Source organism: Geotrypetes seraphini, chromosome 16, assembly GCF_902459505.1.
Source record: "Geotrypetes seraphini chromosome 16, aGeoSer1.1, whole genome shotgun sequence".
NCBI lineage: Eukaryota > Metazoa > Chordata > Amphibia > Gymnophiona > Dermophiidae > Geotrypetes > Geotrypetes seraphini.
Window position 1 is genome coordinate 20,667,818 of NC_047099.1, and position 132,753 is coordinate 20,800,570.

General features: G+C 44.3%; 3 protein-coding genes across 5 annotated transcripts; 2 read left to right on the forward strand and 1 right to left on the reverse strand.

The window, feature by feature from the left end:
• Window positions 1-6,038: 6,038 nt before the first annotated feature.
• Window positions 6,039-35,929, reverse strand: LOC117350884 (paired immunoglobulin-like type 2 receptor alpha). Of its 2 annotated transcripts, none has more exons than XM_033925581.1 (7): window positions 35,797-35,929; window positions 16,169-16,549; window positions 13,567-13,767; window positions 12,633-12,666; window positions 6,604-6,656; window positions 6,469-6,512; window positions 6,039-6,374 (listed from the first exon to the last, which is right to left on the reverse strand). In XM_033925581.1, the coding sequence occupies exons 1-7, from the start codon at window positions 35,837-35,839 to the stop codon at window positions 6,240-6,242; spliced, it is 891 nt and encodes a 296-aa protein (XP_033781472.1). In that variant the 5' UTR covers window positions 35,840-35,929; the 3' UTR covers window positions 6,039-6,239. The 2 variants fall into 2 exon arrangements, with proteins under 2 accessions (XP_033781472.1, XP_033781471.1); XM_033925580.1 differs by having other exon boundaries at window positions 16,157-16,549.
• A 1,994-nt stretch (window positions 35,930-37,923) lies between these two features.
• LOC117350883 (protein turtle homolog B-like) lies at window positions 37,924-57,681 on the forward strand. Of its 2 annotated transcripts, XM_033925578.1 has the most exons (6): window positions 37,924-38,266; window positions 45,449-45,826; window positions 47,136-47,510; window positions 49,073-49,450; window positions 50,810-51,187; window positions 56,678-57,681. In XM_033925578.1, exons 1-6 carry the CDS (start codon window positions 38,206-38,208, stop codon window positions 56,839-56,841), a joined length of 1,734 nt encoding a protein of 577 aa, XP_033781469.1. In that variant the 5' UTR covers window positions 37,924-38,205; the 3' UTR covers window positions 56,842-57,681. The 2 variants fall into 2 exon arrangements, with proteins under 2 accessions (XP_033781469.1, XP_033781470.1); XM_033925579.1 differs by lacking the exon at window positions 47,136-47,510.
• A 17,704-nt stretch (window positions 57,682-75,385) lies between these two features.
• Window positions 75,386-88,461, forward strand: LOC117350885. The gene is made up of 4 exons (XM_033925583.1): window positions 75,386-75,432; window positions 83,653-83,671; window positions 83,755-84,030; window positions 87,429-88,461. Exons 3-4 carry the CDS (start codon window positions 83,781-83,783, stop codon window positions 87,944-87,946), a joined length of 768 nt encoding a protein of 255 aa, XP_033781474.1. The 5' UTR covers window positions 75,386-75,432; window positions 83,653-83,671; window positions 83,755-83,780; the 3' UTR covers window positions 87,947-88,461.
• Window positions 88,462-132,753: the final 44,292 nt, after the last annotated feature.

Consider the following 132,753-nt stretch of genomic DNA (forward strand, 5'->3'; position numbering starts at 1 on the left):
ACGAGGAGTCTGCCTTTCTCAACAGGGTGCTGATATCTTCAGAGATGCGGCATGTCAGACCATGCCTCTCCAAAGGTGGGGGTTTGAAACTCCTCAGTCTAAAAAGCTGTTTGCTCTTCAGAAAACCTAGGCAGAGTGCTTTTCCAGCTAGCATGAGGGGACTCTGTACTATTCATGATTTCTATAGCACTGAAAGGCATATGCAGCGCTGTACAGTTTAATATACAATAGGCAGTACAGCAGCAGAAGCCCACTCAAGAGGCATTATCACTCCTCTTTCTCTGCCTCCAGGCACAGTGGGAAACGCAGCCAGGTGCACTGGCACAGATGAAGAGATGCATCCTGCCCCTTCTCTGCAGGCTCTCCCCCCCTCTCAAGAAGGACAGAGAAGGGCGGTGGGGTACATGGAGCCACCCAACCAGTCAAGTGGAGCAGCACATGAACCTGCGAACCACCAGGGCTGGGACCAGCAGCCACAGTTAATCCTCCTGCTGACCCACTCCTCTCTCAGTGGGCTACACTCCCCACTATGTCCCCCTTTAGAGGGAGCCACGCACAACAACATGGCGCGGTTCAGCGGCATGCCATGCACCCAAGCAACGGAGGAACAAGCTACACACCAGTCTCCAGCCACGCCCCGAGTCACCACCCACAAAAATAAATAAATATTTACTAAAAAAAACACAAAAAAACCCACAAACGAGGACTCACCCCAAGTCCCTCCAGAAACTCACAGCCTTTCTCAAGAGACACGTGGGTGGACAACAAGTACCCAAGACAGAGTACTACAAGGCCTGAACTACCAGTACCAGTACTTCACGCAGGCAGTGGCGGTTCCAGTCCACAAGAACCTCCTGGACTGCAGAGACGAGATTTGGCTGACTCCCTCCTCAGGGCAACCAACATCAAGGAGACTGGGATTGAAGTACCAGATCTTTCCAGCCCAGGGATTCGACAACCCGCAGCAGCCATACATGGACATTGCGGTAGCTTAAGAGAAACAGGGCAGCACGACCCCCCCCCCTCCAACCCCCGTCAGGGAAGGACCTGAAAAACCCTGGTTTCCACGGGGAAAAAGACCTTTGAGGGCGCAATGCTGAGCGCACGAATTGCTGCGCTCCAGTTCCAGATGCGGCTTTATCAGGAGGCCAGTGAGAGGAAATAAATAAATAAAATAAAATAGAGACTCCAGCTTACAACTGAGCCAGTCCACACTGGCAGCAGTCTGTGCCCCAGCGCTCGCAACAGTAACATAACTGCTACGCAAACAAGCACCGCCCGAGGGGCAGGGGCATCCAAGGGCAGCCCTCTCCCCAAGACAAAAAAAAAAAAACAGAACCTCGACCACCCTCCGGCCCAGCAGGATCAGATTGTCTGCGAAGGCTTGGCCCAGGATCACCATCGACCAGTGGGTCCTCAGCATCATCAAGCAGGGATTCCGAATTCGTCTCCACTCCCGCCCCCCCCCCCCGAGTGGGCGGGGCATCCTCCATCTGACGACCCAACTTTCCTGCAGCAAGGAGAGGACCTGCTTCGGCAGAATCAATAGAGGCGGTGACGAACAGAGGAGATCACCAAGGGGTTTCTTCTCCAGGAACCCCCGCGTCACCATGGACAAGGACAACGCTCGTTCCTGGATCTCTGTAAGCTCAACAGATGCATACACAAGGTCCAGATGCACTCTCTGGGTACAGTCTTGGCCCTGTTACAGCCCGAGTATTGGCTAGTATCCCATGCACCCAGCCCACAGGAGGCATCGTCGCTTCTAAAGCCAAGACAGACGCCTCCAGTACAAGGTCCTGCCCCTTGGACTCTCAACGGTTCCAAGAGCGTTCACAAAGTGCGTGGCAGTGGCACATCCTCGCCTTCAAGGGGTGCGCGTCCTATCTTATCTCGACAGCTGGCAGCCCCGTCAACCACCATAACCCTCCTCCAAGAACTGGGGTTCCTCATCAACTACATGAAATCCCACCTGATACCCACCCAGGGGATATCGTTCATCTGGGCAGTCATCGACACCACGCAGACCAAGGCCGTCCTACGGGACTATCAGATCAACGCCATGACATCCCTGGCCCAGTGCATCCCTGCCAGCAGCTCATCGTCAGCACGCTCCGGTCTTTGTTGTGCAGCACACCAGACTACTCATGTGATCCCTGAAAGGGCACCTCAGACGTCACTGGGACCAGTGTACCCAACCTCTGACCACCCACCTACTGGAGCTCAGGGCCTTAGGGAATGCCTTCAAAACCTTCAAACAGGCAGGGCAGTCTTCACCCAAACAGAAAACCAGGTGGCCTCGCACTATATCAACAAACAGGGAGGGACAGGGTCAACCTCGCTATGCAAGGAAGCTTGCCACATGTGGGAGTTCTCCAACTCCATTCAATGCCCCATCCAGGCAACTTACCTCCTGTGGGAGCAGAACGACCTGGCAGAAAGACTCAGCCACCAGCTGGATCACGATGAGTGGTGTCTCAACCCAGCGGCGAGGAAGAAGATCTTCAGCACCTGGGGCACACCGAGCATCGACCTGTTTGCAACCGAACCGAACTCAAAATACTCGACCTTCTGCGCAAAGAGATCAACCCATCGCCGTCTCAGCCCCGACGGTCTGTCTGTGAGTTGGAACACCCTAAGTCCTGCAGAAGATTCTTCAGGACAGAGCAACGGTGATCATGATTGCTCTGTTCGGGCTCCTGCAACCATGGTTCCCGTTCCGGCAAGGGATAGCGGTTCACCCACCTCTCCCCGCTCCCGATCAGTGCAGTTCTCATTACCCCCTCCACCACGACCTGCGTTCCTTAGTCCTGACCGCATGGATGATGAGAGGATGAACCTACCACAAGACGTGGAGCACACTCTTATGGCAGCCAGAAGACCTTCAACCAGAAAACGCTATGGGTTGAAATGGAGAAGGTTCCGCTACCAGTGCACAGATACGCAGCGAGACCCCTACAACTGCCCCATACCGGACATCCTGCAGTACATACTGAGCTTATCTCAGGGGGACCTAAAACCCACTTCCATCAAGGTCCACCTAAGTGCAATCACGGCATACCACGCTGGCCTAGACAGCAAACCAGTGTCGAGGCATCCAGTAATCACAAAATTTCATGAAGGGACTGTCCAATCGGCACCCACCGGTCAGACCACCACCGCCCGGATGGGACCTCAACTTGGTGCCGCAACATCTCACCTCGACCCCTTCAAACCTTTGGGGGAGGCAGATCCCGTATTCCTGGCTGGGAAAACCCTGACCATCGTGTCTACCGACACACTCCCTCATGAGAACAGGGTGGTACCCAGAACCCACCCCCGATTCTTGCCGAAGGCGGCTTCAGCGTGCCTCCCGGCACTCTACATCTCCCCACAGGGAGGCACACTGCCACCTCAGCAACACCTCCTGGACTGTGTGCGGGCCCTGACTATGCAGCAGATTAGACAAGCCTCAATTGTTCGTCTCCTACGACCAAAACAGACCAGGACTTCCGGCCACCAAACGCAGGCGCTCGCGCTGGATATAAGAGTGCATCCCCTTCACCTATAGAAAAGCGCAGCATCAACCGCAGGTGGGAGCCAACGCCCACCAGCGCAGAACCATAGCCAACACAACGGCACATCTGCACCACACACCAATAGGGGACATCTGCGATGCAGCCACTTGGTCCTCCATGCACACCTTCATCAAGCACTACTGCCTCGACATAGCATTTCACGCTCCAAATGCATTCGGCCGAGCAGTCTTGGAAGTGGCTCTTCCCTCCCGGGAGGGACAGCAACCACTAGCACAGCCTTGACAAACACTGATCAAGTAGGGTGTTATAAATATCGACAAACACTGTTCAAGTAGGGTGTTATAGATATTGATTAAGTAGGTCTTCCAGCACTCCTTCCTAGACTGAAGGTGGAATAGGCAAGTATGAATTCTCACATGCAAATACGATTTGTCACTGTTGACCAGTTGGTTTCTCACTGTTCATTGATTGTCAATGACCAATTTCACTGTTCTGTGAGTTAAGTAGGTCTTCCAGTAATCCTGTCTAGTCTGAATGTGGAATAGGCAAGTATGAATTCTCATATGCAAGTACGAATTGTCACTATTGACCAGTTATGAATTGTCACCGTTGACCAGTTGGTTTTCTCACTGTTCATTGATTGTCATTGACCAGTTTTCACTGTTCTGTGAGTTAAGTAGGTCTTCCAGCACTCCTGTCTAGACTGAATGTGGAATAGGCAAGTATGAATTCTCACATGCAAGTACGAATGGTCACTGTTGACCAGTTGGTTTCTCACTGTTCATTGATTGTCAATGACCAGTTCATTGTTCTGTGAGTATTATTGCTCAGTTAACACAGCACTTTATCCAAAACCTTGTTTCCACAACTTTACCTGCTTTGCCTGATTACCCTGCCCGGCTCGGCCTCCACAGCCAGGCGAGGGATGCACAAAGCGCTAAGGCGCAGGTCCAGTCGGTACATCCCTCGGCTAGGGAGTCACCCATATGTGGCTGACTCATCCTGCTTGTCCTAGGAGAAAGTGTAGTTACTTACCTGTAACGTAGGTTCTCCATGGCCAGCAGGATAGTCAGCCACACAACCCACCCGCCTCCCCAAACGGCCGACCCGGCCACAGCTAGGAACATCCTGGGGATTAGGGGGAAGCAGGGGGAAATGGGTAGGGCTCGGGCATGCCCAGTGGGGCCCGGGCACTGCACGGAAAAAAAATCTCTCTGAGCTATTGGAGAGCTTAACCACAAATTGGGAGGTGTTGGGACAACACCCATATGTGGCTGACTATCCTGCTGTCCACGGAGAACCTACGTTACAGGTAAGTAACTACACTTTGCAGTATTTGCCTTGCCTGGTTTTTGTAAGCTGGTCTGTAGCTGTTTAGGTTCTGGGGGTTAGAGTTGGTTTGGTAGGACAGGTTGCTACATTTGTGTTGCATGTACTTTTCACAGGGTTTTCTGTTACTTCCCAGAGACTTTGTAGTGAAGGTCGTTTTCCCTACTGCTATTGAGCTGAGACTAACTTATGCATATTCCCTTTTGTATTGTGAGTAGCAGGGGGAAGTGTCCAACACTGGGTATGTTTCTGTGTACAGGCAGACCCCGAGTTACAGATGCCAAACTTAAGTACGACTTGTACTTAAGAACATGGTTGCGGCTTCATTTGATTTCACTGAGCAGCATTTCTACACTTCTCCTGCAGCAGATTCAGGAACGATGCATGGCCATATTAAGAACAGTGTGTGGTTGTGCATGCTGGACCTTCGAGGAAACATTGGTAGGCCCTTTTGTCAGCTGGGAGCAGAGGTGAGCAGCAAGAACCTTAAAATCTACAAGTTCTGAGTTACGTACAAATCCGACTTAAGAACAGCTTTAAAAATGTAATTTGTTCTTAACCCGGGGACTGCCTGTACACAAAGTGTCTGTTTGCAGGACTGGAGGTGCAGAATTCCCATCGGGGTTCTGTCCCATTCTGCACAGTCTGGGGTTCAATGACGGTCCTCACTCCCATATAACAGCATTGGATTTGTAGTTGTCCTTGGGAGTTGTATTTCTCCAAGTGTATATAGAACTCATGGATCTTTTTGGAAAACTGACAGACGCACTTAATCTCAGGTCAAGGCATGCATTCTAAACTGTGTTTGACTTCTTGTTCATTTACGGAGAATCTGAGCATGCTGGAAGTTTTTTTTTGGTCTTTCCTGTAAAGCCAATTATTGTCTTTTCCAGGCTTACTTGTCAGGCCCAGGATTTGTAATAGGTCTATAGTAGCTTTTGATTCTCTTGTAGACCTTTGGGGATAAAATGAGCAGTATTTGATTTCTGAGTCATTAGTTTTAGTCCTGGGAATGAAGATCTCTCTGGTACTATGGTGAGATCAATAATGTAGCTTAAGTCCTACACCTATTCAAAATCTACATTTCTCTCAATATCTCATTCATGGTAAGTGTTTTAGCCAGCACCCCTCCTCACCCCCCCCCCCAATTTAATTATATCTTAGGTTTCCCCCAAATTCCTGTTTGCATAGTTTAAGTTCAGTCTAGAGTTCCATGAAGCATTAAAGACTTTCAAAAAGTCAATAAGACTTGTCAATATTCTGTCTGTTGATCATTGCCTGTGGTTCAATGCTGTGGAAAGAAGAAGTGGATAGAGACCCCCTTCCTCAGAGCTCTGAATTAACATTCTTTCTCTGAGGGGGGGGGGGGTCTATGGTGATGCCACACCGTCATTAAGATGGAGCACCGTGCCTCACAGCTGCATATAGTGTCTCCTCAGGAAGGGGTGCTCTGAGTTCCTTCTTTCTGGCTGTGCTGGAACTCTTGAGATTCAGACTGGCATAGACAAGTGCACTCTCTAACTGCACCTGCAACGGAGACAAAATATATCTGTGTCATGCCAGGTGCTTCGACTCCTCCCCACACCCTATCACCTTCCCCTCCCCCAGTCCCATTACTGACCTCCTCTAGGGATTTTGGTGAGAACTGTGCAGGCTGCCTGGACTCTGGGGGATGAAGGTTAGAAAAGGTTAGAAAAGAGAGAGAGGTATGATTTTCTCAGCTCAAAGTGCACAAGACCTAAAGGTTGTAACTAACCTGTTTTCCTGACGCTGACATACATCTCAGGCTGGGAAGCTTCCTTTTGACTTCTACAGAACAAAAATTTTAAATGTAATGTAATGTAATTTATTTCTTATATACCACTACATCCGTTAGGTTCTAAGCGGTTTACAGAAAATATACATTAAGATTAGAAATAAGAAAGGTACTTGAAAAATTCCCTTACTGTCCCGAAGGCTCACAATCTAACTAAAGTACCTGGAGGGTAATAGAGAAGTGAAAAGTAGAGTTAGAGGAAAAATAAAAATAAAATAAACATTTTAACAAGACAGCATTGATCTAAATACTTTGGAAGGTAGAAGAGAGGAGAGAAAGGAATAGAAGCAGAAGGGGGAGCCATTGAACAGTAGAATTCTGGAGAAATTTAAATGATAGAAATAGAACAAAACAAAGACAAAAGGCAAAACAATAGATAAGATTAAAGATAAATCATAAGCTGGAAAGAAAAATAAAATAAAACTTTGTCTTCAATCCACGGTTTCAGCATCAGTGATGAAGTGGAGCAAGTAAGTTTAGGAGGAGCGATTGACGTTTCCAGAAAGGGCTTCTTCAGGGAAGAGACTTGGCAGACAGTCCCAGGATGCCTATGTCTCCTCCCCTGCGATGTTCTCCCGTCCATGCATTCCCTCCCAGACACACTGCCTGTGCCCCAGCCGCTCCAAGGAGGCTGCCCCAGATGAGGCCCACAGTGTTACTTGCATATAGGGCACAGCGAGAAGAGCCAGTGTTTAAGAACACAAGAATTGCTTCTGCTGGGTCAGACCAGTGGTCCATCGCGCCCAGCAGTCCGCTCACGCGGCGGCCCCCCAGGTCAAAGACCAGTGCCCTAACTGAGACCAGCCCTACCTGCGTTCGTTCTGGTTCAGCAGGAACTTGTCCAACCTTGTCTTGAATCCCTGGAGGGTGTTTTCCCTTATAACAGACTCCAGAAGAGCGTTCCAAATTTCTACCACTCTCTGGGTGAAGAAGAACTTCCTTACGTTTGTACAGAATCTATCCCCTTTCAACTTTAGAGAGTGCCCTCTCATTCTCTCTACCTTGGGGAGGGTGAACAACCTGTCTTTATCTACTAAGTTTATTCCCTTCATTATCTTGAATGTTTCGATCATGTCCCCTCTCAGTCTTCTCTTTTCAAGGGAGAATAGGTCCAGTTTCTCTAATCTCTCACTGTATAGCAACTCTTCCAACCCCTTAACCAGTTTAGTTGCTCTTGTCTGAACCCTTTTGAGTAGTACCGTGTCCTTCTTCATGTACGGCGACCAGTGCTAGATGCAGTATTCCAGGTGAGGACGTACCATGGCCCGGTACAGCAGCATGATAACCTTCTCCGATTTGTTCGTGATCCCCTTCTTAATCATTCCCAGCATTCTGTTTGCCCTTTTCGCCGCCGCCACGCATTGCGCAGACAGCTTCAATGACTTGTTGACCAGTACTCCCAAGTCTCTTTCCTGGGGGGATCTCTCCAAGTACCGCCCTGGACATCTTGTATTCGTGTATGGGATTTTTGATTCCGACATGCATTACCTTACACTTATCCACGTTGAACCTCATTTGCCATGTCGCTGCCTATTTCTCAAGCATGGTTATGTCACGTTGCAGATCTTCACAATCCCCCTGCATCTTCACTACTCTGAATAACTTCATATCGTCTACAAATTTAATCACCTCACTCATCGTACCCATTTCCAGATCATTTATGAATATGTTGAAGAGCATGGATACAAGCACCGAGCCCTGCGGCACCCCACTGGTGACGTTCTTCCAGTCCGAGTATTGTCCTTTCCTATCTGCTAGCCCAGTGGTTCCCAACCCTGTCCTGGAGAACCACCAGGCCAGTCTGGTTTTCAGGATAGCCCTAATGAATATGCATGAGAGAGATCTGCATATAACGGAGGTGCCAGGCATGCAAATCTGCTCCATGCATATTTGCTGGCTGGCCCGGAACTTCTTCTCTGACGTTAGAATTGACGTCGGGAGGCGAGAGTTGGTTGGCCCCACGGGGAAGGGAAGCAGGGAGAGCTCAGAACTCGGCGGCGGCCTATTCTTCGATGGCGGCAGTGGCTGCCTATTCCCCTGCGGCGGTGGCAGCATGTTCTCCAATGGCAGTGGCTTGGGGAAGGGCAGGGAGAAAGAAAGAAAGAAAGGGGAGGACAGGGAGACAAAAAGAAAGAAGGGAGACGGGAGACAGACAGAAAGGGGGCATGGAGAAAGAAAGAAATGGAGCACGGAGAGAGAGAGAGAAAGATAGACATACAGAAAGAAATGGGGCATGGAGAGAGAAAGAAAGAATGGGGCAGGGTGAAAGAAAGAAAAAGTTTGGGGAGGGAATGCATACAGGGGCTGAAAGAAGGGAAAAAATATTGGATGCACAGTCAGAAGAATAAAGTGCAACCAAAGACTGATGAAATTACCATAAGAACATAAGAACATAAGCATTGCCTCTGCCGAGTCAGACCATAGGTCCATCATGGCCAGCAGTCCGCTCCCGCGGCGGCCCCCCAGGTCAATGACCTGTAAGTGATCTATTACTTTAAAGCATTTTGTACTGTATAGTAACCCTCTAATTATACCCTTCAATCCCCTTTTCCTCCAGGAAGTCATCCAATCCCTTTTTGAAACCCAAAATTGTACTCTGCTCTACCACCTCTTCTGGGAGCGCATTCCAGGTGTCCACCACCCTCTGAGTGAAGAATAACTACCTAGCATTTGTTCTGAATCTGTCTCCCTTCAATTTTTTTGAGTGCCCTCTAGTTTTTGTTGCCCCCGCCAGTCTGAAGAATCTGTCCCTCTCTACCTTCTCTATACCCTTCATGATCTTATAAGTTTCTATCATATCCCCTCTAAGTCTCCGCTTTTCCAGGGAAAAGAGCCCCAGCTTCTCCAGCCTCTCAGCATATGAAAGGTTTTCCATGCCCTTTATCATTTTTGTTGCTCTTCTCTGGACCCTCTCGAGTATCGCCATATCCTTCTTAAGGTACGGCAACCAGTATTGAACCAGACAACAAAGGTAGGAAAAATGATTTTATTTTCAATTTAGTGATCAAAATGTGTCCATTTTGAGAATATATATCTGTTGTCTATATTTTGCACTATGGCCCCCTTTTACTAAACCGCTTCCTTTGCAGGTCATTTCCCCTTAATATATCAAAAGAATGGCTTGAAGTTTTTCACCTCCTTGGCTATTTTTTCCTCGTAGTCTCTTTTGGCCCCTTTTACCGCTTTATGGCACCTGCGTTGATGCTGTTTGTGATTTTTCCAGTTTTTGTCCGTTTTTGACCTTTTCCATTCCTTAAACAAAGTCTTCTTGTTTCTGATCGCTTCCTTCACCGTTACAGTGAGCCACGCTGGTTCTTAGTTCTTTTTCCTCTTGGATTCCTTGTTGATACGTGGTATATATAGATTTTGTGCCTCGGTGACTGTGTCCTTAAAAAGGGACCATGCCTGCTCTAGCATTTTTACAGTGCCCCTCCTTCGCCTAAAAGATCTTATTTTGGGCATTTGAGACTTGAACAATTTTTTGGTTGGGAATGTGTTGTAAGGATAGTAGTGGCGGTCTGGGCCATTAAACTGCTGAATGTAGTGGTAGGCCATTGTCAAAAAAAACCTCATTTTGGACTTTTTTTGAGAATGGACATTTCCCTGCTGCCTACTTTCTTCGCCTACTTAAGCCAAAAGGGGATAGACGTTTCTTTTGATTATGCCCCTCCACGGCTCTTAACGCTTGCATTGTGAGATCATAGAGCTTTATGGTTATAGAAACATGATGGCAGATAAAGGCCAAATGGTCCATCCAGTCTGCCCATCCGCAGCATCCACTGTCTCCTCCCCCTGTTAGCTAAGGCTCTTTATACCTGCATTGTGAGGTCATAAGAGCATTAGGATTATAGGCTAAGGCTCTTAACACTTGCATTGTGAGGTCATAGAGCTTTATGGTTAGAGAAACATGATGGCAGATAAAGGCCAAATGGTCCATCCAGTCTGCCCATCCGCAGCATCCACTGTCTCCTCCCCCTGTTAGCTAAGGCTCTTTATACCTGCATTGTGAGGTCATAGAGCTTTATGGTTATAGAAACATGTTGGCAGATAAAGGCAAATGGCCTGTCCAGTCTGCCCATTTGCAGCATTCATTATTTCCTCCTTTCCCTAAGAGATCCCACGTGTCTGTCAAATGCTTTCTTGAACTCAGACACAGTCTTTGTCTCCGGGAGATTATTCCATGCATCTACCACCCTTTCTGTAAAAAAGTATTTCCTTAGATTCCTCCTGAGCCTCTTATCTCTTAACTTCATCCTATGCCATCTCATTTCGGAGCTTCCATTCAAATGAAAGAGACTTGCCTCATGCACATGTATGCCATGTAAGTATTTAAATGTCTCTATCATATCTCCCCTCTCCCGCCTTTCCTCCAAAGTACACAGATTGAGATCCTTGAGTCTGTCGCCTGTACATCTCATGACGTAGCCTTCCTCTGGACCGACTCCATTCTGTTTCTCCAGAATTGTACACAATATTCTAAATGAAGTCTCACCAGATCTTTTCCTACTGGCCATACCTCTCCCTGTTTCAAGTTTCAAGTTTATTATAAAATTTGATTAATCGCCTATTCAAAAATTCTAAGCGATGAACATATCAGTAAAATTGAGGGGGACAACAAAACTAACAAGAAAGCTAAACCTTACAAACATAATAAAACATGGGGAAAGAATTACAATTTGGTTGATAGAAAAAAAAAAAGACACTTATGGTTGAAAACAATAGGAAGGGAAAGAACAATGAATCTCAAAGAAGTTATGAGAATAAAATGAAACTCCTAGTCAGTCTTTTTAGTCATTAAATGCGTCTTTAAAAAAGGAAGCTTTTTAGTTTGCTCTTAAATTTATCCAAATTGTTTTCTTCCCTTAAGTAAAGAGGGAGGGAATTCCATGTTTGAGGAGCTGCAACAGAAAAGATGAAGTGCCGCCGTATATTAATAATTTTAAGTGAGGGGATAACTAATAAATGTTGACAGGGCCGGATTTAGATGAAAAGAGGCCCTAGGCTATTCCACTTATGAGGCCCTTTCACCTCCCATTTTTAAGTTTGTAAATTACATGAGAGATAATAAAATACATCATTACTGTGATATATATCAATATGTTAAATGAAAAATGTTGTTATTGGTACTAACCTTTATAAAAAAATGTGACACGGATCTTGAGGCCCTAGGCTGAAGCCTAGTTAGCCTATAGGAAAATCCTGCCCTGAATGTTGACCATTGGACCTCAGTAGTCCGGATGAGGTATAAGGAATCAATGATTTGTAAATGAAAGCCGGAGTTTTGTATATCAGAGATTTGAAGGTAAGCAAACTTCATTTGTGCATTATACGATGTGTGACTGGAAACCAGTGCGTTTTTTTAAGAAGAGGAGTCACGTGATCGGATTTCTTAGCATCCTAACATCCTTCGAGCTTTCACCGTTATATTTTCAACCTGTTTGGCCATTCCTTTTGGTTACTCAATAAACACATTTCTAACCAGATCCATTGAGTTGGGGTTAGTTGGTCAGTTTATTTATTTATTTTCCAAATTTATGTCCCACTCATTCTAAAATCTTGGCAGGTTACAATAAAACACGCATAATTAAGAGACTGAAGCCCAACAAGGTGAGAGACCGTCCCCTACAAAAAGGTCTTGAAAAGGAATTCCCTCCCATGCCCCCGGACCCATACAATTAATTATCTGTAGACCTCCGAGCTGCTGCAAACCACAGACCAGCAAGGGGCCAGCTAAATTAATATAAAATGATACAGTGTAATTCATATATCAGATCATATGGTGTAACTCACAGATGGGGGGATGACAGTGAGGGGAACAGCCATGTTATCGTGAATGTAGAATTGTTCTGAATGACATAAGCCAAGGACTTATTATTCTAGAATAAGAATATGGTACCTTTCCTCCTTTTATACGGTAGATGTATAGAGAGGACACTACGTGGAAATGATCAGTTAAAAATATAACTTACGCCTCTTTAATGCCTTTGTCTGCTTGTCTTCGTCCTATCAATGGAAGAGATATAAAAAGGGTTTATACCACAAGTGAAAGGAGGAAAAGAGACAGGGTGAGAGAGAGAAAGGATGGGATGGGAGAAGGGGAGAGAGAAAAAAAAAGACAGGGTGGAATGAGAGATGAGGAGAGAGAGAGAGATAGAGAGAGAATTGGTGGATGCGAGACAGGGGGAAAGAGAGAGAAAGAGACAGGGTGGGATACAAGACAGAGAGAGAGGAGAAGGAGGAAGAGAAGAGGCAAGATACATGGAATACAGAAGAGAGGGAGACAGGGTGGGATGGAAGACAAAGAGAGAGAGAGAGAGGGGTAGTGGATGGGAGACAGGGGGAAAGAGACAGGGTGGGATAGGAGACAGAGAGAGAGGAGAAGGAGGAGAAGAGGCAAGATACATGGAATACAGAAGAGAGGGAGACAGGGTGGGATGGAAGACACAGAGAAAGAGAGGGAGACAGGGTGGGATGGAAGACACAGAGAAAGAGAGAGAGAGGGGTGGTGGATGGGAGACAGGGGGAAAGAGAGAGAAAGAGACAGGGTGGGATAGAAGACACAGAGAAAGAGAGAGAGAGGAGTGGTGGATGGGAGACAGGGGGAAAGAGAGAGAAAGAGACAGAGTGGGATGGAAGACACAGAGAAATAGAGAGAGAGAGGGGTGGTGGATGGGAGACAGGGGAAAGAGAGAGAAAGAGACAGGGTGGGATAGGAGACAGAGAGAGAGGAGAAGGAGGAAAAGAGGCAAGATATATGGAATACAGAAGAGAGGGAGACAGGGTGTATTATGGGGAGGGGTATACGGGGGACTCTGGTGGTAAAGGATGGGGTGGGGGTGAAAAAAACTTATTTCACAAAAATAGAGGGGAGTGAAGTCAGCAATGGCCCTTAAATCCTATTACCTCTGCTCCTCCGCAGGAGGAAACAGGTGAGTCCAATGACACAGATCAACAGGAGTATGCCGACCACCACACCACTGATCACAGGGATTAATTCCTGAGGGCCTTTGGTATCACCAACCGCTGTCTGGGCTGTGCTGGTGGGGCCCCTAGTTGTACAGATTCTTGTAGAAGTATCACTTTGGATTGTGGTAGAAGTTTGCACTGCGAGAAACAGAGCAGAAAGGAGAGGTGGGGGTTGAGAAAAGAACCATTTATCTGTTTAGAATGTGCAAAAGCAATCCAAGCCCTGCCACTTAAATAGGACCTGTGTGTCTGTCAAAATTAGATTGTAAGCTCTTTGGAGCAGGGTCCGTCTCTTGCGTGTTTAATTTATAACATTTTATTGACTGAATCAAATAAATATACAATAATATAATACAAAAAGCTATTCATTACAATTAGATTCACAATAATATTTCCATACATATTTCTATCATTCCTTCAAAAAAATATATTTCCATATGACCTATTTCATTTCTCTATACACCCCCTATTCCCTTTCCCCCTTCCCCCCATTCTTTTTATTTCCAATTATAACATTGTAATGAAGTATTTAAGCAAATATACAATTCAAGTATTTCCATACAAATTTCTATCATCCCCCTATTCCCTCCCCTCCCCCGGAATGGAAGGTGACACAAATTACCAGGTGTTGGAATGCAATGAATGTTTCCAAAGCTTCAATGTAAAACATTAAGAATCATACTTCGTGCTCTAGAGGAAAGATTTTGAATATAGGGGTCCCAAATTTTCAAAAAGAGACGAGTTCGTCTAGGAAATGTACCAACCTCCCAAATCTCAAATAAAATTAAACGATGGAGTTGGTTCCTCCAGTGCCAAAAACTAGGAGGATCTTTCTGTAACCAATATTGCAAAATGTATTTATGACCAATCAGACACATCTTTTGAAATAAAATGCTTCTTCCTTGTCCGAATGCCCCACAAGCAGCAGCTTTACCAAATAACACCCCCCTTGGGGATTCCATTGATTGACTATTCCATAAAGAACCTAAAAATAATAGGATGGCAGACCAGAATGACTTGATAAGAGAACATTGCCACAAAGCATGAGAGAGTGTATTAAGAGATTTATTACTTTTAATACAATTGGGAGAATTAACTAATCCCGCATGAAATGCTTGCACTTATGAGAAGTATACCCTATGTAGTATTCTATATGTACATTCCTTCCAAACATAACCCTTAATAATTTTAAGCAATCGATGGATAGCTTGACTAAAATCGTCCAATGATATTTGAATCCCTAACTCATCACACCATTTTTGTGAAATACTATCATAAGTTCTATTGGGAACTAAACTCCACTACCATTTATGTAACAAAGATACAGAGATTGGGACATCCTTGCATTTGTTAAAAAAAAATCTAGAAGCCTTTCATGAACCCAATCTTCGTATATGAATAACATAATGTTCTAATTGCATATATCCTTATAATGATCCTGGTCCACTTTCTACATTTAAGGAAAGTTCTGGAAACCTTTTTATCTTCCCCGTCTCATCCATAATCTGTGCAATAAAACGAACCCCCTTATTTCCCCAAAATCTAAAAATCACATTAGTCATTCCCAGATTAAAATTACCATTTCCATGAATAGGTAAAAAATCTGTTACACTCGGATGATACTCCCAAAATTTCCACAATCTACTCCAAACTGATCTCAATGGAGTCAAAATAGAATTACAGTACTCCCCCGATATTCGCGGGTGTTCCATTCCAGGAACCCCCGCAAATCTTGAAAAACTGCAAATATGGTTTTTCCTTGGGGGAGACTGGAGAGGGCAGCTGGAGAGACAGTTGAGAGCAGCCGGAGTGCCAGCGGGTGAAGGAAATCACTCGCTGTATACTCCAAACGCCTCTTCCTGCACCAAAGTCGGGCCTTACCAATCAGGAGCTGCGTGTCAAATCAGCTCCTGATTGGTAAGGCCCGACTTTAGTGCAGGAAGAGGCGGTCGGAGCATACAGCGAGTGATTTCCTTCACTCGCCGGCACTCCGGCTGCTCTCTCCTGCCTCTCCAGCTGTCCTCGCCTGGTCGGCGGTTCGCGGTCGGAAAATACCGTGAATGACCGGGACGCGAATCGCCAACCATGAATGACCAGATGAAAATGGATGTAATGGATGAAAAATGTAATGAAAATGGATGTAATGGATGAAAAAATGCCTTGTCATAAGATAAAGGAGTAAACGAATCATCCTCAAGAACCCTATGGCTTAACAGACAAGCCCAATTGTATATACGAAGATCTGGGAGTCCTAGTCCACCTCTCATCCCTGATCCCAATAAAAATTCAAGAGATAACTTTGGTTTTTTACCTGCCCAACAAAATTTTGTAATTATTGTGCATAACATCCGCCAATCTCCATTATTTAACTCCAAAGGAATCATCTGAAAAACATATAATCAGCCCCCCAAAGATAACGGTAAATTCTGCCATTTTTGTAATTTGTGTTTAGTATGAGGCAGGCGTGGAGAGAAAGCAAGAAGCAGTTTTTGAGTAGGGATGTTAATGGTCATCGGGAGCATTTTACCTGGCATATTACCTGACACACTGAGGTGTGTCCCTGGGATGCTTTGCCATTGTTCAGTGTTTCCGTTGTTTTGCTTGACCTGCACTCGGCAGAAATAAAAGGTACTGTCCTTCTCTCTCAGGTCTGTTATTCTGATAGAGGCTGTTTTCTCCCTCTGTGGGTCGCCAACCAGAGAGATCCGACCCTTGTAATCCTGACGGGTGAAATTGATTGTTTTGGTCCTATTGTAGATAAAAGCTCCATGGAAGTTGCCAATTCTCCAGTACACGCTCATTTCAAGGGGTCCAGTGTATGGGGGATAGGAAAACTTGCAGGAGAGTATGACAGGCCTCCCCACCACAGCTGAGACTGACGTCGGCTGAGAAACTGTGAACTTGGGATCCTGGGCATAGGCTGGAGATAGAGACAGAGAGACACGTTAACAAATGGTTATCAACGGATTGGACCCACCATGGAAGATGATCATCCGGAGGCGTTTCAGCCAGGATACTACAGTGACACAACACATATCACAGATTAGGAACATGTGGCCCATCCACTTTGCCCAGCTGTCCCCTGCCAGCACTTCAGGTCTGGATCAGAGAATGACACGGGGACAAATTTGTCCCCATCCCCGCAGGAACTCAGTTTCCCCATCCCGTCCCTACGAGTTTTGTTACTGTCCCTGTCCTTGCCCCATTCCTGTAAGCTCTGCCTTAACCGCACAGGCCTCAAACACTTAGGATTCTAAAGGGTTTGAGGCCTGTGTAGATGAGGACGGAGCTTAGGCATTGGTGGAATGAGGCATTATGACATCACAATCTGAGCTCTAGAATGTTGCTACTTAGGATTTTAAAGCTTTTGAGGCTTGTGCAGATGAGGGCAGAGCTTTGCAGGAATGGGGCAAGGACAGGAAAAGAACTCATTGAGACGGAACAGGGAAATGAGTTTTGGCGGGGATGGGGAAAAATGTGTTCCTGTGTCATTCTCTGGTCTGGACATACTACTATTACTATTTATTATTTTTGTAGTACTACCAGACTTATGCAATGATGTATATTAAACATGTAAGAGATGGTTCCTGCTCGAAAGAGCTTACAGTCTAATTATGACAGACACACTGAACAGAAATGGTTAATCAATATAAGCTGCTCAAGTTGGAAAACACAAAGGGAGGAGGAGGAAGAGAGAACATAAGAACATATGAATAACCTTACTGGGTCAGACCAATGGTCCATCAAGCCCAGTAGCCCGTTCTCACGGTGGCCAATCCAGGTCACTAGTACCTGTCTAAAACCCAAGGTATAGCAATATTCCATGCTACCGATACAGGGCAAGCAGTGGCTTTCCCCATGTCTTTCTCAATAACAGACTATGAACTTTTCCTCCAGGAACTTGTCCAAACCTTTCTTAAAACCAGCTACAGTATCCGCTCTTACCACATCCTCTGGCAACGCGTTCCAGAGCTTAACTATTCTCTGAGTGAAAAAAAATTTCCTCCAATTGGTTTTAAAAGTATTTCCCTGTAACTTCATCGAGTGTCCCCTAGTCTTTGTCAATTAACAACAGACGGTATTTTTGTAGTGTACTGTAATGAAATAAAGTTGAAAAAAAACTTATCTTTAGTCATAGTTCTTTGGCCTCGACGTGCCACGTTTCAAATCTTCATCAGGAAGCCAAACGGAAAAGATTAATAAGACAAAAGTCTCACATATAGTGCGTCAGTCTCTCAAGAGCTTTACAGCAGTGATTCCCAACCCTGTCCTGGAGGAACACCAGGCCAATCGGGTTTTCAGGCTAGCCCTAATGAATATGCATGAGAGAGATTTGCATATGATGGAAGTGATAGGCATGCAAATTTGCTTCATGCATATTCATTAGGGCTAGCCTGAAAACCCAATTGGCCTGGTGTTCCTCCAGGACAGGGTTGGGAACCACTGCTTTACAGAACAGGGTTTAAAGAAAAAATGCTCTTCACTTCACTGTTTGCAGCCAACATTACACTACACTAAAAAAATACCATCTGCTGTTAATTGGAAAGTACTGTAATGATTGGGTGGTGAGGTTTTTGGGGGACTTCGTTCCCCCTTTTCCTCCATGTCTCTGAGCACTACCTTCCTTTGTAAAAATTAAGTATACTAGATAAAAATATTTTCATTCTTTGATGTTAGCGTGTTGTTTTTTATTATTTTTATTTGATTATTTCATGCTTCCTCACCAGAAGGAGTACATATATTTTTCCTCCATTTGTGTTTTTGGATTTGACATACCGAGTCAGGCGGGTTGTTCCAAGCATATGCAGGAAAGGCTGGAACTTGTGAACTCCGGTCCTCGAGGGCCATAATCCAGTCGGGTTTTCAGGATTTCCGCAATGAATATGCATGAGATCTATTTGCGTGCACTGCTTTCAATGCATATTTGTTGGGGAAATCCTGAAAACCCGACTGGATTACGGTCCTTGAGGACCGGAGTTCCCTACCCCTGGTATAGAAAGTTTCCAGGGCTGCCCAAGTCCGGTCCTCTAGATCTACTGGCAGGCCGGGTTTTCAGGATATCCACAGTGAATATGCATGAGAGAGATTTGCCTGCACTGCTTTCTTGGTATGCAAATATCTCTCTCTCTCATGCGTATTTATTGTGGATATCCTGAAAACCTGGCCTGCCAGTAGATCTCGAGGACCGGACTTGGGCAGCCCTGGTTTAGACCAGTGGTTCCCAACCCTGTCCTGGAGGACCACCAGGCCAATTGGATTTTCAGGCTAGCCCTAATGAATATGGCTGGTGGTTTTTGCTATATGGCGAGGCAAGAAAGAAGGAACAATGTCGGAAGTTGGCAGTAACAAAGAACACTTCTCCCTCTGGCTGCAGTTTCAGCAATAGCGATTTTGATTATCCCCCTTCCCCCCAAATGACATCAGCTTCAAGCTGAAGGGACACGTATCAGAACTTTAGTAAGTGTCCTTAGGCATATGTTGTTTAAAGATGCAAAGGTAGGCCCTGTTTATCTTTCCCTTCCTTGAAGAGAATACAAGGACAGATAATGTTTAAACAGAGATAATGTGAAGTGAATTCAATTGTTTTGTTAAGCCGTATTTACAGACAGCTTTAGTTAAGAAGCTCTGCTGGTCAAGGCTTTTTCTTACCTTTTGGACTTCAATCTCTAGATAGGAAAAATGCTGATGTGTTTAAAGTTTCATGTGACCTGTATCCATATATGGTTTGCATTTACGTCACATGCTGACACATGCTGGCAAACCTGATTCGTATAAAAGATGTGAAACTCATAATAAAAGACGGACATATTTGAAAGATGGTTTCTGGTCTTTAAGATGTGTCCCCAGGTACCTGACTTACATATGACAGAGACAGAGAAAGTATGGGGCAGGAATTGGGACCTGAATCCTTTTCAGTTGGGGGCACGTCCGCGATGGGCAGATGATATCACCAGTATTTTGTGAGTATTTCTGAATTTTTTCTGTTCTTTAATACTCACTGGGTAGTGGTGACCTGTACCCAACCCTTTATTTTAAGTTCAAGCTTTGGGTTCTATTATGGAGTTTTTTTGGGAAAAATCTCGGGGTACTTTCGGTAAGCACCCCTCATAAATATAAGCAGCTGCCATTCTTTCGGAAAGAATGAAATTATTTATAGAACCCCCCTGCCCACTCTGTCATTTGTAAGGTTTTTTATAGAGTATAAGATTTTATTGTCTCTTATTACTGTACCTCGCTTATAAGGTAAGATAAGCGAATAGTTTGCATTGTTATATTGGGTTTTGTAATGAGTCATAAAGGCACTTACTCCTAGACAAATGAGACTTGTACGGCTGTGTGTGTGTATGACATTTTTTCCTTTTGCTCCCATCTTTCTGTGTCACCAATGTTTAATACTGAGGTAGGACGTGCTGTTATGTGGAATGAATTGAAAGCGCTGTTTGAATCAGTCTAAGATCTTTCCCTTGTAGTTTGTACAATTTTGTGCGTTTCTTCTACCGGCTGCTTTCTTTGTGTTCTGTGCTGGATCATAAAAAAAAAAGAAACAAGAAAAAGAAAAAATTCCGTTTTAAAGGTTTTCTTTCTTGTGCAGAGCAAAGCTAATCTGTTCTTTGCTTTCATTATCAGGGTCTGTGCATGAATGTTTTTGTCCCTTCCCCCAGACTTCTCTGTTTGGGCTTCCACTGACCCCCTATAGTGCTTCTTTGAAGTTACTCATTCTTGGTTTTATAAAGCAGTAAGGTGAGATTCCACTGCTCGTCTCTTGACTTTTCTCCGGCATTATCAAAACCACCATCTCTTCTTATAATACGCCCATCCTAGATTTCGGGCTGTTAGAGTTTTGGTAATTCTCATTGCACTTATGTTTCTTCCACCATTCCACCGGCAGCCAATGATTTTTTTCTGTCATTTTCCTAATGAATGTTTTATTTTTAGTCCCTGTTGGTGAAGCTTTTCAGCCCTTTTTTTGCCTTCACCTTTAAACAACAGTATACCCAGTGTGGAATGTCCTTCGGGCTATTCTACAAAGTCATGCACTGCCCCTCATGGTCCTATTCTTATTTTGTACAACTTTTTGTGTTCCATAATTCAGGAGACCTGTCAGGCTGATAGTTTGTATCTTTTATAATGGTTGTCTGTGTGTGGTCACAAGGTGTCATGAAATAAACTGCACTGGTGTACATCTGAAGTGAAATACCTGGGTTTTGTCCTGTCTCATGGTCAGAGGAAAATCTGCACTTTCTGCACTGCTGCTATTCTGTGTCTGCCCCGCCCAGCTACCAAGAAAGACATGCTTACTTTTCTTGCTATGATTGGTCACTGCCGCCAATGGATCTCTGCTTGTTCCTTCTATGACCAGATTTTGAGACAGACCCTGGTTTCTGAAATGACTGCTCTTATCAGATGGACTTATGAAATGTTGGACATTTAAGATGTGCTTTGGTTTCTAGCTCAAGTTTGGGTTTCCCTGCTTATGCCCACATGTTTTATCTCTTTGTTTGGGACTATTGTAACACCATGAAGGGAGAACATGGCGGTAAATTACGCTCTGTTGCCTTTTTTTATAGTCACTCCTGTTCAAGAAAGCCCTGGCTGCTTGTGCTATTGTGGTAGAGATGGTTACTTCTCTGATCCTAGGTCACCCCATTACCCTTCATACTTTTCACGATGTCCAAGCCCTTCTTTTAAATAGGCTTCTGGGTCTCAAGGGTGAACAGGATTCTCTTCCTCTCTTTTTTCACAGCTTCAGTCCTTTGTTACCACCCCCTCCTCTGAATTTGATGCCTGGTATTTGGCAGGTGCCCAAAGCCGCCCTTCTGGACGGACTTTGGTGCAAAGAGGGGAAACCCTGGATACCAGCTGCTAGCTCTCCCTTATTCATTGCTCAATATCATGGTATTGGTTATCGTAGTGCTCGCTCGACATTTTAACTTCTTGCTAGTGATATTTTCATTCTTGACCTTTTGCTCCTTGATACAGAGATATATAGCTCAATAATTACAGCTGGCATGGTTGTGAATTGAAAATAAATTGGAAAATACAATTCCTTTCTATTGTTTTAGCTGAAATTAGGATGTTGCTAATTTAAAATGTTTTTTCCGGATTTATACATAGCCATCCCAGATCCATTTTGGCACAGATATTTCTAATGTTTTCCACGGGTCCTCTTTATCACTGCAGAGATAGAGACGCTCCAAAGAGACATTAGCTTTATGCCTTTTTTCAAATATGAGATGGTTATGATATACATTATTTGTTGTTTTGGTTTTTTTATATCAATGTGTTTATTTGCAGAATTAAATTCAGCCCTGCACACTTGACAGATGGAGAAATAGCTCCACGTTTAAAAACTTTATGTTTTGTCTGTGTCATGTCTACTTGTCTTAGTTTAGTGGGTACCCTAGGATACATAATATTGGCCATTTTTAGAGCTCTTTTTCCACTTCTTACTAGCCTAACTGCGCAATGTTCTTTTACTTTTAGCTTTTATATTCTGAATATAGTTTAGTTAGGGGTTATAAGAAAAAGTTTTACTTTATACAGCGTTTATTTCGTGGTGTTCCCTACATATGATCCATTCAATATACATTTCTGAATACATTCAGTACATCAGTATGGTTTCTCTGAGGTGCATAATAGTTATATGCAGCACGATAAAAACATATCCTTTTGGATTGTTCAATTAAGAACCTTAAGTAACTGAGTATTGTCTCTCTTTTGCCATAGCTATGTCAAGTACATGAATTGGTATTGTTACATGTTGCCACATTCAGTACAGGTAACATGGTTTCTCTTGTTTTCTATCTCTTATTTGGATCACATTGGAGTACAGCTGCTGAATGATATTTGGAATGCTTTCCAAGCATTTCTTTTCAAGTATCTCTTTCTGTATGCACAGACATCTGGCTGTTCTCCCTTTGAGGTTCTCACGGATGACCTTTCCCCGCCCCATGGGTAGATTTTCCCTTGATACAGGAGGAATACGTCCAAAAGCTAATTGAAATATTAGGGCTTGTTCAAAGAAACGTGTCTTGCACTTCTCCTTTCTCTCCACAGATTCCTACCCATTTTTTCCAGCCTGGTGATTATCCAGCAGCTTTCCAAGGATCGGAAGCAGACAGATTTCCCCTTTGGCCTTCCCACTACTGTGATCGCTGTGACCAGGCCCGCTGCACTCACTGAGGAGTTTCCTGTTTGGATCCACGCAAGTCGCTTGAAGAGGGTTAACCTAAAACCCCAGAAGCAAGTCTTCCCTGCGCAGATTTCACCTCCTCCAGTGGAACAACATGATGATCTCATTGCAGCATTTTACCAACTTTATCATTCTCATACTGGCACCGCTGCTGCTAGTTTTTCTCCCTGTATGGATCATTTCTAACTGGGTCTACAGGGATGATGTGTTCTGGGTTCATGACACTTTCTGCCCATACCCATCTGTAAATGACACTCCTGCTGTAAACAGCACCCCCGACACCTCTTTGCGAACACGATGTCAAGTTGGACTACTCCCTCGCAAAGGCTGTCCTTCAATTGGAATCCAGAAAAGACCGATAGTATGCTACCCTTTGGTATAATTCCAGCAGTGTGCAAGTTGCCACTTTCTCCTTTGAGTATTGTGACATTGTGGACTGTTCATCAATTGATATCCCAAGGCTGTGCCATTGGTCCTCAGAGATTCCTAAAACTAAGGACATATATGTATATGTTACTGACTTACGTTGGGGGGATAAGTGTGCATTCTGGGGAGTGGTAGGGTGGAATATTAATACTGACTGGGTTTATAAACTAGAAAATACTCTGAAAAACAGTGGACCAAAATGGTAAATCACTGCTTACTTGTATGACCCTTCATAAGGTTGGACACTGTTATAGGAAAAGTGTTCCTGCACAAATTATTAAGCTTTCTCTTACTATTGACAACCCTAGACCTACTGATGAAGGTATGTACATTATGGACATGTGGTTTAAGGGTGGGTCTAGCTATCATCAGTTTTCTTATGGGATCTATCTACCTCCACTCATCCTCTCCCGCCATTTTGTGGGGGCCCCAAAAAATACTAACCCACTGGCCCCTACATTCAATAAACTTACTGACATGATGGCTATTGCCAATCCCACTTTTGAAGATATTGTGGCTGTTGAGGTAGGGTTTTCAGAACGTAACCTTTGGTTAGAATGGATGAAATTCACTGCTGATCAACATAATAAGAGTAATTGTTACATATGTGCTCAAGCTAGACCCCATCTAGGAACCGTATCTCTGGACCTCCCTCCTGGTATCCAACCATGCTTTTTTGGGTTATTTACCTATCCCCTTTGTGCACTGTAGTGTTCTAAATACCCTTTGTTGCCAGGACAGCAAAAGCTTGATATTGCCGTTATCATCTATAAGGGCAATTACACATGTCATGTTTCTAATCTGACACAGAGTAGTTTTGTAGGTAATTTACCCCCAGGTTATTGTTCTGTCTTGGCTCATAGGTATGCCCTATTGTTGCTGCATCAGATTTGATATTTACTGGCTTTATGGAGACTTTTGGCTCCCTGTTAAGCTACCCAGCCAGTGGATAGGCCAGTGCACTTTAGTTAAGGTTACTATGCTCCTGCATATTCTTTCTGAAAGGCATCCTTCCTATTCACATGGTTTTTCCTTTTATTTGTCTTGATATAAATCTGATCACATGTATACATAGATGCTATAGGGGTCCCAAGAGGGGTCCCAGATGAATTTAAGGCCCGAGCTCAGGTTAAGGCTGGGTTTGAGTTCCTTATTCCCTTATTACTATTAATAAGAATGTTGATCGGATTAGTTAAAATTATTATAATCAGCAACGCTTTGTGAACTATTCTAGGGACGCCTTGCAAAGTATTACTGATCAATTAGGCTCCACTTCTTAGATGGTTCTCAAAATCATATGGCCCTAGATATGATTCTAGCTGAGAATTCTGAAAAATTCTCCTCAGTACTTTAAGCTGTTGTACTTTTCTTTCTGACAATATAGGTCCTACTATGGACATTCAGAAATTAGCAGACCTCTTTGCTGAGTTCAAATGTAACTCTGATTTATCTAATTTTTGGGATCAGCACTTTAGTTGAATGCATAATCTCTTATTATTTGCACTCTTGTCTTGACTGCTCATGTACTGTGTTATTCGTATTACAGCTCCTAAAAAGACCCCTCCTTGAGAGACATACCTAGAGTATCACTCCCTTCCAGCTCATGCTGTGTATTTGTGACGTCATTTACATGTCGTAAGAGGGGATTTGAAGGGACACGTATCAGAACTTTAGTAAGTGTCCTTAGGCATATGTTGTTTAAAGATGCAAAGGTAGGCCCTGTTTATCTTTCCCTTCCTTGAAGAGAATACAAGGACAGATAATGTTTAAACAGAGATAATGTGAAGTGAATTCAATTGTTTTGTTAAGCCGTATTTACAGACAGCTTTAGTTAAGAAGCTCTGCTGGTCAAGGCTTTTTCTTACCTTTTGGACTTCAATCTCTAGATAGGAAAAATGCTGATGTGTTTAAAGTTTCATGTGACCTGTATCCATATATGGTTTGCATTTACGTCACATGCTGACACATGCTGGCAAACCTGATTCGTATAAAAGATGTGAAACTCATAATAAAAGACGGACATATTTGAAAGATGGTTTCTGGTCTTTAAGATGTGTCCCCAGGTACCTGACTTACATATGACAGAGACAGAGAAAGTATGGGGCAGGAATTGGGACCTGAATCCTTTTCACAAGCGTTTACAGAAAAAATCGCCAATTCCCAGTACTTTCTTCACCGTGTTTTGCCTCTCCTTCAGGAACAGGCCAGGTCTCCCGCCGTGTTATTCGCGGTTTCACCATATTCACGATGGTTTTTTAAAAATAGAAAACAGCGAATAACATCTGTTGAAGGCAGGGCATCTGAAAAAGTTATTTGCGGTTTTTCTGTATTCGCGGGCCTGTTAATCCCCTATCACTGCGAATACAGAGGGAGAAGTGTACAATCAAGAGAGACTTTCTTGACGAACGAAGTTCCCTGGGGCTGAGTATAAGGAGAGATAAGAGAGGAGAGATTCTGAGGAGCTGCAGAGTGAATACACTTGTAGGTCAGTAGGAAGAGTCTGAATTGTATGCAGAAGTGGGACAGGGAGCCAATGAAGCGACTTGGGGAGAGGGGTAATGTGAGTATCACAACCTTTGCGGAATATGAGACATCTTCCTTCCCTGATCTGCGTCTATGATGTGTGCTAAAGGGATCCGGGGATAATAAGAAGAATTACTTTATTTGTTAACCGCAATACCTCGCAGTTCAATGCAGTTCACAAGAAGAAGCTGCGTAAGCACAACGATGATACATCCAATTATATATATATATATATATATATATATATATCAGTGAGTCACATATTCGCTAAAATTAACAAATCATTGTACAAATTTATCAAACCGATTGGTTTTCAATAATTTTCTAAAATCCCGATAAGAAAAGGAAGACATAATCAGACCACTTAGATTCTTATTCCATTTTACCTGCTGGGAAGGGGAGGTGTGTGGAGGATAATAATAATAATAATACCTTTATTTTTCTATACCGCCATAGTCAAACTGACTTCTAGGCGGTTCACATAGAAAGTAGACTGGACAATCAGTGAATTACAAAATGCAAGAAGAAGGAAGTTACATCATAAATTGGAGAAGCATGGAGAAAGAATACATGAGAGAAGAAAGATGTTACATAATACATTGGGGTTATAAGGGGAAAGGAATACCTGAGAGAGGTCATCTGATTAAGCAAGGAATTTGTCAAATAGAACGGTTTTAATTGATTTTCGGAATGTGTTGTAGGTCTGTCTGGCTTTATTTATGTGGTTTCCCAGCCAGGATTGCTGTCTGTTTGCTTGGAACATGAAGGTTCTATCAAGGAACGATTTGTATTTGTGATCTTTGGGTGTGCAAAGATGTTTTTGTTTCTGGTTGTACGTGTGGGGTTGTGTAGAGTGAAGTGTGTTTGCAGGTAGGAAGGTGCTAGGCCCCAGACTTGTTTGAAGCAGATACAAGCAAATTTGAACAGTATTCGCGCCTCCACAGGTAGCCAGTGTAATTTTTTGTAATAGGGGCTAATGTGGTCTTTATTTCTCAGTCCGAAGATATGTGGGTGACCTGGGGTGTCCATCTACCCTTTTTTCCAAAAATAAGACCTACTCTGAAAATAAGTCCTAGCATGATTTTCGGGTAGGTCCTAATATAAGCCCTATCCCAAAAGTAAGCCCTAGTTAGATAGAACCCTCCCCCCTAGCCCCTCCCGAATGTCCCTGACACTCCCAAACTCCATCCTTCCTGGCAATAGTGCTGCCCGATTTGCCGGCAGCAGCGCTTTCTCCCCCCATCCCATGTGCAGCAGCTTTCCATCCCTCCCTCCCATCCCCCCCGTGCAGCAGAACCCCACCGACCCTCCCACCACTAGACCGACATACCGTACCTCTGCTCCCTTCAGCATTGGTGACAGCACTCTGAACAGGCTGCTTTGCTGCCTTCCCCGCCGGGGCCTTCCCTCTGCCGCATCGCTAATAATGTCATCAGTGACGCGGCGGCACAGGGAAGGGAGAAATGCGGAAGGGGGACAGATTATTAAGGTAAACTATCCTCTGCAATGTGACAGAAGAACTGGGGTGGAGGAGAGGGAGAGATGATCTTTGCACATAAAAAAAAAATAAGACATCCCCCAAAATAAGCCCTAGTGCCTTTTTGGGACCAAATATTAATATAAGACACTGTCTTATTTTTGAGGAAACACGGTATGAATGTGTATTTTGAAGGATGGTTGGCGGGCACTCCCTGTTTCCATTTTCTCTCCATCCCTTTTTCTCCTCCTCCTGCCAATCTCCCTTTTACTCTTCCTTTCTAGTGCATCCCCTGCCAGACTTCTTAACACCTGTTCACACCTGCAGGGCCTTCAGTTTTCAGGAAGGAGGGCCTGTCCTTCTCACCACACTACGACAGTACTCCTGCCACTTCCAGCCATTGCTCCTCCACTCTTTATGTGCCGAAGCCTGTCCTCCCCATCTGCCTGCTGGTCCTTCCATTCTGCCACCATGAGTCCCCTCTTTCACTCATCCAATTGTGTTTCCTGACCTCCCCGCCATTCCGCATGTCTGTCTGGCACTGCCAGTTATCGCGCCCATCGCATTACCAGTTACCAGTATCTTATAGAGCGTTTTTAATTGTTGGTACTGGTTTTTCACAACATTGCTCCTGCGTACTCTGTGAAAGTGCTACAACATAATCACTTCCCTAATTGTGCTTTAAGATCGGCTATGACATGAGAACTAATTGTACTTCTGAGGAGTCTATTAAGTTCTGTTTTTACAACCAAAACAACATTGTCATACTCCGGTCCTAGTAAATCAAATAAACTGCCAGTAAGACTGTGTCTACTTCAAGATTTAGGCGGTTTTAACAAGAAATTTGTTAAGGCATATTGTGGGTTATGATTATCTGCTATAATATTTTTATGCATTTAACATAGAAACATGATGGCAGATAAAGGCCAATGGCCCATCTAGTCTGCCCATCCACATGAACCATTATCTCTTCCTCTCCCTATTGGCTAAAGCTCTTAACATTTGCATCTCCTCTCCCTATTGGCTAAGGCTCTTTACAGCTGCATTGTGATGTCATAGAACTTTTTGGTTATTGAAACACTGTAACATGATGGCAGATAAAGCCCAAATGGCCCATCCAGTCTGCCCATCCGCAGTAACCGTTATCTCTTTCTCTCTCCGAGAGATCCCATGTGCCTATCCCACACTTTCTTGAATTCAAACACAGTCTCTATCTCCAGAAGACTGTTCCACACACCCTTTCTGTAAAAAGAGTATTTCCTTTGATTACTCGAGAGCCTATCACCTCTTAACTTCATCCTATGCCCTCCCATTGCAGAGTTTCCTTTCAAATGAAAGAGACTCGACTCCTGCGTATTTACATTACGTATGTATTTAAAGATCTCTATCATATCTCCCCTCTCCTGCCTTTCCTCCAAAGTATACAGACTGAGATTTTAAGTCTGTCCCCATACGCCTTATCATGAAGACCACATACCATTTTAGTAGCCTTCCTCTGGACCCACTCCATCCTTTTTATATCTTTTTGAAGGTGCAGCCTCCAGAATTGTACACAATATTCTAAATGAGGTCTCACCAAAGTCTTATACAGGGGCATCAATACCTCCTTTTTCCTACAGGCCATACCTCTCCCTATGCAACATAGCATCCTTCTAGCTTTCGCCGTCACCTTTTCAACCTGTTTGGCCACCTTAAGATCATCACATACAATCCCGCCCAAGTCCCGCTCTTCCGTCATGCACATAAGCTCTTCACCCCTAAACCGTACCGTTCCTGTGGGTGTTTGTAGCCCAAATGCATGACATTGCATTTCTTAGCATTAAATTTTAGCTGCCAGATTTCGGACAGTTCTTCAAGCTTCGCCAGGTCTTTCTTCATGTCATTTACGCCATCCGGGGTGTCTACTCTATTGCAGATTTGGGTATCATCCGCAAAGAGGCAAATCTTGCCTGACAGTTTTTATGTATATAGTTTATGCATATGGTTTTTATTTAAGGTAAATGCTTTGTAACCTGCCTAGTTTAATAGGTAGGTTATAAATTTTAGAAATAAATAAATAATATTACCTGGACTATGGAAGGAGGCAGACACATAGGGCCTGTTTTACAAAGCCACGCTAGTGGCTGCCCTGCGGCAACGGCCCCGAAGCCCTTTACATCTCTATGGGCTTCGGGGCCGTTCCTGCGCAGCTTTGTAAAACAGGCCCATAGACAAGAACCTGTGATGAAATGTACCTTTAAAAAGTTACCTATTTGTCTTCTCCCTGTATACTTTTTTCAGCAGGGGGCTCAGCTGTGGCAGCAGGAAGTACTACTGTAGAAGCTCATTATGAACAAATCTGGCTAATAATGAATACTTTACAAGGCTCTGTGGTGGCCCCATCCAGTGGCGTACCCCTGGTCCTGCTGGCCTCCAAACTCCCTTAAGAAAACCATTCAGTTATTCCAGATATTTATGACCCAGTTTTCTTTCTTTTTCTCCAAACTTTCCTCCCTTCAAATTGAGATCAGGTCCTCTCATCCTTGAGATTCCTTTTCACCGCAGAATGGGAGTTATTATGGAAGCCTTCTGTGCAATTTCCACGTGAAAATTCCAGCGTTTACACAAGGAAACAACATTCACATGTAAACGGCAATTTTGTAAAAGGGCTCAGCTTGTGCGTGAATTTCTGCCCTGCCTATTCCCTGACCCAAGTCACAAGTAGATATGGGACCTTTAAATACAGATCTATGCTCGTGCACTGCTACATCCCACTCTCTTTCTCTATTGGTGAGAGACAGCTGAACTCAGCAATAAGCCTGTGTATAAAGGGCCTATGGATTGTAAGAGATAACATAAGAACATAAGAAGCGCCATCTCCGGAACAGACCTTAGGTCCATCAAGTCCGGCGATCCGCACACGCAGAGGCCCCGCCAGGCGTACCCTGGCATAGTTTTGGTCCCCATATCGCTCCAAGCTTCTCGTAAAGAGAAGTGCATCTAGCCTACCCCTACCCATGTCACTTCATGCCACTCATAAGGAGATGTACATCTAACTTACCCTTAAATCCTAGAATGGTGGATTCCGCAATTACCTCTTCTGGGAGAGCATTCCATGTGTCCACCACTCGTTGCGTAAAGCAGAACTTCCTGATATTTGTCTTGAACTTGTCCCCCCTTAGCTTCAGCCCATGTCCTCTTGTCCGTACCACATTGGACATTGTAAATAACGTTTTTTCCTGCTCTATTTTGTCGATTCCTTTCAGTATTTTGAATGTCTCAATCATATCCCCTCGTAGTCTCCTTTTCTCAAGGGAGAACAACCCCAGTCTCTTAAGTCTTTCCTCGTAATCCAGGTTCTCCATACCTTTCACCAGCTTTGTTGCTAAATGAGGAGAAGTTAAGGAGTAGAAAAGTGTACGCTGGCATCTGGGGGGAGGCGAGATGCTAAATGGGGAGGAGAGGGTAGGGAATCAAAAAGGATATGCAGCCATCTGGGGGGAGGGAAGGAAAGGGAAGGGGAGATGCTAAACTAAGGGTTTGAACTTGAGGCCATGTATCTCTTTGTTACCTCTTCTCAGAAACACTTTCCTTCTAGTCTAAATAATGCCCCTGTATCGCTCCATGGTGCGACCTCATCTGGAGTATTGCGTTCAATTCTGGTCTCCTTATCTCAAGAAAGATATAGCAACGCTAGAAAAGGTTGAAAGAGCGGCCAGGATGATAAAGGGAATGGAACTCCTCTCGTATAAGGAAAGACTAAAACGGTTAGGGCTCTTCAGCTCAGAAAAGAGACGGCTGAGGGGAGATAGGACTGAAGTCTATAAAATACTGAGTGGAGTAGAACAGGTGCAAGTGGATCGATTTTTCACTCCGTCAAAAATGACAAAGACCGGAGGGACACTCGATGAAGTTACAGGGAAATACTTTTAAAGCCAATAGGAGGATTTTTTTTTTTTTCTCACACAGAGAATAGTTAAGCTCTGGAACGCGTTGTCAGAAGATATGGTAAGAGTGAATAGCTTAGCTGGTTTTAAGAAAAATTTGGACAAGTTCCTGGAGGAAAAGTTCATAGTCTGTTATTGAGAAAGACATGGGGGAAGCCACTGCTTGCCCTGGTATTGGTAGCATGGAATATTCCTATACCTTGGGTTTTGGCCGGGTACTAGTGATCTGGATTGGCCACCGTGTGAACGGGCTATTGGGCTTGATGGACCATTGGCCTGACCCAGTAAGGCTATTCGTATGCTCTTTTTACAAAGGTCTGGCCTACAGAAATCAGCACGGTACTCTAGAGGTGACCTAAAGCTATGCTATGCTACTGCCTCCCCTCTTGCAACGATGTAGCCTCCCTCTGTAATACTCTGAGACTTCTCCATATTGTAGTTCTTCCTCCCCTACTTCTATTTGAAGTAACTTTTTCCTGTGTTGTTGCATAGGCCTCTTCCTCAATGTATTGTCACTACTTCCCTTCTCGCAACAATGTAACCCTCTTGCACAATGTTTGGGGGTTTTTTTTTTGGGGGGGGGGGGTTGTGTAACTTTCTCCTTTTATGACAGTTCTACCTTCTCTTTCTATTTGATCTAACTTTCGTCTATGTTGTTGCATGGGCCTCTTCTCCTGTAAATTGCCTTGAACCTATTCTGGAGAAGTGTGATTTTATTTATTTTAAATTATTTTTATTAGGTAGGAATAACCACAAGCATGCACAGCATACGAGTACAAATACAAAATTAAACAATTCATAAATCAATGGGATAAACTTTGTTTCAAAATAGAATTATAACAAAAGAAAGATTATTCAACTATTACCCTCTCCCAAACTCCCCCCCCCCTTACCCATTCCCCTTCTCAAGACTGCATATAAAAAAAAGAAATAAATTTATGATTTACTCATTAAAACACAACTTCGTGCAGTAGGTGTTAATGTATTTAAAAAAAGGTTGCCAAATCACAAGAACCTAAAAGTTTAGAATTTAGTGAAGATACATAAAATCGTAATTGAAGATATGAAAAAGTATCCAAATGTAAAAAAAAATCAAAGAATCCCCCTCCCTCCCTCCCATTTTTACAGAAATTTCCTGGGGGGAGGATTTTGGTGGAATCTACAGTTGATATTTGGATGGGAGGAAGGGTGGGGTAAAAATGATTGCTTATGGTTTATTGAAAGTTGAAAGTGTTTTTTTCTGGATTTATTATATGTATGTAAAATTGTAAATGCACTGTTAATAGTTTGGAAAAGCAATAAAGATACAGTGTTCCCCCGGTTGTTCGCGGTCGGCGGTTCGCGGTCCCGGTCATTTGCAGTATTTTCAGACCTTGAACTGCCGACAAGGAGAGGGCAGCGGGAGAGGCAGGAAAGAGCAGCTGGAGTGCCGCGAGTGCAGGAAATCACTCGCGGTACGCTCCGACCGCCTCTTCCTGCACTAAGTCGGGCCCTATCCAATCAGGAGCTGCTTTGAACTGGGTGCAGTTCTGCCTCTTTCCCACCCTGTTCCGCCCCCTAGGCCCACCCAGTTCTGCCTCTTTCCCACCCTGTTCCACCCCCCTAGGCCCACCCAGTTCTGCCTCTTTCCCACCCTGTTCCACCCCCCCTAGGCCCACCCTGTTCTGCCTCTTTCCCACCCTGTTCTACCCCTAGGCCCACCCAGTTCTGCCTCTTTCCCACCCTGTTCTACCCCCAGGCCCACCCAGTTCTGCCTCTTTCCCACCCTGTTCCGCCCCCAGGCCCACCCAGTTCTGCCTCTGTCCCAACCTGTTCCGCCCCCTAGGCACACACAGTTCTGCCTCTTTCCCAACCTGTTCTGCCCCCCCAGGCCCACCCAGTTCTGCCTCTTTCCCACCCTGTTCCACCCCGAGGCCCACCCAGTTCTGCCTCTTTCCCACCCTGTTCCTCCCCCTAGGCCCACCCAGTTCTGCCTCTTTCCCACCCTGTTCCGCCCCCAGGCCCACCCAGTTCTGCCTCTTTCCCACCCTGTTCCACACCCAGGCCCACCCAGTTCTGCTTCTTTCCCAACCTGTTCCGCCCCCCCAGGCCCACCCAGTTCTGCCTCTTTCCCACCCTGTTCCGCCCCCAGGCCCACCCAGTTCTGCCTCTTTCCCACCCTGTTCCACCCCCCTAGGCCCACCCAGTTCTGCCTCTTTCCCACCCTGTTCTACCCCCAGGCCCACCCAGTTCTGCCTCTTTCCCACCCTGTTCCGCCCCCAGGCCCACCCAGTTCTGCCTCTGTCCCAACCTGTTCCGCCCCCTAGGCACACACAGTTCTGCCTCTTTCCCAACCTGTTCTGCCCCCCCAGGCCCACCCAGTTCTGCCTCTTTCCCACCCTGTTCCACCCCGAGGCCCACCCAGTTCTGCCTCTTTCCCACCCTGTTCCTCCCCCTAGGCCCACCCAGTTCTGCCTCTTTCCCACCCTGTTCCGCCCCCAGGCCCACCCAGTTCTACCTCTTTCCCACCCTGTTCCACACCCAGGCCCACCCAGTTCTGCTTCTTTCCCAACCTGTTCTGCCCCCCCAGGCCCACCCAGTTCTGCCTCTTCCCCCCCCTGTTCCGCCCCCAGGCCCACCCAGTTCTGCCTCTTTCCCACCCTGTTCCACCCCCCTAGGCCCACCCAGTTCTGCCTCTTTCCCACCCTGTTCTACCCCCAGGCCCACCCAGTTCTGCCTCTTTCCCAACCTGTTCCGACCCCAGGCCCACCCAGTTCTGCCTCTTTCCCACCCTGTTCCACCCCCCTAGGCCCACCCAGTTCTGCCTCTTTCCCACCCTGTTCTACCCCCAGGCCCACCCAGTTCTGCCTCTTTCCCACCCTGTTCCGCCCCCCAGGCCCACCCAGTTCTGCCTCTGTCCCACCCTGTTCCGCCCCCTAGGCCCACCCAGTTCTGCCTCTTTCCCACCCTGTTCTGCCCCCAGGCCCACCCAGTTCTGCCTCTTTCCCACCCTGTTCCACCCCCAGGCCCACCCAGTTCTGCCTCTTTCCCACCCTGTTCCGCCCCCTAGGCCCACCCAGTTCTGCCTCTTTCCCACCCTGTTCTGCCCCCAGCCCCGCCTGTCTTAGGGGCCCCCCAGCCAGTCAGGTTTTCAAGATATCCCTAATGAACATGCATGAGGCAGATTTGCATGCCTGTCACCTCAGTCTGCCTCATGTTTCTTTCTGTGTGATCGGGAGGTGAGATGTCTGAGCCTGCGTTGCAATTGCCTTATGATAAGTATAGAGAATTACAGATATATGAAGTATGAAAACCTGAAGTGGTTTCAGCTCCTGAGGATGCCTATATGGTGAAATGCAAGATTGTTTGGGCTGGTTGAATATCATTTTGCCATCGATGATGAACTTAAAGCAGGGGTCTCAAAGTCCCTCCTTGAGGGCCGCAATCCAGTCGGGTTTTCAGGATTTCCTCAATGAATATGCATGAGATCTATGTGCATGCACTGCTTTCAATGCATATTCATTGAGGAAATCCTGAAAACCTGACTGGATTGCGGTCCTCAAGGAGGGACTTTGAGATCCCTGACTTAAAGTGACTTGATTTTATCAACACAGGAGTTAAGTCCAAGCAGCGCGAGATTTTCAATGACATTTTGAAAGAATGGACTTTGAAGGGTTGAATACTGAGGGACTGATAGTCCAGGTTTTCTAAGTAGCAATATAGTGTTGTACGATGACATGTTGGATGTTTTATGGATTGTAAGAATGGGGAAACAAGCATATTTATAAAATATAGAAAAGTATTTATGGTAGTAGGGGGAAATATTTAATAAATAGACTTTATATATTAAATTCATATATGAATTAGCTTCTTCTGATTTTTGTAAGAAGTAGAGCTTTGGTATAGTGCAGGGGTAGGCAATTCCAGTCCTCGAGAGCCAGAGCCAGGTCAGGTTTTCAGGATATCCACAATGAATATGTACGCCTCCTTGAGATACAAATCTCATGCATATTTATTGTGGATATCCTGAAACCTGGCCTGGCTCCGGCTCTCAAGGACCGGAATTGCCTACCCCTGGTATAGTGGAAACTTTATATGTTGTGTGTCCTATATGCATATTCATTAGGGATATCTTGAAAACATGACTAGCCGAGGGTGGTTTAAGAACTATTGTTCTAGGTTATTTGTAAATAAGTTTTAATAGTACATGGACTAATACCATCCCTTGGGGCACTCTCCTGTGTACCCCTCCAGTTTGACTCACCATCATCTTTCCTTTAGCCAGTTGCTGTGCTTTGTCCCCATCCCATAGCCTGTTAGTTTCCCAAATAATCTCGCCTGCATTTCTTTATCAAATGGCTTTTTAATGTTCAAACATATGCTCCTTTTCTGTAGTTACAACCTCAAAGAATTCTAATGTCTGAACAGCCTTAGGAATGACACGTACCACTTCCACACAGTATCCCCGTCACACCCATCTATTCGGCATCACACTATTTCTATCATGCTCATCTCATTTATACACCAGCCCTATCAAACCTCAGCCCTGTCACACTCTGTTCGTATCAAATCCACTCTTCCCGTATCTCATTGCATGTTCTGTTGGCATATGACTGAGAAGAAAAAAGTCCTTTGTCACTTACCACAGCACAGAAGCATTACCGTCAGTACCAGGAGTGCAGCCATACTGTTGGGAAGCACTAATCGACAGATAGGCCTCTTGTCACTTTCTACCTCTTCCCAGTGCAACCTGGAGATATCCTCTGACCATCCCTTTCCTACCCCTCTGTCAGAGTACTCGTTGTGTCATTACCCTCTCTGATCTCACACCCAATGCAAATCTGATCACTTACTTGGCTTTTCCTGCTTTACTCCTTTTAGCCCATTCTCTGTTGCTCAGCTATTTTTTTTTTCTTTACTTCTTCTACACCCCATGATGCTGACATCACACCCTGCTGTAATTTCCTTCCCTAATATTTTACAAATAAAATACCGAGAAATACCAAGAGACCTCACATGCAGTGCTGTACATCAAAACATAGAAGAGACAGTACCTGCTCAAAAGAGCTTACAGTCTAGTCAAGACAGACAAACTGGACAAGAAGGTGCAGCTATACACAGTTCTCAGGTGGGGGAACAATATATAGCTGCATTATGATGTTATCAAGAATTCAGGGTATGACTCGGATGCATTGTGATGTCACTGAGCGTTCAGACAGCTTCTACTACTTCTAATAGCGCTACTAGACATATGCAGCGCTGTACATCAAAACACAGAAGAGACATTCCCTGCTCAAAAGCTTACAATCTAGCCAAGACAGACAAACTGGACAAGAAGGTGCAGCTATACACTCCTCCCTCAATATTTGCAGGGGTTAGGGGCAGAGCCAGCCCGCGAATATTGAAAATTTGCGAATAACTTTTGGGCCGACTCTGACCCCCACCCCACCCCCCCCCCCCCCCGCCTCCCTCCCGGCATCCTGGACCTTACCTGGTGGTCTAGTGGTCTTTTGGGGCAGGAGCAATCTTCCTACAATCTTGCCCCATGCAGATCACTCATCCTAGTACCACTGCACCTTGAGTATTTGTGCAATTCTGGATTGTCCAACTCAAAAATGATAAAGCAACAAAAATGGTTAAGTGGGATGAAATAGCTCCTAACATGAGGAAAAACATGAGGAAAAAAAAAAAAGGCAAAAACAGGATAGAGCTTTCTCCTAGGACAAGCAGGATGAGTCAGCCACATATGGGGCCACATACGGTGTTGTCCCAACAGCTCCCAATTTGCGGATAAGCTCTCCAATAGTTCAGAGAGTTGTTGTTTGTTTTTTTTTCTCTGAGCACGTGCAGTGCCCGGGCCCCACTTGCCGCGCACACTAGACCTTAATGCCAGCATTGAGCTGGCGTTAGTTCTAGCCACGTATTACGCGGTAATATCCTGCGTGTGCTAAAAATGCACCTTAGTAAAAGGAGCCCTCAGAGTACCTGAATGTAAACCACTTCAAACTGAACTATCATATAACAGGCATTTATAGATAGGCTTTTGATTCCACATAGCTCATCGAGAGTTCTTAGATCATCTTCACAGTTTACCCTTAACGTTCCTTCCTTGAAAATTATCGGAACACGCCGTGCTTCTATTTTTTCTGTAACTGCTCCAATGACTTGGAATTCTCTTCCTTTATATCTAAGACTCAAACAAGATTTGCAGAAATTTAAGAGTAGCTTAAAGTGCCTTCTTTTTAAAGAAGCCTTTAACTGAAAATACAATGTCCATTCAAGAGGTAACACCTTACGATTTCAGCCATCTCCAAATCAAGATTTCTAATAGCTCTCTTATTCGACCCCCACTTCTGCCAGCAATCCTCTTCTTCCTACCCTCCTTATGTACTTCCCTTTTTATGTACTTTTTCTTTAAAAATTGTATTTCCTCCCCTCTTAACTATTGTTTCCCGTGGTTTTAAAAAGCAATTACCCATGAAGGTCTGATTAATGTATTATGTATAAGTGATTTCTCTAAAATCATATTTTTATCTTTTGTACAACACTTTGTAATTTAGAAAAGCGTTCAATCAGATAATATGAATAAACTTGAAACTTGATAAATAAATAAAATTATTAGGCAGGTAGACTTAGAAAAGCCACTGCGTATCACTGGAAATGAACTGCTTTTTAGAATCTGCCCTCTTGTGATCTGGTGGACCTTGGACATGGCTTTTCTTAGATTCTTGTTAGTTTTCAGTTTACTGTCTTTTCCTCCAATGATTTAGAGCCAGGAAAGTGAAATTGTAGCATCACCCATCCTGAGGAAGAGAGCGGTTGCAGAAGGAAATGATTGCACCCTATGGCCAAAACTTTCTCTGCTGCTTCTCTCTGTCGCTGAATCATTTCTACCCCCAGGAGGGCTCTGGAAACAGGAGTCCCACATCCCTCACATTTCTGGCTCGTGTGAGTTCAGTTTAGAGGGAAGGAACAGTTGAACGACGCTCCAGGAAGGACCAGCAGGAGAACATCCAGGGAGGACAGAGACGCGGCTCAGAACGGAGAAGAAAATGTACTGGAAAGTCCCAGAGAGTGCTATGCCCCTGCTGGCATTAATCTTGGTCGCAATAGGTAAGCAGAGTTGCCCACCCACCTTCTTTCACCTGGGGAAATGACGCCCGCCCGCTTCCTTCCACCTGGGGATATGAGGTCGTGTCTGGTTTTGCAAGTGGCTACCCTCATTCCATCCCTCTCTGTTAAAATCTCCAAAAACTGTCGCTGCTCTTAGTCCAGGCAATTACTCTGATGCTGTATGGAAGGGACATTCTTTTGGTCTTATTCCCCATTCCTTTTTCTTTTCTGTCTTGATTTATTTTATATTTAACTTCTTTTTATGGTATGTTAGTTTTTGCCATCTTTTTTGGACTTCCAGAATATAAGAACATAAGAATAGCCTTACCAATGGGCCATTAAGCCCAGTAGCCCATTCTCATGGTGGCCAATCCAGGTCCCTAGTACCTTTTTGGATAGGACTCTTATGTACCAAGCAAGTAAACAGCAATTTTGGTTAGGCAACTACATAACAGAGCTAGACCGGTGGTCTCAAACTCGCGGCCCGGGGGACCACATGCGGCCCGCCAGGTACTATTTTGAGGCCCTCGGTATGTTACCATTGTTCTGAAATGTTGCACACCTCACTGCTGAAAACTCATGCAAGCTCTTTCCTGCATCTGTACGCGATTCTGAGGTGGAGTGGAGAGGACAATCGCGTACAGACGCAGGAAAGCGCTTGCGTCAGGTTACAGCAGTGAGGCGGGCAATGTTCCAGAACGTAGGGTAGCCATTGGAGGCACCGCTCCTGGCAGTGACTGCTTGATGTAAGATGGCGGTTGTGTCCGGTGCTGGAGGAGGTGAGAGCTGAAGGTGGACCACCTGACACTTAAGACACAAGTTTTCCAGGCACAAGTCGGATATTGATTCTCCCCTCTACAAAAAAAGCCTAGAGCAGTGGTTCCCAACCCTGTCCTAGAGGACCACCAGCCTGTCAGTTTTTCAGGATAGCTCTAATGAATATGCATGGAGCAGATTTGCATGCCTGTCACCTCCATTATATGCAAATCTCTCCATGCATATTCATTAGGGTTATCCCAAAAACCCGAATGGATGGTGGTCCTCCAGGACAGGGTTGGGAAACACTGGCCTAGACTAGAGGACTACACCAAAATCTTGTCTCTTGCAGTCAATACTTTAGAAACTAAATCACAATTTTGCATGAGGTAAAACTCGTAAAGTTTATAAATCTTTCCTTAATTGCTTCTGATAATTTCAGCTATACACAGCTGAAAGCAGTGCAACATGCAGAAAGTGAAAAACTATGTAACCTTCACTTTCTGCATGTTGCACTGCTTTCAGTTGTGTATAGCTGAAATTATCAGAAGCAATTAAGGAAAGATTTATAAACTATAACAAGTTTTACCTCATGCAAAGTTGTCATTTCTTTAATAAGACATTAATGATTTTTTCTGCGGCCCTCCAAGTACCTACAAATCCAAAATGTGGCCCTGCAAAGGGTTTGAGTTTGAGACTGACCTAAGAACATAAGAAGTGCCTCTGCTGGGTCAGATCAGAGGTCCATCGTGCCCAGCAGTCCGCTCGCGCGGCGGCCCAACAAGTCCAGGACCTGTGTAGTAGTCCTCTATCTGTACCCCTTTATCCCCTTTTCCTTCAGAAAATTGTCCAATTCCTTCTTGAACCCTAATACTGCACTCTGTCCTATCACGCCCTCTGGAAGCGCATTCCAGGTGTCCACCACCCATTGGGTGAAGAAAAACTTCCTAGCATTTGTTTTGAATCTGTCCCCTTTCAACTTTTCCGAATGCCCTCTCGTTCTTCTAGTTTTCGAAAGTTTGAAGAACCTGTCCCTCCCTACTTTCTCAATGCCCTTCATGATCTTGTAAGTCTCTATCATATCCCCTCTAATTCTCTTCTTCTCCAGGAAAAAGAGCCCCAGTTTCTCCAGTCTCTCAGTGTATGAAAGGTTTTCCATACCCTTTATCAAACGTGTCGCTCTCTTCTGAACCCTCTCGAGTATCATCATATCCTTCTTAAGGTACGGCAACCAATACTGGATGCAGTACTCCAGATGCGGACGCACCATTGCCCGATACAATGGAAGGATAACTTCTTTTGTTCTGGTTGTAATGCCCTTCTTGATTATACCTAGCATTCTATTTGCTCTCTTAGCGGCCGCTGCGCACTGTACCGACAGCTTCATTGCTTTATCCACTATTACCCCCAAGTCCCTTTCCTGGGTACTCTCACTCAATAACATCCCTCCCATCGTATAACTGTACCTCGGGTTTTTGCTTCCTACATGCAATACTTTACATTTCTCTACATTGAACTTCATCTGCCATCTCATCGCCCACTCCCCTAGCTTGTTCAGGTCCCTTTGTAATTCTTCGCAGTCCTCTTTAGTCCGAGCACCTCCAAAAGTTTGGTGTCGTCTGCAAATTTTATTATTTCGCACTTTGTCCCTGTTTCTATGTCATTTATAAATATATTGAATATCAGCGGTCCGAGCACCGACCCCTGCGGGACACCACTCATTACCTTCCTCCAGTTTGAGTAGTGGCCCTTCACTCCTACCCTCTGCTTCCTACCCGCCAACCAATTCCCGATCCATCTATGTACGTCTCCTTCCACCCCATAGTTCTTCAGTTTCCGAAGTAGGCGTTCATGGGGTACCTTGTCAAAGGCTTTTTGGAAATCTAAATAGACGATATCTATGGGGTCCCCTTTGTCCATCCGTTTGTTAATTCCTTCGAAGAAGTGCAGTAAGTTCGTCAGGCACGATCTCCCCTTGCAGAAGCCACGTTGGCTTGTGATTAGAAGTTTATTTCTTTCAAAATGCTCATCGATGCTGTCTTTTATCAGCGCTTCCGCCATTTTCCCCAGAACCGAGGTCCGACTCACCAGTCTGTAATTTCCCAGGTCACCTCTTGATCCCTTTTTAAAGATGGGCGTAACATTGACTATCTTCCAATCCTCCAGGATCACTCCTGTTTTCAGGGATAGATTGCAAACTTGCTGTAGTAGTTCCGCTATTTCCTCCTTTAGTTCTTTCAGTACCCTAGGGTGGATTCCGTCCGGGCCCGGCGATTTGTCGGTTTTTAATTTTTCTAACTGCCTGCGTACGTCTTCAAGGCTTACTTCCATGGATGTTAATTTATTTGTTTGGTCTTCTTTGAAGATTTGCTCAGGTTCCGGTATGTTGGATGTGTCCTCTTTTGTAAATACAGACGTCTTTAGGAAAGAAATAAAAACTGCATTGTTTAATAGATTAATCTCCTAAACAGAAGTTTCACTAAATCTAATACTGCTATTATGTCCACTCTTGTGTAAAATGTTGTATTTTAATAATTTGCTGATTGTCCAGCTCTCTTTGGTGTGAACCGCCTAAAAGTCATCTGATAATGGCAGTGTAGAAGAATAAAGTTGTTATTATTATGGCCAAAACCCAAAGAGTAGTAACATTCCATGGCATTCCAGGGCAAGCAGTGGCTTCCCCCATGTCTTTCTTAATAACAGACTATGGACTTTTCCTCTAGGAACTTGTCCAAAGCTTTCTTAAAACCAGCTACGTTATCCGCTCTCTGGCAACGTGTTCCAGAGCTTAACTATTCTCTGAGTGAAAAATAGTTTCCTCCTATTGGTTTGAAAAGTATTTCCCTGTAACTTCATCGAGTGTCCCCCTAGTCTTCGTCATTTTCGATCTAACCCACTCAGGGTTTTGTAGACTTCAATCATATCTCCCCTCAGCCGTCTCTTTTCCAAGCTGCAGAGCCCTAACTTTTTTAGTCTTTCCTCATACGAGAGGAGTTCCTTCCTCTTTATCAGAACCAGCTTCTGCTGGGCTCAGGTGCTCCGAGTCTTCATTCACAACTCCCTTGGGAATACCCTCCCCCCCAATGCATGCATGAGCAAAGCACACACACATAGATATCTCTTTTATATATTCTCAGTCCAGCTTTTGCTGCATTGGACTTCTTCTTTAGGCTATATTGCATCTCTCTGAAAAATTATCTAGGTCTGACCACTAGATATCACTATTGAACTTCATTCCCCATGCTTTCAGAGGGTTCCAGCTCTGCCTTTGCAATATTCCAATCTCAGCTGGACCACAGAACAGAATTCTGCCGTGGGAACTGATTTTTAGACCAACCCCTTATCTGTACAGTCTTCCTCACAGTCTCCTCTGGGTATCTGATTATGTTTTTCAATTTCTGTATTTATATAATTTCAACAGCAAAGAAATATGTAAGCAACCATAAGGACTGTGTTTCATAGCTCCATCTGCTGTGCTTTCTTAATATCCTGAATGATTGCAAGATTCCTGAGGTTTCCAGTCCTCTGCCAAAAAACTATTTCCACACCTAACTTCTTCATTCTAGAAGCATGAGATCTTTTTTCATTTTGATAGAAACCAAGGGGCAAAAAATGAAAAGGACATTATATTCCAGTCAATCATTTAACGGACTGTGAAACGAACAATAGGAAGGGGGTCACATTTGAGGCCAAAACCAAATGTTTTTAGTCTGACTCCAAAGGGAGGGACTGGGTTTCCTCTGCCTGTTCTGAAGTATGTGCCTCAAAACCTTAAGTCTGGTCAGAATCCAAGAATACGAAAAACCTTTAAATATACTTCTCTGTTTATCTAGATACTGATAAGCAAAGATGGTACTTGAATTAAGCATTTCCAGAGGCAGTTGAAGGAAGCACCACCTCCTATCTTGCATGGATTATAGGTCATTGGGAAAAATTATTATCAAGCTCCGCAAAACCTTCTCTATTTTTTAAAAAAAAATATTGTCATGCCCTTGGCCCCACCTACCCAAGGGTATAGGCTAAGTGTCTTTCATCGCCCACCCGAGGCTGTAGGCCGATTGTCCATTTACCGCCTACCAAAGGTGTAGGCCAAGTGTCCTAGCTAGTCGGAGCTCAGATGCTCAGGAACGGTTGCGGGCTTACAGAGCTTTAGGCACTAGGCCAGCATTCCTCCCTCGAGAGTCGCCCTGAAGCTCTTGTTTCCAAGAACTCAAATTATGCTCCGTTCTGCTGGGAGTCCATTAATCACCCCCTCCCCACACACACACACACACACACTCAGTTCAGGGTGAGGTCCCTTTTGACCCATAAGGGTTGAGGGGTCCAAGATAAAGCTCCTCTCCCTATCAGGAATCCAGTTTAAGGCTTTATAAATCGCCCCTTTTCCCTGCAATTCAATTCTTATGCAAATTAGTTATTCAAGTCCAATGGCAAGGTCCTCCAGCCTTTACTATTGGGCAACACACCCGGAGAAATAGGGGTAGCTGATTCCTAACACCACCCACCTAGTCTTCCACTATGACAAGAAGCACCCCATTAGGAACTAGGTTGACCTAACTATTCCCTGTTTAACCCTGGTTACCTTCTGCCCATCCTTAAGAGAACTCTGTGGAGGGGTAGACTCTGGTGTAGCCCTCCCTCGAGAAAGTACTCTCTCACGTGATGGGACATACACCCCATCACATCTATGCAGTGCACATAATTGGCAGTTATCACTGATAGTGTAGAAGGTCATAGTATATCTAAGGTGACCATATGTCCCGTTTTGAACGGGACTTTCCTGTTATTAGCTCGCCTGTCCCGTCGTCCCTACGCATAGCTTTGGGATGCTGAAATGTCCCGTTTTCAGAAGGACAGGTGAGCTAAAAATGGGCCACTGCCACCTATTTCTCTAAGCCACTGCCGCACAAACATCATTTTCATGCAGCGATTGCACAAGCCTTCCCCCCCAGCCCTCACCCACGTCAATTTTGACATCGGAGAGGAAGTTCTGGGCCAGCCAATCACTGCCTGGCTGGCCCGGAACTTCCTCTCCGATGTCAGAATTGACGTGGGGGGGGGGAAGGCTTATGCAGTCGCTGTACTAAAATGATGTTAGTGCAGTGGTGGCTTGGAGAAATAGGTGGTGGCGGTGGCTTGGGGGGGGTGGGCTGGGCCAGGTGAGAGAATGAAAGACAGAAAGGGGGGGCCGGCCCCAGGAGAGAGAAAGACAGAAGGGGGGGGCGGCCCCGGGAGAGAAAAAGACAGAAAGAAGGGGGGGGGCAGGGAGAGAAAGAAAGAAAAGATGCACAGTCAGACGGAAGTGCAACCAGAGACTCATGAAATCACCAGACAACAAAGGTAGGAAAAATTATTTTATTTTCAATTTAGTGATCAAAATGTCAGTTATGAGAATTTATATCTGCTGTCTATATTTTGCACTATATTTAACAGATTTTGGGAAGGGGGGAGGAGGGGTCTGGGATTCTGTCCCGTTTTGAGGGAAAAAAATAAATGGTCACATTAAGTATAGCCCATGAATAGGAAACAAAGATCACTAAGGACCATCTAAGTCTGGGACAATCAAACAAGACTTTATTATTGGACCCGACATGGGCCTTGTTTTGGAAGAAACTGTCTATGTCAGAGGTCATATGAGGAACTTGGATGGTTGTTCTGGGTTTCCTGTTCCTGACAGTTATCATTGTTCATTTTTATTTTGTGAACTTAGAAGATATTATTTGTAAGCTACTAAATTGCAAAGATAACTGGGGCAATTTACCCAGTTACATGTAGCCCAAATTGTCTGCCATTGCTAGCCAGCTTGGTTTAATTCCCCTAAATCTAACCAAAATTTCTTCAGCTAGATTTAGAGAAGCTACTTTTGTGTCCAGAGTAGAGCATCAAAATTTAGCTATTCCAACTGAAGCTCCACACTAACTCACTAAATTGAAAATCTGCCCCAGAAATAGTTCCAAACTCATCCCTTTTCTCATCAGCTAATTTTGTACACCCTGTAAATTTAGCTGGACATCTCTCTGGTCAACAGGAGAAATTTTACAAGCTCGGAAAGTTTAACTAGTAAACTTTGCAAGTTAGCTAAGTAAAATGTTATAAGCTGGCTCCTCCATTGTCCAGAGAGCTATAATTAGAAGGGGAAAACTGAGGTTCCCTCTTGCATCTCTCCCAAGATTTGGCCTTGGATTTCAGGTACCAGGTGCATCAGCCAGAGTTTCCCATTTCAGAAGGGTGGAGACAGTTACTCTTCCTATCTCACTGTCCTACAAGGAGGGTGGCGTGTTCAACAATACAAATTTCTCTTCAGACTAAAGGCACTATCGTAAATTCTAAATACAAAATATAGATAAAAATATTGAGATTCTGTGAGAGACTTAGGTCTTGTGGTTTATGACGGATGTCGTGCTCTCTCTTTGCCTTTCACCTCAGTCTCTGCCCAGGATCCCAGGTATGAGGTGTTTCAACCCGAACTGGTTTCAGCCGTGGTGGGGGAGTCCATTATCCTCCCCTGCTCCTTCTCCTATCCCCAGGAGATTGAACCCATCTGGAAAGTGAGAGTGTACTGGAGGATTAACAACTTCCATGGAAGTTATATCTTCAAAGACACGAATGACTTCGTCCATCCAGACTACGCAGAACGGCTCTCCTTACATGGGTTGCCTACAAGGGAGAAAACAGCTTCTCTCAGAATAGAAGATCTAAGGGAGAGTGACAGTAACAGGTACTTTTGCCGTGTGGTGTTGACAATGAATGATGAAGTGACTGAAGAGATACAGTGCATCCATGGGACAGAGCTCAGAGTGTCAGGTACGTATTGTAGGTCAGCCAACCCTTTACTGGAGGCACTTTCACTTTAAACAGGGATTGAAATAGAGAGCAATGAAACAGAGCAACCAAAGAAAGTAAAAGGGGCCTTGAGGGTAGAGGAAACTGTTCAGGGCCTGAACTGGAGAAAATGAAAAGATACAAAACAGCAAAAATAGGCCGCAAATAGTGGAGCCCAACAATCAACGGTGCTTTTCCAAGTAGATGGGGCAGGTAAGTGCCACTGACCAGGGCTCTACCTGGATTTTCAGCTGTATTATCCAAATAATGTCTCTGAAAATTAGGTAGAACCAGAAACTATTTGGAGATCAGCAATATTCTATACTAATATCTGGATAACTATCCAGATAACTCAGGACAGCAGAAATAAAATTTTTAAAAAATAATATCACAGGCCAAGGCGGTAAAAGCTCTGACCTCATAGAATTCCTACGAGTATTGGAGCTTTTACCGCCACGGCCTGTGGTTAAAAAAAACCCCTTTTGCGGCTTGATAAAAGGAGGGGGTTCATTTTTTTAACTGTTGTTTATGAAATGTTAAAAAAAAAAGTTCTAAAAGAAAAAAAAAATCCATTTAAAAAAATTAATTAGTCACTAAGCGTGTTCACCGAGGTGCCTACTGGCAAGTAGTCATGGTTAGGGCTGGATTTGGGTCGATTCAGTGTGTATTTTGGGTGTGATTTCAGTTCCAGGGGTAGGGAACTCCGGTCCTCGAGAGCCATAATCCAGTCGTGTTTTCAGGATTTCCCCAAAAAATATGCATGAGATCTATGTGCATGCACTGCTTTCAAGGCATAGTCATTGTGGAAATCCTGAAAACCCGACTGGAATACGGCTCTCAAGGACTGGAGTTCCCTACCCCTGAGTTAGACGCTGGTAGGTGCCTAGCTAAGGCACACTCATTTGGACTAAGATAACCCTGGCCTAAATGACAGTGTGCAGAAACTTTTAACACTTACTAGCATCTAAGAATGCTTAGACACTGCTAGGTGTGATTCTTTAAACAGCACCCAGGTGGTAATTGACATCCGCGATCAATGACCCCTTGGAGCTAGGCGCTGTTTATAGAATCAGGGTCTTTTTCACTAACTTTCAAAGGCCAGAAACTTCTTCCTCAGGTCAGGACAATATAAATAAAAAGATGACCTATCAGAAAACATAAGCAAAACATAAAAGCATTTCAATGGAAGTGTCAAGGGGAAAGGGGTGGGAGTGGAGGGGGAGAGATGAATAGGTGATGAGAAGGTGAAAAAATAAGCAGTGGTTTGTAACATACGTTTCTCTGGTTCCAGTCTCTGCTCCGAATTCCAGTTATGAGCTCTTTCAGCCCAAGTCAGTTTCAGCCGTGGCAGGGGAGTCTGTCCTCCTTTCCTGCTTCTTCTCCAACCACCGAATGCTCGACCCCATCTGGGAATTGAAGGTGTTCTGGAGAATTAACAGCTCTGATGGAGATTATATCTACCGAGACAAAGAGGGCTTCACCCATCCGGATTATACGGGACGAATCTCCCTGCATGGAGCCCTATGGACGATGAAAAGAGCCTCCATCACAATCAAACAGCTGAGGGAGAATGACACTAACAGATACTTCTGTGGAGTGGAGTCGACAAATGAAGGAAAAAGTGAACAGTGGCAAAGCATCGGAGGGACGGAGCTCAGAGTGTCAGGTAAAGTTTTATATACAGGAGTGTCAATTTTCTCATTATTCCTAAATAGCTGATGCCCCGGCGTTGCACGGGTATTTAATTATAGCAATAACACTGTAAATGGATTCAAATAAAGATACTTTATAGTGGTGAATGAAAATATTTTTTTACAGCTTTATAAAAAAGTACAATAATCAAATTATAATGTGAAATATTTGACAAAATGAATACAATACAACTAACACAAAACTTGATTATAAACAACATTTTTAGTTTCACCTCCAGGAGCAAGAACATATACATTCTTGGGTGAACCCACCCTTCCCACGTGTGCAGGTGGGCCGCGAGACCCCCAGAACATATCACCCCAGGTAGTGAGGGATCTGCATACCAAGTTTCGTTCAAATCGGTCCCACAGCTTCTTACATTTTTTCCATTGACTTGAATGGGTGAAATCTGATTTTCTGTTTGTAGCTCCGCCCACGTGTGCAGGTGGGCCGCGAGACCCCCAGAACATATCACCCCAGGAAGTGAGGGATCTGCATACCAAGTTTCGTTCAAATCGGTCCCACAGCTTTTTACATTTTTTCCATTGACTTGAATGGTGAAATATGATTTTCTGTTTGTAGCTCCGCACACGTGTGCAGGTGGGCCGCGAGACCCCCAGAACATATCACCCCAGGTAGTTGGAATTACTGTGAGAATGGCAGCTTTATACATTTTTTCCATTGACATGAATGGGTGAAATCTGATTTTCTGTTTGTAGCTCCGCCCACGTGTGCAGGTGGGCCGCGAGACCCCCAGAACATATCACCCCAGGTAGTGAGGGATCTGCATACCAAGTTTCGTTCAAATCGGTCAAGCCGTTTTTGAATTACTGTGAGAATGGCAGCTTTTTACATTTTTTCCATTGACATGAATGGGTGAAATCTGATTTTCTGTTTGTAGCTCCGCCCACGTGTGCAGGTGGGCCGCGAGACCCCCAGAACATATCATCCCAGGTAGTGAGGGATCTGCATACCAAGTTTCGTTCAAATCGGTCAAGCCGTTTTTGCGTGATCGCGGCACATACACACATACATACACACATACCTCCGATTTTATAAATATAGATATTAATTTTCATTAGTGAGACGTCATGCCCAAGTAGAGTGAGGCCATAAGGTTACCATATAGCTCCAGAAAAAGGAGGATGGATTGAGACTTGCCCCTCCATGCATCTTCTGTTTCTTTGGAGATCTCATTCCTTCACTGTCCCCCAACAGAAAGCTCTCATGTTCTTTTTTTGTAACAAATGATAGTTTTGTGATAAGAACATAAAATTTGCCATACTGAGACAGACCGAAGGCCCATCAAGCCCAGTATCCTGTTCCCAACAGTGGACAATCCTGGTTACAAGTACCTGGCAAGATCCCAAAAGAGTAATACAGGTTTTATGCTACATATCCTAGAAATATGCTGTGGATTTTCTCAAATCAATCTTAATAATGACTTATTGACTCTTCTTTTAGGAAATTGCACCTTTTTTAAACCCTGCTAAGCTAACTGATTTAGAATATTTGCCTTTCTGTCTCTTTCTCTAGATTCTGCTCGGAAACCTGGGTACCAAGTGTTTCAGCCTGAGTTGCTCTCAGCTGTGGCGGGGGAGTCAGTCATCCTTCCCTGTTACTTCACCTACCCCCAGGAGATTAGGTCCATCCGGAACCTGAATGTGTCCTGGAGAATTAACCACTTCAATGGAGATTTTATCTACAATTACAGTGAAAAATTCACCCATCAGAATTACAAGGGGCGGATCTCCCTGGCTGGGTATCCCTGGGGGGATAAAACAGCCTCCATCAGAATAAGGGACCTGAGAAAGAATGACGGCAACAGATATTACTGTCGATTACAGCTGATGAAAAATGATGGTGCGATTGAAGAGGTGCAAAGCGTCAATGGGACAGAGCTCAGAGTGACAGGTAAAGTATTTGAGAGAACGTCATCCCTATTCTTATCCTTAATATTAACCCCCACCCCCGGGAGACAATTCCCAAGTGCTGAGAACAGGGTGATGGGGAAAGAAAGAAATGGGGTGAAGGCTTATCTGATGCAGTGCTCTAACTTCCCTGCCCAATGTTCCCTGCAAGGTGGATGGGAGTCCACTGCTCGTGTTCCTACCATCTGAGTTGGAAAAGGGGGCAGATAAGTCACAGTTTCAGTCCGAGAGGCAGGCAGATGCCCTAGGGTTCTAGCAGAACTTGGCTGTCTTTTCAATTAAAATTGCAACCGTGCTGCGTTATGCCCAATGGTAGGCACACAGGCAAGGGACTTCCGTCCATCTTATGTCCCAAGACTTTTGTCCACCACTGTCCCTGCCCCCAGGCCCCCTAAACCTCTTCTTTCAGCAGCTGCCTACTCCAGTGAGTTCTGATCTTCTTCATCATCCCTTTCTCTCACGCTGAAAGAGGTATGGCTACCACTAAGCAAGCCCGGCAAAAAGCCCAGGGTTGACCAATTGTATAAGCTATCTACTGTACCACCCTCTAGGAGAAAGGAGTGGCCTAGTGGTTATCGCTACAATCTCAGTACCTTGAGGTTGTGAGTTCAAGCCCCACAATGCTCCTTGTGACCTTGAGCAGGTTACTCAATCCTCCACCGCCCCAGGTACATTAGATAGATTGTGAGTAGACTAGGCCAAATGACTGACTGCCTGAATGCAAACTGCTTAGACAATTAATAGGCAGTATATAAATAACAAAATTGAATTTATTCCCAGCTCCTGTGATCCCCTGCTCTCTCCCATTTCCCTGTCCATCCCGTGAGTCTGGCATCTTTCCTCTCTTAACTACCTTCAACTTTGTAACCTTATGGTGGCGGAGGGAAGACTGAGGGGTCGGCCTTTTTTCTTTATACCACTGTAACTGAATATCACCAATCAAATATAAGTTTGCAGGGCTGTTGGGGGGAGGGATAGGAGATGAAAAATTTCCAGACCAATAGGAGGGACTGGGAAGGGGGAAAGAGACTCAGACTCAGAGGGTAGGAGATAGAGGCCAGACCTGGCATGACGTTTCAAATGCTTTATAAATCTTACTACTAGCATCTCTGTTCTTGAGGTTCATACCTGCCTCTCTCCCCATCTTTGCTGGATCTGAGGTGCTGTGTGCATTAGCCAATTCTGGAGCGGGAGAGGGGGCATTCCATGCATCTTTTTTTTTGTTCCTTTGGAGAGGTCATTCCCTCACCATCCCACAGACAGAAATATCTCATGTTTAGTCTCTGTAACCAACAAACGTTTTCTGCTTTTTAACATTTGTCTTTCTCTTCTCATTCTCCAGACTCGGCTCAGAAACCTGGGTACCAAGTGTTTCAGCCTGAGTTGGTGTCAGCTGCGGTGGGGGAGTCGGTCATCCTTCCCTGTTCCTTCACCTACCCCCAGGAGATTGAGCCCGTCTGGGACGTGAGAGTGTCCTGGAGAATTAACGCCTTCCTGGGAGATTATATCTACAAGTTCATCCCAAGTTTCACCCATCAAAATTACAGGAGACGGATCTCCCTGTCCGGATTCCCCTGGGGGAATAAAACAGCCTCTATCAGAATAAATGACCTGAGAAAGAGTGACAGCAACAGGTACTACTGCAGAATAAAGCTGATGAAAAATGATGGAGCGACTGAAGAGGTGCAAAGCGTCAATGGGACAGAGCTCAGAGTGACAGGTAAAGTATTCGAGAGAATGTCACCCCCATTTTATCCTAAATATTAACGTCCACTCCTAGGAGACAATTCCCGTGGGGAGAGTAGGTTGATGGAGAAAGGAAGAAATGGGGAGACGTCTGACCTAATCCAGTGCTCGAATGTTCCTTGTAAAGTGGATGAGAGTCCATTGCCCGTGTTTCTACCATGGAGGTAGAAAGGCAGCAAAGTCACAGTTACTGAGAGGTAGGTAGGTCCCCTGGGGGGGGTCTTGCAGAACTTACCTGTGCTTTGCAATTGAAATAGTTGATCTTCTTGCTGCATTCCCAATGATAGATTATGGACAGCAGGCTTCCTTGGTTCATAGTCATTCGCATGCGGGATTTCGGCGTGCCGACATTACAGCGCAGAAAAATCGGCGCAAGACCCCAGCAGGCTGCCTAAAAAGTTACTTTTAAAGAGCTCCGACATGGGGTGTAAGTGGGGAACCCCCCATGTTTACTTTATACTCTTCGCGCTGCCATTGGGGGGGGGGGGTTGGAACCCTCCATTATAGAGTAAACGTAACTTTTCCCGATTTTTTAGGAAAAAGTTAAGTTTTCTCTATAATGTGGGGGGTTGCACACGATGGCCAATCCAGGTCCCTAGTACCTGGCCAAACCCCAAGGAGAAGGAATATTCCATGCAGTGGCTTCCCCCGTGTCTTTCTCAATAACAGACTAGGGGCTTTTCCTCCAGGAACTTGTCCAAACCTTTCTTAAAACCAGCTCTTACCACATCCTCTGGCAACGTGATCCAGAGCTTAACTATTCTCTGAGTGAAAAAAAATTTCCTCCTATTGGTTTTAAAAGTATTTCCCTGTAACTTCATCGAGTGTCCCCTAGTCTTTGTCATTTTTGACAGAGCAAAAAAATCGATCCACTTGTACCCGTTCTACTCCACTCAGGATTTTGTAGGCTTCAATCCTATCTCCCCTCAGCCGTCTCTTTCTGCTTTAAAATGCTGTATGGGACACAACGACACAATATATTCTCAGTGACGGCGCCACAGCTCTGGAATGCTATGCCACAACATCTACCGTGTTTCCCCGATGGTAAGACACTGTCTTATTTTTTTTGGAAGGCCAAAATATGCTCTAGGGCTTATTTTCGGGGGGATGCCTTATTTACCCTTTCATGTCCCCTCTGTATCTCTATCCTTATTCAGTAGGTCCTGCTTACCCTTTCTCTTCTTTGTGTCACTATCTCCATTTTCAGCTTTCTCCCCCTTTTCCTTTGTTACTGCACCCTGTAGCTAGAATCTTTCCACCCTCCCTCCACTCCGGCCCAGCCCAGTATGAAATATTTCCTTTTGTTTCCCTCCCCTCTCTCTCTCTTCTCCTCCCTCACCCACGAGTCCTGCATCTGGCCCTCTCCCTTCTACCTGCACCTGGCAACACCCCCCTGCTCCGCGGCTCTCTTCAGCAACTCGTCAGCAGCAGTGATCAAGACAAGCTGCCGACATCGAGGCCTTCCCTCTACGAGTCCCGCCTTTGTGGAAAAAGGAAGTTGAAACAAGCGGGACTCGCAGAGGGTAGGCCCCGACGTCAGAAGCTTGTGTCGATCGCTGCTGCTGAGTTGCTGAAGAGAGCCGCGGAGCAGGGGATGTGGCCGGAAGCAGGTAGAAGGGAGAGGGAGATAGGAAGGCTGTAGATCTCCGGAGCATGACACCGACCCCGGCCAGGATGATTTCTTTTTCAGGCGTGCACCTTACAAGTCCAGCGTCGCGGTGGGAAATAGCCATGCTGAGCAGTGAGCTCAGCACGTACACAGATGAAAGCCTTGCTTGCTGATTGGTCCGGCGGCACGGCCGCCGGACCAATCAGCAAGCAAGGCTTTCATCTGTGTACGTGCTGAGCTCACTGCTCAGCATGGCTATTTCCCGCCGCGACGCCAGACTTGTAAGTTGCATGCCTGCGTGACACACTACCGGAGCCACGGCAAAGGTGGAAAAGAGCCGCATGTGGCTCTGGAGCCGCGGGTTGCCGACCCCCGCGGTAGACGGAGGGACCACACAGAGTCACCCACCGTACCACCCGATTCGGGTAAGCGCAGGTATCGATGGGTGGCTTATTTGCGGGGGGGGTGCCTTATTTTACAATTTTTTCTAAAAAGGGGGGGCTGTCTTATTTGATGGCCCTGCCTTATCATCGGGGAAACACGGTAAGAGAGGAAATCAGTTTGACCCGTTTTAAAAGCAATTTAAAAATGCTTCCTTTTTAAAGATGTTTTTAACCCTTAAAATACGTTTGGTTCTTATACAAAAGTCCTTTTCTAATTGCCCCTTTTTTTTCCTCTTCATTCTCTTTTTAGATTCCCTGTCCTTTCCATACATGTCTCTTCTCTGAACTTTAAAAATACTAAGGCCCTCTTTAACTAACGTACGCTAACCGATGACAGTGTGATAAGGCAGTGGATGCTGCCAGAAGGATGCTGGGCTGTATAAAGAGAGGCGTAGCCAGTAGAACGAAGAAGGTGTTGATATCCCTGTACAGGTCATTGGTAAGGCCCCATTTGGAGTATTGTGTTCAGTTTTGGAGGCCGTATCTGGTGAAGGACGTAAGAAGACTTAAAGTGGTCCAGAGGAGGGTGACAAAAATGATAGGAGGCTTGCACCAGAAGACGTATGAGGAGAGACTGGAAGCCCTGAATATGTATACCCTAGAGGAAAGGAGAGACAGGGGAGATATGATTCAGACGTTCAAATACTTGAAGGGTATTAACGTAGAACAAAATCTTTTCCAGAGAAAGGAAAATGGTAAAACCAGAGGACATAATTTGAGGTTGAGGGGTGGTAGATTCAAAGGCAATGTTAGGAAATTCTACTTTACGGAGAGGGTGGTGGATGCCTGGAATGCGCTCCCGAGATAGGTGGTGGAGAGGAAAACGGTGACTGAGTTCAAAGAAGCGTGGGATGAACACAGAGGATCTAGAATCAGAAAAGAATATTAAAGATTGAACTAAGGCCAGTACTGGGCAGACTTGCACGGTCTGTGTCTGTATATGGCCATTTGGTTGAGGATGGGCTGGGGAGGGCTTCAATGGCTGGGAGGGTGTAGATGGGCTGGAGTAGGTTTTGACAGAGATTTCGGCAGTTGGAACCCAAGCACAGCACCGGGTAGAGCTTCGGATTCTTGCCCAGAAATAGCTAAGGAGAAAAAATTTTAAAAAATTTTAATCGAATCAGGTTGGGCAGACTGGATGGACCATTCGGGTCTTTATCTGTCGTCATCTACTATGTTACTATGTAATTTAGCACGCGCTAAACGCTAACGCGTGCATGTTAGTCTATGGACGCGTTAGCGTTTAGCACGCACTAATTCGATTAGCACCTTAGTAAAAGAGGGGGTACATTGTACTTCTCTCCCCTCTCCCCTCTCCCCTCTTTGTATTAGCTGGTCTGTATGTCCAATTGTCTACCCCATTATTTTAAATTTTTAATTGTGTGTAAAAAAATATGCTTATGTTTTATTAATTTTTGATTTTTCTATCTCGCTTAGTAAAACTAAATAAGCGATTCATCAAAGTCCAATAAAAACTTGAAAAAAACTTATCTCGTTAATCACTTCAGGCTCACAGAAAGAAAATTATCACTACGCAAGCTCAGTATATTTACATTAACTTCAGTAAAAGGTTGCACATATAAGCAATTTCTTCAGAGAATTCTGGCTTATCAGGTAGCATCCTGAGATAGGAGTGTTGGTAAATTTATACAGGATTCTGGCTCTTATCAGGGTTTTAGGAAGATGTTGAAGGGGATCAGGGGGGTGGGCGATCGCTATCACAGCAGGAGAGATGAGCCATCTCTCCTGCCGCAATCGTTGCTTGGGGGGGGGGGGGTGTAGGCAGGTTGCCGGGGCCGCTGAGCTGATCGTGGCGGCTGCGATCAGCTCAGCGGCCCCTTTTTCGGCACTTATACCTGTTTTGACTTGGTCTAAGTCACAACGTATAAGTGCCGACTAGGCAACCTGTCAAAAGGTTTGGTTATACCTGCTGTACGACTAAGTATAGGTCGGCCTACCTCTCGTCCTTTCCCCTCCTCTAAAAACGCCTCTTTTCGCTCTATGCGTCTAGAGGCAGGGGAAAGGCCTAAGCTGGTTTTAGATAAGTCTAAAACCAGCTTTGGTTATGGGTACTTGGACGATCAGGCTTTTTGATCGTCCAAGTACCCATTTAGGCCACTTTGTGGATGGTTTGTTGTGTTTTTTTTTATTATGAGCCCCATGGTTTAGTTTCAAATCTTCACAATTTCAACTTAACAGCACTTAATTTATATCTTCAATGTAGCAAATTGAACCCACAGCCAACACAGCCAGAAGGGATTGTGTGGGGCAGTGGTTAAAGCTACAGCCTCCGCACCCTAGCGTTGCGGGTTCAAACCCATGCTGCTCCTTCTGATCCTGGGCAAGTCACTTAATTCCCCCTATTACCCCAGGTACATTAGATAGAATATGAACCCCCAGGACACCCAGGGAAAATTATTGAGTGCCTAAATAAATTCATTCTGAGCTCCCTGGGGAGAATGGTATAGAAAATTGAACCAATAAATAAATATTTTGTGCTCTTCTTCGGGGAAATGGTCTGTTTTATTGCTGCATCTCATACTTCTAGTCACCCTACTGAGTATCAACCTTGTTAGCTTTTGGGTCAATACAAGGAGGTGCACATGCCCTGGCATTGAGTATCCAGGGTTGGTTCAGCCCACAGCTATGAGTGGCTTACAAGCTGGTTACCACCAAGGGCTAAATATTAACCTCCCCCCTCAAATTTTAATATAGTTTCTTTTGGATAATTGGAAATTCCTTCTAGAGGTTCAGAAGTATCCAGCTGGTTTGAGGGAAGGAGAGGGCAACCAGTGGTCTAGAGGTTCAGAAGTATCCAGCTGGTTTGAGGGAAGGAGAGGGCAACCAGTGGTCTAGAGGTTCAGAAGTATCCAGCTGGTTTGAGGGAAGGAGAGGGCAACCAGTGGTCTAGAGGTTCAGAAGTATCCAGCTGGTTTGAGGGAAGGAGAGGGCAACCAGTGGTCTAGAGGTTCAGAAGTATCCAGCTGGTTTGAGGGAAGGAGAGGGCAACCAGTGGTCTAGAGGTTCAGAAGTATCCAGCTGGTTTGAGGGAAGGAGAGGGCAACCAGTGGTCTAGAGGTTCAGAAGTATCCAGCTGGTTTGAGGGAAGGAGAGGGCAACCAGTGGTCTAGAGGTTCAGAAGTATCCAGCTGGTTTGAGGGAAGGAGAGGGCAACCAGTGGTCTAGAGGTTCAGAAGTATCCAGCTGGTTTGAGGGAAGGAGAGGGCAACCAGTGGTCTAGAGGTTCAGAAGTATCCAGCTGGTTTGAGGGAAGGAGAGGGCAACCAGTGGGTGTCAGCAGCCTCCTGAAACGAGTCCCGCCTTCTTCCATCAGCATCTGCCACCACCTCCCCTCCGCCTGAACAAAATCTAATGTGTTTCCTTTTTTTTTTTTTTTTTTTAATCTCTACAGACAAGCAAATAAATAATCCTGTCACATTTTCACCAAGGACAGCAGTGGCTCCCACTGTGGACAAAGAAAACAGAAAAAGGAACCCAAATCCTGACGTTGAGGAGGAAGGCAAAACCGAGACAGTGAATCCCGGGGGAGACTATGGAAATATCGCCAACTACTAAACATTCCAAGAGCACTATGGGTGTAATTCTATATGTTGCCCGCTAGTTTTAGGCAGCCAAAATGTATACATATGTAGACACGCATACAGAATAAGTAACACCCTAGATTTTCTTGCTGTTTTCTCAGCAACCGCTTCAAACTTCAATGAGAAATTTTACATACTTGGACCCCCTTTTTTCAAGCTGCATTAGGGTTTTTATCACAGATCGCTGTGTTAAAAGCTCCGACGCTCATGGAATTTCTATCAGCATTGGAGCTTTTACCGCAGCAAACCACTATGAAAAACCCTAATGCAGTGTGTTTTACATGGGGACTTTATTTAGTTCTCATACTTACGTATTATTATTAAATAACAGCCCAGGTCACAAGCACCTGACAGAACCCCAAAGAGTAGCAACATTCCAAAGCTGAGATTGTGATGTTCCACTAATGCCTAACAGTCAAACTAATCAGTGATGTCACAATGGTTTGAATATTCTATACTTGGCCTAACCCTTTTTTTAAACCCTGCTAAGCTAACTCCTTTTACCACATTCTCTGGGTATGAATTCCAGAGTTTAATTACACATTGAGTGAATAAATATTTTCTCCTGTTTGTAACAGCTTCATTATATGCCTCCTAGTCCTAGTAGAGATTTACCTCCATGGAAAAATGTAGGCTGCTTGTCCGTTACTTACTTATACCTCTAAGCTATTTCAGTATTACTAACATATTCCCTCTTCCCTAGGGTATAAAAACTTTCTTTTCTTTTTCAGTTTTATTGTAGTGTATGCTGCCTTGACATGCTTGCTAAGAAAGATGTATATCAAATTCCAAATAAATCATAAACCATAACAGAGACAGGAGAGGTTGGCTCCTTTTCTTGCTGGAAGGTGGAGTGAGAGAGTGACTGGCAGGAATGGAGAGAAGGGAGAGAGAGTGACTGGCAGTGATGTAAGAGCGGAGGGAGAATGACTGGTAAGGACAAAGGGAGTGTGGAAGGAGATTGACTGGAAGGGACAAAGAGGGAGGAGAAAGGCTCAAAAGGTTAATTACTTAAAGAGAAATTCTGTAGCGAGTTGCTTATTTATGTTCCATCTCTGTGCCCTACAGGTACAGATACTTGCATGTAAGTGAAAATATCATTTGGGCATCTAAGTGATATTCTACAAATAGGCACTCAAATGGCATTGCTCATATTTCTAAGGAGGTATTCACATGCATGGCCATAGGTGGGGCAGACATTTAGGCTGACAGATTATAGAATACTGTAAGTTGCCCACATGCCTGCTATATTTAGCTTAAGAACAAAATAGCCTTACTGGGTCAGACCGATGGTCCATCAAGCCTAGTAGCCCGTTCTCACGGTGGCCAATCCAGGTCACTAGTACCTGGCCAAAACCCAAGGTGTAGCAATATTCCATGCTACCGATACAGGGCAAGCAGTGGCTTCCCCCGTGTCTTTCTCAATAACAGACTATGGACTTTTCCTCCAAGAACTTGTCCAAACCTTTCTTAAAACCAGCTACGCTATTCGCTCTTCCCACATCCTCTGGCAACACGTTCCAGAGCTTAATTATTCTGTGAGTTAAAAAAAAAAATTCCTCCTATTGGTTTTAAGAGTATTTCCCTGTAACTTCATCGAGTGTCCCCTAGTCCCCCACTTATGCTCAGTCTATAGGTTATACGTAAATGTTTATCTAATGTGCACCTGTATTCAATAAGGACACTTGGGTAAGGTTACCAGACGTCAGGACTTTCCCGGACATGTAATGTAATGTACATGTCCTCTTTTTAGAGGACGTGTCTGGGCACCTGGACAGCTTTTCAAAACCCAGCACTTTGTCTGGATCTTGAAAAGCTTCCACCTCGGGAGGGCATCAGGAGGGCATCTATGCCTGCACGGATGCAACACGGTGATATCATTTTTTTTATCATGTGCAGATGCCCTTCTGATGTGGTCCCGAGGATGAGAACAGGTTGAGGGGGCGGGGTTTGGGCATGACATATGCAGAATGGGGCGGGACAACACTGGGCAGGCCTGGAGGCGGGGCTATGGGTCTGGATTTTACGGGAGTAAAATCGTGTAACCCTACACTTGGGCCTGTATTATTGGGTGCCTAATGGAGGCGGCCCTGGCGTAAAAATGCCTCCTCTCCTTAGTGCACAGACTGACCAGGTCCCCTACTTAGGGGAATCCACTAGATCTGTTACTAGCTGATAAAACCAAGGTTACAGAGGCAGGCTGTGGATGTGGTTCCAACACATGTCTGTGTACTCACAGCAGAGAAAGATTTACATGTTCCATAAGAAAATAAGAATAGCCTTACATGGGCTTTTTCAGTGCAAATGAAATTAAATGAAAATAAAACCAGAAGGATTGCGAAGACCTGCAACACGAGAAATGGGCCACGACATGGCAATGAGGTTTTAACATGGATAAGTGTAAGGTGGTGCATGTCGGTAACAGAATCTTATACATGAATACAGATTGTACGGTACAGTACTCAGAGAGATCCCCCAGGAAAGAGATTTGGGAGTACTGGTTGACAAGTTGATGAAGCCGTCCGCACATTGAGCAACGACGGCGAAAAGGGCAAACAGAATGCTAGGAATGATTAAGAAGGTTATCATACCGCTGTACCGGGCCATGGCATGCCCCTACCTGGAATACTGCGTCCAGCACTGGTCACCGTACATGAAGAAGGACACGGTACTACTCGAAAGGGTCCAGAGAAGAGCAACTAAGATGGTTAAGGGGCTGGAGGAGTTGCCCTACAGTGAGAGATTAGAGAAACTGGGCCTGTTCTCCCTTGAAAAGAGGAGACTGAGAGGGGACATGATCGAAACATTCAAGATAATGAAGGGAATAGACTTAGTAGATAAAGACAGGTTGTTCACCCTCTCCAAGGTAGAGAGAACGAAAGGGCACTCTCTGAAGTTATAAGGGGATAGATTCCATACAAACGTAAGGAAGTTCTTCTTCACCCAGAGAGTGGTGGAAATCTGGAATGCTCTTCCGGAGTCTGTCATAGGGGAAAACACCCTCCAGGGATTCAAGACAAAGTTAGACAAGTTCCTGCTGAACCGGAACGAACGCAGGTAAGGCTAGTCTTAGTTAAGGCGCTGGTCTTTGACCTAAGAGCCGCCACGTGAGCGGACCGCTGGGCACGATGGACCACTGGTCTGACCCAGCAGCGGCAAATTCTTATGTTCTTATGTTCTTTGGCTTGTCCTGGGCTAGATGGCCTTCCATCTTCTAATCTATTTCATTGCCTTCAATTGAGTTCTCTTCCAGAGTTTTAGGTGTTATTTTAGACTCTTCACTCTCATTCAACGAGCACATCAACTCTCTAGTAAAAAAAAATAAATAAATAAATAAAAAGCTTTTTCAATCACCACATGGTTAAGAAAGCCAGGTGACAGATTGCTTCCAAAAGAAGCACTTTTCTGCTCTTGTTTAGTCCATCATTCTTTCACAGCTGGATTATTGTAACTTTATGTAATGTAATTGTAATGTAATTTATTTCTTATATACCGCTACATCCGTTAGGTTCTAAGCGGTTTACAGAAAATATACATTAAGATTAGAAATAAGAAAGGTACTTGAAAAATTCCCTTACTGTCCCGAAGGCTCACAATCTAACTAAAGTACCTGGAGGGTAATAGAGAAGTGAAAAGTAGAGTTAGAGGAAAAATAAAAATAAAATAAACATTTTAACAAGACAGCATTGCTCTAAATACTTTGGAAGGTAGAAGAGAGGAGAGAAAGGAATAGAAGCAGAAGGGGGAGCCGTTGAACAGTAGAATTCTGGAGAAATTTAAATGATAGAAATAGAACAAAACAAAGACAAAAGGCAAAACAATAGATAAGATTAAAGATAAATCATAAGCTGGAAAGAAAAATAAAATAAAACTTTGTCTTCAATCCACGGTTTCAGCGTCAGTGATGAAGTGGAGCAAGTAAGTTTAGGAGGAGCGATTGACGTTTCCAGAAAGGGCTTCTTCAGGGAAGAGACTTGGCCGACAGTCCTGGGATGCCTATGTCTCCTCCCCTGCGATGTTCTCCCATCCATGCATTCCCTCCCAGACACACTGCCTGTGCCCCAGCCGCTCCATATCTATCATATCATATCTATCTATCATAGTCTAACCAAAACCAGTTTACATAGGCTGCAACTAATTCAGAACACTGTGGCCAAGCTAATCTTCGGCAAAGGCAAATTTGAGCATGCATCCCTGCTAGCTGCTAAACTACATTGGCTTCCAGTATTCACCAGAATACAGTTTAAATGTGTTTGTTTTACTTTTAAAATCCTACTTGGCATCTGCCCTCCACTAATTCCTTTTTCTTGGTTTACCAACAAACAAGGACTGGTTAGATCTATGCACAAACTTAAATTAACATTCCCCTCTATGAAAGGCATTTTTTCTTCTGGCAAACTGGGTGAGTCCTTCTCATTCAAATTAACTGAATTATGGAATACCAATATTCCTTTGTGGCTGAGAGATTCGGATACTCTTCAAATCTTCCGTAAACACTTAAAAACCTGGTTATTCACCAAATTGTAAATCTGTTTTTCTCTTTATCTTTTATATTTTTGTAAACCGAGTCGAACTTTACTCTCATAAAGATGACACGGTCTATAAATTTAAGGTTTAGTTTCGTTTAGTCAGACCAATGGTCCATCAGGCCCAGTAGCCTGTTCTCACGGTGGCCAATCCAGGTCACTAGTACCTGGCCAAAACCCAAGGAGTAGCAACATTCCATGCTACCAATACAGGGCAAGCAGTGGCTTCCCCCATGTCTTTCTCAATAACAGACTATGGACTTTTCCTCCAGGAACTTGTCCAAACCTTTCTTAAAATCAGCTACGCTATTTGCTCTTACCACATCCTCTGGCAACGCGTTCCAGAGCTTAACTATTCTCTGAGTGAAAAAATATTTCCTCCTATTGCTTTTAAAAGTATTTCCCTGTAACTTCATCGAGTGTTCCCTAATCTTTGTCATTTTTGACGGAGCGAAAAATCGATCCACTTGTACCCGTTCTACGCCACTCAGGATTTTGTAGACTTCCATCATATCTCCCCTCAACCCTCTCTTTTCCAAGCTGAAGAGCTCTCTAGTCTTTCCTCATATGAGAGGAGTTCCATCCCCTTTATCATCTTGGTCACTCTTCTTTGAACCTTTTCTAATGCCTCTATATCTTTTTTGGGATAAGGAGACCAGAATTGAACGCAATGCTCCAGGTGAGGCTGCACCATGGAGCGATAAAGAGGCATTATAGCACAAGAAGTATCAGAGCAAATGTACTTCCATTAATGCTTTGCCATAGTAAGAACTAGGGTTACCTTATGGCTCCAGAAAAAGGAGGACGGATTGAAACATCTGGGCTTTACTTCCATTGCGAATGCGAAACACGGCTCGTGTTAAATCCAGGGTCAACCCTGTTATATAACTTTTGTAGGATAAGTGTTTGAGATTTTTTTTTCACTTCTTATATAAAGCGCACTTGTGAAAAGTTCATTTGCGATGATTTGAATATGTTATGCACCACTGGTGACAATTTTTGTTTATTGTGTGGCGCTCTGTGAACTATTTATGAGCATATGTGGTTTTTTATTTAAAGTATTTTACAATTTATGGAATACTGTGAGAAGAGATTTATTTGCACACGGGTTTTGGGGGGTTTTGTTTGTTTTTTTGCTGTGAAGCTACGGGATTAATGGCAGAAGGAAATGATCTTTCATGAAGGCCTTTCCTGTTGCCATGGCACCCAGGAACAACTCAGCGGAATATTCTGGCCTGTTGGCGAGAGGGTGGGAGAAGACCCACAAAAGCTGAAAGCGGGAGACTTGGCAAGTCTGAAAATCTCATAATAGATACAACAACAACAAAAAAAAAGAGAGCGAAAATGAAAGTACATACCTAGAAAATGACACGGGGACAAATTTGTTACTGTCCTTGCAGGAACTCAATTTTCCCGTCCCCATGAGTTTTGTCACTGGCCCTGTCCCTGCCCCATTCCTGTAAGCTCTGCCTTAACTGCACAAGCCTTGAACACTTATGATTTTAAAGGGTTTGAGGCTTGCGCAGATGAGGACGGAGCTTAGGGATTGGTGGAATGAGGCATTATGACATCACAATCTGAACTCTAGAACGTTGCTACTTATGATTTTAAAGGGTTTGAGGCTTGCGCAGATGAGGACGGAGCTTAGACATTGGTGGAATGAGGCATTATGACATCACAATCTGAGCTCTAGAATGTTGCTACTTATGATTTTAAAGCGTTTGAGGCTTGCGCAGATGAGGACGGAGCTTAGGCATTGGTGGAATGAGGCATTATGACATCACAGTCTGAGCTCTAGAATGTTGCTACTTATGATTTTAAAAGGTTTGAGGTTTGTGCAGATGAGGACGGAGCATGCAGGAATAGGGCAGGGACAGGAAAAGAACTCTCCGGGAAGGAAAAATAAGTTCCTGTGGAGACAGGGAAAAATTTGTCCCCGTGTAATTCTCTATACATCCCCAAGTGGTATCTAGAAATAGCATCATCAACAAGGTTATAGCTGAGAAACTGTAAAAGGGTAAAAATGAAAATAGATGTAGATAAATGAGTTTGAGAAAAAGAGCAATTCCCATTACCAGTGTAGTCCAAAAGGTGGCAGTGTCAAACAAAATCAACTTCTCTCAGCAGCTTAACTGCACACTATATGCTAGCTCAGAGGTATCAAAGTTCAAGAGATCCAAAAGTATTAAAAACTAAAAATTAACACTCACATGTTCATTATTAACCACTATAACATGATAAAAACTGCTTTTAAACGCTAGAGGGACATTTAAAAAGCCAAAAAAGGGGCTACAAATGACCTGTGTGACGTAACTCCAGACGTCTGGGAAAACCCAGACATGTCCTCTTTTTAGAGGAGTGTCCAGAACTTTGCCCTGTTGAGCTTTAGCCGCATCTGGAGGGCCTCTGAACTTGTGCGGATGACATCACAAATCCGTGGGGCCCTCCAGACATGGCCAGGAGGTCGGGGAAGAAGAGACGAGGCTTTCTGGGGGTGGGGCTGGGGCAGAATGGGGTGGGGTTGAGGCGGAACTAGGCAGGGATGAAGGCGGAGCTGGGCGGGGCTGGGACAGAACAGGGCGGGGCTTTGTGTCCGAGTTTTTCCTTCTCTAAATATGGTAACCCTAATGGGGAAGGGGTAAAACGCAGACCTCATGGACCTTACGGACCTCGCGGATCTAAAACCGCATGTCCTTAAAAATCTGAGGTCTGTGCATTGACAAGCCCACCTTTTAGCTTGTTTTACCCAGACCCTTATTCCACCGCTTTCCCTGCAGCTCAGGCCCCCGGCTCTGCCTTCCCTAATGCCTAAAGAGGGAGGAGGAGCACCATGGCTTTTACTAATTAGCCCAATCGTCCCTTCCTCCAGATCTCTCCCTCTGCACTGATTCTGAGAGCCCCCGCGATATGACAGTGGATGGCAAATAGCTGGGTTGGGGGTGGTTAAAAAATGTGTGCAAAGGTCTGCAGTGCATCTGACCTCGCGGACCTCCCGGGTCTGAACTGCACAATGCACATCCTTAAAAATCTGAGGTCCACGCCACTTTTAGTCTCTGGCTCTGACAGACCTCTGTGACGGATCCTAAAGCATTATGATCCATCAGAGCAAAAATGTCATCGAGGTCTGTCAGAGCCAGAAACTAAAAGTGGCACGGACCTCAGATTTTTAAGGACTTGCGGATTTAGATCCGTCAGGTCCGCGTTTTACCCTTTTCCCTGGGGTCTGTCAGAGCCAGAGACTAAAAGTGGCGCGGACCTCAGATTTTAGGAAACCGGTTTAAAGGATTCGTTTTAGAGCCGCTCCTGCACTAGTCTCTGGCTCTGACAGACCTCGATGACATTTTAGCGCTGACGGATCCGTCTCAGCATAGGGAGGGAAAAGTATTAGGATCCGTCAGCGCTAAAATGTCATCGAGGTCTGTCAAAGCCAGAAGCTACAAGTGGCACGGACCTCAGAATTTTAAGGACGTGCGGTTTTAGATCTGCCAGGTCCATAAGGTCCACGTTTTACCCCTTCCCACCCTAATGTGGTAGTTAGAAATTTCTTCAAATACCCAACTGGACCCTTTTGTTAAGTACAGTACCAGAAACCATAATGTCAGCAGCTGAAAGTCAACCTTAGGAGTATTAGAGTCTCTTAGGAGGGAGTCCCTGTTACTAGGAGTTGCCATGTGGCTCCAGAAAAAGGAAGACGGATTAAGCAGGGTTACCAGACGCTCTGGAAAACCTGGACATGTCCCCTTTTAAGAAAGTTTGTGAGAGACCAGACTTAGGGCTCCTTTTCCGAAGCCACGCTAGCGGGTTTAACGCGCCCGACTTTTCACCACGCGCTCACCCCCGCGCTGGCTAAAAACTACCGCCTGCTCAAGATGAGGTGATTGCGGCTAGTACGTCCGGCGGTTTAGCGTGCGCCTTTGTATTATTAATCTTTTTATTAATTTATGATATATCGCAAGTGATACACTTGCTACAGAAATACAGAACGTAAAATGTAGAAAGAAGGAACCCATCATTAATGGTATACTGCTCATTGTCTTTCTTAGACCACAAATTAGGAAGAAGATCCATTAAATTCATGGAGAAAATAAAGGAAAACTAATTCATTTAACAGAAAACTGACTATGCTTAACAACCCCATGATTCTAAGTCCAACCGATAACATCTTATCTCCAGAGTGCTTTTTAAGGTCCAAGAAGGCTCAAGGTAATGAACCAAACATTTACAGGGTATGCCAGTTCTTTTGTTTCCTTACGCATAGAAATAAATTCTTTTCTGCGATCCTGTGTTATCTTGGATACATCCGGATAAATCCAGATTCCTTGTTCAGAAAAATCTTTGATGAAAATTGCGAAAGTAGAGTTTTATTCTATGATTTAAATCATGTTCAAATACAAAGGAGACTAGCGTGCGCCTTTGTAAAAGGAGCCCTTAGAGCAGAGCTCCAGCAGTAAGGGGGGGGGGAAATCCTTCTCCTTTTTCAATCACAGCACATAACATGGCTTTGCATCTGATAAGTTTTCAACATCTTGCTAGTTAAATCTTTTTTTTTTTTTTAATTTCTTTATTCATTTTAAAAGCCATAAGTAAGTGCAAAATAAAATACAATCATATAATTCTATAAAAGCACTTAAATACAATTACAATTATAATCTATGACAAAAAGATTATCACCCCCCCCCCCATAATTATATCTAAGAACTACACTCTAATTGAGAATTTAAAAATACATTCTAACCCGCCCTTCCACCCACCCACCCTGGACGTGTATGACCAAAGGGCATAATCAGCAATCACTCTTTGCTAAATTTTGTCCAGCACAGATGTGGTTTTTTGTTGTTTTTTTTTAAATAACTAATGCAAGATTTGCTAGTTAAATCTTGCATTAGTTATTTTTTTTTTTTTTAAACATCTGTGCTGGAGCAGAGCAAAGGCTTAGGCAGGTCTTGACGTCAGGAAGAAGGCTTATGGGCGCGATTAGGCAGGAAGGTAAGCAGAGGAACAGCGGCGGTAGACCGGGGGGGGGGAGTTTAAATCGGTCCGGAAGGGACGTTTTTGTTTTGGTTTTTTTTGGTGCGGCAGAGAGGGACAGGAAGCGATCGCCTGTCCCGTTGTCCCCACGCACAGCGTCAGGACGCTGTCCCTGAAAACGGGACATTTTGGCGTCCCGAAGCTGTGTGTGGGGACAACGGGACAGGGGATCCGAAAACGGGACTGTCCCATTCAAAACAGGACACCTTATGCATAGGGCATGTGCATTTCAATTTGTTCCCATATGCTTTTGTGAGCAGAAAAGTCATTTTGCTGCATCAGGAGGGGAAGATCACAAAAGTAATAATACTACCCTTAGGCCAATCCTTCTTCCTCTGCATCTCCCCTTCCCCCCCACCATTGGATCATTTCTACCACACAAGATATTTGGAAATAATCTTGGGTTTTACTTCTTCCTTTTACTAGCAATGCTCTTGGCTAGCGTTGGCTTCGTGTAAAACATTGTAAGGCGGTACTTCTGCAAGTGAACAGCCAAGGCTCCAAATGGAGAAGAAATTTCTGTCAACACTCCACGGGATCTCTCTGTTGGTGCTAACCTGGGGCTTAGCAAGTAAGTACAGGCTCCCACCCCTTCTGGGGATCTCTCCCAACTGCTTTCAGTGTCTGATCCTGTAAGTCATAGTCTTCCTTCCTTCTCTCTCAGGAATCTCAGCTGCTTCTCAGTCCTTTTTTAATTTTGCACCACACTGTCAAGTTTGCTTGCTCCCTGTGGCTTACTAAACCAACAGAATACTTCTCTAAACCACATTTTACAGAATTCTTCTCTCATTCACACAGCCACAGGAGGAGAGCACCTCTTTCACCTGCTGCATGTATCTTATTCTGCCGGCTTCAGTCTGGTATCTGAACATAGGAGGCCGGTGGAGGTTGCAGGTCCCCCCCTCCCCATAAATCCAGAGGTCAGACTGGAACCAGCAGAAGAGATGCACACAGATAAGAAGTGCCATGCTCCTCCAGCCAGTGGGGAGGAGGGAGGATAAGGTTACTGGATCTAGAGCAGTGGTCTCCAACTCAAACCCTTTGCAGGGCCACATTTTGGATTTGAGGGCCTCAGAAAAAAAATAGTTAATGGCTTATTAAAGAAATGACAATTTTGCATGAGGTAAAACTCTTTATAGCTTATAAATCTTTCCTTTTCGCTAAGTCTTAATAATAATATTGTCATTTATAGCTAAAGAGACATATGATCAAGAAACTGTTTTGTTTTACTTTTGTGATTATGATAAACATATCGAGGACCTCCAAATAGTAACTGGCGGGCTGCGAGTTTGAGACCACTGATCTAGAGCAAAGGTTCTCAACCCTGTCCTGGAGGACCACCAGGCCAGTCGGATTTTCAGGATATCTCTAATGAATATGCATGGAGCAGATTTGCATCCGTGGAGCCTCCATTATATGCAGAAGTCTCTCATGCATATTCATTATGGCTATCCTGAAAACCCGACTGGCCTGGTGGTCCTTCAGGACAGGGTTGGGAACCACTAGAGGGATCTAGAGGGTAAATCTGGGATGCTCTTTCTCAATTCTTCTTGTTCTGTTGCTTGATCCTTTTAATCTTTGATCTCCACGTCACTATCTCACTTCCCTTATCCATCTCCTGCCCTCTGGTTCCTTTGATCTCCACGTCACTGGCTCACTTCTCCTATCCATCACCTGCCCTCTGGTTCCTTTGAACTCCACGTCACTGGCTCACTTCTCCTATCCATCTCCTGCCCTCTGGTTCCTTTGATCTCCACGTCACTGGCTCACTACCCCTATCCATCTCCTGCCCTCTGGTTCCTTTGATCTCCACGTCACTGGCTCACTTCCCCTATCCATCTCCTGCCCTCTGGTTCCTTTGATCTCCACGTCACTGGCTCACTTCTCCTATCCATCTCCTGCCCTCTGGTTCCCTTATCCTCCAGTAACTACCCTTACTCCCAGCGGTCAGGCTGATTCAAGGGTTGAAGAAGTTTGATCATGTAACTCCTTCCTACCGACTCCTGGATTGGCTGCCGATGGAGGCACGTGTGAAGTTTAAGTTTGGATGTTTTTACTTCAAGGTACTATTCGGTTTAGCCCCCAAATATATAACTGACCTTTTCTCTTTTTCAACCAATAGACATAAGAGAAGCTCAAACTTGAATTTTGTTTCTCCACCGGTTAGACAATGCAAATTTAAAAGACATCATCAACATCTCTTCTCATATCAGGCAGCATTATGGGGTACAGATCTGAAACTATTACTCATGCTTGCGAATACTTATGGGGAATTTACGAGACACCTAAAAACATATCTGTTCCTGAAGTACTTAGGTAGCTGATTTGCACAATCTTTCCCAAAATAACAGATCTCTAGACTTTAACTCTGTTGGTTCTACTCAATCTGTAACATTTTTAATCAATGTAAACCGCACATTTTAATCAATGTAATAACGGTCCTGCAGTATAAAAACTGTTATTATGATTATTATCATCCTTCATTGACTCTCTCCCACAACAATCTCCTCCTCTCACCTACTTTATTTCACTCTTCCCCCCCCCCCCGTCTGCACTGACTCTTTCATCCCCCCCCAACTCCCAATCACCCTCTCTCTGATCCATTTTCACCTCAGTCATCCACTTGCATAATTTATTAAAGACTAGGGGAGGTCTTTTACTAAGGCGCGTTAGCCGATTTAGCGCTCGCTAAATATTTTTTTTAAGTTCAATATTTTTATTATTTTATATTCAAGAACATTGCAAAATACGTAGCAGAATTGTACACAGCATTAACAAGTATACAAAGGATAACAATAAAAAAAAACAACCAGATGACAGTAAAATCAGAAGCAGTAATGTCTTTTGTAGATCAAAGATCAGAAAGGTAAAATCCACAGATCTGTACCTGTAATAAGTCACTTAGATGATTAGGCACAATTCAACGTCGCATTGCAATAGGTGGTTAAAGGTTGCCGTACATCATCATGTGCTTTAATACCTCCATGTTTTTCTGCAAAACATCTTTCATAACGCATAATCAGACATTGTGCCACCACAAGGCGTGAGAGAGATTATCAGCATTTTTCCAGTTAGTCAAGATAAGCTTTAATGCTATTAGTATAAAGCAGGATTTCCCCAATGACTATACATGAGGTCTATTTGCATGCACTGCTTTCATTGTATGCTAATAGATCTCATGCATATTCATTGGGGAAATCCTGAAAACCCGACTGGATTGCGGCCCTCGAGGACTGACATTGAACACCCCTGGTATCAAGCATTTTAGTAGTTTGGCATTAGAGGCATCAACATGAGTTTTCGAACCAAATCTGCCATAAATAACAACAGCAAGGATTAGTTTCTTCTTTATGCCAAGTACCTCAGAGATTGTTTTCCAGATTTGTAACCAAAACGTTTACGGGGAAAGCGTCACGGAAGTCTCGGTGGGAGAAACGCTGGCAACCAGTGACCATAACATGGTATGGTTCAACCTTAGAAAGGGCTTCCCTAGATCACAAACAAAAACGAAGGTACTCAATTTCCGGGGCACTGACTTCGCAAGCATGGGCGATTTCGTCCATCAGACGCTACAGGCTCAAGAAACAACTTACGAAGTGGAAGCTATGTGGTCAACACTGAAAAGGACACTACACGAAGCAACTATCCGCTACATAAAATCGGTAAATAAACAACAAAGAAGGAAGAAACCCCGTTGGTTCACTGATGAGGTCTCACACCTAGTCAAGGACAAGAAAAGAGCATTTCTTTCATACAAACGCACCGGGGAGAAAGAAGCTAACATTGAATACAAAACAAGGTCTGCAGCGGTCAAAACAGCAGTCAGGGAGGCCAAACTTCAAGTGGAAGAAACTCTAGCAAAGAACATTAAGAAAGGGGACAAATCCTTCTTCAGGTATATTAGTGACAGGCAGAAGAACACAAACGGGATAGTACGTCTTAGAACAGCAGATGGGATCTATGTGGAAACAGATTCCGAAAAAGCCAAACTACTGAACGATTACTTCTGCTCAGTCTTTACCTGCGAGGCACCTGGACACGGGCCACAGCTGGAAGCAAAGCCAAGCAAGGAAGACCCATTTCAGAATTTTGGGTTCTCACCAGCTGATGTTTACAGCGAACTGTCAAGACTCAAGGTGAGCAAAGCCATGGGACCAGACAAATTGCACCCACGAGTACTCAGGGAGCTGTGCGGAACCATTAACCATGCTCTTCAATCTCTCCCTAAGTACAGGGAGAGTCCCCCTGGACTGGAAAACAGCTAACGTCGTTCCTCTGCACAAAAAGGGTTGCAGAGCGGAGGCTGCAAATTACAGACCAGTGAGTCTCACATCAATAGTGTGTAAACTCATGGAAACATTACTTAAATGTAAATTAGACACGATTTTGGATGAGGGGAATCTAAGGGATCCTAGTCAACATGGATTCACTAGGGGTAGGTCATGCCAATCCAATCTTATCAGCTTCTTTGATTGGGTAACAGGAAAGCTGGACTCGGGAGAGTCTCTGGACATAGTGTACTTAGATTTCAGTAAAGCTTTCGACAGCGTCCCACACCGTAGACTATTAAACAAGATGAAATCTATGGGGTTAGGTGAGACACTAATTGCATGGGTCAAAGATTGGCTGAGTGGAAGACGTCAGAGGGTGGTGGTCAACGGCACCCTCTCTGAGACATCGGAGGTGACCAGCGGAGTGCCACAAGGCTCGGTCTTGGGTCCACTCCTTTTTAACATATTCATAAGAGACTTGACCCAAGGGCTTCAGGGTAAAGTAACTCTATTCGCTGATGACGCCAAGCTATGTAATATAGTAAGTGAAAGCAATCTGCAGGATAGTATGACGCAGGATCTGCTTACGTTGGAAAACTGGTCCTCGACATGGCAGCTGGGCTTCAACGCTAAGAAATGTAAGGTTATGCATCTCGGTAGCAGAAATCCATGCAAACCTTACACCTTAAATGGAGAAACACTAGCTAGGACTTCAGAAGAAAGAGACTTGGGAGTAATCATCAGTGCAGACATGAAGGCCGCCAAACAAGTAGAGAAGGCCTCATCCAAAGCAAGGCAACTGATGGGATGTATCAATAGAAGCTTCGTTAGCCGCAAATCTGAAGTCATAATGCCACTGTACAGAACCATGGTGAGACCTCATCTGGAGTACTGTGTGCAATTCTGGAGGCCACATTACCGTAAAGACGTGCTTAGAGTTGAGTCGGTTCAGCGGATGGCCACTAGGATGATCTCGGGGCTCAAGGGTCTCTCGTACGAAGAAAGACTAAACAAATTGCAGCTCTACACTCTAGAGGAACGCAGGGAGAGGGGGGACATGATTAAGACATTTAAATACATCACGGGACGTGTCGAGGTGGAAGAAGACATCTTCTTTCTCAGGGGACCCTCGGTCACAAGGGGGCATCCATTCAAACTCAGAGGAGGGAAATTCGATAGTGACATAAGGAAGTATTTCTTCACAGAAAGGGTTGTAGATCACTGGAACAAGCTTCCAGAGCAGGTGATCAAGGCCACCAGTGTTATTGACTTTAAGAATAAATGGGATGCCCTAGTAGGATCCTTACGAGGGTCGAGTTAAGGAACTAAGTCATTAGTACTCAGACTTAATGGGGTGGGTCAGTAGAGTGGGCAGACTTGATGGGCTATAGCCCTTTTCTGCCGTCATCTTTCTATGTTTCTATGTTTCTATGTTTAGATAGGAGAACAAGTGAATATCATGTGATCCAAAGTACCTATATCAGCCTTACAAGCCCAGCAATAATTAGAATCTGAATTAGGCAATTTGGACAGTTTATAAGGAGTCCAATATGCTCGGTGTAGGAGGAAAAATGCGGTCTGTGTAATTGTGGAAAAATGTAGAGTGGAAAAGGATTCTTTCCATACTTTAGTTTAGACCATTGTTTGGATTCTATTTGGAGGCCTGTATGACACAGGGCCCAAACATCACAAATTCCTAAGTGTGAGACAAATTTAAGAGATATAAGTAACTTGTACCATGTGGAAGCTTGACCTTTGCTTTTGAGCATCATAAGGTTGCAAATTCTCAAAATTGAGGGTTTGGTATGTTTAAGTGATTTAACGTCATAGCCCGCTCTAATTGCATGACAGAGCTGCAACCACCGATATCTGTGTGTAGGCAGTAAGTTGTAATTTAGGCACAATGTATCAAATGGAATCCAAGAGCCGTCACAATACAGTTGGTTTATAAACCAGACACCCATGGACTTCCAAGTTGACCAGTTTATAGATTTGCCCTGAATGGTTATTTTTGGATTATTCCATATATAGACATAGGAGGTATCATTCCATCTTATTGTCCATGTCTACAAGTGCTTGTTTAGTTGAGGTAATTGGAGTACTCTGAGTTGCAGAAGAAGGATCTGAAAAGGTAAAACTGAATAGATCATCCGTTCCAACTCCATGGGTTTCTAGCGTAATCCAAGAAGGGGTGATTACATCGGAAGATCGGGGAAGCCAATGTGTACCCTGGCGCAATAGAAAAGCAGTGTGGTATTCGAAAAAACTTGGAAATCGAACTCCCCCATCAAGTTTATCCTTTTTTAATTTTTGTATGCTAATACGAGGAGTAGAATTATTCCATAAGAATTTAGTTAACATGGATTTGATGGTTTTGTAAGTAGATCTCTTCAAAAAGACAGGAATCATGCTCAAAAAGTAGTTGATAATTGGGGTTATCACCTTTTTTATGTCTCCAATCTGCCCCACCACGATAATCTGAGGGGAGACCATCTGGTAGTAAGATTGTTAACAGTGGTAAGAAGATGTTCAGTATTAGAAGTTATAGTTTCTTCAATCATTGGGGAGAAGTAGACTCCCAAATATTTAATTTTTCTACCTGTCCATTGTAAACCGATCTTTTGTACTGTGTCATATGCTCCAGGAGCATTCAAGGACATAACTTCCGTTTTAGATAAATTCAGTTTGTATCCTGAAACACTGGAATATAATTCAATGGTATGAAGAACAGGAATGATGGAGTCCTCTGAAATGCACAACAGAACATCGTCTGCATATGCAGAGACTTTAACTTCTTTGCAGCACAGCTAACACCTTTAATGTGGGGATTGGATTTGAGAGCTAAGAGTAATGGTTCTAATGCTAAATTAAATAAAAGGGGTGAGAGGGGGCACCCTTGGCGTGTACCTCTTGAAGGGGTAAATTGGTTGGAGAATAGACCATTGATGTATAACTTAGTGCTGGGTGAAGTATATAACACTTTGATCATCCGTATAAAATCATGGTGAAATCCATACCAGTGAAGAACACGAAATAGAAAAGGCCATTCTATTCTGTCAAAGGCCTTTTCTGCATCGAGGCTCATGATGACAAAAGGAGCATCTAAGGTATCAGCTCTGCCTATAATATCTGTAAGTGTACGAGTATTATCACTAGATAACCTACTTGGCATAAAGCCATTTTGCTCTCCGCTAACAATTTTAGGAAGTACTAGTTGGAGTCTGGAAGCTATCAATTTTGCAAATATTTTAGCGCTTGTGTTTATCATCGACAAAGGTCTATAATTCGGGATTTGTAGTGGATCTTTATTTGGCTTTGGTAACACAATGATGGTCGCATCAGTAAAGGATCCCATGACTTCACCAGTTGTTATTAGATAATTAAAGTAGTCAAGCAAGTGTGGTATTAAGAGACTTTGAAAACATGAATAAAACTCAACTGTTAAGCCATCAGGTCCAGGGGTTTTAGATCTAGCCATGCAATTAATAGCATCTGTTAATTCAGAGGCACTTAAATTTTGAGTTAATTTGTGATTGTCATCGTCAGACAGCATTTCATGAGGTAGATGCGATAAAAATCCAGATATGTCACAATTGGAATCCAATTCAGAAGAATATAATTGTTTGTAGTAAGTCTGAAAACATTGTAAAATGTTTTGAGGTTCAGTTACCAAGGTGTTGGATTCTGAATGAATTGACGTTATATTTGTCTTGTCTACTCTACCTTTAAGATAGTTAGCTAGCTAGGCGATGACCACTCTTATTAGAGTCAATATAGTAGGTAGAATGTTGAGTGAAGATCTGTTTAGCAGCTATCTTACTCAATGTGACATTATATGAATAGCGCAGGGCTTGTAGTTTACATAATTTCTTTATGTCTGACAGATTAGAATTATGGTCCCTTTCCAATAATTTGATTTCAGATTCCAATTGAGAGAGTTCGCTCAGTGTGGTTTTCTTTTTGGATGCTGCGAACGAAATGATAATCCCTCTCATAAATGCTTTGAAAGCATCCCACATGAAGGGCCATTTGGTATCTGAAGGTGAATTATATGCATAGTATTCCGTAATAGCGTTACTGGCATAAGTTTTTAAGTCATCCTCCTGTAGTAGAGAATTGTTAAATCTCCATTTGCAAGGTGTTATAGGTTTGCCAAGAGCGTTTAAGTGAAGTTGCACTAAGGCATGGTCTGATACACTGATTTCTTTTATGTTTGAAGAGTGAATGAATTGAACTAAAGATTGTGTAATTAAGAAGTAGTCAATTCTCGAATATGAATTGTGGGGCGCTGAGTAGAAAGAAAAGTCTTTATCATCTAAATGAGTAATCCTCCATGCGTCTACTAGTTTGAACTGAGAGATAATATCTTGTAGAGACGACCAATTCTTGGATTTCTTATACAGTATGTGAGACTTCCTGTCTTTCGTCGGGTCTTGTATGACATTAAAATCACCACCAATAATACAGTGACAGTCTCTATTATTATGGAGGAGATCAGCTATATATATCCAGGTAGAAATTAGCATCATCATTGTTAGGGCCTTATATGTTTATCATCATTAATTTTTGACCAGCTATGTCTAACATCACCTGAATCCAGCGACCATGTGAGTCATTAAGATGGGATATTATAGTGATGTCAGGTCTTTTTCTTATGAATAGCATAACTCCATTTTTCTTGTCTGTCGCAGGAGAGTAGAGTACAGGAAAAGACCATTTCTTGGCTTCTGTTTCATTAAGGTGGGTTTCCTACAGCAAAATGATGTCAGCATTGAATTTGGATATGTAATTAGATATCTTTTTCTTTTTAATTGGATTATTTAGCCCTTTTACGTTAAGTGTTAAACATTGTAAAGGCATGCATAGGCAATTGTTGATTTGTGAACATATACAGGATACAGTTGAAACACAGCGATCTGCAGAAAAATGTATAGGTAATATCATACAATACTAGTGTATAACTTGTCATCTGGTAAAAAGGAACAAACATAAACATTAACTCATTAAGCATAGTAAGATGTTAATCAAGGGATAGAAGATACGTGGAGAGTGCAAGCACATGGCTACATAGCGCAGCTGAACACAAATCACCAATACAACATATTCATTGAGAACAGTATATTAGAGAGTAACAGCAACTTAAAGGAAGAACAGAATTTCAATTACTGCAGTAAACAGGAAAAGTTATGCAGCGAGACCATATGAGATACTTATCAAGTGTTATCAATGGTGCTTGGTGATAATTTCTCCAGATAATCAGCCAGCTCCTCAGATTTAGTAAAATCTTTGGTGCAGTTGTTCTAGGCCAGTGGTCTCAAACTCACGGCCCGGGGGCCACATGCGGCCCCCAGGTACTATTTTGAGGCCCTCGGTATGTTTATCGTAATCACAAAAGTAAAATAAAACAGTTTCTTGATCACATGTCTCTTTAGCTATAAATGACAATATTATTATTAAGACTTAGCCAAAAGGAAAGATTTATAAACTATAAAGAGTTTTACCTCATGCAAAATTGTTATTTCTTTAACTATTTTTTCTGCGGCCCTCCATGTACCTACAAATTCAAAATGTGGCCCTGCAAAGGTTTGACTTTGAGACCACTGTTGTAGGTGATCCGGAGCTTGGTTGGATATATCATCCCAAATTTTGCACCAAGCTGTTTTAACTTGGGACGATACTCCAGGAGTTTTTTCCATCCAAAAGTGGGTGGAAATCTCGGTGCTTCCTATGAAGTGAAGATACAACATTTGTACACTCCCCCTTAGCATTCTAAACACCCTCCCACTGCTGCCTCACATTTTCAAAACACCCCCCTCTCCGCACCGCACCGCACCGCACCTTTTCAAAACACTCCCCCCTCCACCTCAGCACTGCCACTGTCGTCGTCGTTGGTACCCTTTTTAAACATCCTGGTGGTCCAGCGGTATCCCTCCCTCGCTAGACGGGACTCACGAGAACTGACGCCAGCCATTCAGAATGTAAAGGCGGGCACATGCGGGAGCGTGTAACGCTTGCTCCTGACATCCATGCTCCTGACCTGAGTACAAGAACCGTCTAGCGAGGGAGGGAAGGATTAAAAAAGGTATGGGGTGGGATGGGTGTACGATTTAAAAGGTGCTGGGTTTATATTTTAAAAAATGGTACAGGGGGGTATGATTTAAAAGGTACGGGGATGTTTAAAAGGGTACAGGGGTATGGGGATGATTTAAGGTACTGGGTAGCTATGTGGGGGGGCATGGGGATGATTTAAGGTACTGGGGGGTACGTGGGGGGGAATGGTGGGGGTACATAGAGGTATGAGACCTGCCTGCCTGTCACTAGGCTACTAGGCCTGCCTGCCCTGTGCCCTGTCCCAGCCTACCACTAGACCACCAGAGGGGGGACAGGGTATAGAGCCTGGCATAGAGGGGGGACAGGGTGCAAATCCTGGCAAGGAGTGTGGGTTAGGTGCAGAGCCTGGCAGGGAGAATTTGGTTTAGAATGTTTTTTTTCTTGTTTTCCTCCGTCTTATGGTCAGGTGCGTCTTATGGAGCAAAAAATACAGAATATGTGTATCCCCTTCTCTCTCTCTCTCTTTCCCCTTCTTCCAATAACCACCTCTGTCTCTTTCTCTCACCCGTTCTATTTGTCGTCATCACATCTGGTTCTCAGTTGTTCCCTCATCATCAACTCCAACTCCCATTCCATGAGATTTTGATAATTAAACTCAATAAATATGATCACTCAAACATCATCACTCTTAGATTAATCTTTTAAGAACACATAATTGATCATCATAAGTTTTAACTCATGCATATTTAGTGAATATGCAAATGTATCTCATGCATAGTCGTTATAGATACGAGGGGATGCTGAAAAGTTCTCAGTCCAACCAACTTCCTAAATTCTGAGCATTATTTTGCCACTGTAGCTGAAAAGAGTGTTAGTTTATTTTGCAACGTGCCAATTTGCAGAATCATAATGCTATGTTTTAACATAGTTTCAGATCATTGATTGAACCATGTCAACAAAAGTGCAGAATTTCCAAGTGTGGAACTCTAAGCTGTCATGAAGAAAACTCCAAAGGAAATCCATCAATGTATGATGCAAACATCGAGTGACAAATGTCTATCAAACTTCAAAGTGAAGAATGAAGTGCACACTTTCAGTGTGGAAATTTTGAGACCGAAGATGCAGCAAGGTCTGGGAGGCCTCAAATGGTGTCAACTCCTGAAATTGTTGACCATGTCCATGACCTGATTTTGGCAGATCAGTGAATATTGGCTAAAACAATTGTTGAGACACTACAGATATCCAGGGAACATGTTGATTGTATAATCCTTGAGCAGCTGGGTATGCAGAAGCTGTTAGCCAAGTGGATGCCAAAAGGTTTGAATTCTGATGAGAAATGATGTTGAGTAGATACTTCCAAGTTGATTTTGCAGCATTTTCAATGAGCTAATGCCAACTTTGGTTAAGGGACTGGAGGAGTTGCCGTACAATGAGAGGCTAGAGCAGTGGTTCCCAACTCTGCCTTGGAGGACCACCAGGCCAATTGGGTTTTCAGGCTAGCCCTAATGAATATGCATGGAGCAGATTTGCATGCCTGTCACTTCCATTATATGCAAATCTCTCTCATGCATATTCATTAGGGCTAGCCTGAAAACCCAATTGGCCTGGTGGTCCTCCAGGACAGGGTTGGGAACCACTGGGCTAGAGAAACTGGACCTCTTCTCCCTTGAAAAGAGGAGACTGGGAGGAGGGGGCATGATCGAAACATTCAAGATATTAAAGGGAATTGACAGTAGAGAAAGAGAGATTGTTCACCCTCTCAGAGGTGAAGAGAATGAGAGGGCACTCGCTAAAGTTAAAAGGGAATAGATTCCATACAAACGTAAGGAAGTTCTTCTTCACCCAGAGAGTGGTAGAAAACTGGAATGCTCTTCCAGAGGCTGTTATAGGGGAAAACACCCTCCAGGGCTTCAAGACAAAGTTAGAAAAGTTCCTGCTGGATCAAAACATATGCAGATAAGGCAAGACTCAAATAGGGCACTGGTGTTTGACCTGGCGGCCACCAAGTGAGCGGATTGCTGGGCACGATGGACCGCTGGTCTGACCCAGCAGTGACAATTCTTATGTTCTTATGCTCGTATGTTTTGGAATAACTAGTTACTGTTGATGAAATGTGGTTACACCACTATGATCCTGAGACAAAAGAACAGTCCATGCAATGGTGGCACTCAGGTTCTCCAAGGCCAAGGAAATTCAAGAGCCAAAAGTCAGCAGGAAAGGTCATGACCACAGTGTTTTGGGCATTGAAGAAAAAAGGAGTGGGAAACTGCGGAAAGGAGTTCTCTTTTTGCAAGACAATGGACCACAAGGCTGGCAAAACAATGGATGTTTTGACGCAGTTGGGGTTTCAGTGCATAGACCATCCACCCTCCTCACCAGATCTTGTTCCATCTGACTATTTTCTGTTTCCAAACCTTAAAAAAGAGTTTGAAAGGGTGACAGTTTTCAAGTGATTTGGAGGTGATTGCCGCCGCAGAGCAGTATTTCGGTGATCAGACATGAGAGTATTTTTTGGGAAGTGTTACAGAAACGTCAGACATGATGTGCCAAGTGTGTTGAACTTAGGGGTGAATGTATGGAATAACTTGTAAGTTTCATGGCTCTATGTCATTTCCTTCTTGGTTGGACTGAGAACTTTTCAGCACCCTCCCCCCCCCCCCCCCCCCCCCCCCACCCCTTATATCCTGATAAACTGGCTGACTGGAGATTCTTCAGGAGAGGTATGAAAACCATTATTTTAAAGAAAAAAAGGGTAGGGGGGTCACTCATTCATCTCTCCTCAGGTACCAGGTACATAGGAAATGAGAAGCCACTGTCCATTCTCACTCTCCTACATTCTCGTACTTCGTTGAGGATCTGTCTCACAGCAGAATCTCTCCTGCATGTCATTTCTACGACCAAATCAGATATTTCGCTTTTTAATGTACATCTTTCTGCTTCTATCTCTGTCGCCGGTTTCAGCCCATGGTTCCGGGTACCAGGTGTTTCAGCCGGCATCAATCTCAGCTGTGGTGGGAGAGTCTGTCATCCTTCCCTGCTTTTTCTCCAATCCCTTCCCTGCTTTTCATACCTGAGAGTGTGGTGGAGACTTAGCAGCCCAAATGGAGATTATATCAACGGAACCAATATGAACTCCAGGCTTCCAGCTTATAGGGAACGAGTCTCCATGCCTGGGGAACCTTGGAGAAGAAAAACAGCTTCTGTCACAATAACAAACCTAAGACAAAATGACAGCAACAGGTACTTCTGCGGAGTGCAGGTGATGAAAAATGACCCACTCCTGCCACGCGCACGGGCCCCTTCCCCCATACCTCTTTAACCTCTGACATCACTTCCTGGGCGCAGACCAAGGAAGTGATGTCAGAAGAAGAGCTGACGCTGGCACAAGCAGTAGGTTGAGGGTTGCTACTCATGCCACCAATGTTTAAAAAGGTATGAAGAAGGGAAGCAGAGAGGAGGCCGGGAGCTGGCGCCTCCCACCAAGAGGACGCCTGGGGCAGACCGCTCCCCCCACCCACCCCCTTATTACACTACTGTTCTAACATGAAAATGATAGGATCTACATTCGTGGTGCAGTGGTTAAAGCTACAGCTTCAGCACCCGGAGGTTGTGGGTTCAAACCCACGCTGCTCCTTGTGACCCTGGGCAAGTCACTTAATCCCCCATTGCCCAAGGTATGTTAGATAGATTGTGAGCCTGCCGGGACAGAGTGGGAAAATTGCTTGAGTACCTGAATAAATGCATGTAAACCCGTCTGAGCTCCCTTGGGAGAACGATATAGAAAATTGAATAAAAAAATTAATAAACATACTACAGTCACTACCCCCACTTTGAGCTTTCATGCTTCAGACATTTAGGCTGATACACATGTGAATTGCATAAATTGATGACTGTTTAGGCATTGGCACAGAGACATGGAGGTACCTGTGTTTTTGCTACAGGCAGTCCCCAGGTTAAGAACATGTTGCGTTTTTACAGCTGTTCTTAAGTCAGATTTGTACGTAACTCAGAACTTGTAGATTTTAAGGTTCTTACCGCTTACCTCTGCTCCCAGCTGACAAAAGGGCCGACTGTCCCTACCAGTGTTCCCTCTAAGGTACAGCACGCACAACCACACGCTGTTCTAATGTGGCCACGCATCATTCCTGAATCTGCTGCAGGAGAAGCGTAGAAATGCTGCTCAGTGAAATCAGATGAAGCCACAGCCACGTTCTTAAGTACGAGTCGTACTTATGTCGGGCGCCTGTAACTCAGGGACTGCCTGTATTTCCTTTTTCAAACTGGTTTGTGTGTTTTTGTAAAAGGCTGTGCCTGCTGCATATCAGGACCTACGTGTATATTTTAGAATAGAAGCTATGGCAGCCATCTTGGAAAAAAAGTGGTGTGGCTGCCACAATAGTCTATTTTAAAGAAAATAAGGTGGTGTCTTCTTTATTGGACTACAAGTAGACCCTTCTATGGCAAGTAAGAATCTCACAATCAAAAAATCCAAAGGAAATCAGCTAGTTACTCCGGAAGCACCTGGGAACAAAATAGCTCAATCACATTAAATTTGTGTATATTGTGAATGTGTCTCCTCAGTGTGTAGTCATAAGCACTGAGCATGCCCACCCTGTAAAGGCATTGCTTTCGTTGCTTAGACTTTCCGAGGGCTTAATAAACCACTTGACCCACACCATCATGGGAAATACATATTGCGGCACCCGGTTTAAACACCCGTAATAGCGGCACGCACCAAAGACGCATTCTAAAAAAAGGAAGTTTGGGTTCCTGATGAAGGGAAAGAGTTAACCTCGAAACTGAGCTCCGTCAAACCCTGGTCTGGAGCGCTGTTTTTTTTCACGGCATGACGTATTATTCAACTCGAGACGCCGTGGCTTTTGGAAAGCACAGCAGCCGCCGCCGATAGATCACAGAAGATAAGTGAGTGACCTGTCAAAAATGCGCAGACAAATGCGCGCGTGATTTGAGGGTGTACCAGGTAAGTGTTGCCTATACTGTGTTTGCTGATCTGCCTAGCTAGACTCTGGAAGCACAAGAATATCGATGTACTGTAGCACACTTAAAATTTCACTTTTATTTTGATTGCATTTTCACATATCACACATAATATGTATTTCCCATGATGGTGTGTTTCAAGTGGTTTATTAAGCCCTTGGAAAATCTAAGCAACGAAAGCAATGCCTTTACAGGGTGGGCATGCTCAGTGCTTAAGACTACACACAGAAGATACATTCACAATATATACCGGTACATTTAATGTGATTGAGTTATTTTGTTCAGAGGTACTTCCTGCTGGAAAAAGGGATAGAGGGGTATAGATAGAGGATTACTGCACAGGTCCTGGACCTGTTGGGCCGCCGCGTGAGCGGACTGCTGGGCACGATGGACCTCGGGTCTGACCCAGCGGAGGCATTGCTTATGTTCTTATGGGAGAGGAGGAGATAGAGGATGCTGCGGATGGACCATTTGGCCTTTATCAGCCATCATGTTTCTGTGTTTTTATAACCATAAAGCTCTATGACATCACAATGCAGGTGCAAAGAGCCTTAGCCTATAGGAAGAGGAGATGCAAATGTTAAGAGCCTTAGCCAATGCGCTTCCAGAGAGCGTAATAGGGCAGAGTACGGTACTGGGGTTCAAGAAAGGATTGGACAATTTCCTGCTGGAAAAGGGGATAGAGGGGTAGAGATAGAGGATTACTGCACAGGTCCTGGACCTGTTGGGCCGCCGCGTGAGCGGACTGCTGGGCGCGATGGACCCTGGGTCTGACCCAGTGGAGGCATTGCATATGTTCTTATGTTCTTAACTAGCTGATTTCCTTTGGATTTTTCGATTGTGAGATTCTTTATTAGACTAGCAATACATTTTTTGATAAGCTTTAGAAAGCAGAGCCTTCTTCAGATTGGCTAACCAGTCCTTAAGCCATTCCCCTCCAGGAGTGTCTAAAAGTCCTCCAGTCTTAATCAGGCTGGGGAACTGAGCCCAGGTCCTCCAGAGGACAGTGTGCATCCTTTCAAACACTTCATAAATATTCATACTGTCTTCTCAGCCATACCCCTACCCCCACCAGGGGGATACTTCTAAAGGAAAGCAAAGAGTGAGGTTCAAGCCCACATGTTTTTCCAGAGTTTGCCCTGATTTTCAGGTACCAGGTTCATCAGTCAGTAGATGTAAACTGTTCTAAGCTCCCCTGGGAGAACGGTATAGAAAATTGAATAAATAAATAAATAAATGAATCTTTCACTTCTTAGGGAGACTGTGTCGCTCTTCCTTTCTCACTCTCCTGCCAGAAAGACCAGGCGTTAAGAACATAAGAATAGCTTTACTGGGTCAGACCAATGGTCCATCAAGCCTAGTAGCCTGTTCTCATGGTGGCCAATCCAGGTCCCTAGTACCTGGGCAAAACCCAAAGAGTAGCAACATTCTAGAATCTCAAAGAGGTAGCAAGGTTCCGGAACCCAAAGAACAGCAACGTTCTATACTACTGATCCAAGGAAAACAATCACTTACCTAATGTCTTTCTCAATAATATACCATGGACTATTCCTTTAAGAAATTGTCCAAACTTTCAAATCAACTACGCTATCCACTCTTACCACAACCTCTGGCAACACGTTCCAGAGCTTAACTATTCTCTGAGGGAAAAAATATTTCCTCCTATTGGTTTTAAAAGTATTTCCCTGTAACTTCATCAAGTGTCCCCCTAATCTTTGCAATTTTTGATGGAATGAAAAATCGATCCACTTGTACCCGTTCTACTCCACTCAGGATTTTGTAGACATCTTCTGTTCCTTTAGAGATCTCATTGCCTCACCGTTCCAATGCAGAAATCTCTTGTGTTTAGTTTTTGTAACAGATGAAAGTTATGTGGTGTAAAACATTTTGTCTCTCTATCTCTATCTTTAGCGTCTCCTCAGGAAAACAGGTACAAGGTGTTTCAGCCTGAGCTGGTTTCAGCTGTGGTGGGGGAGTCTGTTATTCTTCCTTGCTCTTTCTCCTATCCCAAAGGGATCGATCCCATCTGGGATGTGAGAATGTACTGGAGAATTAACAACTTCAATGGAGATTATATCTACAAACAAAAGGAAGACTTCACCCATCAGGATTACAAGGGACGTATCTCCATGCATGGGGAGCCTTGGAGTGACAAAACAGCCTCTATCAAAATAAACAATCTGAGGACGAGGGACAGTAACAGGTACTTCTGCCAACTGGAGGTGACGACAAACCTTGGCACATCTAAGATGTGGAAGAGCCCCCATTGGACAGAACTCAGAGTGTCAGGTAAAGAATTAGGGACAATGTCATGCTACCTTTATTATCTATCTATATATATATAATTGAATGGATGGATGTTCCAGCATAACTCCAAAACGCATGAACATATTTCAACTAAACTTGTATACATATCACTTACTATCTGGGGGAAAATACTGTGAGGGTGGGATGGGGGTCACACACACAGATACATCAGAATTTAAATATATAGATAGACCAATGGTGTGAAGCTTGAGGAATGATGTCACACAGACAGAATTATGTCACAGTCAACAGTATATAAGGAAGTGCAGCTGTGGTGTGGTGAATCCTAAACAGAAAGTGAAAACTGAAAATGTGTGTGATATTAATCCTCAAGTGAATGTTCCTGAAGGGAATTTATATCCGGGCAACGCCAGGTAATTAGCTAGTTATAAATATTTGCTCCCGGGCCAAAATTCTTATTTAACTGTTTATTTTTTCTTTATTTGAAAACACGCATTTACCAAATATCATATGAACTGTTGTTTGCATTGTCAAAAAAAGATCAACTTCTTGTCCTGTCTCTCTGTCTTGCTCACTAAACCTCTGACCCCCCAGAACCCACCTGCCTCTGCCCCTAACTTGGAAGCAGTGAACACAGATTAATGTGTGAGAGAAGAAATGGAGGAGGGGGGAATATTATCTGATCCAGAGACCATGCTGAAAACTAACCAGTGCCCAGTGGCATAGCAAGGGTGAGAGGCGCCCAGGGAGGTGGTGCCCCTCCCTCGCCCTCTTCGCCATCTCCCACCTCCTCACGCTACTTCCCTGCATGCTGCTTTCCTTCCCCATACCTCTGTAACATTCCTGGCGTGAGCAAAAAAAACCAAGCTGCTGCCATGCCAGCTTCGGCTCTTCCTCTGATGTCACTTCCTAGGTGTGTGTCCAGGAAGTGACATCAGAGGAAGAGCTAATGCTGGTGCGACAGCAGGTTGGGGGTTGCTGCTTGCACCAGAGGTATGGGAGAAGGGAAGTGGCTTGCACGCATGGCAGTGGGGGGAGGAAGGAATGGGGGTGTGGAGTGGAGTTCAGGTGTCTGCACCCTCACTAAGAGGGTGCCCAGGATGATCTGCTCCCCCATCCCCACTTACTATGCCACTGCTAGTACCAATGAGCACTTAGCGCTTGATTTGCGTTTGTGTTACTGTGTACAGAATGCTCAAAGTACTGGAGCGCAGATGTTAACATGTGCATTAAACATTGACACAATGGTATTGAAATGCTTTTACTGCTAGTACCACTTATCATTTCTATAGTGTTGCAAAATGTACATAGCGCTGTATATTAAAACATTCAAAAGACAGTCCCTGATCAGTAGAGCTTACATTCTAATCCAGTGTCTCGCAAACTTCCAAAAACTGCAGCACACTGAACCCTGTGCCGTGGCAGAAATGCGTGGATGTCAATGCGATGACATCACGCGCATGCATGACATCGTCACATCGACGTCCACCCATGTGCAAGGCCCTCCAGATGGGGCCCTGAGCTGCCAGTGTGGGAGGGCTTCCAACAGGAGAGGCGCTGGCAAGGAGGTGAGGTGCCGGTGCTGCTTGACTGCCTACAGAACGTGCCTCTCGCCACAAGAGGTACGTTCTGTAGGCAGTCAGCCAGCACCGGCCCCTCTCCTCCTCACTGGCATCTCATGGCACACCCAAAATCTCACCACAGTACACAGTTTGCGATACACAGATCTAATCAAACAGGTCAAGTAGGGGGATTGAGGAGTTTCTCAGGCATGGGTTCATTAGGGTTAGGAGATAAATGCAAATGAGATCAGTTAGTATTCCTTCCAAATGCCCAAAGCAAATGATGGTCTGTAACCCTGAAAACGTACCGCCAGTTCAGGGGCAGCATAGAGGGCTTTGAGGAGAGGATGTTTTGTAAATTTCTCACATTAAACGGCTGGTTATGTCTTCTTTTGGAAGTGAAAGAAAGCCTATGCAGGTTCTAAGCCCCGATAGTGAGAAACAAACATGCGTAAAGCATGTGGCTACCGGGCCGCGAGTTTCAGACCACTGACGTAGTGTATCTAGATTTTCAGAAAACTTTTGATAAAGTTCCTCATGAGAGGCTCCTGAGAAAATTAAGAGTCATGGGATAGGTGGCAAAGTTCAGTTGTGGATTAGGAATTGATTATCGGACATAAAACAGAGGGTAGGGTTAAATGGTCATTTTTCTCAATGGAAGAGAGTAAACAGTGGAATACCACTGGGACCGGTGCTATTTTACTTATTGTTGTAGGGGAAAACACCCTCTAGGGATTCAAGACCATTAGACAAGTTCCTGCTGAACCGGAAAGTACGCAGGTAGGGCTAGACTCAGTTAGGGTACTGGTCTTTGACCGAAGGGCCGCCGTGGGAGCGGACTGCTGGGCGCGATGGCCACTGGTCTGACCCAGCAACGGCAAGTCTTATGTTCTTAGGCTTGTCCTAGGCTAGATGGCCTTCCATCTTCTATTTCATTCTTATGTTATGTTCTTAAAAGTGACAGTACAATATGAGCCTTTCAAAAATTTAAGTGCAAACAAGATTTTCGAAACGCTCATATTTAAAGGCGCGGGAGACTAGTGCTGAGGTGATCTTGCGCTTCCAGTTTCCTCTGGGCATGCCCACATGAGCTGTGCTTGCCGTGAAACTTTTGTGCACATTCTGCTCCCTGCTTTCAATTGTATAGTGAGGAATTTTTTGTGCGTAAAATTTAAATCTCATTTGTTTTGAGCATTGAGTGGGTCGTTTCCCGCGCTGTTGTGCTGTGGTGTTTGTGTTATGGGTTTTAGGGCTTTGAGCATCACCCCCACCCACAAAGGTTTGATCTGTCACAGCCCCTACCCTCTTCCTCTTTCTTCTCCCATTCCCTATCTGTCCCAGTTCTCAGGGCTGCCAGTGGGTCAAGTTTTCAGGATATCCCTAATCAATTTAGTTCAAGTCCATTAAAAACTTATTAGACCGACTTACATTCTTTTGTCAAGGAAAAAGAATGCAGTTTACAATCATTCATACTAATCTAATTGAATACACAATTTATTAATCACACTGTACCAAAAAAGTTCCAAGGCGATTTACATCCAAAAAAGCCGTAAAATCTATGGGAGAATACAAAAGCAACCAATAATTAAAATATCATTATACCATGATTATTATAACAAATCATATAAAAAAGTTTTAAAATTTTTACGAAACCTTAAGTAATTCATATCAGTCCTAATATGAACAAGAAAACTAAAAGGGTTTCTTTCCATCATTAACAAGAATAAAAGAGATTTGCATGCAAATCACTCTCATGAATATTCATTAAGGATATCCAGAAAACCTGACATGTTGGTGGCCTTCAAGAACTGGGCGTGAAGAACATTGACCTAATGTGGGTTTTTTTGTTACACACAGACACACAATCAAACTGGGACACCACTTTCGTACCGTGGGTAGTAAATATACCATCAACTCATGGAGTGGACATCGCAGACAGAACGAAGACAAGAATTCCCAGAGTGGGACAAGGGATTAGAACCAGGTTAACAAGTTCCAGAGTGGGAAAAGGAGGGAGAACCAGGAGAACTCTCAGAGTGGAAAATGGAGGTAGAACCAGGACAATTTCAAGAGCGGGACGAGGGAGAAGAACCAGGACAACAACTCCCAGAGTGGGAAATGGAGGTAGAACCAGGACAGCAACTTCTGGAGTGAATGAGGAAGGTACAACTAGGACAACAGTTTCTAGAGTGGACATGGAAGGTAGACCCAAAGGTTCATGGCAATTCCACAGGACAGATCTGATCTTACTAGCCACGGTGACCTCAATCTTCAAACTTGGGATCTGCCTGCTGGTGGCGCTCTGCTTCCACTGGAGCAGACCCTGCAACTCCAGATCAGTGAAGGTGGATTATCCCACGATGATTAAGGGATGATCACAAGAATGAGTCTTTTTTTTTTCAAATGCTAATATTTCATGGCTGGAGAAACCCTGACCACAGATTCATCTCACACCACAAAATTAAGAACAAGTATCAGAGGTCAGTCTGCCACTGAGACTCTTGAGCATCTCAAAGAAGGTGTATGCCCAGTACAAACAATTGTAGGTCTAGCCATAACTTAGAAGGTAATAAAGAGAAACATTGTCTACTAAAATGGCCACAACTGGTATTTTAACTCTGCACAGAACTGGTTTTATAAAGATATCATATTAGGGAAACAGACCAAGTCAAGAATCAGCTCACACAGTTGTCACAATAAAACACCACAAAGCTAACCAAGATGACAGCTCTGTGGGAGAACACTTTGCAAGACCAGAGCACTGCATCAATGACTTTATCCGCAGAATTTGAAAAGGAAATTTTAAAAGTAGCCAGGAACATATGATATTTGAAGTTAACACCTCCCAGAGAACTCCGTTCCTCAGATAAGTCGCTCTTAGCTGTACCCTTCTCCTCCACTGCCAATTCCAGACTTCGTTCCTTTCATCTAGCTGCCCCCTATGCCTGGAATAAATTACCAGAGTTTGTCCATCAAGCCCCTTCCCTTGTTTAAAATCAGACTGAAAACCCACCTTTTGCTATAGCTTTTAACCCTTAACCCTACTCCTTTGCCCTTCAAATCCCCTTCTCTACCCATTGCGGCTTTTTGCAAATCTTGGGTCAAACATTTAGGATAAAATGGCTCTTTCTTTCAAAAAGGTTGCTGGCCTCTGCCCTAGGCTGTCTATTAAGCAAGCTATGATATACTTTGTATTGTTATTCAAATATTTTTTTTCATTGCTGTAACTGTCTATTCCTTATGTTTGAATTATTCCTGCCGAACACCGCCTTGAGTGAATTCCTTCAAAAAAGTGATAAATAAATCCTAATCTAATCTAAACTAAACCTTAAGTTTATATACCGCATCATCTCCATAAATAAATAAATAAATATTTTCCATTTTGGTCTTTCTGAAGTGTGTTTTCATGACTGAGATGCAAGAAAAATTTATAAGAGGAAACGATAGTGTCCGGGGGCCAAACCTTCCTCTTCCGTCACCGGTCCTGCTTCTCCTTTTTTTCTGGTACTGTTCCTGGTTTGTGTCGATTTAATTTCACAAGAAGAAATTACAAAACATCATTCGAGGAGAGATCAGGAGGATGCTCAGAATGGAGAAGAGAATGAGCTGGAAACTCGGTGGGCTCTCCCTGGTAGGCTGGTGTTAATCTCAAGTTTAGAAGGTAAACATAGGTTTCTCCATCCTTTCTGTACTTGGGGGGGAGGGGAGGGAGGATGGTGTCTCTGCTGTCTGCATTCTTCTCTCTCTCTCTCCTCCTTCCCTAGACAGAGAATGACAGAGGGACTAATTTTCCCCATCCCTACGGGATATCTCTATCAAGTTTCAAGTTTTATTATTTTTAATATACCGACTATTGACAAGTATCATAGAAACATAGAAGATGACGGCAGAAAAGGGCTACAGCCCATCAAGTCTGCCCACTCTGTTTACCCACCCCCTGTCTATGCCCTAATGACCCAATTTCCTTATCTTGACCCTCGTAGGGATCCCACATGGGTATCCCATTTATTCTTAAAGTCTGGCACGCTGTCTGCCTCGATCACCTGCACTGGAAGCTTGTTCCAATGATCAACCACTCTCTCTGTGAAGAAATACTTTCTGGTGTCGCCATGAAATTTTCCGCCCCTGAGTTTGAGCGGGTGCCCTCTGGTGGCCGAGGGTCCCTTGAGAAAGAAAATATCATCTTCCACTTCGACATGTCCCGTGAGGTACTTAAATGTTTCGATCATATCTCCCCTCTCCCTACGTTCCTCGAGAGTGTAGAGCTGCAATTTGTTCAGTCTCTCTTCATAGCCAGTTTACAATGCTAAAATAAAAATAAAAGATTAAAATAATACTTATAGGAGGGGGGAGGGTGAACATTTTACAAAGACAAATGCCAGGGAGTTCTTCTTCACACAGAGAGTGGTGGACACCTGGAATGCGCTTTCAGAGGAGGTGGTAGAGCAGAGTACGACTTTGGGGTTCAAAAACGGATTGGACGAGTTCCTGAAGAAAAAGGGGATCCAGGGGTACAATTAGAGGGTTACTACACAGTACAAAAAGGCTGTAGAGTAAAAGAGTAGTAGAGTAATGGATCACTGCAGGTCATTGACCTGGGGGGCCACCACGGGAGCGGACTGCTGGGCGTGATGGACCTGTGGTCTGACTCGGCAGAGGCCATGCTGATGTGCTTATGAAAGGGGGGGTAAAAGGGAAAGGGGGCTCTGTCCTTGTCCCTGTCTCTGTCCCATTTCTGCAAGCTCTGCAGATACTTGTCAATAGTCGGTATTCTGAGCATCCTCCTGATCTCTCCTCGAATGATGTTTTGTAATTTCTTCTTGCGAAATTAAATCGACACAAACCAGGAACAGTACCAGAAAAAAAGGAGAAGCAGGATCGGTGATGGAAGAGGAAGGTTTGGCCCCCGGACACTATCGTTTCCTCTTATAAATTTTTCTCGCATCTCAGTCATGAAAACACACTTCAGAAAGACCAAAATGGAAAATATTTATTTATTTATTTATGGAGATGATGCGGTATATAAACTTAAGGTTTAGTTTAGATTAGATTAGGATTTATTTATCACTTTTTTGAAGGAATTCACTCAAGGCGGTGTTCGGCAGGAATAATTCAAACATAAGGAATAGACAGTTACAGCAAGCCTCTAACCCAGTGTATCTCAAACTGTGTGCCTCCTGAGATTCCAAGTGTGCCATGGCACACTGAGGAGGAAGAGAGGTGCCCGTCAGCTGACTGCCCTACGCGGTACAGCGCCAGCACTGCCCGATTCGCTGAAGGCCTGCATGATTACCCCTTCTCTCTAGTGTCCTCCAGATTCCCTCCTGCTCTCACCTTTAAAGCTAATTACAGCAGCCTGCAGAGGATCACCAGTAGGTAAAATGATTTTATTTTCAATATAGTGATTGAACTGTGTCAGGGGAAATGTGTGGCGCAGTAGTTAAAGCTACAGCCTCAGCCACCCTGGGGTTGCGGGTTCAAACCCACGCTGCGCCTTGTGACCCTGGGCAAGTCACTTAATCCCCCCCTTGCCCCAGGTACGTTAGATAGATGGTGAGCCCACTGGGACAGAAAGGGAAAATTGCATGAGTGCCTGAATAAGTTTGTGTAAAACCGTTCTAAGCCGATTCCATCCAGCTACAAAAAAAATCTCGTAGCAGAAGATGTTTTTCGAGATAAGTAATGCTTGTTTAAATAATAAAAGTGTAAATGAAATAAGGATCTCCATGTTCTTAAATAAGCTTTGCAACACACTGTTGATTCCCTGAAGAAATAATTGGGTTGGTGTGAAAATCTAGCGATGTAGAAAATGAATTAATTCAGACATTTGAAATTAGAAAGATCTATACTTATACAAAGAAGAGGCATCTTTGTTATTTTTTAATTAATTGATTGAAGAACTAAAATTGAGATAGCATTTTTATTTTAAAGTTAGGAAGGAAGGTGGAAGTCCATGATGTGAACAGGAGTGAAAATGAAAGTCTCTCTATACCACCCTATAAGGAAAATATACCTATATTTATATATATATATTTGGGAGCCGCAAAATAAAATCATACCAATTAATTGTTAAGCTGTTGGATTTTTGGAGATTTGAGTTGATGATACTTTGAAACCAAAGATATTTTTTCTATTGAAGAACCATAATAATAAGTCATGGACATGTGCGCCACTGCAGCAGCCTGTAAGAAAGGGGTCACTGCTCATGCCTCACCAAAGTTAGACCACCACTTAACGATACCCCAAAATACCTTCCACTGCAGGCATGGGGGCTATCACAGGCTGTATCTTTCTGTACAGCAAAATGGCAAGTCCATATTTGCTTGCAGTGACGGTCCCTTCATTAACTGTGCTTCCTTTCTAAATCTTTTGTCTACAATAGGAGACGCTTATGATGCTTCACTTTCTATGATATCATATCCTCTCCACATTCTCTGTACAAAATGGAGATGACGTCACTTCCTCTCAGTACTCTTTGTAAAAGGCAGGAATGATGTCACTTCATTCCACCCTCCCTCTGTCACTGCAGGGTTGACGCCTGTATGCAGGCTATGGAACAGGGTTAGTATCTGAGTGCTGAAACGTTGTCAGGCAGCGATGCGGAGAATAGATAACTCTCCATCTTGTTGGAAAGAGGACACCATTCCTTCCATACGACAGCTCTTATTAACTGTAACAGTACCTACAGTATGCTTTTCCTGGGTGACGGGACAATCACACGCCAGACACCAGCGCGCTGACAATTCGGCGCAAGACACAAGTGCACCACGGGAAAACTTAGTTATAAAGAGCTCCGACAGGGGGCGGGGGGAACCCCCCCACTTTACTGCATATTATTCGCACTGCCATTGGTGGGGGTGGGGGGTGCAACCCCCAGATTATAGAGAAAATGGAACTTTCCCGAAAAAATCTGAAAAAGTTCCATTTTCTCTATAATGGAGGGTTTCAACCCCCCAAACCCCACCCCCAACAGCGGCGCAAACACTATGCAGTAAAATGGGGGGGGGGTTCCCCACTCACACCCCACTTTGGAACTCTTTAAAACTAAGTTTTCCTGCGGCGCGCTGGTGTCTTGTACTGAATTGTCTGCCCTCCATTGTCGGTGGCGCGACTGACTATGAACCCTTGTCCCGAGTTATTAGCATTCAGCACTGGTGCCCAGGATCTGACAGATTGAAGGTCACCAGGAGCAGCAAAGCTGGGTCCAGATGTCCATCCTTCTGCTTTTATGATCTGCTTTTCGGAAAGATTTCACAAGGCAGCTGCAGCCAGGAGGGACTTGAGAAATCCTAGAAATTGCACAGTGTTTGCTGTACATCCAGCGCCATACTGCTCTACTCAATATAGGGTGGTCTGAGGCCTATCCTCCCATCCTGTATCCATAGTAACAAGCAATGATGATGCCATGCCCTCTTGCCATGCCATAACAGTCCTCTTTTGGAGACTGAAGCCTCTGGTCCCTAAGTTTTCTTCTTCTTTTTTTTTTTTTTTTTAATTCTTTATTAATTTTTATTACTAACAAAAAGTGCAACACAATGTTCACATTAGTAATAATAAATAAGCACTAAAATACAATCAGTATTAGTACTCTCCCCCTCCTCACAATTACCTTAAAGATCACGCTAAAGATACATCCCCCTTCCCCCCCCGGATGTGTCTGAATTACACCAATAAAAGAAGGCTAAAAGAAATATAACAATTGTACAAAAGATGTTAATGGACCCCGAACTAAGGGCTCCTTTCACAAAGGCACACTAGTGCCTTAATGCGCTGAATAGCGCATGCTAAATTGCCGCACGGCTAGCCGCTACTGCCTCCTGTTGAGCAGGCGGTAGATATTTTGGTCAGCGCGCGCTAATCCGGTGCGTGCGATAAAAAACCGCTAGCGCGGCTTTGTGAAAGGACTCCCTAAGTTAGATATCTTAGAATGCCCTAGAATGTCGGCGTTCATCTTCTCATACCTGGAGCTTAAGCATAAGCTCGCCCACCAAAAGGAAAAAATTAAGACGATCACAGTGTTTGTTCCCAGTTTCGAGTTATCATCTGTATGGCTACTCCAGTCATAATCAGAAAAAGCCGGCATTTATAACGATCCATGGGGGGCTTAACATTCAGTAGTGTTCCACATATAATTACCTCATAAGTCAATGGGATTGTCGATTCCAGTATGAGGTTAATCTGTCCCCATATTGACTTCCAAAAGTTGAGTATGAAAGGACAATAAAACAGCAGATGATCCAATGTCCTGATGTGTAGATGACAGTCCCTAAGTTTTCTTCATCTGTTGTAGCCCAAGCAGATGGAAATAACAATTAGCCAAAAACTGATAAAGATGACAATGGACGGGAGGAAGGAGGAAGCCACTAGGACTGTCTCATTCTTGGGAGGGCAGTCGCTGGGAGCCATCACTCTGTTGTGCTCTGGTAAGGAAGAAACAGGATATTAGAATAACACATACAAGGGGCCACTGAAAAGTTCTCAGCCCAACCAAGAAGAGAATGATGTGGAGCCACAAAACTTTTCACTTATTCCACACTTTTCATTTCAATGATATGAAATAAAAAGTGTCAAGAAAAGTATGGAATAACTGGTAAGTTTCATGGCTCCACTTCATTCTCTCTTTGGTTGGGTTGAGAACTTTTCAGCGGCCTCTTTATAGCATAGCATTGTCTTATTGGGTTGGCCTGGATGGATCAAGCAGGCTTCATCTGTGTCCAAGAGCTAGAGGTTGAATTCTGCTGTTGCAGGGGTTCATGTGTGGACCCCGATGTCTTAACAGCCAATGTAGGAATTCTGCAGTTCCATGGACCCTTGGTGGGGCTCTGCCATCTCTGGGGTATCTGTTGCATTCACTCACTTAATTGAAAGATAGAACTGGTATGTGTATCAAAATCAAAGTGAAGTGCATTTGAATAATGATATCCTTCCTCAGCCAAGGGATCTTGTTTTCCTAATATTTGAATTGATAGTTGTTAGTATTTGTTACTAAGTCCGCCTTATCCTTCTTGGATCTAATTTTGAGGACTTGAGCTGAATTTAAGCTAAAAAATTTATTTTATTTTACTTGATTACCATGTATTTTACTTTTGAGTATTATTTTCCTGCTTTTCTTCAACTTTCTGTACAAGTGGATACTTGATTTATAACATGTAAAAATTTGATAAATAAATAATTAAAAAAAAAAAAAAAGAACTGGTATGTAAGAACATAAGAACATAAGAACTGCCATCTCCGGATCAGACCTTCGGTCCATCAAGTCCGGCGATCCGCACACGCGGAGGCCCTGCCAGGTGTACACCTGGCGTAATTTATAGTCCACCATATCCTTATATGCCTCTCTTAAGGAGATATGCATCTAGTTTGCTCTTGAAGCCTAGGACGGTTGATTCCGCAATAATCTCCTCTGGGAGGGCATTCCAGGTGTCAACCACTCTCTGAGTGAAGCAGAACTTCCTGACATTAGTCCTGAACCTGTCCCCCCATAGCTTCATTACATGTCCTCTAGTCCGTGTCAAATTGGACAATGTAAATAATCTTCTCTGCTCTATTTTGTCGATTCCTTTCAGTATTTTGAAGGTCTCGATCATATCCCCACGCAGTCTCCTTTTCTCAAGGGAGAACAATCCTAGTGTTATAAGTCTGTCCTCGTATTCCAGTTTCTCCATACCCTTCACCAGTTTTGTTGCTCGTCTCTGCACCCTCTCCAGCAGTTTTATATCCTTCTTTAGGTAAGGAGACCAATGTTGGACGCAGTATTCCAAGTGTGGTCTGACCATTGCCCTATAAAGCGGCATTATAACTTTCTCCGATCTACTCGAGATTCCTTTCTTTATCATGCCCAACATTCTATTTGCCTTCTTTGCCGCTGCCGCGCATTGTGCCGACGGCTTCAGGGTCCTATCTATCAGTACACCCAGGTCCTTTTCTTGTTCACTCTTCCCCAGAGTTGCACCTGACATTGTATACTCGTATTCCTTATTCTTATTGCCTAAATGCATTACCTTGCATTTCTCCACATTGAACTTCATCTGCCATTTCTCCGTGGTGTGGCCCTTTCTAAAAAGCCCACAGCCACTTCTATGGTATAAGATCTAGTGTTCTGAATGAAAGATCCTTGAATGGGGAATGTAGAAAAGATACATAAAAATGTTCTTGAATGCTTGCAGCGTTAAGTTCCCAAAAGACACTTGCGTTTGGCTCCAGGTCATTTTTTGACCATTTGTGCCCCTGTTTTTATATACCTTGTGAAATTTAGGGATGGGTCTTTCTGTTAATGACCAACACAACTCAAAGAAAACAGAGAAGGTGACCAAATGGTATCTTTATCCTATGAAGACTCGACACGTACATTTTTCGGCCTGAAGGCCTGCCTCAGGAGTCTTCTTTATGTCAAGAAACATATGTCTTAATGCTTTGATCAATACAGTATACTCTATCTTACAAATTATGATTCAGTTCTGCGGAACCTGGGTTAATATCCACATTGTGGATAAATTTTTTAGTGATCATTCTGATTGATGTGTTCAGTGAATGACTCAATCATTATAATTTATAAGATAGAACAGTCAACATATACTGTATTGATCAAAGCATTAAGACATATGTTTCTTGACATAAAGAAGACTCTTGAGGCAGGCCTTCAGGCCAAAACAAGTACGTGTCGCGTCTTCATAGAATAAAGAGTACCACCTGGTCACCTTCTCTGTTTTCTTTGAGTATCTGCTTTGATAAGGTAGAATCTCTTGTTGCTTTGTATAGTTTCTTTTAATGACATCAGCCAAAGTCTGGAATAAGTTTCCAGGTTATTTAGACCTGGAGGAAGATCTCTTGGCTTTTTGGAAGCAGCGTAGAACCATGCGTGTTCCTAGCATGCTTAGAGGGCAATTTTAAAGATGCAACAATGTACTGTATAGTTCAAGGGTGCCCACACTTTTTTGGCTTGTGAGCTACTTTTAAAATGACCAAGTCAAAATGATCTATCAACAATAAAAAATTTTTAAAAGCACACTGTACACAGAGAAAATGTTAATTATCGTTTATATTCGGGGGTTTTTCAAAGAGATCAAGGCAGATGACTTTAAAATATGCAATGTCACCTCAGTAACGACTACAAAAATACAAATGCACCCCCCCCCCCTTTTTTTTTTTTTTTTACTAAACTGCGATAGCGTTTTTTTAGCACAGGGAGCAGTGCTGAATGCCCCACACTGCTTCTGATGCTCATAGGAACTCTATGAGTGTCAGGAGCTGTGCGGGGTATTCAGCGCAGCTCCCTGCGCTAAAAACACTATCGCGGTTTAGTAAAAGGGGGGCCATAGTGCAAAATATAGACAGCAGATATAAATTCTCAAAACTGACACATTTTGATCACTAAATTGAAAATAAAATCATTTTTCCTACCTTTGTTGTCTGGTGATTTTATGAGTCTCTGGTTGCACGTCCTTCTGACTGTGCATCCAATATTTATTTATTTATTTCTGCCTCCTGCATGCTTCCTCTCATTCCATTCCCCAACCAACATCTCTCTCTGTCCCTTCATGAATCCAACTTTTTCTTCCTCTCTCCCTGCCTGCCCCTTGCCACCCGACACACTCCATTCCCTCCTCTAACTTTATTTTCTTCTCTCCCCTGCCTGCCCCCTGCCACCTGCCACACTCCATTCCCTCCCCCAACTTTTTCTTTCTTTCTCTCTCCCTGCCCGCCCCCCCTCCAAAGCTACCACTGCCAATTTCTCCCTGCTTCCTTGCCGCCAACACAGCAACAGGGAGAGGCCAAGCGCGTGCAGCGACTACACAACAGCTGGCCCACAAGCCTTTTCCCCGACGTCAATCACTGCCTGGTTGGCCTAGAACTTCCTCTTCGACATCAGAATTGACATCAGGGGGTAGGCTTGTGGGCCAGCGGCATGGCATCGCTGCATGTACCTGGCCCTTCCTTGCGGCAGCATCAGCGGGGAGCAGGGAGAGATCCCAGACACCACGATTGACTCGCATTGCCTTTGCGATCTATCTGTAGATTACGATCGATGTTTTGAGCACCCTTGGTATAGTTATTTGCTCTCTTGGTTTGACGTGGTACACGTTTGTGTGTCTGAGTTTATGGGTTATGGATGTAATAGGAATTTTATGTTAGTAACCACATTTTTTTTAAATTTTCATATTGTAAACAGCCATGATTGAATATTAGCTAAATTGGTGATCTATACATATTTAATAAAGGAAATGAAATAATTACAGTCAGATTTCAGGCACAGGGAGATAAATTATTGCTAGGGATTAGAACAGAAAGACAAAGTGCCACTCCTGTGACCCTATTTGGTACAATGTGAATGCTGATAGAAGGATTAGCAGCAAATCCGAGAGAACATCTCTTTGATTCTGATTTATGTCCAGCACACCCTGTTGCAGGAATAAAGTTCTTTACTGTCAGGAGATGCATAAAATTAGGGATGTGTAGTGGTTAAAGCTACAGCCTCACCACCCTGAAGTGGTGGGTTCAAATCCCGTGCTGATCCTTCTGACCCTGGGCAAGTACTCAATCTTCCATTGCCCCAGGTGCTTTAGATAGATTGTGAGCCCACCAGGACAGATAGGGAAAATGCTTGAGTACCTGAATGTAAACCACTTAGATAACCTTGGTAGGCAGTATAGTAAATACCTTAATTAATCAATGTACAATAAAGATGATTGAACTAAAAAAAAAAAATATATATATATATATATATAGTGCGCACTAAATCAATTTAATGCATGTTAAATCAATGAACACATTTTAATTTACACACATGTAAAACAACTGAAAAAAAAAAGTCCAAAAATCTGTGAAGCCACCTTCCAAAAGTGCTGGGTATGTCATATCGATTGACACTTAAAAAGTCTTTTTCCTAGCTGGGCCTTTTGATGGAACAAATTACCAGATGAAATCTCTGCATGTTAGAAACATAGAAACATGATGGCAGATAAAGGTCAAATGGCCCATCCAGTCTGCCCATCCACAGTAACCATTATCTTTTCCTCTCTCTAAGAGATCCCACGTGCCTATCCCAGGCCTTCTTGAATTCACAGTGTGGAATAATTTGTAAGTTTCATGGCTCCACATCATTCTCTTCTTGATTGGGCTGAGAACTTTTCAGTGGCCCCTCATATTGTGATGTCATAATGTCCCATTCCACCAATTCCTAAGAGCCAACCTCATCGATGATGTCATAATGGCTTGGTTTCCCTATACTTAGAAACAGGAACGTGAAGGCAGATAAAGGCCAAATGGCCCATCCAGTCTGCCCATAAGAACATAAGCAATGCCTCTGCTGGGTCAGACCTGAGGTCCATCGTGCCCAGCAGCTCGCTCACACAGCGGCCCAACAGGTCCAGTGATCCTCTATTTATACCCTTCTATCTCCCTTTCCAGCAGGAAATTGTCCAATCCTTTCTTAAACCCCAATACCGTACTCTGCCCTATTACGTCCTCTGGAAGCGCATTCCAGGTGTCCACCACAAGCTGGGTAAAGAAGAACTTCCTAGCATTTGTTTTGAATCTGTTCCCTTTCAGTTTTTCCGAATGCCCTCTTGTTCTTATATTTTTTGAAAGTTTGAAGAATCTGTCCCTCTCTACTCTCTCTAAGTCTCCTCTTCTCCAGGGAAAAGAGACCCAGTTTCTCCAATCTCTCAGCGTATGAAAGGTTTTCCATCCCTTTTATCAGACGTGTCGCTTTACTCTGAACCCTCTCAAGTAACGCCATATCCTTCTTAAGGTACGACGACCAATATTGGATGCAGTATTCCAGATGCGGGCGCACCATCGCCCGATACAGCGGCAGGATAACTTCTTTCGTCCTGGTTGTAATACCCTTCTTGATCATACCTAGCATTCTATTTGCTCTCTTAGCGGCTGCTGCGCACTGTGCCGTCGGCTTCATTGTCATGTCCACCAATACCCCCAAGTCCTTTTCTTGGGTACTCTCGTTCACTAACTTCCCTCCCATTGTATAGTTGTACCTTGAGTTTCTGCTTCCCACATGCAATACTTTACATTTCTCAACGTTGAACTTCATCTGCCATCTCATTGCCCATTCCCCTAGTTTGCTCAAGTCCCTTTGCAATTCTTCGCAGTCCTCTTTAGTCCAAGCTCCACTAAATAGTTTGGTGTCGTCCACAAATTTTATTATCTCACACTTCATCCCTGTTTCTAGATCATTTATGAATATATTAAAAAGCAGCGGCTCGAGCACCGAGCCCTGCGGAACACCACTCGTGACTCTCCTCCAGTCCGAGTAGTGGCCCTTCACCCCTACCCTCTGTTTCCTACCCGCCAACCAGTTTCTGATCCATCTATGTACGTCTCCGTCCACCCCATGGTTCTTCAGTTTCCGGAGCAGACGCTCGTGAGGCACCTTGTCAAAGGCTTTTTGGAAATCCAGGTATATGATGTCTATGGGGTCTCCTCTGTCCATCTGTTTGTTAATTCCTTCGAAGAAGTGCAATAAGTTAGTTAGGCACGATCTCCCCCTGCAGAAACCATGTTGGCTTGTTTTCAGAAGTTCGTTTCTTTCCAAATGTTCATCGATGTTTTCTTTTATCAGTGCTTCCGCCATTTTCCCCAGAACCGAGGTGAGACTCACCGATCTGTAGTTTCCCGGGTCACCTCTTGATCCCTTTTTAAAGATGGGCGTGACGTTGGCTATCTTCCAATCCTCCAGAATCACTCCTGTTTTCAGGGATAGATTTCAAATTTGCTGCAGTAGTTCCGCTATCTCCTTCTTTAATTCTTTCAGAACCCTTGGATAGATTCCGTCCAGACTCGGAGATTTGTCAGTTTTTAGTTTTTCTATCTGCCTGCGCACATCTTCAAGGCTCACTTCCATGGATGTTAATTTTTCTGCTTGATTTCTATTGAAGAATTGCTCAGGTTCAGGTATGTTGGTTGTGTCTTCGTTCGTAAATACAGACGAAAAGAACATGTTAAGTCTTTCTGCGACTTCTTTCTCCTCCTTCACTACTCCCTTCCTGTCTCCTCCCTAGCCAGCTGTTTCCCTTTAACATATCTGAAGAACGGTTTGAAATTTTGTGCCTCCCTGTCTAGCCTCTCCTCATACTCTCTTTTGGCTTTTCGAACCAAATGGTGACATTCTTTTTGATACTTCCTGTGCTCTTTCCAGTTCTCCTCAGTTTTGTCCTTTTTCCATTTCCTGAATGAATTTTTCTTAATGCCTATTGCTTCCTTCACTATTTTAGTGATCCATACCGGATCTTTTGTTCAACTCTTTTTGCACCCCTTTCTGAATCTGGGGATGTACAGATTTTGTGCCTCGCTCACTGTGTCCTTGAAAAAAGACCAGGCATGTTCTACCGTTTGGCATTTCTTGGAAGTGTTCCTAAGTTTCTTCCTTACCATTTCCCTCATTGCTTCGTAGTTTCCTTTCCTGAAGTTGAAAGTTGTCGCTATGGTTCTCTTTCCTTTCGGTATTCCTACTTCAACCTTGAACTTGATCATATTATGATCGCTGTTTCCCAATGGTTCCATTACTTCCACTTCCTTTGCATGTCCTATTAACCCATTTAGGATTAGATCCAGAGTGGCATTTCCTCTTGTCGGTTCTCTAACAAGCTGCTCCATGAAGCAATCTTGTGTAGCCTCCAGGAATTCTGTCTCCCTAGCGCATCTTGAACTTCCAAGACTCCAGTCTATTCCGGGGTAGTTGAAGTCTCCCATAATAATTGTGCAACCGCTTTTGCATTCTCGCTTCATCTCAGCTTCCATTTCTTTATCGATATCTCCGGTTTGCTCGGGTGGACGATAGTATAGGCCCATCTTTATTTCATGTCCTTTCCTACCCGGTATTTTAACCCATAGCGATTCCAGCTTGTTGGTCGTCTCCGCTGTGTCTATTCTTGTTGATTGTATGCTTTCTTTTATGTATAGGGCTATTCCACCTCCTTTCTGTCCTGACCTGTCCTGGCGATAGAGCTTGTACTCCGGCAGTGCTGTATCCCATTTGCTTTCCTCATTCCACCATGTTTCAGAAATTCCAATGATGTCTATGTCCTCTGCATTAGCCAGCTTCTAGTTCCCCCATTTTGTTTCTTAGGCTCCTTGCATTAGTATATATGCAATTTAGATCCTGGCATTTTGTTGTCTTCATTTCCTTTCCCTGTGCTTCGGTTTTAGTGTCTTTTCTTTTGCTACAATCTTTCTAACCTCCTCTTCTGGGTTAGTTGAGTCCTGTAATTCGTCCCTTGTTTCTTCCCAGCCTTTTTCCCCTTAGTATCTTCAAGGGATACCTTCTTCCGAATCGTCGACACTAGGTCGACTGTCGGCTTTCCCCTTCCTCTTAGTTTAAAGCCTGTTCTATTCCTCTCTTGATGTTGTTTGCTAGAAGTCTTGTTCTTGCCACGCTCAGGTGCAGTCCATCTCTCCTGTAGAGCTTGCTCTTGCCCCAAAACGTTGCTATTTCCTCACGAAGTGGAACCCTTCTTCCTCACACCATCTCTTTATCCACGCATTTATTGATTGTAGTTCCTCCTGCCTTTTTACATCTACCCTTGGTACTGGTAGGATCTCTGAGAATGCTATCTTCTGGGTCCTCATCTTCAGCTTCCTTCCCAGAATCCTGAACTGTTCTATCAGCGTGCTTCTTCTGTAGTCTCTCCTGCTGACATCATTCGTCCCAATGTGGATCATTACTGCGGCCCATTCTCTCTTCCTCTCTCTAAGACATCCCACGTGACTAACCCAGGCTTTCTTGAATTCAGACAGTCTCTGTCTCCACCAGTGGCGTACCTAGCATATGTGACACCCGAGGCCCATTATTTTTTGACCCCCCCATCTATATGAAAAATATGATTTTTAGTAACAATCCACATATCACACAACAAGAGTGTACCTAGGAAAAGGCAGCATCTTAAACACTGCAGTGAGCACTAGAACACCAACACATACATTGTAAAACTAAACAAGCAAGATTCCACACAGTCAATTGATCATGCAGTCAATGCCAACTGAAAACTATGTTCTTTTCATACATACAGAACAGAGATACACCCTCGCCCAATATGGAATAATCACAAACTAAAAATAGAAATATGTAGACAAAAGTTAAACTGAACCGCCAAGAAACCAGACTCTGCATACAATGCAATAACATGTAAACAAAAACAGTAACACATGTCCTCTAATACTGTGCAAAATATAAAGACAGTAGATGTAAATTTGAAAAAACTGATACATAACAATCACCACTTTACAAATTAACAAATAAAAATTAAACAATGAGAAATAAGAAAATACCATTTTATTGGACTAATCTATTTTTCAATTAGCTTTCAGAGGCCAAATCTTTATTCAGAACAGTAAACTAAACTAAACTAAACCTTAGGTTTTTATACCGCGCCATCTCCATGGTCGTGGAGCTCGGCACGGTTTACAGGGATTGTAATGAGAAAGGAACTCCAGGGAAAGGGTTAGATGAAGATCGGAGGGAAGAAGAATGTAAGAGAGCTAGAAAGTCAGAGAGGAGGGAGAGTTAGATTTTAGAGAAAAGCCAGGTTTTCAGATGTTTGCGGAAGGGTTGGAGAGCACTCAGGTTCCGAAGGGGGGAGGTGAGGTTATTCCAGAGCTCAGTGAATCTGAAGAGGAGGGAAGACCCCAGTTTTCCTGGGTGGGAAATGTCTTTTAGTGAGGGGAAGGATAGTTTCGATTTTTGGGCAGGTCTGGAGGTACTACGATTCGAGGAATTCCAGGAGAGTGTTATGGTATCCTGTCCTGACCAGCGATTGGCAGGCCTAGAACGTCCTCTCCGACGTCAGAATTGACATCGGGTGGTGAGAGTTGGTCAGCCCAGAGGGGAGGAGAAGCAGGGAGATCCGGCCTGTTCCCCGATGGCAGCGGTGGCTTGGGGGAGGGCAGTGAGAAAGGAAGCAGGTTGAGCACCCGTTCTGTAGACGAGCTGCACTCAAGTGGCTAAAAAGCCGCATGCGGCTCACGAGCCCGATCACTGCCCTAGGGAGAACACTGGAGGGTGGCCAGCTGTGCACCCCTTTGGGACTTGTTCCCGGGGCGGACCACCACCCTCCCCCCCCCCCCCCGCGGTACGCCATTGGTCTCCATCACCTCTTCCATGAGACTGTTCCATGCATCTACCACCCTTTCTGTAAAAAATTATTTCCTTAGATTACTCCGGAGCATATCACCTCTTAACTTCATCCTATGCCCTCTCATTCCAGATCTTCCTTTCAAATGAAAGAGACCCGACTCATGTGCATTTGCATCACGAAGATATTTAAACATTTCTATTATATCTCCCCTTTCCCACCTTTCCTCTAAAGTATACAGATTGTGATCTTTTAAGTCTGTCCCCATACGCCTTATGACGAAGATCACGCACCATTTTAGTAGCCTTCCTCCATCCTTTTTATATCTTTTTGAAGGTGTTAAAAGATTACTGTGCCTTTAGAAATCAGTAAGGAGGCAAAATTTGAATATTAAATTGCTACAGTCATATACACTATGTTATATCACAAGCAGGGTTACCAGAAGTCCGGCTTCCCCCAGACATATCCTCCTTTTGAGGGCATGTCTGGGGATCCGGACAGCTTTTCAAAACCTGGCATTATGTCCGGGTTTTGAAAAGCTCGGGGGTATGACTGCACGATCCATTCCTCCCCACTAGTGCTGGTATGTTTTATCATTTGGGGGATCTACCTGATCACAAATTTATTTGACACCGCTCGCCACAGCACACCCACACACAACTCTAAGTTACCCTCTGCAAATGATTTAGCACTACACTTCGATTCGAAAATTAAAAACCTTAGAATTCATTGTTCAACAAATGACCCTAGTGATCATCCGATACCTATCACCCAAGGAAATGATACACCGGCAGACATGATCTGGAGCTCCTTTCAAGATTTAGAGTGGAACAATTACAACAGACTATGTAACAAATACTCTAAATCCTATTGCGTTCTGGACTCATGCCCCCCAGAAATCATGAAAGCGGCACCTTTAGTATTTAAACTATCGTTGATGCAATATTTGGCTCATAACCTAAAAACTGGGAAGTTCCTCTCTAATAATGGTCACATAATAATAACCCCAATTCTAAAAAATCGAAAAGAATCTTCAGCTATAATATCCAGCTACAGACCAGTAGCATCCATTCCGTTTACTGTAAAAATTATGGAGGGATTGGTACACACCCAACCGATGGATTATCTGGATCAGTTCTCTCTCCTACATGAAACTCAATCCGGTTTTAGACCGTTATTCAGTACTGAGACAGTAATTGCGGCTATTTTAGACAATCTGCGCCTACTGTTTAGTAAGGGCCTTAATGCCCTGGTTATGCAATTCGATATGAGTTCTGCCTTTGATCTAGTAGACCACGGGAAACTGCTGCAATGCCTAGACGCCATTGGTATCAGGGATGAGGTACTGAATTGGTTCCGTGGCTTCCTTATGTCCCGCACTTATCAAGTACGTTTTAATTATGAACTTTCAGATACCTGGAGCAATCCATCCAGTGTGCCACAAGGGTCTCCGCTATCTCCATTGCTCTTCAACGTCTACATGTCCTCACTAGGCATGCAGCTAACTCAGTTAGGGATAAAACTATTTAGTTATGCAGATGATTTTACGATCATCATCCCATTCGTTAATTCTATCTCTGAAAGTATTCCTAAAGCTTCAGAAGCCATAAACGTGATGGAGCACTGGATGACAACTTTTAGGCTCAAACTTAATTCAGAAAAGACAACTTTCTTCGCTGCTTCGCCACATCCGCTTGACACCAAATCACCACTATGTATCAATAATCTTAATTACCCTATCCAACCTACCATAAAGATACTAGGTGTAACTTTGGATCAGTGCCTAACCATGAGAGACCAGGTGGACTCCTTGATCAGAAAGGGATTTTTCACTCTCTGGAAACTCAGATCCATTAAAGCTTATTTCGATACAGCGGCATTCAGAACCCTAGTCCAATCCCTCGTACTGAGTCTACTTGACTACTGTAACATCGCCTATTTAGCAATTTCCCAAAAGAACATGCAGCGTTTACAATTGATGCAAAATGCAGCGGTCAAACTGATTTTTGGGCTGAGGAAGTTTGACCACATGACACCCTACTACCGGCAGCTGCATTGGCTGCCAATGGAGGTGCGCGTAAAGTTTAAATTTGCCTGCTTCTGCTTCAAAGCACTACACGGACTTGCCCCTAAATATATAACTGACCTTTTCGTCTTCTCAGCCAACAGACACAAGAGAAGCTCACATTCCAACTTCGTTTCCCCCCCAGTGAGAGGTTGTAAACTGAAAAAACACCATGAACATCTTCTCTCGCACCAAGCAGCATCATGGAGTAAAGACCTAGAACAATTGCTTTCGCCCACTACTTATGAGGAATTTAGGAAACGTCTGAAAACACACCTGTTCCTAAAGTATCTAGACAACTGATCCTCTCTTCTCTCTCCCCTCTATAGCGATTAACTTGTTCTATTGATCACTCTTTCCCTCAAAAATGGATTTCCTGTCCTATTAACCCTCTTTCTTCCTCCCCTCTTAAAGTCAATCAATTTGTACCTTTGCTTAATCTTTGTAAACCGCATAGAACTTCACGGTATTGCGGTATATAAGCTATTATTATTATTATTATTATTATTACCTAGTTCTTGGATAGGGATAGGTGGCAAGTTGCCCGATTCCACCCATAAGCCATTTGTTACACTGGGCCCTACAGCTGGCTCTTTTGTGCGGTGCATGGAGGGCTGAGCTGTTAGGTAGGGGAGTTGGGGGGGGGGGGGAGCTTCGGCATTAACTGTGTGGATGGCTATGGCCCTGCAGTCCAGTGTCCACTGTTTCATGAGGTACGGGTCCTTTGGGATGGGTCCGCGTTTCTGGGCCAGTCCTTTTCTTTCCACCTTGACGGTTTCCCGTGCTGGGGTGCTGGGATATTATTGGGATATTATTGCGGGTGTTTTTCCCCAGCAGGCTCATGCGGAGCAGTACCATTGTCTGGGGGGTTGGCTAGATGACTGGCTCTCAGCTGGGTCAGTGGGTTTGCGTCCCTTCGCCCTCCATGTCCTGGAGATGGGTTTTATGGAGGGTATTGTGCAGGTGGTGGTTTGAGGGTTCCCAGGTTGGGGGCCTCGGGAGTGTGCCTGCGCTTGCCGTTACCCCCACCTATGTAGGAGGGAGACCTGGGATCCCATTTGGGATCGAGTGGGCCTTTTTTCGGTCTCGTTCCTGCCTGATTCCCTGCCGGATGTGTTCCTGTGCTGCTGGCGAGGCTAGAATGAGTGCTGTAATATCTCAGGGGAACTCGGCCTTGGCCTCTTTCTGCTGTCCTTTTTTGATGGGGCAGTTGGATTTGATTTTCTGGTGGGGTGGATTTGATTTTCTGGGATGTGATTTTCTGGTGGGGTGGATGTTCTACACATCTGCCGGACAATGGTAGGCTTACCATGACAGTAGTCTGACGTGTGGAGCCCTCTGTTCCGGGCGTATCGACCCTGTGGTCCTCCCTGGTGGTGCTAGTAGCTGGTGCCACAAACTAGGCTTCATTCTGGGGTGCTTGCAGTTAGGTTTCTTCTGGTCACCTGTGGCTTGTCGTTTTTGGTTACAGGTCAGGCCAGCTCAGTGGTTCGACTGAGTGGGATCAGGTTTGTACCGAGGGTCAGTCAGTAGGGATAGCTTGTGAGTGGCCTGCTGATGAAGGACAGCCTTGGAGGCGGGTTGGTGCAGTAGTTTTCTTGATGGAGAGCTGACTTGGTCTGGAGCACATTCGGTGGCAGGGAAGGGGCTGGTGCAGTGGAGTGTCATGCATTTCAGCTCTGATTCTCAGCAGTGGTGCCACCCTGGGCTTTGCTGTTTCACTCGGTTGATGGTAGGGCTGCTTGTGCTCTCAGGTTCTTGATGTTGGGGTGGTTTTCCCACTTGGGGGTTTTTTCCTTCTATTTGGCTGTCCATGGTGGTGTCTGTTGGACTACCAGGTACTTGGGAGTGCCCGGATGTCGGCCTGTGGGCCTGGTTGTATAGCATTGCTTGGGTCTTTCTGGTTTCGGTTCCTGAGCAGGTCTATTGGTGGGTTACCAGGGTTTTTTTTCTCCCTTTGGATGGAGCTGGTGTATGGTACCATGCCGGGAGTGCACTCCATTGATTCAAGGGATATATTGCTCTCCAGTTGGTGGTTTGTCAGTCCGGTGGGTGCTCGGTTCATGGCTAACTTGAGAGTGGGGTCAGTTATGATGCTTTGGGCAGCTCAGGTTCGGAAGATGGTCCCATGGCCCAGTTGGGAATGATATAAATCATGGTTGGTGATGGCTGATATTGGGGCTCGAGTATGTGGGAACCGCGGATGCAAGGTTTTGGGATGGCAAGTGCCCTCGGGGCCGATGTGGGGTGCAGATGGCTGCTGGGCTGCTTATTTTGGTCAGTTGTTCTCCTTGGGAATCCTAGGTCACAGCTATGTTTGCTTGGGTGGGGGGGACCTGTAAGCTTCATAGGCCTGTGGCAGTAATCCCAAGCTACAAGGTTTTTGGTTCAGCATATGATGAGCGGTTATTTGGAAGCAAACTTAGGCAAGCAGTTACGATTCGGGTCAGGTGACCCTAAAGAGGGCATGGAAGTCCATGTCCACTTCCAGGCTCATCAGGAGATGAGCGGTTACTGGGAAGTGAGCTCAGGTGAGTGAATATTCTTTGGGGCAGGTGACCCGGAATGGGGGCATGGAGGTCCATGCCTGCCCCCTAGGCTCTAGCTGAAATGGCGGGGTCAGGGGCTACATTTATATATTTGTCAACAGCACAATGTTTGCAGCTCGGGGGGAAAACAATTGTTGATTGTTTATTTATTTGTTTCCCAATGCCTGCCTGAACTTTACCATCAATAAAAGTGTCTATGGTCTCTTGATTGTAGTTGCCATTGCCAAGTCGTCTAAGGCTGTGGTTTATTAAAGATGTAAAAGCATTGGTAACTAGGGGTAAAGGAAGTGGGGTGGGGTGGGGTTGTAAGGGGGCAACTTGGCCATTTCAGATACATATGTTATGTGTTATAGTAACACTATGAATATGAGTGTAAACTATATATTGTAAAATTATGATTGTAAGCTGTAACCCGTTCTGAGCTCTTTGGGAAGGATGAGATATAAAACCAAATAAATGCATTACTAACTCGTCTCTATAAAACATTTCCTGAGAAACCAAGCCTTCAGAAATCTCTTCAATCTTTCCTAAAAATGAAGTTTGACAAAATTCTAAAAGGCAAACTCATTCCACACATTAGCCTTTACAAGTTCACTGCAATTTAACCTTGCTTGGTATTTCGAAAAGACCCTGTGAAGCTCATCTACGATGTCTGATTGAGACGTATTGCTTCAATAAGTCTAAGATACATATTGGACCTTTGGACCATAAAGCATTAAGTGGTCTTTTTATTAAGGTGCGCTAACCGATTTAGCATGTGCTAAATGCTAAGTTGCCCATAGGAATATAATGGATGTCTTAGCATTTAGTGCATGCTAATCTTTAGCGTGCACTAAATTGGTTAGCGCACCTTAATAAAAGAACCCCTAAATACCACAGCACATGCACCGAAGGCCACACGAATTAAATGCGGCTTTGTAAAAGGAACCCATAATAGTTTAAAAGAAATACTCTGATCAACTAGAAGCCAATGTAATTCTGGAAAAAAAAAAAAAAGTGGCGTATGATTTGATGATTTTTCTTTATTCTTTAACAATTGGGTCGCAGCTTGAAGAGTGTCACTAATGGACAGGGGGCGCTGTGGCATGTTGTACTGGAATGGATAGTGTGCAGGGTACATGCAAGACACCTACTTTTCATATGATTCTGAGTAAATCTAGTTAGTAATGCATAGGTGATAGACAGGGCAACGCCCAATTAAGAGCTTTTAAAAAGTTAGGTACAAAGGTATAAAAATTTGAATATGGATTGCAGCCAAGGCCAGAAAAACTAGAGATTAATAGTAAAAAAAACCCTAAAGATTAATAGTAAGATAAGTATAATAATATTCTCTTTATGTAATTTACTGGATTAAGCAAGATCATAAGGGAAATTGAGTATACTGTATGTATTTGTATAACACATTTGTAAAGGTATTAATCTGCCTCCATCTTTTTGTCTTTCTTTCATTCTGCTTTTCTTTGTCTAAAATATTGCTGTTTTCCCGCTCAAGACCCTGGTTTCTGGTGTTCTTTGTCTGGGCTGCCATACCCAGGGGAATAGGAGAAACCTCATGACTTGAGTGGTAACAGATGTTCCTGGCATTCCATTGTTGGGTAAAGAAGGAAGCCCAGATTTCTTAAATGTACTTTGATAATAATTATCATATATGAGATGAAATATGATATGTGGCATGTGAGTGAATGTTGGGATCCCAGAATGTGTGTGAGGATATGTTTGATTATGTGTGTGAATTTTGGGTGTGTCTTTACATATGAAATGTGCATTTAAAATTACTATAAAATAATAGGTTTTGAAAATTCCAGAGGCAACATATGGAAATGGTTAAGTTAAAGCCAAGGACACTGTTACCATGGAAATGCCAGTCTTTGAGAGGCCCAGGATATACAAAGGTCAGCTAGTTTGACCTCTGGTATAGGAATTCTCATTAAAAGGGGTTGAATGGGTTTTCTTTTAGTGTCTGTGAAACCCCTGGCTGTCAGTGTTTCAAGCAATTTGATCTGAGAGCTGTTTTGATTCAAACTTTTAAAGAATACTGGGAGAGGGAGTTTTCTTTGGGTATATTATAATGTTTTATGCATGTTCAGAAATTGCTGAGAACAAATATATAATTTGTAAAACTTTTCTTTAAGCCTAGTATCTATAAGAGCTAAAAGGAATTTCTTTGTTCAAATAAATAAGTACAGCCTCTGCTGGCTGATTGGTAGATTGGAGTGATGTAATATTGGTCATTGCGAAAGTGCATAAGTGAGCATAGTAGAACAGTTTGGTTGAAGCCATTTTTATTCAGAAGAGGTACATTTTACACGCCTTTTGAAACAAGATTATTCTGTTAATTAAAAAAAACAATATATGATTGGAAATATTTGTATAATTATCATTATTCCCGGGCATCTAAGAGCAGAGGTAGGATATTATTCTGTTCAAGCTGTAATCTTTTCACTTGATATTACCCTGTGAGAGACAGAGTCAGGGATTAGATCTCAGGCCCAGGGAGATAATGTGAATCCATAAATATATATATATACAGGAATAATAGAGAAGGAATCTAATTCTACAACAATACCTCTCTTTTATGGTTCTTTTTTGGAAGAAATGGCAGTGAAAGTTCTTCTCCCACGACTGTGTCTCAAATATGTTGATTCAATTCAAATCTATTCAAAAGGGGAAGGAGCCTCAGATCCCCATGCACTGTAAGTATGTTAATTGAACAACCCTCTCCTGCCTAGTATAAATGGTCTAATGCTGGCTTACACTCTAATAAACTGTTCACTTGGAAAGCACTTCACTTTTCAAAAAAACAGAGAATAATGCAAAGAATTTAGCTTAGGCAGGGTTCACTTATGTGTTGCAAGCGTAATGACTCTCCTGCTGTCATTGCCGGTCCCCTTTTGAATAGATTTGAATTGAATCAACATATTTGAGACACAGTCTTGGGAGAAGAGCTTTCACCACCATTTCTTCCAGAAGAGTATATAAAAAAGAACCATAAAAGAGAGATAATGTGAATCCCCCAGGGTCACACACACCAAAGAGTCAGTGAGAAAGCCAGAGATTAGCATTGAGACATGGGGAAATAAGATGAGTCACTGAGTTCTTCTAGGACAAGCAGAATGAGTCAGTCACATATGAGTGATGTCCCAAAAGCTCCCATTTGCTGGATCTTATCCTGCTGTCCACGGAGAACCTACATTATAGGTAAGTAACTACACTGTCACCCCCCCCCCCAGCTTTGCCCACAGCTTCCTTACCTTTCACCAAGATATTAGATCCACTCCCTTGCAGGTGTATGATGGGAAGAGGGCTGAGCACAGACCCTTGACACCAGTAGATCCCTGTATCCTGTAACTGAGCATCTCTGATCTGCAGCTGGCTGGACTTCCTTTGCATATCCAGCATTAAGGAGATTCGCTCATTCCCCAAAGTCTGGAGGTCACTGCTTGGTTGGTCATCCCTGGACCAGATGTGAAATAAGGAGTGGTTCTTCCAGGACCAGCGAAAAATCAGACTGGTAGGGGCTCGAGGAGTTCCATTAAAGGTGCAATAAAGGAGGATGGTGTCCCCTTCTTCAAGAACCTGGGCAGGAGGGTGCTGAATGAGGGTGGCCCAAGCCCATGTTGCTGAAAGAGGGGAAGTAGGAATCAGCTAGGAATTGTTACACTGCAACAGGAACATTGGAAACAATAGCAGGGAAAACACTGATACACCTTGGAGTACAGATTGTTTCTTATTAGTTCTGAGCTCACTTTTCCAAAGAGAAAAATTTGTTGTAGAGGTCTGGGCAATTCTTGAACAGCGGGATATGAATAGGCCCGGTTGCCCCCTTTTACCCTCCCCCCCAAACACCACCCCCTTCTCCCTGCACAAATACATCATACACTTATTGGGATAATAGCCGCAGCTCTGTTTATTAACAGCAAAAGTAACCAACTGGCAATACAGCCATAACAAACAGTTTCTCAAACTACAAGTGTAAACATTAACATTTTAGGCCCCCAGCCCAGCATGCCAGCAAGGGTCTAGGGGTGGCATGTCCCTCCATGCTCCTTTTACCTGGGTCACCCAGCCCACATACACGGCCTCCTGCTGCCCCCCTGCTGCCCCCCTGCCAGTATCTCAGGATAACCACTCTCCCGAGCTATTCTGCAACCAGCACCTAGCCAACCTCAAGGACATGTGGGTGGGAAAAGCCACCTCGGAGGACCCAGGAAGACACTGGGTCCTCCGAGGTCCCGGCTTAATTTCCTCACCCCACACCTCCCCACCAATGCAGGGCCAATCTACAGTAGGAAAACCCCGCTGTCCAATCTCCTCTTATCTCGTGACTCTCCCCCTCCTTATTTCCCTGACGTACATTCGATGAGCGACAACACGAAGCAGCCAACCCCGCGTTTTTGTCGCCCATTGAGACGGGCTCTGGGGCTTTCCTTTAGGAACTGCATCTAGGACACCAAACTTCTGTAGGCATTTTTCCAGAAATTGAACAGCCTGCGCTTCTTAATCTAGAGTCACTCCGCAGGCAGTGTGTGATGTGACCAGCAAACTGAAGTAGAATGTGCACACTTGGGCCTTGCTCAAAAGGAGCCATCATAAATTTCAGTAACTCGAAATCTGTGCTGACAGACCCAGAGGCAGGGCAGGATTAACCAATAGGCCAAGTAGGCACGTACCTAGGGCCCAAAATCGTCAGGGGAGCCCGATGAAGGAAGGCATCAACATTGTTTTTTCCAAATTGGCGATGGGCCCCTCCAGCATCGATCGGCAACATGCCCCCCCCCCCCATCGACGGAAAGTAAGACAAGCAAGCAACGCGGGTAAGAAAGGCAACGGGAACTGTAATTGTCCAAGTGGTGCTGCTTGCCCAAAGCTTCCCTCTGACACAGCTTCCTGTTTTGGCCTGGGCGCATGGTGGGGTGGGGCGGGGCAGGGGAGGCCCAGTGTACTTGTGTGCCTAGGGGCCCTCGAAGAATTAACCCTGCCCTGCCCAGAAGCAGCAATACATGCCAAGAAAGCACCCAAAGGGGTCATCTGTATGCAGAATCTAATCTAATCAGAAATTCTGAATCACCACTTATCCAGTACAGGTTCAAGGTGATTTACAAGATAAGAGGCCCATGCAGTGACATGGGGAATTAGTTACATCATAACGTAGAGAAAGGTTACACAGCTGCAGGTGGTTGTCCAGTTAGACTAGGATAGATTTGCTATTAAGGACGGACAGGCCAAGGGACGAGGAGACACAATGACACAGAGTTCATCCTTTGCAAGAAAAAAATGAGGTTATCTGCTTCATGCAGTGGTACCAGCTCCGATGCTCATAGAATGCCTATGAGCGTAGGAGATGTTACTGTCACGGCCGGCGTTAAAAACTGCGCTACACTTTTGTAAAAAGGGGGAAGGGGGTTTAGTTTGTAACTTTATTAGTTTCCTTTAGACAGATGTTGGTTGCCCAGGATTGCAGTTGTAGGCTGTTATGCCCTTATGCCCAGGGTGTAAATGGACTCAGTATAATACGTGACCTCAGCATATTACTGACATGTTCAGCATATTACTTACTGACATGTTCAGAATATTAATGATATGTATCCTAAAGTCTGCTTACCTGAACTCCTGACCTTAGTGTTACCTTGACCACACCAAAAGGATAGTAAAGACAGATGGCCTCTGTAACACCTTCTTGATAGCATCAAAGAGACAATAGATCCTGACCTCTTTGACCTCCTTGCCGCTCAAATAACATCAGTAAGGACAGACCTGGGTGTTATCAAAACAGAGAACAAAAGAGCAAGACCAGTCCCTGCAACACCTCATTAACGCCAGATGGAACCTGAATGTTATCCAAACAAAGGAACTGGCCAGGGGGGTAACTGAAATTCAGCATGCTACCGACATGACCTACATCACATCAAAGAAAGAGTGAAACCAGATGAGAAGCCGGTTTACTGCAACACCTCCTTATGACATTCTGAATACCTCCTGGGTAACATCAAAAGAACTGAGAAATCTGCTATCTTGACCTCTTTTGACCTGGGTGTTGTCAAAACAGATAACAAAAGAACAGAACTAATTGTAACAGCAGGACCAGCTGTTTATGCTTTTACTATGAACTCCACAGTGTGCATCCTATATAAGACCGGGATTCTGACCCTGACAGGAGAATCCATGACGGTTGGCCACGTCTCACGGGACAGTCCTTTGGTCTTTCCATCTATCTATTGTAGGGGTTCTCAATAGTGAGGATGGTCTGGGGTCAAGGTGAGGATAATTTATATTTAATATATATATGTATAATAAAGTGTTATTGTTTATGCTTTATATTGCCTGTGTGTTTTCCTGAGTATCTCTGATCATCCCACTTGACAGAAATTAGTGGCGGAACATAGGCGTAGAGTAGACACCCTGAGATTAAGGGCTCCTTTTATGAAGGCGCGTTACCGGTTTCAGTGCACGCAGAAGATTAGCACGCGCTACAGTGCGCGCTGGCTGAAAATCTAGCGCCTGCTTAAAAGGAGGCGGTATCGGCTAGCGCGCGTGGCAATTCAGCGCATGCTATTCCGCGTGTTAAGGCCCTAACGCACCTTCGTAAAAGGAGCCCTAAGACTATTGCTATTTTGTGTTTAATATATCTTTTACTTATGAATCTCTGTTGGGACTTTGCAGTCGCGCAGTTGGGAAGCTGGAGCATCTAACCTACAATATAGCTCTGCAAGGCGTGGGAACCCGGGCCTTCCACCGCGTTTGCCTCCTGCCTTGTCTCCGCACCTCCAGACCAGCAGCGGCAGCTGTGTATGCTTTTAACTTCGGCACAGAGCTGCCCCTAATCAATAGTTTAGCGCAGTTTCATAAGGCAGCCTCGGGGCCTTTGCTAGGCCGGCCCACATCGCATCATCGAAGCGGGCCGGCTATCAAAGGCCCCGAGGCTGCCTCATGAAACCGCGCTAAACTATTGATTAGGGGCAGCTCTGTGCCGAAGTTAAAAGCATACAGAGCTGCCGCTGCTGGTCTGAACTCTTGGGCCGCTGAAGGAGGGCAAAAAGCAGCTGTCCTGGAGGTTTCCCTTCCTCTCGCCTTTACAGGTTCCTTTTTTCCACCTTTTTTTTTTTCCTTCAAACGGCAACGGGCCCCAGCATCGACATCAATCAAGTAAGTTCCACTGTCAATCAAGCGGTTCTGCTCGGCCAAAGTTTCCCCTGTGACATGAGCCACCCTCAGGGGAAAGAAAGTGACCCACAAAGGTGAGGGGAAGGGGGGCAGATGATGGAAGTTGGGGGGGGGGAGAGAGAGAGAGAGAGAGAGAAGGGGCAGATGATGGAATGGAGGAGATGAGAGAGAGAGAGAAGGGGACAGATGATGGAAGTGAGAAGAAGGGAGAGAGAGCAGAAGGCAGATGGATGTCAGTTGAGAAGGGAGAGCAGATGCTGAATGGAAGTGGGGAAAGAACACATACTGGATGGAAGGAGGAGATAAATAAAGGGGGAAGAAAATAGTAAGATAATGGAGGGGTGAGGGAAAGGGGTGACAAGCTGTGTGTAGACACAGTGAAAAGAGGGAAACGGGACTAAATAGTAAGAAAGAATTTAATTTAGATGGAGGCAGAAAATAGAGAAGGAAGACCAGAGAAGAAAAGGGAAGAGAGAGCAGAGAATGATCAGATCTGAGTGGAGGAAATGAGAAGAGAGATATGCTAAAAACCACAGGGGGGAGGGAAGGATAGAGATGCCAGACCATGAGGGGAACAGAAGGAAGATGATGGATGCTAGACCAAATTGGGGGGTGGGGGGGGCAGGAAGAGAGATGGCAGGGAAAGACAGACAGTGAATGGAAGGGGCAGATGCTGGACTGAAGAGACAGAGAAGGTTATCATGCTGCTGTACCGGGCCATGGTACGCCTTCACCTGGAGTACTGCGTCCAGCACTGGTACTTTAAGAAGGACACGGTACTACTCGAAAGGATCCAGAGAAGAGCAACTAAAATGGTTAAGGGGCTGGAGGAGTTGCCGTACAGCAAAAGATTAGAGAAACTGGGCCTCTTCTCCCTTGAGCAGAGGAGATTGAGAGGGGACATGATAGAAACATTCAAGGTACTGAAGGGAATAGACTTAGTAGCTAAGGCAGGGAGAACGAGAGGGCACTCTCTAAAGTTGAAAGGGGATAGATTCCATACAAACGTAAGGAAGTTCTGTGGTAGAAAGCAACATATTTATTTGGCTCATAACTTGCTGGCGCCCGATATTTTTAGCTCACAGTGAAAAAAGTTTGCTCACAACACCCGCCCGCTTAGAGGGAACACTGCCCGGAACCTCTCTCTTATCTCTTAATTCTCTTCTGAAGTTACTCTGCATCTACGCTAATGTAATGGTAATAATTGCCCACTCTGTAGAACTTTAGTACATTATAATGACCTTATTGTTCTTGTTTTGCTTGTCCACCTTAGTCTTTTTTATTGTAAATCATTAAGATGATACGCCGATTGACAGTATCTAATATAATAAAGCCCTAAGCGCGCATGCGCACTCCCACCTGCGTGCTTCCGTTTTCCGTGAGCTGTAGGGACCCGCAGGTAGGAGTGCACATGCGCGCGGCAGCGCAGAGCCTGTTGAACGCGACAGCTCTTGCAATATGAAGGATGTGAACTGGCCAGGGTGACGTCAGTGGGGGCCGGAACGGACTTTATTTGCTGCCTCCCAGGCTTCTCCTCCTGCTCCGGCTGGGCCCGCATAAAAAAAAAAAAAACCAAAAAAAACCCCAGAGCTTGCTTCGGGTCCGGCAAGGGCTGCGGGTCCTGAAACCTTCCGATTCAAGCAGCGTCTGCAGCACTCTATACACGCTGCTTCGGGGCCTTCTACTGAAGGCCCCGAAGCATCAGTGTGTAGAGTGCTGCAGACGCTGCTGGAATCGGAAGGTTAGTCAGGACCGCGGGAAGGGAAGGGGGATATGGGAAACGCTGCTGCTGCACAGGGAAGTGGTGTGGGGGGAGGGAAATGGAGGGGGAGGGAATCCTGCTGTGGCTGCTGCACAGGGAAGTGGTGGGAGAGAAATGCTGCTGCCTAGGAGTCAGGGAGAGAGACAGATAGAAAGAAAAGAAGAACGACACAAGGGCAGGGAGAGAAACAGAAAGACAGACAGACAAAGGGGGCCAGGGAGAGAGACAGACAGCGGGAGGGAGAGAGGGACAGAAATAAAGACACACAGACATATATTCTAGCAACCATTAATGTAACTGTCTAAAATACTAGTAACAAATAATTAAAAGCATGAATATAACATAGTGGGACCTCGCGGATCTCAACCACAGGTCCTTAAAAATCTTCATTTGTTGACAGATGAGGTTTCAGATTTCAGGTGTGCAGGTCCGCGTTTTAGCCCCTCATTCCGCCGCTTTATCTATTGCCATTTCTGGCCCCCATGGATCTGTGCCGAAAGTCTTTTATTAATAGTAATTAAGTTGAGGAAACACTTCAGCGAAGGGAGGTCTGTGTTTTACCCTAGAGCTGTGGAAGGAAAATGTATTTTTGTTCGGTTCAAGCCAGTCTTGAACCCAGATCAGCAGGGGCCAAGACAACTGCTCTAACCTCTAGGTTACTTTGGTAGCTTGGGAAGTAGTGGGAAGGGGTAAAACGTGGACCTGATGGATCTCGCGGATCTAAAAACGCACGTCCTTAAAAATCTGAGGTCCGTGCCACTTGTAGTTTCTGGCTCTGACAGACCTCAATGACAATTTAGCTCTGACGGATCCATCTTAGCATAGGGAGGGAAAAGTATTAGGATCCGTCAGTGCTAAAATGTCATCGAGGTCTGTCAGAGCCAGAGACTAGTGCTGGAGCGGCTCTAAAACGAATCCTTTAAACCGGTTTCCTGGTACAAGAAAGTGTGAGGTGGTTGGGCTTGCTATATCCCTATCCCACCCTGCCTATGGGGGTCTGCTTAAACCTGACTTTCTTTCTGGGCACTGTCCATTCTCATTCGTATTTGTTTTCAGTAAATTTAAAAATCTGAGGTCCGCGCCACTTTTAGTCTCTGGCTCTGACAGACCTCTATGGCATTTTAGCGCTGACGGATCCTAATACTTTTCCCTCCCTATGCTGAGACGGATCCATCAGCGCTAAATTGTCATCGAGGTCTGTCAGAGCCAGAAACTACAAGTGGCACGGACCTCAGATTTTTTTTTTTTTTTTTAAGTTCAATCAGTTTTATTAGCATTTTGTCATATAAATACAAATGTAGACCTCATATTCGTAATAAGTCTTTACAGAGTGTAAGCACAGGCGGTCCATGACATATCAGGAAAAACAGAACAAAGAAATAAGAACATAACCCAACTAACAAGCTCATCAGTCGTGTGTATAGATCTTAGATAAACACACAGGTATGAGAGGATATAATAACATTAAAGTGTGTCCCGGAAAGTTATAAGGTGGCTCATGCAGTCATATACTTCAAAAAGATGATACAATAAAACACATCTTGTGTTCATGGTTCATGATTCTAGCTCACCAGGACGGCCATGAGGTAACTCGAATGCTACTTCACTGGACAGTGGTGCCCACATGGTTGTGAACTTCCGGAGCGAGTTATTGCGTTCAGCAGCAACCCTTTCATAGCGGGCATGCAAACAAACAGTGTTCCACCACTCATTATATGAAACATTAGAAAAATCTTTCCAATTGGCTAAAATAATGTGAATTGCAATTAGTAAAAGTAACTGTATTAAGTGGTGTATCTCATGCATAGATGGTTCCTGAGTGGAGTGCATGATAGAGATCAAGCATGTATATGTGAATGGAATGCTACTACCTACCAAAGAGGTAATATGAGACCAAATCGGGATCCAAAAGCCCTTCAGCAAAGGGCACTCAAATATCATATGTTTCAAAGTTCCTATGGATAGTTTGCAAGACCAGCAAAGACCTGTTATATCTGTATGTTGTAATTTTGATAACTTTTGTGGTGTCCAATACGCCCTATGCAGCAAGAAATAATAAGATTGGTATAAAGCAGCTGATCTAGTAATTTTATATGGTATAGCCCATATACTTCCCCAATCATCCAAATCCATTACTATATTCAAATCGTCATGCCAAGTATTTATCAGTTTATCTGGAGTGTGGACTTGGTGAAATCTTAATATTTTATACCAGTTGGAAGCCTCCCTTTTATGAAAGGCAATCTTGCTGCAAAGGGTTAAAAGGTCTGGTACTAGCCATGATCTATCTTTCGAGTGTATGAGGTCATGAAGTGCATGTTTGAGTTGTAGCCATTGGAAAAAACCCGAAGGCGGTAACTTATACAGAGAGCACAGTTTGTCATAGGGTATCCAACTATTCCCATCAAAAATATGATGTAGAGTCCAAATGCCAGAGGATGTCCAAGTTTTCCAGTTAACAACATGTTGCTGTATTTTAATGTCAGGGTTGCCCCATAAAGGTAAATACATAGATCTGTTCCATTTGACATTAACAAAATTTTCAACGTTTGGATAGCCAGTTTATAGGAATCTAACACATAGTCTTTATTCCGTATCCTCCCAGTAGATGTTACAAAAGATAGATAAGACAATTTTGTCCACTGATATAATTCCCGATCTATTTCCATCCAAGATGCATGCCATTCAGTTTGGTCAGAGGGAAAAAACCACCGTGAGCACTGTCTAAGAAGGAAAGCATAGTGATAATCCAAAAACTCCGGTAAGTTCACACCCCCATTCTGTCGCGACTGTTTCAATTTATCTAGAGCTATTCGGGGTACTTTGTTATTCCATAGGAATTTAGTCAATAATTGATCAATTTTATTGTAGAATGTTTTCGGGAAAAGAATTGGAAACATACTTAAGGGGTAAAGGATTTTAGGTGTAATAACCATTTTGATTGATTCCAATCTCCCCCACCATGTAAGATTCAGTGGTGTCCATCTTTTCGTCAATCTGGTGATGTTATCTATAATATCAGTGGAGATAAACGTTATTGTGTCCTCAATTGTATTTCCAAAATTTAAACTCAGATACTTTAATTTGGTATTGGCCCAGTGAAAATTGTATTCCACCATATCATTCTTAGTAACAAATTTATTGAGTGGCATTAATTCTGTTTTGGAAGTGTTTAATTTATATCCAGAGTATTTGGAATATGCGGATATAGTCCCTAGTAACTCCGGAAGGGATTGTGGATTAGTGTATATCAATATATCATCCGCATACGCAGCCATCTTAACTTCAAGATTTCCATATAATATCCCAGAGATTTGAGAGTTCTGCCATATGGAGATCAGTAAGGGTTCTAAAGCAATATTAAACAAGAGAGGGGAAAGAGGACATCCCTGTCGCGTTCCTCTGGAAGGGCGGAATGATGAAGATTAAATGTTATTGATTTTAAGTACCATGGTCGGTGAGGAATATAGTACTTTGATCATAGCTATAATCTGATCATTAAAGCCAAACCAAGTCATAGCTTTAAATAAAAAACTCCACTCCACACGATCAAATGCTTTTTCAGCATCAAGTGCTAAAGCTATGTATGGCTGAGAGGAATGTTATGCATGATGTATAAGGGAGGTAAAAACCCTAGTGTTATCACTAGCCAGACAACCCGCCATAAACCCATTTTATTCTGGGCCTATAATTGTAGGTAACACACACTGTAATCTATTGGCTATAAATTTGGCATAAATTTTAGTGTCTACATTAATCAACGACAATGGCCTATAGTTTTGTACCAATAGGGGATCCTTTCTGGGCTTAGGCAATACTATTATACTTGCATCTGTGAAGGACCCCGAAACATTTCCAGTAACAAGAAAATAATTATACAGTTCTAGTAGGGACAAGTATCTCCTGAAATGTACAGTAAAACTCAACCATAAAACCGTCCAGTCCCGGCGCTTTCTTTTTAGCCATAGTGTGCAGGGAATTATAAATATTCTCATGTGTAAGTGGAGCCGTAAGCCTCGCATTATCTTTCTGGGATAGAATAGGATGCGATATAGAGTCCCTCAAAAATGTTTCAGATTGTTGTATAGGCAATTCTGTCTTATAAAGTGTATCATAGAATTGTTTAAATTCATTAATAATCTCTTCAGGCTCCGACCTCAGATTTTTAAGGATGTGCAGTTTTAGATCTGCGAGGTCCGTCAGGTTCGTGAGGTCCGCGTTTTACCCCTTTCCAGAAGTAGCAAAGTTTTGCCACTTTTAGTCTCAGCATAGGTCATGGCTCTGACAGACCTCCATGACACTTTAGCTCTGATGGAACTTAATGCTTCTCCCTCCCTATGCTGAGACTAAAAGTGGCACGGACCTCAGGTCAAAAGTTTTGCCACTTTTAGTTTCAGCATAGGGAGGGAGAAGCATTAGGGTCCGTCAGAGCTAAAGTGTCATGGAGGTCTGTCAGAGCCATGACCTTTGCCGAGACTAAAAGTAGCAAAACTTTGCTATTTTACAAGCTGCCAAAGTAGCCTAGAGGTTAGAGCAGCTGGCTTGGGTCCTGCTGATCTGGGTTCAAGACCAGCTTGCACCAAGTCAAGATTTGTTTTCCTGCCGCAGCTCTGGGGTAAAACGCAGACCTCCCTTAGCTACAGCATTTCCTCAAATTAATTATTAATAAAAGACTGTCGGCACAGATCCGTGGGGGTCAGATACAGCGGTGGAATGAGGGGCTAAAACGCAGACCTGCAGACGTGAAATATGAAACCTCAGCTGTCAAGAAATGAAGATTTTTAAGGACAGGCAGTTAAGATCCGCATTTTACCCCTTCCCTAACATAGTGTGTTCGCCTTAGGCCCCTTTAAAGGTGAATAAATAATATTAATTTAAGGAGAAAATTGGAGTCTCTAGAAAACTTTTCTCGCAATAATAATCTCAGATTAATTAATTTTCCCAGGGTTGCAGAGGTAACTCTTAGAGACATGTTAAAACGTTACTTAAAGGAAGTTCTAGAAATTACTGAGGAACTAATACCGCCATTCCCTCGAGTGTACTATCTACCTATTAAAACGGAAGAAAAATTAATGGAAGATGGCCAACAGCCGCTTAATATTTCCACGGTTTTGGAGCTTTCAGATCGGGAGGTAGCAATGCCCGCAACACTTTTAATTACAGTTGCCCTAGCACCTGATAAGAATTGGTTATTGAAACTTTTCTTTAAAAACAAACAGAAAGCTTTTCTTGGGTATAAGATACAAATGTTCCCAGATCTTTCACGAGACACACAGAAACTTCGACGTGAATTTTTGTTGTTAAAGCCAGGAGTTATTGCTCTTGGGACGACCATTTTTCTTCATCACCCATGTAAATGTGTGATAATTTATCAAACGCAAAAATATGTATTCTTTGATCCTAGCCAACTTACAACCTTCTCTGAAAAAAGGAGAGGGAATTTGAGTACTCACTGATTGTTGATTACCTTCGCAGCCTATACAACCTTTAGTCTTCATTTTTATTTTGTAATATTATATTATATTTTCTCGCTGATGCTACATCTTGCTTTCCTTATTTAGAGGACTTGAGTTAAAGTTAAGCTATATATACATTTCCTTATTAAGACAGCAGATAATCTGTTAAGTATTGTATTTTGTATTACATTTATTTTTGGCTTGACTTTACCTTTCTGTACAAGTGGATACTTGATATGTCATTGAAAAATGAAATAAAATAATTGAATGAAGGTGAATAAAGAACCCCCCCCCCCCCCCCAGAAGAAAAGGTGTACCATCTGACCAAAGTTAGAGGGTCCCCTGAGAGGTGAAAGTTTACCTTCTAGTGGGAAAAAGAGAGGAATCCAGGAGAAGAGATCCAGATGCAGCAGAACCAGCATGATAGAGAGGTGTCCGTGCAGGGATCAAAAGGGTGAACCCCCGAAGCAGACAGCAAGGGCAGAACTACAGGTGCCCTGGTTTCTTAGCACGTTCAATTCCCTTACCAGCCTGCAAGCAATGGCTACAGAGTCTTCTGTGGTCACTGAGACTGTGGGCGGGAGAGGGGAAGCTGTGGTTGGCTACAGCTTCCAGCTGCTCTGAGCCTAAACTCCAGGTACAACTGGCTCAGTATGCCTTAAGGCAGTGTTTCTCAAGACAGTCCTGGAGTAAGTTTTTTAAGTTTATTAGGTTTTTATATACCGCCTATCAAGATTATCAAGAGTACCCCCTTGCCAGTCATGTTTTCAGGATAACCGCTATGAATATGCTTGAGAAAGACTGGTATGCAATGAAGGCAGGATACGCAAATCAGTCTCATGCATATTCATGGTGAATATCCTGAAAACAAAGTGGAATTGTCCCAGTCAAAATGGTGAGCACCAAAAAAGTGTCCTTCAACTCTAACAGCGGAAGCTGGAGCGGCCCGCTTTCTTAACCCTTTCAGGACCATAAGGATCGTAGGCCAATTTTTGTGGTTTTGACGACATTTTTATGGTAAAAAGGGCTTGCAGATGCCAAAAAATTGATTTTTTTTGTGAAATATCATTATTTTTATTTAAAAAAATCACACTTCTGGCTTATGGACAGTGTGGCAAGTGAATCTTCTCGTCAATCTGGCAACGACGCTAATGAATGAATGTCGGAACCAGTTTGTTTACATAAAGGTAGTATCGTATGGAATCCGTACATATCAAATTTAGAACTGTAGACTATCCCAATCAAAATTGATAGGATTTTAAAGTTATGGGACAAATAGGTCCCTTGGTCCTGAAAGGGTTAATGTAAACATCTTCCTACCCATCAAACCCTTACTCAAAACCCCAAGAAGACATGTAAACCTGAGTGGAGAAACCTGGCCGCAGCCCTGTTTATTGAAAATTAACATATTTAAATAATATTTACATATTATAAATAACCTTACAAACAACATTCAATAACAATTTATCCATTAAACCAGCACAATGGCATCACCATTGCGACCCAGATCCCGAGCTCCTGACTCAGATGTAAATGGCCCCCGACCCTGCCATCTAAGCATGTCCCCACATGCCCCATTGTCCAGGGTCATCCGACCCACCAGGCACGGCTCCCAACCGGCCCACCGCTCATCCCCATGATGAGACCAGCCGCCAGTAGCTCGGGATACCGCCAACCGGCTCAAACACTCCTCCCCAGGACTAACGGGCGGGAGGGCGGGAAAGTTGTCTCGGAGGACCGGAAACCGTTAAGGTCCTCCGAGTGCCCTCCTTATATGGCCTCCCCACCCCACCCTACGGCCGCGACTTTGCCCTATCAGAGGCCAATCCCCCGGCGGGAAGACCTCTACCCCCCCCCGATTTAAACTATTCCTTCCTTCCTTAACCCCCCCCCCCTTCACTAATCTCTACCTGACGGACGGCCCCGCGGGCCTCCCAGCTCCGCGTTAGAGCCGTCCGTCGAGACAGGCTCTGGGACTTTTTAATCTGATACATACAAATGCCTTTATTCATCCAAAATCTCGTATATATATCCAATGACTCAATGACCCGACATGCACATGTTTCAGCCCAACCGGCCTGCCTCAGGAGTCTTATGAGTCTTCAACGGGAATATTGGAAAACCGTATGAAGTACAAGGATGCACCCACCCTCTACTGATTTGAAAAGTTCAAAGACGTGAACCATTGATTATCCAAACGGACATACTGCAATGGTTTACGTCCTTGAATTTTTCAATTCAGTAGCCGCATGTAGAGAGTGGGTGCATCCTTGTTCTTCATACGGTTTTCCAATATACCCGTTGAAGACTCATAAGACTCCTGAGGCAGGCCGGTTGGGCTGAAACATGTGCATGTCGGGTTTTTGGATGAATAAAGGCATTTGTATGTATCGGATCAGTTGAATGACACTTTTTTGGTGCTCACCATTCTGACTGGGACAATTCCACTTTGTTTTGTGCTTCTGAGTTTGTGGATTTGTTTCCCCTGTTTTACTTTGTGAATATCCTGAAAAACCCCGACTGGCAAGAGGGTTCTCCAGAAACGACTTGGAAAACACGAATTTAGACCCTACTCGGAACCCAGTCCTGGGGGCATGCCTAGCCAGTCAGGTTTTCAGGATATCCAGTTTAAGTGCAAACAATTTTTATTGAACAACAAAAGAGAATACACTCAACCAACAAACAGCAGAGGTGTTCAATAGATTACAGAAAAACGCCCAACCCAAACCCCTCCCCTTTTCCAGTAATAACCCCCCCTCCCGCACATATCCATACCCAACAAAGTCCCCCTCAAGCCAACCCCCCCCCCAGCCCCCCCTAGAATAGAGACGAGATAGAAGAACATAAGAACTGCCATCTCCGGATCAGACCCATGGTCCATCGAGTCCGGTGATCCGCACACGCGGAGGCCCCATCAGGTATACACCTGATGTAGTTTTGATTACCCATATCCCTCTATGCCTCTCGTAAGGAGATGTGCATCTAATTTGCCTTTGAATCCTAGCACAGTGGATTCCTTAATAACCTCCTTTGGAAGAGCATTCCAGGCGTCCACCACTCGCTGCGTGAAGCAGAACTTCCTGACATTTGTCATGGACTTGTCCCCCTTTAGCTTCAAACCATGTCCTCTTGTCCGTGTCACGTTGGACAATGTAAATAATTTGTTTTTGTGCTCTATTTTATCGATGTCTTTCAGTATTTTGAACGTCTCTATCATGTCCCCTCGCAGCCTCCTCTTCTCAAGGGAGAACAGTCCCAGTTTCTTGAGTCGTTCCTCATATTCCAAGTTCTCCATACCTCTTATTAGCTTCGTTGCTCGTCTCTGCACCCTCTCCAGCAGTTTTATATCCTTCTTTAGGTTGGGAGACCAATGTTGGACACAGTATTCCAAGTGTGGTCTGACCATTGCTCTATAAAGCGGCATTATGACTTTCTCCGATCTACTCGTGATTCCTTTCTTTATCATGCCTAACATTCTGTTTGCTTTCTTTGCCGCTGCCGCACATTGTGCCGACGGCTTCGGGGTCCTATCTATCAGTACACCCAGGTCCTTTTCTTGTTCGCTCTTACCCAGAGTTGCGCCTGACATTCTATACTCGTGTTCCTTATTCTTACTACCTAAATGCATTACTTTGCATTTCTCCACGTTGAACTTCATCTGCCATTGCTCTGCCCATTTCTCTAACTGATACAAGTCGCTCTGGAGTTCCTCGCTATCCTCCTGCGATCTGATTGCCCGGCATAGCTTTGTGTCGTCTGCAAACTTAATGATCTCACTGGATATTCCGTCTTCCAGGTCATTGATATAAATATTAAATAGGATCGGCCCAAGTATCGAGCCCTGGGGCACACCACTAGTCACTTTCTCCCAGTCTGAGAACTTCCCATTTATGCCCACTCTCTGCTTCCTGTTTTCCAGCCATTTGCCTATCCACCTTTGTATATCTTCCTCTATTCCATGGCTTTGTAGTTTCCTGAGCAGTCTTTCATGTGGAACTTTGTCGAATGCTTTCTGGAAGTCCAAATATATTATGTCCACCGGCATTCCACTATCAATTTGCTTGTTCACGGTCTCAAAAAATTGAAGTAATTTCGTTAAACATGATTTCCCTTTCCTGAACCCATGTTGACTGGGTTTCAGCAAGTCGTGTGTATCTAAGTGCCGGACTATGCTATCCTTGATCAGTGCTTCAACCATCTTTCCAGGGACAGACGTAAGGCTCACAGGTCTGTAGTTGCCCGGTTCTCCTCTCGATCCTTTTTTGAAAATTGGCGTGACATTCGCTATCTTCCAGTCATCTGGTATCTGTCCAGTTCTGATTGTCAGATTGGCAAGTTTTTGCAATAACTCTCCGATTTCAACCTTCAATTCCTTTAAGACTCTCGGGTGAATTCCATCCGGTCCAGGGGATTTGTCACTTTTAAGTTTGTCGATCTGGTAGTATATCTGGTCCAACTCCACTTCAACTGTGGTGAGGCTGTCTTCTATTACTCCACTAAACACTTTCACTGCTTCTGGTATTTTTGCGGTATCCTCCTCCGTAAAGACGGAAGCAAAGAAGGAATTTAGTTTGTCCGCAATTTGTTTATCTTCCTTAATGTACCCTTTTCTTCCCTGGTCATCCAGGGGTCCCACCGCCTCTTTTGCGGGTTTTTTCGCTTTCACGTATCTAAAGAAGGGCTTGAAGTTTTTGGCCTCTTGCGCTATTTTTTTCCTCATAGTCCTTTTTGGCATCCCTCACCGCCTTGTGACATTTCTTCTGATCATCTTTATGTTTTTTCCATGCTTCGGTTGTTTTCATGTGTTTCCATTTTTTGAAAGAGTCCTTCTTTTCTTTTATGGCTTCCCTCACCTGTCTGGTAAGCCATGCCGGTTCTCCCTTCTTTGGAGATCCTCGGAATGTGTAGATTTTGTGCTTCTGTGATAGTATTTTTCAGTAGGGACCATGCCTGGTCTACTGTTTCAAGTTTGTCCACCTTTTTCTTGAGTCGTTGTTTCACCATGGCTCTCATGCGATCGTATTTGCCCTTTTTAAAGTTAAAGGTTTTGGTTAAGGTTTTGGCACGTTTTCTATTCCCGATGTCAAGCTTAAAGTTGATCGCATTGTGATCGCTCGTCCCCAGCGGTACCGTAACTTCTACTTCTTTTGTCGGTCCCGTGAGGCCATTTAGCACCAAGTCCAGGGTGGCGTTGCCTCTTGTCAGCTCTTTTACCATTTGTTCCAGGAAGCAATCCACTAGCGCCTCCAGGAACTTGGCCTCCTTGCCACAGTTGGAGGTTCCTAGTTTCCAGTCTATCCTCGGGAAATTGAAGTCTCCCAATATTATTACATTGCCCGTCCTGCATTCTTGTTTGATTTCCTCTATCATTTCTGAGTCAGTTTCCTCCGCCTGTCCTGGGGGACGATAGTAAAGGCCAATTTTCGTGTCTGCGCTGTTTTGGCCAGGAATCTTGACCCAGAGGGACTCTAGCTTCTCTTTCGTTTCCATCGTAGCCACTTCAACAGATTCTACTTCTTCCTGAACATATAGAAACCAAAAGGCAGTGGAAAACAGAGTAGACTTAAAGCAAATTCAAAATTTGGCTGCGCTTTTGAGGTGGTAGAGAATTAAGATAGGGATCCCAAACAGCTAAAAACTGCTTTTTCTGCTTTGAGGCATCACCTGCATCCTTAGCCTCCCAACCCATTAATTCAAGGATAGCCAGTCTCCAACCCCAATACAAGGGGGGGGGATCCGGTGAGGTCCACTCTTTCAAAATCGCTTTCAAACCCAAAATACCAAGCTTCTGAACCCACAATTGAGTTCCCTTCCCTCGAACCCCACAGGAATCCTCAGCAGCCCAAAAGGAACGCCTCAAGAGAGAGCAGCAAGGGCTGGCCCAGAATGCGTCTAATAAAGGCTCTAGCATGCTTCCAAAGGTTTGCGCAGAGGAACAATGCCAAAAAAAACATGAAAGAAAGTGGCCTCTGCCAAGGTACATTTCAAACAAAGAGGATCTGAGGCATAGCCCATTCTATGAAACTGGGAGGGGGGTAATATAGGCCCTATGTATGACCCACAAGGTAAACGAGCACAACAGCCTTCAGAGGGAATATGCTATATACTAAGCTGAATCTTCCAGGTAGACACCGCACCGCCACGATCAACCTTCCATCGATCACGGAGTGGCAGGAAGTCCTTAGCAGGACTCAACGCCAGCAGTGCCTAGTGAATAAGGGAAATAGAGAAGAGTCCCTCAGAGATCAGATCAAAACACTCACGTAACCTCTCCCCCCAAAGGAAAGCTCAGCGCCGTCTTATCCAAGGAAAGGTAATAATGTTTAAGCTGGCAGAAAGCATAACAGTCGGTGTGTCCCCCCCCCCCCAGGTAACCTCTATCCTGCGAGAAAAATCAGCATAGGCAAGCAAGGACCCCTCCGGGCCCTTAAGATGTTCAAGCAAGGTAACGCCAAACTCTTCCCAGCGCTTGAAAGCTCTGTTTTCCCATCCCGGTAAAAAATCCACATTGCCCCTAATGGGCAAGAAAGACGAGATCAAGTTTCAAGTTTAATAAAAATTTGATATACCACCTTTCATACTTCTTAGCGGTTTTACATAATAAAATCATTAAACAGGGTGACGAGCAAGGGAACAACAGGGCTAACTGGAACAATCGGGTTGGAGTTAAGAAATCCATCTTAAAATAGCAAAGCAAACCATGAAGGGGAAATACAAGAAATAGGGGGAATCTCACTTGAAAGCCAGAGCAAGAAGGACTCGTAATGATTAAGCGGAAGGGGTTTTAATGATTAAACTTATCTAGAGAATTTTCATTGCAAGTTTCCAAGTTTATTATAGGATTTGATTAATCGCCTATTCAAGATTCTAAGCGATGTACAGCTAAAAATTACAAAGTTAGGGTAAACATACCGTAAATTCTCAAAACTGACACATTTTGATCACTAAATTGAAAATAAAATCATTTTTCCTACCTTTGTTGTCTGGTGATTTCATGAGTCTCTGGTTGCACTTCCTTCTGACTCTGCATCCTTTTTTTCTTTCATTTCATTCTCTTTCTTTCTGTCTGTCTTTCTTTCTCTCTCCCTACCCCCTTTTCTTTCTTTTTGTCTTTCTTTCTCTCTCCCTGCCCCCTCCCCAAGCTACTTCCTCCGCCACCGCCACAGATTTTTCCAAGCCACCTCTGCTGCTGCAGCAACAGGCCAGGTGCGTGCAATGACTGTACAAACCTTCCTCCCTCCCCCATCCCCCGACATCAATTCTGACATTCTCTATTTTCTCTCTGTCTATTTTGCACTATATTTAATGGGTTCCAAGGGGGGGGGGGGTGTTCCAGGATCTGGGAGGGAGGGGAGGATACGGGGGGAGGGGGTCCTGTCCCATTTTGAGTAAAAAAATAAATGGTCACATTAGTTATATGGAATTAGGATATTATTTAGGAAATCTGGTTGGTTATTATGAATCACTTTGAATATTAGGAGTGTGATTTTATTAGGTTATTCTATGTGGTGTGAGTAGCCAGTGCACTTTTATTAGAAGGTAGAGAATGACACGGGGAAAAAATCTGTCCCCGTCACTGCATCGTCCCCGGCCCACCATCCTCTGCACCGCCCTGTCACTGCCGATCCCTTCACCGCCCGGTCACCGTCACCGCCATCCCTTTCACCGCCTCGTCACCGCCACTGCCATCCCATTCACCGCACCATCACCGTCCCCGCAGCATCCATATAAGCCTCAGTACTGCGAAACACCATGAAGACAGAAGAGAGTCCTGCCACTACTACTACTGCACTGAGAATCTGTTTCAGTGCCTCTGCCCTGTAGTAAAAACAGAACATAAAATAAATCAATTGACTTGTCCTCCCTTGCAATGACGTGTCCCCCATGTTCATCTATAGCTCGAATCAGGTCAATTGTGCACACTAAAAATGCAGGAGGATCTGGAACGTGAGCGCAGGCAGGCAGTGATACAAAAACAGCAGACACCCGACCGATTGCAGTGTTCCGCCATCTCTCTCCCTCCATCTCACCTTAGATGTAGAGTGTGCCGGCTTTCTTTTTCGCCCAGCCGCACGTGCGGGTGCTCATTTGTTCAATATTCTCCTCTGACACAACCGGAAACAGGAAGTTGTAAGAGATGAGAAGATTGATCAACTCGAGCAGCTGCGCAAGCGCGGCTTTTTGAACGCGTGCGGCTGGGCGAAAAAGAAAGCCAGCATACTCTACATCAGTGTTTTTCAACCTTTTTACACCCGTGAACCGGCAGAAATAAAAGAATTATTTTGTGGACCGGCAAACTACTAGGACTAAAATTTTAAAACCCTGTTTCCGCCCCATCTCCGCAAGCTCGGTCACCTCAGTAACTATAGAAAAATAGACAAATATAGTGCAAAATATAGACAGCAGACATAAATTCTCAAAACTGACACGTTTTGATCACTAAATTGAAAATAAAATCATTTTTCCTACCTTTGCTGACTGGTGATTGATTTCATGAGTCTCTGGTTGCGTTTCCTTCTGTCTGTGTATCCTTTCTTTCATTTCTTTCTTTCTGCACTCAGGCCCAAGAATTGTCCCTTTCTATTCCCTCCCTCTTTCCTTCCTATGTCCTTAGTGCCCCCAGTGCCTCCTTCCCATGTCTTTAGTGCCCCAGTGCCTCCTTCCCATGTCCTTAGTGCCCCTTCCTGTCTTTAGTGCCCTCAGTGCCTCCTCCCCATGTCTTTAGTGCCCCCAGTGCCTCCTTCCCATGTCCTTAGTGCCCCCAGTGCCTCCTTCCCATGTCTTTAGTGCCCCAGTGTCTCCTTCCAATGTCCTTAGTGCCCCCAGTGCCTCCTTCCCATGTCTTTAATGCCCCAGTGTCTCCTTCCAATGTCCTTAGTGCCCCTTTCTGTCTTTAGTGCCCCCAGTGCCTCCTTCCCATGTCTTTAGTGCCCCTAGTGCCTCCTTCCTATGTTCCTCTCACTGCCTTCCACACTTTGTCCCACCCCCACCCCCTGCCTGCCTACCTTTCTCCCTCCCTAGCCAAAGCCAGCCTGCTGCCTCCCTGCCGCTAAAAAAAAAAAAAAAAGCCTCCTTCCTTTTCCCCTGCTCTTACCGCCATGCTCATGCTGCAGCTACTAAAGCCGACAGGGGAAAAGGAAGGAGGCTTTTTTTTTTTTTTCGTGCGGACCGGCAGAAATTCAACCGGCGGTAAGGAGTAGGGAGGGAGATGGTGGGGACCGCGCAATCCTTGATTGCCTCATTGCGGGGACAAGTCCATTCACCGCTCCCCGGGGCGGTGAATGGCCTTGTCCCCGTCCCGCAGAGGCCACTATTTTTTCTTCCCCATTTTGGCGGGTTACCCGCGGCTAAACGCAGCTAGCCGCGGGTAACCCGCCACCGTGTCATTCTCTATTAGAAGGGGCATAACTTGATCAAATTTTTTAGCATTTTTGATAAGTTTTATTGCAGTGTTTTATATGATTTGTAGGCGTCTGAGCTCCTTCTGTGTTATTCCTTTGTATAATGAGTTGCAATAATCCAAACATGAGATTACCAGGGAATGCATCAGTATGTTCATGAGCTAGGTTTGCATACACTCAGTGGCGTACCTAGGGGGGGGTGGGGGGGGGCGGGCCGCCCCGGGTACCAGCTCATTAGGGGTGCTCGAGCCTTGGAGTCATGGCCCGGGAACTTCCCTGCTATGGCCCGACTCCAAGGCTTCTGCGAGTCCCCGAAGTGATCCTGCCTGAGCCCTCTCTCTTAACTTCCATTCCCCCACGGCCACACCCCCCGTCGCCGTCGGACCTTGGTCAGCAACTTCCGGTTTCCGGCTGGGTGGAAGCAAGAAAGGGAGCCCGAGCCGCGTGGGACACTGCAATTAAGGCAGGAACTGAGGGTGAGTATCGCTGGGCTGCTTGGCGGTGGTTTTATTGTTATTTTTTTTTCTGCCCGAATCAATTTTTTAAAAACCCCAAAATCGGCCTCCCGAATCATCAACTGACCCTCCCCCCCTAAAGCAGGATCAGCAACTTCCTCTTGCTAGCCGGCTCCTGCTTTAGAGGGCGAGGGGGGAGGATCAGTTGGGAATTGCTGCAATGTCCTGCTTCCCCTCTGGCCTCCTG

Coding starts and splice junctions, on each gene's coding strand:
- LOC117350883 (XM_033925578.1), top strand. CDS start 38,206: ATGTACTGGAAAGTCCCAGAGAGTGCTATGCCCCTGCTGGCATTAATC. Junction 38,267..45,448: donor ATTAATCTTGGTCGCAATAG/GTAAGCAGAGTT, acceptor CTTTCACCTCAG/TCTCTGCCCAGGATCCCAGG. Junction 51,188..56,677: donor GACAGAGCTCAGAGTGACAG/GTAAAGTATTCG, acceptor TAATCTCTACAG/ACAAGCAAATAAATAATCCT.
- LOC117350884 (XM_033925580.1), bottom strand. CDS start 35,839: ATGGCTGCACTCCTGGTACTGACGGTAATGCTTCTGTGCTGTG. Junction 12,667..13,566: donor CCTCCTGCGGAGGAGCAGAG/GTAATAGGATTT, acceptor TTCCATTGATAG/GACGAAGACAAGCAGACAAA. Junction 6,513..6,603: donor TGTCAGCGTCAGGAAAACAG/GTTAGTTACAAC, acceptor TTCATCCCCCAG/AGTCCAGGCAGCCTGCACAG.
- LOC117350885 (XM_033925583.1), top strand. CDS start 83,781: ATGTACTGGAGAATTAACAACTTCAATGGAGATTATATCTACAAACAA. Junction 84,031..87,428: donor GACAGAACTCAGAGTGTCAG/GTAAAGAATTAG, acceptor TGTTACACACAG/ACACACAATCAAACTGGGAC.